The following is a 124620-nucleotide window of genomic DNA, read 5'->3' as shown; positions in this document are numbered from 1 at the left end:
GTGGCCTCAAGAGAGCATTAAAGAGCTTGATTTTAGATGATACTGGTAACATACCCGCCGTTAGTCTCAAATGACGAAGTCCAGCATAAATTTTTCCGCATTGAGAATTTACTTGAGAGTCCCACTCTAAATTATTTTGAAATGTTATACCGAGATTTGGTGCTTTGTCAACGTATTCGATTATATCGTTATTTATTATTAGATTAGGTGGTTGCATGCGTATTTGTCGTCTAGATATAAACATAACTTTCGTTTTAGATGAATTTATGGGAAGAAGATTTCTAGATGACCATTGCGAAATATTTCTTAAATATTCCGATATTCCGAGCGAAATTCCGTGCAAAAATCCATGTGAAATTCCGTGCGTAATCCCGTGCTAAATTCCACGCGAAGTATTAATAGCCAGGGGTATGCGATGAGGGGTTAGCACCCCCCCCACACACATCACATACCACTCTTCCCTAAACCCCTCTTCCCCCATCAAGTCCCCTCTCATCAAGCCGCCCCCGTTAAAATTTCCTAGTGCCTCAATAATAAACTTGAATTTTGAAATAAATACATTGCGCAATAGGCAATAATTGGATTTAATAAAAACCAGTGAAAAGTTTAGTTTGAAATGATTTTGAGTTTGAAACTATTTCAAAATTGAAACTAATTTAAAATTTATAAACAAGATGAATATTTTTGGCGGGGTCCGGACCTCTCGAACTCTCCTCCTGGATCCGCCACTGGTTTCAAGTGTTTCAACGTTGACACATAGCATCTCAAGTTCGTGGCTGTCGATGCATTGTATGTATGTGCAAATCGTACTGAATATGTACTATACATTTCCATTGTTGTATTGGAATCGTAGTTTGGACAAAAGAGAAAGACACAATTGGTCGGTGTTAAGTCAGACCGGACTAAGTCGCAAAACATCAAAAAATGAGATAATGATAACAGTGAATAAATAATTTCTTCAGCTACATTCAACATTTGCCAGATTTGAAATATGTAACCGTAAACAAGAATTATGGTAAAAAATAATTTCCAATTATAACGTAGAGGATGCTGCGATTCAAACTTTAAACCCGTTTTTCTCGAAATCAATATTTTGTCACTTAATCCGGTCTGACTTAACACCTACCAATTGCACCACTTCAACTTACTTGTATTGAGTACTGTAATATTGTTTCAATATTAGGTATAATTTCTATTGATCTTATTTGTTTCCTTCTTTTTATTGGTTCAGATATAGTTATACATATTTATTTATTTTTAAATTTTTAATTTCAAGTTTTTTGATCATTACAGGTCGGACTCGATTATCCGGGGACTCGATTATCCGGGGATTCGATTATCCGAGGATTCGATTATCCGTGATTCGATTATCCGGGGAAAATTATCCGGGTGTTTCTAAAAAAATCAAATTTCAACTAGAATGTCTGATTATAGTGCTAATTCGTTCATTGCAGTCAACGAAACTTTTTTTCGGGGGGTCTAGGGTTCCTCACAAATTTTGGGCAACCTTAAAAACAGCTTATATATGGGTCATTCCGCGCAAAGTGACCAAAAAACTAAAAGTTGTGATCAACCTTCACGGATTGGAACTAATTTTGAAGAAATTGTTCGTCTATAGCCAATATATAATATCCTATATTATTGTGTCATTTTTAACCACCCCTCAGTCCATGGGAACACTCCTAATTTGAACTAATTGTTTCAAAAAATAATTGGTTTTCGGATTATATCTCTGGTACAGTTTGCACTAGAATCAATCAGAGATTTGAAGGATTTGTTCAATGAATCTGTAAAAAATGCTAATTTTTATGCCAGTGTTGCCAAATATGCAACTTATTAGTTTTAACAGTACATTTTTCTTGTAATACACATATCGACAAACCTTTTTTACACATAAATACCTACCGATACTTATTCGGTCGGTTTCTGGCACTCTCTTGGGATAATGATGACACTCTTTTCAGGATTCTGTTTGGATACTTTCTAGGATTCTGATCGAAGTTTTCTTAGCATTCCGATGGAATCTATTTAAAATTTCGATTGAATCCTTATCCGTATTTGTATGGCTTTTTCTCTGAATTTTGATGCAGGAGAGAAAAGCTTCTCAAAGGTCTGATGCAATCCTGCTCAAAACATCAATCTGCTGAAGATTGTGTTTTTTTCAAGATACTGATAGGATCATGTTCCTATTTTCAATGAAATCCGATATAAAATTCTGATGAATATCCTGCTGTGATTTCCAGTGGACTTTGGCACAATATTGCTCTTCTTCCATTTTCCCCTTCAACAATTGATTCCCGCCCAGAATTCCAATGGCATCTTTAACCGATTCATGCCAATGTTATTGATAAATATCCACGTTTTTAAACGACTATAACTTTTGGCTTACACAACGTATGTTTACAACTACAAATAAGCTAATAGCTGGGACTAATATCTTTCATTCGAGCACTAACAGTTATAAATATTATGAGTAGAACAGAAGTTATTACAATTAACCGTATTGGGTTCCGTTAAAACAGTGCTACCAGGGATAGTTTCTGTTAATGGTGAAAGTCAAATTTTGGAATATTTTCGTAGTCCAATATATGTAAATATTATTGGAAACTGATAGAGTTTTTTAATTTAGACTACCTTCAACTACCTTTTCCATGAAATTGGACTTGATCGAAAGGTAAATATTGAGCAGCTTCTAGCACTGCGAAAGAAGCACCTATCTTTGGTAAACCAGGTTTTTCGTGTTTCATGATGCCAACAGTTTTAAGAAAAAATAGTTTTGGAGTTGTATATGCGGTAGAAAAAGTTGGTCAAGAAATGATTAACAAGATTCTGATAAGAGACCCGGCAGTCCCTGGAGGCGATTTCAATTCTTGGGTAGCTCAAGTAAAAACGGATGTTAGGCTATGTAAAGAGGGCGCCAGCAGTACTTCTTGCTGAAGCCTCCGAGAACCGATCACCTACGTAACCTTCTGTAGTTCTTCGCTGGTGACAAACATGAGTGGGAGAGTTTTCGAAGACTACATGCGTAGTGATCACCTGACAATCCGGTACAACATTGGTCAACTAAATGATGCTACAAGAACAAGGATCTCTTTGTGGAGACAACGTGCACTCCTCTAACTAGAATGAGGGTTATAAGAAACGTTTGCTGGGATATGTCACACCACCACGTACACTAAACTGGTGCAGAGAAACAGGCGACCCGCAGCTTACTTACTTACTTTGTTTTTTCTTGTATACGAGTAATCAAATCATTTTCCCCGGAAAATCGAAGCCCCGGTTAATCGAGTTTGACCTATATTGCACCTTGTTAAAAAGTTTGTCTTAGTATTCTTGCACAAATATCTATAAACAACTAATACATGCCGTTAACTCGTTACCAATATAAATAATACATGAAAACCAACTAAAAATACAAATCACACTTTGAAATTCTGAAAAATCGGGTCTATTCTTAGAAGTATTTAGGGGCGATATGTGCAAAAAAAATTGAAATTTATCGTGGGATGGCTGAATTGTATGCGTTTATAATTGGACCACTTTTCGTTACATAACATTTTTGTACAATTTGGGTCGGTGGGATAACTAAGTTCTCACAAGTTTCCTATCTCATGCCTCCACGCGAGTCTAAGTCTATTGATGACATTTGGTCCTTAGACCGGCGACGACTGGGTGCTATCAGCCTTCTGCCGATAGTAGCAGAATGAGAGGGTGCGGACAGTCGAGAAGAGTCGAGAAAACATTGTCGTAAAATTGAATAGTTGATCGGAATTTAGCCCCAATACGACTAATCTGACTAGTATCTATGACCACGGGTCAATACATATTGAAAATTTGCCGCGTCTGTTTTTATGAACCTAATTTCAAGCTCCGTTATTGCTAAAAAGCCCGTGCATCAGGTTAACAATCTTTTATATTTCCCTTCAGTGTTCGTTATTATCGCTCGTATACTTGTATTCCACAAACAATCCGATATGGAATTAAGAAAGACTTTCCTTGATTTGCAACATCTCGCGCTATCTTTGCTTATATAATGATAACACATTACATTAGCGAAGTAGCGAATTCTGTCTAAATACTGTTGCAATACATAGTGATCCGGCCCATTTACGCAGATAAGATTAGCTTTTCTAGGCAATACTCCCACGGTCGGCCGAGTGAAGTTCAAATTGCTTTTGTTTAGGGAACATAGTATACTCTCGGTAGCCGGCTGCCCAGAGTTTAAAATGAACCAAAAACTAAACAAGATCTTTTCTTTTTCTAGTGATCGTGCACTCGAAGACTAACTAAACAACTACCTAATAAAATATGCTTTACAGGTCGCATCGCTTGCTTGGAGCGAATCCTAGACCTGATACCCTTCCAAGCTACTAACTCCGCGACACCTATGGAAGAGTCTGATGAATTGTCGTCCTTCCGTTAAGTAGGTGGAGCATCAACACTTCCTGTCTACCTTATCCTTTATCCTTCCCCGTGAACGATGTATATGGGGGCGGCCGGCAATGATGGCTATCATGCTGTTGAGGTTTTAATATGGGTCGGATTGGTATGAATTACTACTTACCATTTCCTAAGCAACTCTTATTAGATAATCAGCAGTCAAACATGATGAAGTCAGTGTGCAATCCGCCAAAATCATCGTCACAACGCAACGCAACGCAACGCATAACATTTTTGTACAATTTGCAAAAAGCACCCCCATATCGAAAACAAAGACTTAGTCCTACGTCAAAAAAGTTTGATTCGATTATCCGGGGTGAGATTTTTTTGAAATCCCCAGATAATCGAGTCCAACCTGTATTTATATTTTGTGCATCTCGTACATTGTTTCACAATGTACGTGTTGTTTATTTCTATCTTTATATCATTTTTATTTGTTTTGATTTTAAAAGTATTTAATTAGTTTATTCATTGCGTTCCTTGTTTTCAGTTGTTTTTTTCTTTTTATAATTTATATTTATTTTTTTTCTCATTCCATTGGACTCATTTAGTGAATTTAATTTATTTATTTTGTTCATTTAATTAATTTGGTTTATTTTGCTTATTTTATTCATGTTATCTATTTCGTTCATTCCATTTATTTAATTCTCTTTATCAAGTTGATTCGTTTCAATAATTTGTTTCATTTATTTTGTTTGCATTATCCATATCAATTCTCTTATTTGTTTTGTTTGGTTTAATAATTTGATTTATATTAATCATTCTTTTTATTTTATGAATTCGTTTATTTGTTTCGTGCATGCAGTAATTTCTTTCTTCTTTATACTTTTCAATCATTTCGTTAATTTTATTTTATTTTGTATTATTTATTCATTTTTAATGTGAAGGACTAAACACTTCACGTGAATTCTGCAAACTAATGGATCAGCAAACTGTTGCTTGTTTCAGAAATGTTGCTTCTAGCGTCTAGATGGATAAAATCAGGTTTCCGTAATTTATTTTTGGAAAACCATAAAGGTCACACGGCTCTATTTCATAAATAAATAAATGAAAAAATAAAATAAATAAATAAATAAATAAATGAACAAACAAAATAAACAAATAATCAAATAAATAAATAAATAAATAATTAAAGAAATCAATCAATACATAAACAAATAAATAGGGTGACCCGGGGCTATTAAGGCAGTGGGGGTAATTCGGACCCCTCGATTTCTCAGAAAATAGCAAGATTTTCTGACTACCGTACATATTCGTGGAACCGCTATTCTGAAACATTAATTTTGACAGCTGAATTTGATTCTTTGTAGAAAACAAAAATCATTGTAACCATGATTAAATCAACAAAGAAAAGTGAAAAAAATAAATGGTTTGTTTTTTTTGTAAAGCTTGAGGCTCCTATTTCTTGGAATGATTTTTGATTTGGTGAAAACACAGCGATTTTCAAGACGCTCACCACTTTTGTGCGAAATGAGCGTACGGGGCTATTCGGACCCCCTATTCTGTCAACCACAGTTCAGCGGCTTGCGGCTGCGCACAACACCATTGCACACGCCATAGCAAAGAAAATACATGGTCCGCTAATCGACAGCATGCTTCTTAAGGAGTGTCTCTTATAAATATATCATAGGTAAACATGATTCCATTGTAAAAAAAATTAAAGAAAAATGACGGTTTGAATTGCCCCGTAGGGAGGTTCGAATTACTCCTACACTGTAAAAGGACGGAAAAACGTAGAGGTTTGCAAATCGTTGCCTAGCGCTGCCATTGAGTGGTGTAAATGAACCTTTTATGGCACCAAAAAGTAGCTGCGATTTCAAACTACTAATTAGGAACCTCGACCTGTAAATTTTTTCACATCTATCAAACTACAAGGGCAATTTACTTAAGTAGGTCCGAATAGCCCCGGTTTCCCCTATATAAATTAAAATTAAATATAATTAAATAAAATGAAAATATAAAAATTATATAATTAATAAATAATAAGTCGAACCTTTTTTCTCAATTGATATTCATAAAAAAACTAATTCAACCGATCGATGTGCTTCCCAGTCCATTATTTTCTTAAAATCAACGGAAACTAGTCCACAGTTGTTCAAATACAAGCGCAGCCTTCACTAACGCAACCTGCATGCAGCATCCATTGAATATCATATGACCGTAAAACCAAATAAAACCGTCCACAACACTTTTATGCGTAATATTTTAAATTTGATTATTTCCCGCGGGTTCTGGTTATGAAAAATGGGTTTTCATCTCTGCCTTTTGTATGTTTTCAGGTGTCCGTAAACGAATATTGGCCGCCAGTTGGGAACACAACAGCAAATGCATACGGAACAGATCCAACGGACATCGAAAAGCAGAAATTAGAACTTGGATCAGCTGGCAGCCGGCTGTGTAGTAGGCATGAGAAAAACTCCGGTAGGATTTCGACAAAATTAAAATCATTCCGTTGCTTCCCCTCTTGGGTGGTCCGTGATGTCGAACTGGCTGCTACGAATGATGCGTCATTTGATGATATGACGTATCGTTTTGTGATAGTTTGTGGTTTTGCGAGAAGATTGAATGTATGATATAATAGGTCTACATTTTGTAGTACACATTTCCCAGTCGCAAATATTGAGAATCTATGGACATTTTTCGACACCCCCTCGTGATGCTATTCAAACCCACATAACGAGTCCTGCATCACGCATGATGCATGAAAAGCGGAATGCAATGCCGCCATATGGTATATCAAGGCCTATATACTCAAATAGCTCAGTGGTGACCTAAATTTGAAACCAAATAAAAACTTTTTTTCTGTTTACTTTATGAAAGAAAAATGAAATTCAATTATGAATTGTATTCATATGTACTTTTTAAATCCTGATTCCTACATTTTGTCAGGTCATGTGATTTGAATGGTTTGGTTATTGGTGCGTTCACAAACGGATGCCCATATGAAACAGTTGAAAAAATATTTGATATTATTCAGGCCAATGCAGTATTTGACTTACTTCAAAAATGTAACTAAGATGATACATCACTGCGCGGATAGTCCGTGAGATCAGTAATGCTGATTATAAGCTTGATCTGACTGTAAATCTCACCGTTCCTCCACCATCAGGAGATGAAACCAGTAATGAATGGCGCTGAAACCGTGCCTCAGTAAATGATGACCAGTTTCTCAAATTGCGGCTCATGTTTCAGATCTAAATTCGCTTCGGTGATTCATGACGCACCGAGCAACCCAATCTAAAGCTTTTGCTGTTGATGTTTCGAAGCAGTTTGATGCACTGGAAAAACATATGGTTTTTCATTAGATAACAATTTAAATTTTCTTTAAAAACGCTTTTATCATCAAGTTAGATATTTTTTCTCCGTGTTCTATTCGAGTCTGACATGGAATTCACTTAATTTTGATGTTATTTATTATTTATAAATAAAATTTTAACCATACACATTAGTTTCCGTAAATTAAAATAAAAGAGTGGGTATTGCAAATTAAAGGCTTTCATTGATTTCCCCACCCCCGTTTTTTTTTTGTTGCTTCATGTCTGGTCTGTTCTCGGACGGCGGGAGCGCCATCGCCTTTTATGAGCCTAAAATGCATAAAACCCGTTGCTCGATTCTGGAAATGGTGAGTGGAACGAGAGCTTCACTGAACGAATCGCTTCGGGCTCGGCTGTTGGGAAAATAGTGTTTCGTTAAGATTTATGGTATATCTTAATGGCTTTGATCTTATGAGACTATGAAAGTCGAGAGATTAAAATGGATAATTCAATTATTGCCTTCGCAAGAGATCGTGCGAATCCATGTTGCTGCTTATTGCTGGTTAGCGTTTTATGGAGTGATACGCAAGTACTCATCAAGGAAGACAGTGTCAATTATGGTTTGCACTGGGGCATCATTAAATCGATATGTTTTCACTTCTTCACCTCGCAAAATCGCATAGTTTAAGCAGTTTTAATTTTTGGGGATATAGGCCCCCATAGAAAGTAACAACTTTTAAAATTCGCTGCCTTTAGTAAACATTTTTTCTCGAATAGGGAGAAGTGATCCTTGTTTCATTTTTTTTATTTAATTAGAATTGTGAAATTATATTCAACTAATCCTACCAAAAATATTTTTTTTTAACGAAGAACCGATTACACTCTACTGCTTATTTTTTTAACATTGTCTACAGAAACTGACTAAATTCACCAAGCAATCTGATATCTTATAGCTCTGAACATAGTTATTGTTCATATTTGTGCTGTCAATATTTGGAAGAATTTTCAGAATTAATTCGTGTAGGGTGCGATCTTCTAACGTGACTACTACTTGCCTTTTAATATGGCGCCCTTTTTGAAAATTTCGGAAGAAACAATAGGTAGAGTTTTTAAATGTAGGTAACTTTCATTGTACTGTACGGAATAACACCGTGTTTACACTAATCAGCCGGGAAAATGTGCATCAATTTTGAGTTTCTTAAGGTTCAACTAAGAACGCCTCAATAATCATTCCTTAAGGTTCAACTGAGAACGCCTCAATCACATCGTTGGAAAAATCTTCATGAGAAAGAATCAATGTATTCGGGGCATTGGGAGAGTATTATTGATTGATTCTCATAAAGATTTTTCCAACGGTGTGAGATAAACTGATTTTTCATTTCCCAAGATGGCCACTTTTCAAGCTTTTTCAGTTGAGCCTTAAATAAAGCAAAAACTGAAAATCTTTTATCTTTTGAAAGCGACTGTTTATTCGTAATTCCAACATAGAAATCTAAATACATACACAAATTAAATCTGAATATGTAAAATGATAAACTTCTTAACTCATTTGCTTAATAATTGGCTTTCTAAGTCTTTTATATATTAATCAAACGCGTAGTTTTATGATTGGACCTTTTCAAAATTACGCGGGATTCGAGTGGCGATAGTCAAGCTGAGCAGATGGGTTTTGCGGAGCAGTAAACAGTGCTGTTTTCATCGGTGTAATTTTCGGTATTGTAGTCAGTGAGCAGTGTACAGATGTGAAAGTGTTAAGTGTTGCAGGATAGTCGTAGTGCAGCCGGAAATTCCGGGAACCGGTGAAGATTTTTACTAATTTTAGTAGTGAAGTTGCCGTTAAAATCGGCAGAAATAGAAAACGCGAAAGAACACGTCACATCGAGAGAGCAGTACCACCAAGCGAAGAGAGCGAAGAACGAAATTCCGCCTCTGTTGTGCGGGACGATGGAGAGGGACGGCGACAATCGGAGCGAATACGAAGACGAGAGCCAGCGATTTTTTTCTTTTTCCCCTTTTCTCTCTCTTTTGTTCTCCCTCTCTGGAATCATTACAGGTTCACTCAGCGCAGCGATGCCAACCTTCCAGTTTAAACTGGATTCTTCCAGTTTTTTTTAATAGCATCCAGTCAAACAGACAATCGGAAAAATCGTCCAGTTTTTTTTAATTTGAGCCAGTTTTATCCAGTTTTTTAAAATACTCATTTATTTAGTATTTTATCTCACAAATTGTAACTTGATTCATAGAATTTTCAAGTAAGCGATGGGATGATGCCGAGTGCCCCAGAAATAAGATTTTAATCCATCGTAACCTGAACTCTTTTTATTCCACTTGTGAGTAAAACGGTTCGGGGATGTACGTTTTCATTCGATTTCAAATGAATTTTACTCAAACATAAAGGTGGTAATACATTGTGTCAAATATTTTCATGAACATTTGTTGATTTCTTAGTTAGTTGCTATAGTGGTATCGTAAGAAAGGTTTAAACGCATCCTCAAGTTTAGCAAATAGTCTTAAATTTAGGATTTTGTGGATGTGTAGATTCAAAGCAAAACAAAAAAAGTAAAATTCGACTGTAACTATTACAATCAAATTCGAGTGCTTTAATATTTTTTTTAATTTGGACAGCAATATCAAAAAACTGGCTCAAAATTTCAGTAAAAGTTATGGAACATACGTGTTTACTTTAAATTACGTTCATTGAATCATTAACTTAAACTTTACAAGGGTAAAATAGGTTTTTTTGATCATCCAGTTTTTTCCAGTTTTTTTTCCAGAAAGGTTCCAGTTTTTTTGAAAAAAATGTTGGCAACGCTGACTCAGCGGATGAGGATAGATGTGTATGAGTGTGAATTCAAATTGGAAATGAAGAGAGAAGCTTGTGCAAGTGTGCAGTGAAAAAGAAGGAAAGCGGTATAAAGCTGGGTTGTGGTGGTTCTCACAAACCATACTTCAGCGGCGGAATCGAGCGAAGAAAGAGCAAGCAGAGCTCTGGCAAGTATGAATCGGGGTGAAATGCAAACGAACAAGGTAGGAATATATTCACATTACAAATATTTCCTTCATATCAACGAAGGTAAAAGGGTTGAATCGGGGAACCAGTCAGTTGTTTATTTTCGAAATAAATAATAGTCTAGGGGCTTCGAACTTTTGAAATATCAAATGTACAAGGGGGCTAAATCCAACGAGTGGGTTTTGTTTAGCTTTGAAATTTGAACGCGTCGCAATATGTTTGTTTATCTTTCTCCTTTGAACGCCGCGCGTAGGTAGCTGTCAAGATCGCAATGCATTTTGTTGATAATTTTCGGCGCGTTTATCATAAAATCTAGAAATGCGATTTATTCTATAGATTTGGGTACGGAAACATCGTAATACACCTCGATCAGTGTTGTTTCCGTCAAAAATCGTAGGTAAAGGTATATAGACGTTCGTTTCATTCATTCACGCGAACTATTCTAAAATTTCACAAACTCTTTATTCTTGATATATCGCGATTATTTTGCATTATACATAGTTTTTGTCCACATTACGCGCAATCGTACCGATTGTCGATTAAAGTTGTTGTAGTTTAGGGAAAAAGTAAATCACTTTCGATGGCCGGCTATCCAGAGTTTAAACACAAAAAAACATAACTAAATATCTTTTTGCTCTGAGTATTCGTATACTCGGAGACTAACCATCCCACCGCATAAAAACTTTCATTTCGTGGTCGCATTGCCTGCTTGTGGCGAATCCTAGACCTATACCTGTCCCAAAATCCAACTCCGTAATACCTATGGAAGCGTCGCTGAGTCGGTGGCCTTCCTTAAGTAGATATTACATCAACATTTCCTACCCTATCCTAAGTATCGGTGAAGATGGTCGTGGCCGGCAATATCGATTCTCATGCTATTGGGTTACTGAACTCAAAAGAGATACTGCTCATTTCCGATCATTTATCTCACAAGCAAGATGAGTTAAATTACCGATAGGCAACATGATAATCGTTAGTATGCAATCTATGAATTGCACCGTGCTTCGCAACGCAACGCATCGCAACGCAATATATCAATCAAACGGTTTTGAATTATAAATAGTGTACCCGTGAAAAATTGCTTGCACCCAGACAAAATTTCTAGCACAATAAGTCTACTATATCTATTATCACCCATTTCTAAACATTTTTAACTCCAAACTAATATATAACAACAGATAAAAAATTCAGTTAAAACATCCTAACGCTGGAAAAAAGCGTCCCTAACAAAAGCGACAGACAGATAGTGAATTCAAATCACCATTGTAAAACTATTAACAAATAGTATACTAAATAAATTAAATTTACAGTTTTCCTTGAAAAAGGAGGCCAAAGACGGCCGAAACATCGGATAATTTAACAAAAAAAAATGGATAATTCTAAACCAAGTCGTTCGATTTATCTATACAAGACTTAGAAAGCCAATTATTAAGCAGATATCATCACAGTCGAACAAGAAATAGACTTCTTAACTCATTAATCCGATAAACATAAAATTAATTAAAATCTACCAGCATAAATCCCGAACTAAAATAATGATCCGCCCTACGAATAAGCTATGTAAACTGAACAGCAAAATTGCTTCAACGATTTTTTCAGTATTTGTCATCACAGGACACTCGAAAGTTGGCAAAACTCGTGGAGCATTGGGGAACTTGAACGATGGTTACATTCAATTATCCCAAAGGTATCAACGAAACGTTGGTTCAGGGGGGGTGGATGTGGGTCGGGATTTCATACGTGTAATGTCCCGGCTTATATCTAATCACTACACATTGGATGCGCATTTGCGGCGTATCGGGCTCGCAGAGAATAGTCGGTGCGCTTGTAATGAAGGTTATCACGACATCGATTATGTTGTCTGGGAGTGCGCTGAGTATTGTGGCGCCAGATCGCAGTTAAAGGATTCCCTCCGGGTTCGAGGCAGACCTCCCGATGTTCCAGTTCGGGATATCCTGGCAAGTCGCGATTTTCCCTATATGTCTTTTATCTACCTTTTTATTAAATCGACAAATATCCTAATCTGGCCCATATCCTTTATTTTTCGTTTTTAGAAGTTCCCTGTCCTTCCTTTTGGAGCACCAGAGTGCCACTATGTGACTACCGTCACCTTTACCACGCCTGCAAAAATGAAGTCAAAGCGAGAGCAGGTCGATGGTCTGATTACTCTTGAAGGATTCTCCGCCGTCCCCCCGACCCTAGGAATCTACCATCTACCAGCCTGAGGCTCTAACTCATGTCATTGTTTTTCTCTTTACCTGAAAGTTACAAGTTTTCAGTAATGAGAGATGGCGTTTGGTCACGGATTTCTTACAATAATATTTTATTGCGTCTATTACCAACGTTTCGAAGGTCTATGCCTTCATCTTCTGGGCAAAACTACAATTTGAACAATAATTTGAACAATAATTACATACAACATTCAATTTGCAAACACACAGATTACTTACAACACGAACTATATTATCTTAGTCAAGTTGGTTTGAACATTTAGATCTAAATGTTCAAACCAACTTGACTAAGATAATATTGTTCGTGTTGTAAGTAATCTGTGTGTTTGCAAATTGAATGTTGTATGTAATTATTGTTCAAATTATTGTTCAAATTGTAGTTTTGCCCAGAAGATGAAGGCATAGACCTTCGAAACGTTGGTAATAGACGCAATAAAATATTATTGTAAGAAATCCGTGACCAAACGCCATATCTCATTACTGAAAACAAAGTGGTCGTTCATCTTTCTATCGAGTTACAAGTTTTGTTCTTTTTTCCCCGTCATCGTGCTCGTCTACTCCCCCTGTTCCTGATACCACTCCTGCTGCTGTTACAAAAACCATTTTTTATTATATTCCTAGTTTTAAGATAGCTTTGAACCTTTTCATTTTTTTTCGATTCCCATCTTGTATATCTAATTGTATTCATAGTTTTAAGATAGCTGTGAAATTTCTCATAAAAGTTTGTTCCCCTTCTATTATATTAATCTACATTTCTAGTCTTAAGATAGCTGTAATTTTTTTTGTAAAAAATAATTATTGTTCAATCTTGTATATCGAATCGTATTTTTGGTTTAAGATAGTTGTAAAAATGTTCCTCTCAATATTAATTTTATTGTGCATTGTAACCTTTTATTTTTAGATATTCAAATTGTAATAAAAAATAATTTGGCACCGCGAAGCTAACGCATTTGTGCCTATTAAATAAACGAACTGAATAATAAAAAGGCGAGCGATAGCACAGTTGAAGTGAACCAAAACACCAAAAGCACAATACAACCAAACGAACGTTATACCAGGTACAATCGTCAGCTGTGGAAGACGGAATATTGAAGAATTTTTTTTTCAATAGGTCCAATATACAAAAGAGAGCCTCTCTTTGTTTACTTTCTCTTCCGCGAATCACTCGGTCACCTTTCTGATTTCCCTTCAGCTGTTTGCATAATGAGCTAGTACAATTCTAGACCTTTCGAAACATATTGATAAATGTTTAAAAAGTTTTATGGTTTTGCAGTAATAATCGAAAGAGAAAGCGAAAAAAGAGGGCACTCAATTGCAGATTGGACCTAATGAAAAAAAGTCTTCATATGCAAAAATAAAACTGATAAAGGCAGTCGAAAACAATATCTCGATCGAGTTGTGTGCACACCCCAGTTAATTCAGCTGTCGCGAGCGAAAGAAAAGAAACTTGTTGCGAATATTTTACGACAAAGTGAAATTCTCGGGAAACTGCAAGTGAAGTGCAATTTGTAAGCCTTGTGTAGTGAATCCACGGCAGTAGTAACGGTCTGCCACCCTGCAGTGACGAATAAACAAGGCGACCCCAAGCGCAGTGAAAAAAGGGCTGCAAGGCAGCATACTCAGTCACAGAATGGGTAAAAGGGGGACCTTAGTAGTGCAGCGAAGTGACTACGAAAAAACTTGTTGCTTAGCGATGATCATCCTGGGCCGTCTCATTAGATAGACGAAAGAAAATCCTCCGAACAAGGTACCCCACGTAAGTCGCCTCAACATTTGGTCCTTCGAACCGGATTGTAGGAAACCTCAGCTGGTTGATTCGGAGCGGTGAGTACACCATTGGTATTTTCTGCTGGCGTGACGCTACGGCATAGACATTGCCCTTCCGGTCCCAGCCACCCGAAGGTGCCTACCGATTAGGTCACTTCCGATGCTATCGTCCATCGCTGAAATTCAGTGCGAAATTTTTGGAAAATTTCTGTTTGCGGAAAAAAAGCATGTTTTTTGCTAAGGTACTAATCAGGGCCGGCGGAAAGCGTGGGTAGTATAGGTAGTACTACCCACTCGAAAATAACCGAGTGGGTAATTACCCACTCGAAATTTTGACCCATTTCAAAAAATTTAGATGTGCAACGCATCTATATCGCACTACACACATTTGAAAACATCGATGTACCACAATTTCATTTGCATAAACGTACGTGATTTAATGTGAATGTAATGTAAGCGTGTGCATTGCGAAAAGGGAAAAATCCTTACTAATGGACCCCTCGCCCTATGCTTTCTACCCACTCGGGCGTAAAGTGTTTCGCCGCTCCTGGTGCTAGTGAGTGGCAAATTCGCGTAGATTAGTACGCTCGCATCCGGAAGGATAGTTTCATTCGATTTGCCTGCCATTCTCAGTCGTTCCGCGAAAAAGTGACATACACAGAAAAAAATATTTTGTAATTTTAAGTTTATTTTCATGCACATATTTGAAGCATGAATATAAATGTAAAATTAAGGTCCATCACAAATCCACACGACTTGTCGTGCTTTCTTGAACAAATTTTATTGTAATTTTACACGTGGATTGAAAATTACAGTTTCTTTAAACGGAAAACCAATGCATTTCAATGTATTTTTATTCGCTTATTGCTGTAAAATGAATGACTTGTAATATTAAACGTATGAAAGTGTAAAATTGTATGCTTTTTGATGCTCCAATTGAGCGCATTTATTTTAACGTAATTTTGAAATCAAATTTTTTATTCAATCTTTGTATATTTACATTCGTATTGATTTACATGTTGTTTAAATTTCATTATTTTTTGGTGTGTACTGTTAGAGTACGTGATCCAGTGAAAAGGGATCCTTGTAGCGCAGAAGGCAGTGGAGAAGTTCGCGGAGGATTTCGATTGCGATCGGGATGCCTGTCAGATTCCAATTCGCCTAGATTTCATGGATCGAATCTATAAGGGGTTCCTGGAGGTACAAGGACAGATCGAACTGTACCATATGTAGATGTTAGATTCCCACCCAGAATAACGCATGGATTTCGAGGCGCGTTATTGCCGGGTCAAAGGATTACTGCTGACCAATCGCCACCCAACGAAACCATGCTGAACAGCACCTGCTCACGTTTCATCCTCGTTCCACCTACGCTTACCCAACATCGACCTACCTAAGTTTAACGGCGATTTCTCATGATGGCTCGCTTTCCGTGACACGTACAGGTCGATGATAGACAGCAACACAGATATTCCGACGGTTGTAAAGTTGCAGTACCTGTTGCAGTCGCTAGAAGCTCGAAAACCATTCGAGTCCGTAGATGTAGAAGTGGACAATTATGCATCGACTTGGAGAGCATTGTTGAAGCGATACGACATCAAGCGGTTCCTAAAGCGTCAGCTCTTCCGAACTCTGTACGACCTCCCACCGATCAATCAAGAAAGTTCCCAAGAAATCCACGTTTTGGCTGACGATTTCCATCGGCATGTGTGAGCATTATTGGGACACCCCGTTGGTTAACCTCCTTTATTACAAGTTGGATCCAACTACGCTACGTGCTTGGGAGGAGAAAACCAGCAACAACGACGACGTAACCTACGATATGCTGATCGAATTCCTTTACCAACGTACCCGTATGCTGACGTCCGTTATAACCGATCTGCGATATCGGTTCCAACAACCGGTTTCACCCAAGGTGGCTGGTTAGATTCCAACCCCGAAGCCGTTCAAGGATGCATACAAGGCAGCTACCATTGGATCGAGCTACAATGCTCCGTCGTGTCTCGCCTGTCCAGAGAAGCATTTCTTCTTCCAATGTCCAACATTTTCCGAGATGTCCGTCTGCCAGCGTCGTGAGCTGGTTTCCCAGAAACGCCTATGCTGAAATTGCTTTCGTACTGGACATCAAGTCAGGAACTATACCTCCGTGTTCTGCTGCCGTAACTGGCATGAAAAATGCCAATATCGAATATGCAATTTACTTCTGTTGTGGCAGCAAGCCAGCCTATTCTCTCGACATCCGCCATCGCTGGCCCCTCCAGCTCGGTGAAGTCGAACAGCCAAGTGAACCTGTCGTTTTAGACTAGGGAAACCTTCTCGTCGTAATCGGAACGGAAAAGAAATACCCGTACGTGCACTCCTCGATTCCGGATCAATGTGCAACTTCATCACCAAGAAGCTTGCATCACACCAAAGTGAAAATTCTATCGCTCAGGGAGCCTTGGACCGAGAGGGCAGCATAGGTACAAAGCGCAGGAGCAAGGCCAAGGCTCCAAATCGTGACGGACGGCAGAATATGGTTGGCAAGCCACGGGTTCAGAAACTGTAAACTCAAATGATAACGAAGCCTCATTGTCTGATCATGGATGATGGGACTTACGTCAAGGCGAACTTCCGGGGCTACTGTTCTTCATTGCTCAGCACATGTTTGATGTTCCGGAGGAAGCAAGGAAGCAGAAACTTTCAAACTTTGCCATTAAATATATGATTTGGCCAACGATCTGCTCAGGTGGCAAACGGAGTGCGCCGTTCGTGACTACCGGGACTGTAAACGAGGAAGTCTACCTCAAGGAGTGTCAACAGAAACGTCTGCTTCACGTGGGCCCTACGATTGTCTGATCGGATCTAGCTTCGTGCCAAGGACATGAACCCCCCACCCCTCCATAACGCACCGGAACTAAGGCCCGTCGAAAAATACTAAGCAATTATGAAGCAGGCACAATGAGCTCGAATCTGAGTAGGGTTAGATTTTTTTGTCTGAATGTTTGAAAAGGAAGGTCCACCTGCTATTTTTATAGCCTGTTTTCCGTGGTGCAATATGATATGGGACACCCTTTATATTATAAAACATTGAATATTATTTTATCGTTTATTTCATCACGTATCACTAATAGAGTTCCTATTAAGCTTTCTACGATTTATTTATTTTTTGATATATGTTTTAGTCATTGCATGACATCCAAACCAGTACTGTAGAAAATTGCAGTGCACATTACAATTTATCACAGCTAGTGATTGGACAAACAAAACAGAATACGCCAAAAACCAGTTATAATTCTTTTGAAACAAAACCCGGTCGAATGACTCATAGCTTTCAATTTGCAAAAGGGTTCTCGTCCCTCTCGTCTACTGTACTGTCACTGATGAGTGTGGGGTACAAGTTGCTAAGAAATGTCTTTTATTCAGAATTTTGCTATGCTTTAACTGTCTACGATATGCACTGTGTATATTCGGCTATGGAGCAAATACTCTAAGGGAATAGAGATAGCCAACCAGAAAACTACGACGAGTACAATGATCGAGAGGGGAGGATAGACTTTATCTGTCATGCATTGAATTATGTTTAGTACAAGCCAGCACATATATAAATTATTATTTCAATTTTAAACCATTCATATTTGACTTCGGATTCACTGTGAATCATATGGAGTATTTGCTCGGATTTTGTTTTGTTCTGGATTATCGCTGGTTGCTAACACGCCCTCACTATGAGATAGCGACACAAAAAATCATAGATCGAACAATATGGTATTTTATGGAAATTCGTGGATATCATTCAAGGCAGCTTCAATTTAAAAGTTTAAACGATTGATTGTATTTTCAGCCATCAAATGATTAATTCAAAACTCAGAGATGTTGAGTGGAAAGAAGTCAGAAAGTGATGCGACCGTATACGCTGCTTCAGCGCATCCTTGCATCCGATTTCCCGAAACCTCCTGTACAACGGAAACGGACAAGCAAACGTCTACAAAACCGAGAATGTCAGAAACCATTGCACAATGGGCCAGAACCGAAACAGAAACAGTGATATAAAACCTTACACATGTTCAGTCTCTGGCAAATGTTAAATCATTATGAAATAAATAACGTAAACATCAATCGAGTAAGAACGCTTTTATCAATCCACTCCTGCACTATTAATACACTAATTCCCAGGTTTGCACCCAACTCTTCCAACGAATGATGATACAAAATATAAAACAGTTGTCGACGTGATCTTTCGGACAAGCGTCAGCTTGGTCAAATAGTATTTGGCGCGTTCAGTTAAACGTAAATCAACCAATTTACCCATCATCAATTATCAGAGCTGACATATCGTTATAAATTATAAACATTTTGTGTTTAGTTTTCAAGGCTTGCTAATGATAACAGATTTGAGAGGCAAAAAGTAAGTATTGTCACTTATGCGGTAAAAAAAAACATCTAATTTCTTTCGTAAACAAAAGGCACAGTAAAACCAAGCAACTTTGCTGAACACATCAATTCAAGAAAATGCAATTCTCATCCACAAGAGTTTTGCCTCGTTAATTTCGCTTCCTGGAACACTGTGCAAATGTTCTAATGCAACGGACTGGATTGTGCCTGGTGAGTTGCTCTTCGTGTCGAGATGATTCAAGAGGATAAATAACATATCGCTTTTTGGCAAATATTCCCAGACGAAAAGAAATAAAGTATAGAAATAGAACTAATGTGGCACCGCTCGTCTAGTATCAGTGTTATACAAAATTCAGTTTATCTCAGTGGAGAAGAGGCCTTCAGCTGGGTATGATGCTGCCATTATTTTCGGCTCGACGTTTACTTACGGATACTTACATGGCGGATGTATATTAAACGGGCTCGCGATTGCATGGGATAAAAAAATCCTCTTTTGTATTGAAATTAGTTGTGATTATTCAATTTTGGCACCGGATGCGGATACAGACCGTTATTTAATTAAAATTGAAAAACCAACGTTAACAATTTTGTCGATAACAGTAGCTGGCTAAGATTTTTTCATGAAAATGTAAACGATACAAGGGTCAAATTAATTACAGACATTTATTATTTCAGGCAACACTGTACAACAAATAACAAGATATCAATCTAAAACACATGAACGCAGAACATGTTCATCCCACAGACCTAATATCTTCGATAGATTTATTCTGAATAATTCAGTGAATCGCAAAACAAAATCCAAAACCGACTTATTTCCCCTAAACGTAATCGACCACATCAATCGATTGCAATTGATGCAAATTATGGAAGAAAGTATTTTGAAATTCATTGAAAATATTCAAAAAATCCTATGATTTCTAATTTTACCTATTAAGCGAATGTCTTTGAATTCAACCCAACACATATTTCCAATGAATTTTAAAAAAAATCTTCCCTAAATTGTAGCCTACATTACTTGCAATCGATTGAAGTATAAATGTGTACATGTTATTACTTTGAATTCAAAGTTATAGTTGGAATAAATGTTTGCCCCTCTTGCGTGCAACGCCTCCATTCATAATGCGGCAAAAGCTACAACAACCATGTTTGTCTGTGCGGTATCGCGTCAACCTTCAATACGTTGTTCGAAATTCTTGCGCGGCGACACGTTCGACGTGGAATACCGTATCTACAAATGGCGGGCCGGCGGTGAGATGTTTGACACTAAAAGTAGTATATGTAATTTTTTTTTATAAAAAAGAGGTCCAAAACTGCGTTTAATTCTATTTTGTAATAAACACTAGTACGGTAATAAAAATCTGCTTTAAAATAGAATCAAAAATCGAAATAAGAATAAATTTTAGATCAAATAAACAGCTTGTGTAATATAGATATGAGTAAATCTATACCAGGACACATGCTAATGAACTCGGGTGATTCGTAGTTAAGCTGCCTAAGCTCGACCCTCATTAGCAGAAGACAAAGACTAAGCCCGTACGATATTAAGCCTGTTCTAATGACCCTGCCACTTCTAGTTTTCCGATCTGTTTACTTCACATCCTTGCTCTCACTTGAGCTCTAATTTTCATAACTTTCCCTACTCAGTAATCTCTAGCTAATTGAATGTCGTTAAAATGTAAAAAAAGAAAGAAAATGTGACTAACATAGTCGAAATAAAAAAGGAAAAAAGATATGAGTAAAGCTTGGCGTAAAGCAGCCCCATTTTTAAATAAAATTAACATAGTCACCAATGAAGAAACAATAAAAAGTACGGGCAAAAAGTACGAACTCCAATAATTACATTACATTGCCAGGTTAATTTTACGTAATCTGTATCCTCTTATCTAATAATTCAATGCTTTTTGCGTACATTTTATATTTCAGTTCCATCGCCTACTACGATTACTTGCTAGCATTCTCTTAAACCTATATCCAATTTTGCTATTTGTGTTGAATCATCGAGTATTACTATGTTTTGCTTTTGTCGAAATTTAACTTTAAATTTGAACTAGAAGCTCAAGTATCATTCTTTAATTTTAGCCTAAAGTAGCCCCGTCAATGAGTTGGTCTCTGAAGAAGAAATGTGGGCACTTCTAAGAACTAACTGTTGTTCGAAGTCGACATGCACGAAAATCATCGTCAACGATTTTATAATTAAAAAAATGATTTTTTAAGAGTCACCCTAAACGAAACAAGGGAAATCGCTGTAAAACAAAAACCGTTCAAGATAGAGTTTCGATATTTTCAACCAAGTTACTCAGAATTAAGTTTTCTACATTTCATTAGAAGATTGTATTCTTCAATCTTTTTTCCATTCAGGAGATAATTCTTTTATTTAAAAAATCGAGAGAGTCACCCCAATTTTGTTTTCCCGTAAATGAAGGGCACTTATTGTAGAGAATTTATTCCAAAGACACTGAAAGTCTAGCACTAACGTTTTATAAGTTCAGGATTTTCGACCAAAAATCGATTTGTGGCCCATGGTGCCGTGGCGTAATGTAACCCCCGATGACGGTATCGTAACAAAAGCACGAATGGGAGTAGATTCGCCAAATTTTGGAATAAGTCATTAAATAAACCCCTTAAAAGAAACCAAAATATTTGGTGTATTTCGATGCAATTGAAAAAAATATCATCAAAAAATAGAATGTACTTTTAAATATGGGTAATAAACATCATAATAGATAGGTATTATTCGAAGAGGTTTCTAGTGGGCGACGTACTTTCGAAACAGTGCACCTTCTGATAATTTGAGTAATTAATTCACATAGAAGTAATTATAGAGAATGAATTTTTCAAAAAAAAGGCTACACTTTTCGTGTCTTTAGCAAATTTGTCGAAACTATCTTTTAAAACAGTTAAAAGTTTTAAAATGATATTTATGAAGTGTTCTTAAATTTAGTTTTCCTTAAAAGGAAACTTTTTATTGTCAGTTTCAAAAACTCAAGCTTTGGATAAAATGGAAATTTTATTGTTTACAACAACAGCAAAGTGATTTCTCACAAACACTAATATCGTAATAACTTATTGTAAAAATTTTCTTTCGAAAATCCTCAAAATATGTTGATGCCCTGGAGTATTCATGCAAAGTGGTTTGTAATAGCACTCTCGAATGCTTAGCTGAAGACATTAAGTCTCGAATTAAATTTGTTTGCAAAGTAAATTCTCCATAATTACTTCTAGGATGATTTAACGCCAAATAAATTTTCTCAGATTATGTGCTGTTTAGCGTTGTCAAAATTTTCGAAAATACTAAACCTTCGAAATTGGCGGTTTCGAAATTATCTGATCTTGGACTTAATTAACTGTTTTCGAACATTCATCTTCCCCATTAATAGAATTGATAGTACAACACCAATCAAATTCTCATAAAAATCAAGAGAAGCTAGAGTCAAACGGGAAACGCTATTTTTTAGAATTTCCATTTTCTTTCGAAAAGTGTTATTCTCGTTAATAATCATATTAAGTTTTCATTTCAACTCTACACATTCCCAAAACAAAGACTTGTTCAGCAAGAGTTGTAAATTATGCAGCTCTTCGATGAGCAGTTCCATGTGTCATAGGCTTCCATAAATAACGTAACATTGAAGAGGATTTGATATTTTTTGACAATATGTGACGATGAAAAGGTAAGGTCTCAAGCAAAGCTACGTAGCTTTCTTTGAATTAAGAAAATGAAACTTGTGTTGTGCATCTTACTAAATTACAGAATAATAAAAAACACGCATTTTTTTCATTTGTTTATATGTGGCTAGTTTTTGTAATTATTCTGGTACGCAAAACCTATTGCAACGACTCTTGGTCAGTAATCTTCAAACCTTGATATGCTGAGTTGAACCGATTGCTCTGTATTAGGCGTTCCACAAGACGTTCCTTTGACGATTCAGCGATAGGTTTGTCAACGCATGGCAACTGTGTCGGTGTCCTAGGCGTCCAATAACTAAATGCTTAATTTTGGCAGCATGATAGAAACAGCTCGAAAGGTGGAAACATTTATCAGTGCTTAAGTGCAGTTGCCATTTTTTCACCCGAAATAAAGTTTAGGTTAACTGGTGATATGAATATCTCAGCTTCAGGGATCAGACTGTGGCCCTTTATTTTAAAATCGAAAAACTAAGATTTAAATAACGACTGTTGTTTACTGCATCTCTGTTACAAAGACTCACTATCTTAACCATATAGAGGGATTCCATGAGAAACCGGCTCACCGCAAAATATGACCATCGAAAAAAAATTGTTATTTTTCACAAAAACAAAAATTTGCATTAATATATAATATAAAATGGTCGGTCACGATTTTGGCGATCTTCGGACGGATCTTCATGGAAGTCCTTTATATTTACCATTTATCGGTCAGAGTAATTTCAATCCAGTACGAGACCTGTCAATAGCCCTCCTTCGAGAAGGATTTGAATTGATTTTTCTCGAATTGAGTGTTTTTGACATGTCTTGTGCTCAAACAACACTGACAGATAAATGGGAAACAAACGATTGAGATTGCGAGTCTCCAGAGATTCATCGTCCCTAGTTTTTACTACTGCTGAATTTCAACATCAGTTAATAGCCGTCAAAATTCCAAATGGGCAGACCAGGATCAATTTAATGACTCGAGAGGAAGTAACTTTCGAGCTGTCAAGGGAATTTTTTTTTTTAAATAGTTCGCAGGATAAGATTAGAGCTCTGATAAGTTGAATATGAATTTTCAAATGTTTTACTTCTCTTGTATTTTATAATGTTTTAATTGCCAGCAGCAATACATAACACGTCTTCTATATTCAAATAAAAGAAAAATATGAATAAGAGAGGGGGAGGATTGTGATCTAGCTACGTCATTAGCTAGTGGGGAGTTTTGAACTTTGTGAAGAAATGCTACGAAGGGGGAGGGGAATTTCAAACTCGCTAAAAACCCATAAACTTTCAACCTATTCTAATATGATTGGAAATCTTAGGATTATGATTAGTTTCAGAACTCCGGACTGAGTTTCTATTGGAGTGCATGGCCGGCGGAAAGCGTGGATAGTATGGGTAGTACTACCCACTCGAAAATAACCCACTCGAAATTCTGAACCATTTCAAAAAAATTAGATACGCAACGCATGTATCTCGCACAACACACATTTGAAAACATCGATGTACCACAATTCCATTTGCATAAACGAACGTGATTTAATGCGAATGTAATGTAAGCGTGTGCTCCGCGTAAAGGGAAAAAAGCCTTACTAATGGACCCCTCACCCTATGCTTTCTACCCACTCGGGCGTAAAGTGTTTCGCCGCCCCTGTTGGAGTGATTTCATGCAGGTATTTGAAATTGGTGTGATTTACAACTATGAGAATCCGACTAGAGTGGATGTAATAGTCGCATACTTAAGAAAAACTTTTGTTTAAAAATCGATAAATAGACCTATGGACAATGTTAATACATTAAACCAATGCTTTCAATCCCTACTTCATAGGAAAAATGTAAAGATGGTTTAATAATCAATTTATGTATTCAAAACCGCTTGTACTACTATAGGAACACATGTAGCAATAGTGGTGCAATCGCTAATTTCGGTTCCTATTGTTGCAAATCTTATTGATTTCTTATGGGACTTGCAACTATAGGTACATTAGATCAATTATAGGTGCAAAGGAGCTCAAAATTCGAAGAAAATCAATTTTTTCAATAGTTATTTGAGCAAATTTCAAGGATAACTGTTTTATTGTCGCAGAATTTTAGTTTGATGAATCGATAAAAAATATTTGTTGATGATTGGTACCTTAGTTAGGTTTATAACCCACTACTGCAACTATTGGTACACCTAAACTATAGCAGCACCCACCCTAATATATCAGTTTTAGATCAGGATCCCACAATTCCCACAAATTTTAAAAAGTCCTCATGATGCTTAAATCAATAGTTTCTCAATGTAGTGATCAGAAAATTATTGTTGTAGTGTTAAATTAAGTCAGTCAGCATCAATACATATTTTTCTTCTATCCAATTAATTTTGGTTTAGGACGGACGAGTTCCACCACCACCAAGTTCAGTTTCAGCGAAGTTTCAAGTTTAGTTTTGAATTTATAGAAGCAGATTAAACTGCCATTAGAAATGGCACTACATATTTGGATAATTACTTAAAATTAAAAACTCAATCATCTCTTTCTAATATGAGCTTTCGATTGATTGAGTAATGTTTCATTGAATTGCTTAAGGGGGGAACTCCCTCAAGACATTTAAACAATTCGATTTTTTTGCTTTTGTTTTATTGATAGAGAATATGTTTCCAAAGTTTCAAAAGCCTGTTCTCGGAATTGTAATTACAGTAAGTTTTTTTTCTTGACCGTTTGGCGTTTTCTCAATTTTTTTTAAATTCGCCTAGGAGATTACGAAAAAACTAGTGAACCAAATTTCTTCACATAGCATTTATTTTGAAGGACATGAAAAATTGTTTTTTATGAACCGCAGAGATATTAAAACAATTCCTTTTTGGACCCAAAAATAATCGAATTTTTTCATTAAAAACAATGTTTTTAAGGCCCTGATTTTTGTGGTAAATGTTCAAAATTAATAAATTTTTGCGGTTCATCGACGATATACAACCCTATCAACTAAAAAAAGTGTGGTATTATGATTCCAGATGAAAGTTGAGGCCAGAATCATTTAGGGGCCATCCATATGACAATTTAGGGAAGAAGAGGGGTCACGAGAAAGTCCACGCTTGTCCATGGAGAGAGGGTGGGAGTATGGAAAATGTCCACATGGACTTATATTTTGTCTTTGGAACAAATATGTATCGTCATTGGTGCGCGCACTTTCCTTTAATTTTTTTAAGAGTTTGAGATAGCTGTGAAAATTGAAAACATCGATTATCAAATAAATCAGAAGAAATCGTGCGAAATAAAATCTGAATCACTTGATTCAATCTACTACAATTTGGTCAAATCCCACTAATTTTGAATTTGAAAGCTTGTGGTTGAAATTACGAGCCAATTGAAGAATCCATAGGCTACTTTTATTGTGTGTTATTTTGATGGATCTTTAACACGTAAATATAAAAGATAACATCGTTCAGAAATGAGATATTTCCTTTCACAAAAGACTGAAAAAGTCTATTTAGTTGAAGTTTGAACGCTTTTCATTAAGTCCTTCTTCACCATATTCTATTCCATTTCTATTCTAACCCTTACACAGCCAGTATTGAAAAGCATCCTGGAAAACACTACAGTTATTCTGTGGTGTTTTTCTTGTCAACATTAATATTTGAAGCATATTTTCATATGTTGCAAATATTAAAACGGCCAGGCCTACTGTGCAGAGTTTGGTTTAAAGATATTTCAAAGTTAAACTAAATACAAATTAAATACGCCAAGGTCCCATACAAAAGGGTAATCGTTTTTTGGCTCTCCGAAAACTAGATTTAATGAACCCTATGCATGGATTTTGCTTGACAACTAACAAACACTGAAAAGTAATGAGAAATGGCAACACATTTTGATAAATCCGATCAGAGCATGCCGTTCTTAAGTTTATTTTTTATTGACATTTGTTTATGTTTCTGTGCAGCCATAAATTTTCTACTATCGTTCCGGAAGCATATATGTCCGCTAAGAAAACTACACCAGCCTGGGGTAAGAAGTGCAACAAGTTCTAATCAAAAGAGTCGTGTGGATGATCTGCCGAAAATTCTATCGCTTAACTGCGGTCTGGAGGCGAACAAAGAACTTGAGTATCTAAAGAAACAAATGCCGCGATCCTATACCCAAGTGTCCAGCGATGGGGATTCGCGGAATGGTGCAAATGTAGGTAATGGAAAAATGTGTTGTTACGGGATGCACTGCTCGGGTAGATTGTTACTTTTTTCCATCCGAGGTGAGATTCCTTGAACCTCGAAATTGTTCCCAGAGGTCCTATAATATTTTACACTGTTATTACAGAGTACCCCCTACTGTCGTTCAACTCGAATGCGTCTAATCAGAATCATAATTCACGCTAGGCTTCCGAATGACGTTGGATGAGAAGGAGAATTTGGAAATTGGTTCGTTGAAAACTGTTCGTTCTGATGCTCACGAAAGCTGCAAACTACGTGAGTCAGACCATATTCCGTAGTAGCAACAACTTGAAATCGCTTGTTGGCGGCCGTTTGCTACAATAATGACAGAACCCAGCGTAATCTGATAGCTTTGGTACACGTACAAAAGAGCTATCATTATCTCAAAACGGATTGAAGTGGAGGAGACTGGTACATATTCAATGGTTTTAGTACTTACCCGTAGGGTTCGTCGCGATTGCGGCAAAAACTGCGGTGCGGTGAGGCACTTTTTCCCGCGGATGCGGTGCGGGAAATGAGCTTTTACCGCGCGGTATTACCGCAACCGCACTTCAAAAAATAATTGATAAAGTCTGCAGTCTGCATTAAAAAGTGAATTAAAACTATGACTTTTACCATTTGAGAAGGACGCAACTAAATTTATTTTCTGAACGAATGCTTAGCAATCTCATTATTACGAACATCTCTCTGTCAGAACATTCGAGTTTTATTGATTACTCTACAATAGAGAAACATGATAAACATTTAATTGCTCTAATTTCCATGGACTTGACAATGATTTGAAAAGAAATCCGAATATAATCTGTATTCGACCTATCGCTACTTGATTTTTTACATTTTGGTCATTCAAATATGATAAAACATACTGTTACTAAGAAATAAAATCTATAAGCTGTGTCCAATATAATTTAGCACCATTATTTTTACGACATATTTTAAAAAGTATTCATTTTATACTTCAAAGGAAAAAAATTAATTTGAATCATTGAAAAACAATTGAATTTTACTGTCAAATCCAATTACAAAATGTTTCATTTCTCCTGATTCGTCTTGGCAATCGAGGAATTATGAATCGTTTTCGATGACATTCTCAACTGTGAATTTTGATTAATTTGGAGAACTTAGAGATGAACTAATGATACGACTTAAAAACAATCCAAAGAATGTAATTAATCAATCAAACCAAACGAATTTGGAAGAATTTCTTTTCGCGTGCGTCTATTGTTCGTCCAACTGGGAATTTTCTATCAAATTAACAAATAATATTTTTCAGTTAGGAGAATTTTGTAACTTTTTGAAAGTAAAACTTTCGAAGTTAGTGTAGGGCATTGCGTTTTTTTGTGTTTCTTAAAGTCTCCCTTAAGGTCTTCCTTCACATTGTGACAAGTGTCAAAGTTAGCCCAGATGCCAAATTTTGCATAGTTTGGACAGTTTTTGCCTTAATTGAAAATTTATCTCGAAACTTCAACGTAGGGGTTAGGTATTTTTATATAGAATCTGTATACAAAGTTTGAAAGAAATTGGTTAAGTAGTTTTTGAATGGCAGGTAACACAGCAAATCATATTTTTCCAGAGACGTTCTGTTCTGCAAAAAGCTTCGTTACCAAGTCGTTTGTGGATATTTTTGCATGGAAAAATTACAGCATGTTATTGAAATGATACACTATAATGTACAAAAGTTTTGATCAGTTCGCTTCACGCAAGGTTTTAAAAAAATCGTGAAAAAGCGTTTTTTTTCGCGCCAAACCCCTTACCCATCTTAATTAAACTTAAATTAAATTAAGCAAAGTTGAATATTTTCATAAATGTTACATTCTGAGGAGTCCGTCAAAGATAATTTTCGTGTAAATAAGAATAACATTTTACTATATATGGCTATACAAAACAAATGACTAATTTTTCAGCACAATTTTTAAAATACATGATTTTTACCGCATTTACCGCATTACCACGCGGTGCGGTGCGGTAAATGCAATGCGGTTGCGGTAAGCGGTGCGGTTTTATTATTTTTTTGCGGTTGCGGTGCGGACTATCCATTTACCGCCCACATCCGCACCGCGACGAACCCTACTTACCCGGTGTCCGTGCAGGAAGCGGTTTGGTTTACACTGGATTGTAAGATTCTATGCGTTCTGTTTTACACCAGTACCGCACTCAGGAACGAACAAGGAGTGAACAAAGAATGTTTGACTCAGTATGTAAATCCATTCGCAAATAATCTGTTACCGAACCAAACTCCGGTGAAATCTGAGGTGACATAAAATGTAATAAAACTACAAGGGGCAGCCCAATGGGGTTGCACGAACTGTAGACGTAGGACTATACTACTTAATGTAAAATATTTATTTTCTTAGTACTTAATGTGTGAGAAAAAACACCCGGACCGGTGAAGAAAAATCAAATTTTAGACAATATAATCACATCTTATGTATAGAACAAGCTTTCTAGTTACTCTCAAACAGATCCTAAAAGTTCAGCCACAAATGGATAACCCCAAGTTTGTAGATGTGTTTCGATGCCACCGGATTGTAAAATGGTTAATATTACGTCATGAAAATTCAATTCTTCCGTGACAATTTTTTTTCCTGCAAAATGCCCTGTGTGTATGCAAAGCTCATGATTTGTTGAGATATTAGCATTGATCGGAAAATGCTTTCCAACGCTGCGCATTGCATACATACAGGACATTTTGCAGGTCACCAGAAGCTGTTCATTTTACCACCGCCACATGTTCATTTTACCCTCTCGCTATAAACATGTCTCATTTTTGGACATGTTTAGAAATCAAGAATCATGTTTGAAAAAATGTGTTTATGACGAAGTATTTTTACCAGATATGTACAAAACATGTCTAACAAGAAACATAAGGTGATTGTAATATCTCATTCACTTATTAGTTAGAAAATAGTGACTTTGCTTAACGTGTTCATTTTACCGCCAGTTCCCCTACCTACCAACACATTCGCCGCAAACATTGAACGCGTACAATGCAAAATGAGTCAACGCTGATGATGATGGGTAGAGCGAAAGAGACAACTAGTACCACCACGACACTATTAGCGCGTTTCACCAAAATTCCACGCGGCCTTTCCCGATTGAAAGGAACGGCCGCGCTTAGCCCATCTGTCATAATATCGTGATTTTGCATAGCGAAGGGCTGAATGATTTTGTTCCAAAAAACAGCCCTGCGTTATGCAACACTTTGTGCAGGTTGATTATACCAGTTGCAAGTGGGGCCAAATGCACCAAGTTCCGTAAAATTAAAGGAATTTTACAGAATTGATAAAATTGCTTAGATGAGCTAAACTAATTAATCAAATCCTGTTTTAAAAACTGTCCTTGCGTTTAAACCAAAATGAGAAGCTTATTACTACCACTACATTACTTAATTTCAAGCGCAAATAGCAAATACATGTGCTAGTTAAACCAAAAATTTACTGGCAACACTACAGCGGCATTTAGGAAGCAGTTGGAGCGGTCGCCTGTTGGACGACACAGGGTAGCGTCCTTCCACAGCCAGTGTAACGGACTTCTAGCTCAGCTACACTGGCTGTAAAAAACACAGCGCAGTGATCTGCTTCGCCAGCCGTTCAACAGGGAACTGAGCGTGTCTGGCCAAGTCCGTTCTTTAAATAGTCGATGATGACGTCATTCATAGAAGCGTTGCGCGCTAGGTACACCAATCCGTCGTACAGGGCTTGGGAAGCGCTATCTTCTGTGTGTTAATGCGCGATATTTTGACAAGGTTGTATATTATTTAATTTTTTAATGCTATGATATCAAAAATCTTTGGGTTTATCTATTGGAATCTATTCTTAGAAGTATTTCGGGGCGATTTGGGCAAAAAAATTGAAAATTTATCGTGAGATGGCTGAATTATATGCGTTTAAAATTGGACCACTTTTCGTTACATACCATTTTTGTAGAATTTGCAGAGTGCACCCCCATATCGAAAACAAAGACGTAGTCCTACGTCAAAATGGAATTGGGAGGAAAATGAAATCCGGTCTGATAGTAAAATGTCCACCGTAAAACCTCGTAACATGAGATCACGTCCCATGGATCACGTGTATCCGCGGGCAAGGTAAAGCTGAAGGAGTTCCCTTCGTCGATGATTACATCTCCACTCAGGAGCAGGTTGTCGATTATCTGACAAAATTCTCCGAAATTAAACCAGGCGATCTTGATGCTAACTTTAGCAACAAGAGACTGATGACGCTGAAAAAGTCCTACCAAAAATACGGTGGTGGTGGTTAGTGGTGTCATCTTCGTCGGACATGGACTCAAGAACGATTTTCGCGTGATCTATACAATTGTTCCGCTGGAGCAAATCGTTGACAAGGTTTACCTGTTTCATCTCCCCATCATCGCATGGTGTCACTTCGCTTCTTGGCATGACAATTCATCGGGATCAAGATCCAATCCGAGACACACGATTCCGTTTAGGATGTCCGAACAGCGCTTTTGCTGTACAAGCACTATCTCAAACTAAATGCTAAGGATGAGCTTACTATGGCGCTGTCGCAGCCGGCAAGAAGTGCAGTGGAAAGGACCGGATTAACGATGTACCGTGCTGAGGTATAGTAATATCAATATTTTCCCTATACTACACTATACTATACATTTGTATACCTAGCCGAAGAGAAGTGATATGGCTCTCTTGCCATATACTGCAAACCTAGAAACCATTGGTGCAAGTGGAAGCTCTGCATCAAATCTACCGTAGAAAAAAATAACACCGTTGATTTTTTTGTCTCCTGTTCCACAACGGTCCAACAAAGAAGAATTTCAAATGCTGCCTATAACACCTATTTTGTCAATAGTATTAGCACAAACAAAAAAAGCTCAAAACACAATGAATGCAAAGAAAGGAATCTAGCTGATTCGACCTTTCGAAGGAATTATCACAATAAATACAAACTATGTCGGTAATGTCTAAGTAGGTAATTATACCAACCATATATATGTATTAAATTATAGATTGAATAATTAAAGTAAACAATTTCCTAGAGATATAAAAGCACTTGATTCACATGATAAGGTCCGTTTTTTCGTGCACCGTACATCGAGGGGCAATATAGCTCTAAACTCTTGTATTGCACAAAGGTACTCAGAGTTCTTCTGAATTGCTCGCAATTAATAAAATAGTAAATTAAAACAAGATGGGAGCTATTACGTTGCGAAGCCTGTTTGATCTCATATTTGACAGTTGGATCTGTCGACAGTATAAAAAAAATTTCGCATCTAACAGTCCTCGTTGAGAACAACAAATCCTAAAAACGCGATTGGCGTGGTGATCGCTGATAATTTTGCAGTATAATGTGGCAACTTGTCACCAAAGTACGATATAGAAGAAATTATGTTGATCGTATTCAAGAAGTTTTGCTTCAAGCTGGTCGGTTCAGGAGATTTGAAGTATTGCCGTAAGTCTGTCAGAATCAACATATTGATAAAAATTTCCTTCTCATGCGTAAGAATTAGGGATAGACGAGGGCTATCTGAACCTGACAAATGCGAAGTCTAGCTGCGAAGTCAATGAATCTGACCGAAGGTTGACGGACCGGAATGTGTTCCAAAGAGCATGGTACTGTAATCAAAAATTGAATATGGCTAATCCCATGTAGAAGGAGTGTATTTTCAGGTAGCTCGATTCATTTTGGAATGTACATAACGGAACGCTTCTTCGAACATTCACGATTGCAAAATCATACGGGATGTATTAATTTAATAAAATATAAACAGGCAATTGTTAGAGATGCGCATTTTACACTATTACCATATTGTCCACAGATTTCGACATAGCAACTGAACAACGCACTGAAGATCACTGGGATCCTATTTTGTATCTCGCATTTCTTTAAGATTTTTGGCTGCATAGCTTTCAAAATACTATTTGAGGTGTACAATTGTTTTGCCTGTTGTATCTAAACAGCAACACATTAGCTGTGTTTGTCCACCAGGTGATGTTTTATTGAACTTAATTCATAGACCGTATCAAAATTGAAATAACCGGTTCAAATACGAGTTTGTAAGCAATCACTTATACTTAAGTTAATCGTAAATATTATACGGGGGTTGCTTTTCCCTGCTGGGGATGGGCTGTTCGGGCTTAAATTTCTTCGAACATTCAAACGCGAAAACATTGGTACAGATTATGACAGATGTGATGTCCGCATTCGTTTCCCAACATGAACGTTGTCATCGGTTCGTCAGAGCTTCCCTCTGCAGCTGGTTGTACGTACAGTTACATTTCTTACACTTGCCGCATTTGAAATCGGTTTTGATAGCGTGGTTAGTAGCCAGCTGAGCGTCATTGATGGCTTCCTTCACGAAACGATCGCGCGAGTTTTTCATTTCATCACTAGTCATTTCCTCCGGAGTCATTTTTGCAAAACTTTGAGCAGTGAGCTCCGCTAATGAAGTTACTCCTCAAAGTAAGATTTTTGGGATCCTTCAAATTCAAACACGTGAGCAGATCTGGTTTATGTTCTTATCGGTGTTTCTAAACTCTTCAAATAAGGCTTCTTACAGTTCGTCGTCCAGCTCTTCTTGAGTTTGGCAGCCTTTCGAAGGTTCTCCATCCTCTCGCAGTGCATAGGTCAACATTTCACAACACTTGAGGCGCACAGCTACTGCGGAGCTGGGAAACTAGACAGAACAGGTTTCTTGGAATCCTTTTCCTTTTTGTTGTCCGATTTGCTGCTGTTCATGCTAGATGATTTGCTCAATGACTTGGACGAAACCTTAGTTCATTCTTTTGAACGAGGTGTCACAGCTAGGAATCTGATACTGACACTGATCACTTCGGTCATCTTTCTTGCACTTCCTCAGTTCGTTAACTGCCGTCTCAATTCCCAAACGTCCACATTAAATTTCGATCGTTAACAAGTGAAAAAATCTTGAGCAGGAAAAATCAACATTTACAGATGTCAAAAACAATTCGATCAGTGCAGCCAATTTGAGTCCTATTTCATCAAAGTACACTGTCACTCTGACAGTGTACCTTTTTTGGTGTACCTGGGTTATAAAATGTGTTCTCGAAAAATTGTAAGAGCAGTCCGTATTAACATATTTGTATTTGGTTAAACGGCAACCAAATTATTCAATTAATAAACAATTTGACGAATAGTTTTGAATCTTAAAGGAAGAAGAAACGAGGACAACCGTACCAATCGTTTCCGTTTGAAGGGGATATGATAAATCGTTGGGAGTGACTTTGCTAAGAAGGTTAATGTCACTTCTTTGGTCCTTTGAGATGGGACAGAGGTATTTACAACTTGCTCTGGCTGTTAAGCCTAGGATAAAGCGCCTTTACTCGCTATGGGCTACGCCGTTGGTTGCAGTTGTTTTTAACAGCAGAGTCAAAAGTTGCTAGCAAACGACTTTCAATTTATCGATGTATGAAGAGGTACAAAGTGTTAAATCCATAAGTAAAAGTTCTTATGCGCACTCCACATGGACAAAGAATCTCCTTCCATCAATAAAATCCAGACGATTAAATAACAACATTTACAATACTCGTTAAAGCACTGCCTGATGGTTTGTATGAGAAGAGCGCGTCAAACAAAGTGTAACTAAAGTTCAATGCAAATAAGATCAAATTAATAAATTCAAACGATCTCACCAAAAACCAGCGGTTCTTCAAACTTTGGCCATTCTTGTGGTTGGCCCCGGGGGTCCTTGATCAGATTCTCTGATGCTCAATATAAACTGCAACTGAAGTACACCAAAGACTGCTGATAATTTCAGTGTGTAGACCAAACCTGTTCCTGCGTCCCAGCAGAGAGCACAACATAACTAACTTCCTTAACTTCATCAATTTTAATCCTTATTCCAGCACTGACTGTCACAACTATTATATCATATTTACTGTAGATATTCACAAGGAAAAAAAATTCTGGAGCAAAAACGCGACAGATAAAAAAGTCCCCATTAAGTCCTTCTTCACCATAGTAGTCAAACACAAGAGAATTTTCTGAAAACACATTTTCATTAAATCAACATAAAAAAATTGGAAAGTCCACGTGGACATCGGAAGGACGGGGTAGGGTTACAGGAATTGTCCACGTAGGGGTAGGAGAGGGTCAAAAACGAAGGTTTTTTATCCACGTGGTATATTTCGATGTCAGCGGCGAGGTGATTTACAATATCGACCAGAACATAAATAATTTTCAATTTCACAAATTGTAGTAACTATTTTTGTTTTCCTAAATATATATTATACCAAATTCCTAAATATATATTATACCAAATAAATGTGTACTATCTTCAAAATAAAATTCCAAAAAGGAGTGTTCCCCTTAAGTAAAACAACTCAATCCCGCTATCTATAATTTCCCTGCTGAAGCGTCCATGAGAATGATCGAACAAAAGTGTGGCCGGTCAGCAATTTTTTTTTTCAAATAAGAAAAAATATATTTTGTAGTAGGTAGTGTGTATTGACCATTTTCCCTCTGAAATTGAAAACCCATCTTCTTAAATTACCTGACGTACAAAATCGGCGAGTCTCTGTGGTAGGATACATTAATTGTCCACGCTTGTCCACAGAAGAGCACAGAAAAAAATATTTTGTAATTTTAAGTTTATTTTCATGCACATATTTGGAGCATGAATATAAAGGTAAAACTAAGTTCCACCACAAATCCACACGACTTGTCGTGCTTTATTCAACGTATTTTGTTATAATTTTACACGTGGATTGAAAATTACAGTTTTTTTAAACTTCAGTGTATTTTTACTCGAATATTGCTGTAAAATGAATGACATGTAATATTACACGAATGAAAGTGCGAAATTGTATGATTTTTGATGCAACCTTCCCATCAGCTGCTATTGAATTGTTTGTTGATTGGATTTCTGGTTCCGGAGCTACGGGTTGAAGAGTGCGATCACGCAGCAAATTCCCATATAAACTGAATTTAAAAATTCTCAAAAAGGGGAGGGAAAATTTCAAAATCGAATTTGTATTTTGGATGCCAAATGACTTTAAAATGCATGAAACGTTGAGGTTTGATGTAATCTCAAAAAAAATTGTTTTTTGACGAAAATTGACTTTTTTTACTTTGGCACATTTTTGCCTTTCTCATATAGAAAGGTTATGCAATCGCTCTACAAATCGTCAACCAAATAAATTTTTTTGGTTTGTATAGGCTTAGATAGGAGTATGCAGTAAGGGGTGCTACTTTAAAATTATAACTAGTTTAAAATTTCTTAACGGATCTTCCTCCTTGATTCGCCGCTGGTTTTAAGCGATGTTTCAGAGTCGACACATAGTATCTCAAAATCGAGGTTCTCGATCCATTGTATGTAGGGTTACTGCTCCCTAATTCATCTTAGCTCCTTTATTCATCTCACCCATTTGAACACGTTAGTTAGAGCAGTATCTGCTATCTCTATTCAACGCATTAGCTTAAATGGTAGGATGAATAAGGGTACGTTGTACTCGACTTTTCGCTTCGCTCAAACGGGAGCATTTTACATTTTACAGGCAAATTTTTTAACTGTACTTCTTCTTAGGTACGTAGCAAAGATGATGATACCTATTTAAGCGCAATCCAGTCACTATAAGTCGAGTTATCAATTGAATAATGTGACATACTGACTAATGAGATGAATAAGGGCACGTCCACCCTACTATGTGCAAATCGTACTGAATATGTAATATACATTTCCACCATTGTATTGAACATAACGAGCCATGGGATCGTAGTTTGGACAAATGAGAAAGGCATGATTGCACCACTAGGTGGATTAAAACAGGTTTTTTGTGTGAGGAGAAAAGAAAAGTTTTTTTTGTTCACGTGATGTATAAACTACTTTAACGATAAAAATTTCGCTATGAATTTTGTATTCGGTTTTCCATACTTTGATTCAGTTTATGACCAGCGATGAATAAAGTTCCAACATAGCAAAAATAATTACTTCTCAACTAAACGATATTTACTACCTGTGTGAGATTCGAATAGCAAATTGTTATAAATTATAAAACCATTTTTTTATCATCAAAGTAGTAAAACATATCAGTCTTTTGCAAAAGTAAAATATTTACAGATTTAAAGTATTTAGAAAATCGAATTAATTTTTAATATCTTTAACTTGAGGCGGCATCCTCTAGAAGTTATATGCCATTAAGGGCCGATTTATTCACCCTCGCTTAGCGCTTAAGCCAGGTTTAAACGTACTGATGAATCTGGTTTGAAAGTTAAGTGAGGGTGATGAAATCGACTCTAAGTTGGTTGAATGGTACTTTTCTCCTTTTCCTGTCAAAAAATATAAACATTCATATCAAAAACTCAATGTGCATATCGCAACTTATACTGGCTGACCATATCACGGAAAAATATGTGTCCATGTATTTTTGACCGCGTATGCAAATAAGTTGGCTCAAGGATTTGAACCAGTTTTGTTTAAGAGAGAGGAAATCATGTTACCAGGCCATCTTAACCAACCCGCCGAAATATAATGTTTGCATCAGATAATTTTAAATGTTATAAGCCGGAATGTAAAATTTCACAAATCACGTGAATGTAATTTTTCTTTACTGGTATTTAAATAAGGCCATATTGTCATATGCATTGAGGCTAGACACATCTCGAGTAAAGCAAAACGTGATGGATAGAAACTAACGGCCATTTCCGCAGAAAATCATCGGTACCAATACTAATACCTACCACCAGGCGGTGTCGGTTGTCATCAATAATTCAAATTTTACGTTTACTCGGCGCACTTGAAAATAATTCCTTCTCTCCTATTTTCTTGCTACCGGAAGCCATTCCATTTGACAGCCAACCGCTATTTGCCAGGTAGGCGAATGCGGCGAAAACATGGAAATCATGAATGAGACAGTGCTCCCAATATCTCTGAAAAGTTTGTGTTGCTTTTTTTAAGGAAATAGTATAATGTAAGTGAATAATTAATTCCCTTTATGAGAAAGTCATTAAGAGTATCTTCGAAAATTAATGACTAATAATTTAGCTCGTTATTGGTAGCATTGGTGTCCGATTGATATCCAAGAGGCGTAAACAATTTTATTTCAAGTATAACGCTTGAATTATAAATTTTCATTTATGTGTATAAAAGTATAAAGAATTATTATTCTTGAAAGTTCTTTATACTGTTTCAATCGTATTGTACTATTCGTACTGCACATACAATTATTAAAGGTATATAAAATTAACGATTGTAACAAATCGCAATGTGTGGTATTGCATCCATACAGTCGATTTGTAAATGATCTTCAACAACTGTTTTTGTTTGTGTTCAATTTAAAATTCGTATTATTATATTTTTATCGAAATGACGCTGACGACACAATCACTGGGCAGCATTCATATACCATGCTTAACTTTCGTTCTGCAAGCAAAATATTTCTAAACTACCTGGCAGCCTTGTCGCACTACCACAAACGTAACGGTCAGGCGAGTTCAAACATGGAACGCGTACATGCAGCCGCATCGCATCACAGATGGAATGAAAGAAAAAGAAAACACACGGCAAACGGATTTTTTCTCTGCTGCCTGCTTCACAGCACAGTTAATTATTGTTGGTTTTAGCGAAAAAATAAATTGTTTAAATAGTTTTAAGTGCACAAAAATATTACAAAACTACGGGTTGAAATCGATTCTATCAGTAAAAGTGAACATTGCCGTGAATTATCCTGAGTTTTACCGTTTACAGTGCGAATAGATTCCGTCAGTGGTTGTTTTCGTTTCGCTGTTTGGTGTGACGCGATTTTCGTTCGACGGTTGATTATGTTTGTTTTGCTGGCTTCGCAGTCGGAATTTCTTTGTTAAATATATTGGAATTGCATGAGTTTAGAAGGTAAGTGACTGTCGCTCTTCTTTTACATTTATTTCAAACGAAGCAAATCGTTTTCAGTTCAATGGATATTTATACTGAAAGTAGTGGAGTAGATTCATCGCCTGATATGAATTCAAGCGTCGAGCTACCGTCTCCAGATCGATCCGTCGTAATGCCCCGAAAGCTTACCTTTGGAGCATCGCCGGATGATGAAAATATTAGTGGAGATTACCGGCGAGCTGCGTTGACAGTAAGTCCCCGGAAGCAGCCGTCGGTATCTCCGCCGTACCGAAAAGTACGAGCTCTGCGGCTGTTTGATTCGCCGGCAACCCCAAAGACAATTATTCAAAAGTCGACAAGTAAATACATGAAAGCACTTATCAATGCTACCACCAAAGATGCGGATTTGTTAGCGAACCCGATCGATGGGCACGATCAAATGATTTACGAGAAACCTCGGGCAGTTCCCTTGCATCGTAACTATGAAAATGTGATGGCGTCGGCAAATGTAAATCCTTTCACGCCACCGGGAATGTTCATGAGAACGAAAAAGCGAACTCGTTCAGGTCAGGATGGGAATGATAACTTGTTAAGCACTAGCTTCCCAGTTACTTTTACTTGTAACAAGGTAAACCAGCAGCCTACGCGGCAGAGCTGGGGCTTCTTTCAAACGCAGAAGCTTGTTAGTGATACACTTAAAACATCCAGCTTGCTAGAGGATGATTACGGCGAAGTACGACAGGCTCCGAAGCGATTGGCACTTCAGGATTCAAATATCTCTCGCTATGAAAAGGAGTTCCTGGAACTGTCCCTACTCGGTGTTGGAGAGTTTGGAGAAGTCTACCAATGTTTAAATCGATTGGATGGATGTGTGTATGCGATCAAGAAAAGTATTAAACCGGTGGCAGGAAGTTCCTTTGAAAAGACGGCGTTAAACGAAGTATATGCGCATGCTGTATTAGGAAAGCATGACAACGTCGTACGTTATTACTCGGCGTGGGCCGAGAACAATCACATGCTTATTCAGAATGAATTTTGCAATGGAGGAAGTCTACATACTCTGCTCCAGGAACGAATCCTGAAAGAATCTGAACTTCGAATGCTGTTGCTGCACATCGCCGAAGGACTCAAATATATACACTCAAACGATCTCGTGCATATGGATCTGAAAGCTGGAAACATTTTTCTCACCAAAGTACCAATCCGACCGTCCTGCACAGGAGTGATTCATCATCCTGATAGTGCTGATGATGGCTTCGAAGACATTTATGAAGACTTGGACAACGAATACATGATAACTTTCAAAATTGGCGACCTTGGACACGTTACTTCGGTGAATGATCCCCAGGTTGAAGAAGGCGATTGTCGTTACCTTCCGAACGAAATTTTACAGGAAGATTTTTCCAATCTACCAAAAGCGGATATTTTTTCATTGGGTATCACGCTGTACGAAGCTGCCGGTGGAGGTCCCCTACCAAAGAATGGACCCGAGTGGCATATGCTGCGTAATGGTAACTTTCCCGACCTACCCGGAATCAGCCGGGAGTTTAACGAGTTGATCAAAATGATGATGCATCCCGATCCTGAAAAGAGGCCATCCTCCTCTACAATTTTCAATCATCCGTGAGTTATGAGTAGTTTTTAGGTCTGTTCTGCTGGTTTGTTGTGCTAATTCTTTCTTTTTTTAGGGTTCTATCTCCCATTGACTCCAAAAGCAAAGCTCAGCTTTGCCTAGAACTCAGCATGGAGCGACAAAAGAACGAGGTACTCTTACGGAAGCTGAAGGAGCAGAGCAAAATGCTCAAGTCGTACGAGCAGGCGCAGACACCAAGTAAGTTGAAGCTGATAAAACCAAAAAAGTCTCAAAAGTCGCAAGTGATCTAGTACAGGTTGAAATTCTCATCAAATGCAACATCAAACAATGTTTGAAAACTGTCGTAGTCTCTCAAAATCTTGAATTATAGCAAAAAAAAACATTTTCCGGAACCTTCGGTACCAAAAAATTTGCTACGTTATCATTTTCCAACCGATTGCTTGAAAAATAACTTAGGAATGGAGGAACATTAAATTGTTTTCTCTAATCAATGGGTTTTGATGCCCGTCAAAAAAAAATTAAACTTAATGCTACGTCGCACAATTTCTGACCCTACCCTCCTCCTCGTCACACTTCGTCACAAATTTGATATTCCCTCTGTACCCCCCAAAATGCTACGTCATTTATGCATGACACCTAGAAATGCAAAATGTGGGTTAGCCCCTTTTGGACGCCAGCCATTCGGTTAGTCATACGCCCTCAGTCGTGATAAGCATAACAGTCCCATATGTATAGGAAATTCATAGCAAATTGGACTCTAATGCGTATCACGGCAGTGAACAATTATTTGAAACGTAAAAATAACTGACAACAGTATAATTTCACGAAATCAACGTACTAAGTTAGTTTGACATTTTTAAGTTTCGAATGAGCCATTTCGATGTAAGTTCCCACTAAATTTCTATAAGCATTTCAACCATTTGGGAGAAGCCGGATTTAGTAGAATTAATTCGAGCAACTTGATATGTGTGCGTGTAGAATTATTCATGTTTTCACAACAGCTCCTCACCGGACAAAACGCCCTTCTAGGTTCTGAATGGTATGCCCCATTTTTAGCACAACCACAAAGTAACTATTGAACAATTGAGCCAATTATGAGCTTTGATTAACAATAATATTGATTTTCTTTAGATAAAGCAAGGTTTCATACAATGTATGACCATTTTAAGCATGATACAAATTTTAATAATTCGATTAGGGCATGTAACCCTATTGTTGTGGGGTAATCTCACCGATTGCTGTGGGCCACACTATCCTTTTGTGGTAGGGCATATTACACTGAAATTGGGAACATTTTGCCCTGGGTGAGCGAAGAAAGTAGAATATGAGCATCTTTGAAAATGTGTAATATTTTTATTTTCATGCTTTCAACAAAGAATTAAGAAGGAACTATTTTCTGATTAATATAGAAACAAATAGTTTTTTTTTAAATATTGCCGCGTTTCGACTTTGTCTCATCAGAAACCGATACTAACTTTTTGTCGGAATAAAAATTTTCGCCCTAGTGAGAAATTTTGGTGTTTTCCCAATTTTTCTCCTTGGGGTAAAATATAGCATAGAACAAATCTAGACCAACATTTGAAAAGGGCGGAATTCCAATTTCACATATGCGAGAAAACTGCTAGCCAATATTACGATACCAAAATCAAATCCTATTTTACGGATAAAGCCTGAAATAATCGTTTAACAAACTTATATGGTTGACAAATAGGTAACTCATAGTATTACGAAGAAGCAAATGAACAAAAGTGATTAATTAAGTTTAAATCGGATTAAAACTCAATACGCCATATTTATTTGCAGAATGTTATTCCGCCTAAGATTTTACGCCCGCTAAATTGTCAACACTGGAAATTCGCCGTGAAATTATGACATGTCACCATTATTGTTTGTTGTTACGCTTTAGATGAGACAATACTATTGTCGAGTATTGACAATACTTTTTATAACTTGAGGAGAAAACTGATGTATTTAAAAGTAATTGACGTATTGATGGAAATATAACTAACACATCAATAGTGTTGGTCGCGTAAATAACTAGAATTGTATTATTAAGGGTACAATAGTAAATTTATTCATTTTTCTCTACTGCAATTATAACAACACATTTTAAGGATTGTATTATTCAAAATCGTTCGCAATACCATTATCAAGATCGTCATCAAAATATTCATCTTGAACGTCGGTTTTCGCCTTCCTTCCGCGCTTCGGGATAACGAGGGTCCGTGACATCGCCTCGTAATATGTCTTGTTCCCGACGAATGGCATTAGTTTTTTTTAAATCCAGAAGTTTCTCGTACGGCAATGGAATAGGCTCAGTTTCCATTTGTTTCAAAAGTGGTAAAGGTTCGTCGTTTATCGTATCGTTGCTGCAAATCTCCAATTGGAAGTATTCATCTGATGCCAAATCCGTTTTGTAAAACACGGTTCCAGGTTGCGTCGAACGATATTCAAACATAGCTACCGTTTTGAATTTTATTGGTTCACCAACAGAGTTCAAACGAGGTTTTTTGTACTGACTAGACAGACTTTTTAAGGACAAAAGTTGATGTTGGTCCAGCTTTTTTACAACGAGCGGCACTTTTCTTTTTATTTGGCTTATAAATACTGCCCAATCTCTTGGTGTTTCGATGTCCATCGAAGTCGTCTGTTTGGCTCTCTCGATTGCTCCGTGGATAGTATCGACTTCCATGTGGCTGTGGCCACTTACCATGAACTTGTGCCTGATAGTAACATCTCGCCCATCTTTAAAATTTTGTTCAGTTATGTAGCTGAACATCATGCACATTATAAAGTTCAAATTCTGGCCTCCACAGCGATCGGAAAACAGATTTATAACCTTAATGTCAGGGTTTTCGGCTATGAACACCTTCAAATCAGCTAATATACATGAGCCGATTTCATTAGCTCCTCGTCTACCTCGTGACTCATCCCACATATAGCAGAAGCCCTTATTTTTATTACGATGTGTTTCGAAAATTGTGAGGTTGTACGTATACAATTGTCGTTTGTAGAAGGCCAATCCATTTCGTAAATGAGGTGTAGCCAAGCACTTCTGTAAGTCAAAAGACACAGTGCGAACCGTGGAATCGCTTATGGCATCCGCTACATTCTGCTTTTTTTGATCGTATACTATTTTGGCTTGGTTTTGATGCGAGTACAAAAGTTCCTCTGCTTGCCTTTTTTTACCTTCGTCATCTGCTTGTTTCAGGAGAATTTTCAAGCGATCACATTCGCCACATGTATCAGCTTTTGGTTTTCGAAAACCAAGATTGAATCCGTTAAAAATAATGCGATACTAGTTATAATGTACGGGATGCTGTGCATCTTTCTTGCACTTGGAAACATACAATTCGTACATTTTTGAAATATTCAAATCGCCGGATAAATATTTCTTATTAGTATTTTCTCTTGTATAGTGCGAAAAATATGCGGGAAAGGATTTAATATGTTCCTCAATGTATGCTTTGGTTTCAGTCGTAATCGGGCAACGATTGGTATTTAGCATCCGCTTATCATCAGAACAAATACCCATACCGGCAACTTTTTTCAAAACTAGCACGCGAACTTTTTTTTCCGTCACATCAAAAGTGTTCAAAAACATTTTCAGACACACGCGAACCTGACCGCCGTCTCCAGGAAGGTGATACTTTACTATAATGTTTGAATTATATCATAATTAGTCGTTCTACGTATAATTGTCCCATGTATATGGAATATCCCATTAAACAATGGACAATATTGTGAATAGCGGTAGTACAAGATTTAATATTTATAGAATTTGTACATAAATTGAGTAAGTTATATATATACGAAATGCGTGATAAAAACTGTGATTCCAGTTTTTCAGAATTTTAAATTTATATCACATAGTATTATTTACCCTTCATGGACGGGATAAAGTAATCTATGGACGTCATTTTATCAAAATTCTACAATCAACGATTAATTCGAACTTACTCGATGGCGCGCTACGAACGTCACCGCAACGTGACTGCTCAGAAATTGATCCTGTCCTGAGACTTTCAGTTCCAGCAAATTTTTCAATAGCTTTGATCTGAGCTCTTCGCTGTATTTTTCATTACATTTACGCTTAGAGCAGCTGCAAGATTCTCGTAGCTTTCGGGCTGGTGCTTTCGTGTCATTTTTTCTAATATATTCCGAGCCCTGTTCCTTAAGTTTCTTGTTATTTAATTTCTTCGTTGAGTTTACAGGAATTGTATCATCACGATCTAGTTCAGCGAAGCCCATTTCATCATGTTTATTTTCATCACTTGCAGCATCTGAAATTATATCCATTATTAACTATAGAAACTATGCTTCAAAGACGGTTTAAACGGATTATCGTACTACAAACAAATAACAAGACGGTGCAATCGAGAAAGGCGATTGAAGTCTACCATCATTTGGTGCTTGCTGGACCAATACGGTGTGACCAACAGATGGCGTTAGACTACTTGGTGGTAGAAAAGCGTAGTAGAGAAAATTTTAAACAGCGCAGACCAGGTGAGATCCACTCGCATACGCTAACCTACAAGCAAAAAATATGTGGTCCTATCCGACCCCACCTGGTCTACGGAGGGTTAAATCAAATGTTTCTTACCATTCAAATGATCTTCATCGACGACGGATTCATTACGGTACGGTTCGAAATATTCATAGATTGAAAAGTCATTCATCAATGTCGCATCTCCTTGCGGCTCGTAGTCCTCATCGTCGTCATCATCATCATCGTATTGCACGCTTAATTCGGTGTGTTTCATATCAAATACTGAATTTTCTTTGTCGCGTTGGTTTCCCATTACGTGACAATTTCCATGGCGATCGCCAGATACCGGGCAATTCAAATCGATCGGCAATAGGACCTTGTGTTCCACTTGGGAAGGAGAAGATTCTACAACAACTTAAGATTAATAAAAAATAATCAAAAATCAGTATAAAAATATACCATCATTTAGTGAGACCCTTTTGAATCGCTTTTTTTCCATTAGATACTGGAAAATAGTTCTCCGTGGAATAGCCTTTTTGTTCTGCTGCAGCAGATGGTAATGGGTCTGTAAGGAATTCAAAAATAAATAAAGATAAAGGAACAAATAATTCAACAAAAAACTAACCTTTTACAGTATATTTTTCGTTGCGACAGATGAAGTTCAAGGCTTGTTCGATTTTTGGCGCGGAACATGTAGTTTGTGATTTTCTCGCTATCAAATTTAATGGTTCGACTTTGTCGTTACGGAAGGAGCAATCCAGAGGGTCTTTCTCTATACAAGACATTGACAAATCCAATGGTAGCAAATTTCTTGGATCTCCATATTGAGGAAGAGGCGTTGATGAAAGAACATCAGTAAACGATATACGTGTTTCATTCATAAAAGATGTTTCATGCGCTGTGTCCGTGCGGAAGGATTCTAGAGACACATCTTCGGTAGCGGATCCACTCCGGTTCGAACGGAAAGATCTTGTCGACGAACTAAATTCGGAAGCGTGATAACAGGATACCGCTTCAGACCTGATACCACTTTCTAAACGGGCGGAAACAACATCATATTCTACCGTTGGAAGAATTGTGATTTGAGCATTATCGTTTATAAATCTGTATGCACTAAGAGTGAATTCCGTGCCATCAATATAATTCACCGCATCTAGGAAAAAACGATATTTACTCAATGAAAATACCTAATACGAATAGAGAAGAACATAGCTACTTACTAGACAAATCAACGACAATCTGCGACATTGTCTGATCTGTCATTCTCGATTATTTAATCAGACTATTAAAGAAAATTGAATGGCGGCGTAATAACAATCTGTGCACATCAACAGCTTATATCCAGGATGAAGTTCCAGTTTTGACAGTTCGACGGGCAAAAAAGTGCGGTGAAATGACGCCTAAACTGTGATAGGGGTGTAACATTATTTTTTAGGTTTCATCCTTGGGGGCTGTTTTTATAGACAAACATATCACGAAGCGTTTTATATTGAACTAGAAATATATTTTTAATGATAACCAGCCTCGAACGTTCAACAGTTTGTACGGATTTTACGTTATTTGAGCAGAAAGGCGGAAGAAGAAAATAATCGGAATGACAATCACTAGGAATTAAGCCATTAATAAAACTTCCATTTTAAGGAGGGCAACACAAGTTTCAATATAAGTGTAAACAGTCATTTTGAACTGCTCTGTCGGCACATGGAATAAGAAGTTTTGTTTACATATTGGCTCTTCCGCTTATCGTACATTTGAACACTATGAATTCATTTTGGTATCATGCAGGCCTTTTCAGGCAACGTGCGACAACGATACGAAATGCGCTACTCATGTCTGTGGAACAATTATATTTGAAGATACCTGCCATGCAGCACTTTAATGATGATCTATTAACAATACAAACATGTTCAGTCATAAGGACACACGGGGAAACTATATGACCCATTCCGGTGATTCCGGATTGCCTTTTGTCGGACGAAGTGAAGTTAGAAGTGAATATTCCTGTGACGCGGCACATCAAAGTGCACCAGCTCGATTTTATACGTACAATACTATCCCAAGTAAAGTCATCTAGGAACAGAGGAACACTTTATAATCAATTCCGGTTATTCCGAAATCCGGTTTTTCGGATGAAACATTTTTGTTAATTAAGTTTTGCTTTTTTGTGTTTAGAATTCATCTCGTCAGTAACTAGCACCATCTGGGTGTCTAGTTGGACTAAACTAGTACCCAAATAAGCACTAATCCTAATTTGGGTACTAGTTTAGATACATCGTCTAACTAGACACCCAGATGGTGCTAGTTACTGACGAGATGAAACACAAAAAAGCAAAACATAACTTATATTAGGTCTTGTGCCCTTAACGCGCAAAACGGTTCAGTCCAATTTTATTGCATTTTTGTTAATCATTTCTGTCATGCGGCAACGGAATCATTTCTGTCATGGAATACGGAAGTTCGGTCAAAACAACTCTAGTAAATATTCCTGTCATGCGTCAACCCAAAATGACAAGAATAATTACAATCATATCTGAATGCATTTGGATACAGTGTTCCACTTAACGACCGGTCCCGGTAATTCCTGATTCCGCTTCTTCGATAAATTTTTTAGTGAATATTCCTGTCACACGGCACACCAAAAAACATCATGTCGTTTGTCTTTAAACTATTCAAGCACATTTGAAGTCTTCCGAGCATCTGATGACTAGTAGATCGAGTGTATTGAATAACAGGTGTATTCAGGTACAAACGTTTCACAGGTATAGGTTACCTATTATGGATCCACTACGTCTCTCAGGTGGTTTCAAAATTAATTTAGACCCTTTACATATACAATTTATAAATGTTCATGTTATTTTAATACCAGCCTTCAAGCTATACATTGAAAAATCAAAGAAACTGACTCAAATTTGCCTCGAAAGGACTCCATGAATTTTTTTGTATAAAATCGGAGCCGCATATTTAAACAGTACAACACATACGGTTTATGAAACTTGAATAAATTTCGGATCATTTGCAGGTGGTTTGGTTGGAATTGGTTTAGAAATCTGATAATTGAAACCAATTGTGCACCGAAATAATGAGATATAATACAACAGCGGTCAAACTTTCGAACAAAAGTTTCCACCAAGATATGTTCGTACATTATTGTGGTATCAAAAATCCATGTTGAAAAAGGCTAAGTTCGCTGCTTTACAGAAACATACTAACTTGCAGAGGAGTCTTCTTTATAAAACATAAAAAGTTTCTATCGATATATTGCTGGAATATGATCGTACTAAAAAGCAAATTTGAATATCATCTCATTATAATATTACCCTAGCCATTTACATCACATAATGGTGCTTATCTAGCTCCACAACATTACTTATGATACAACAGCTTAAGCATTAACTGTTTTGCCTTGATCAATGTGCGTTCCGTATTATATTGCACCGGTTCCTCACTTTGGTGAAAATGGCGTTTACGTCACTTTATTTTCGCGTTTTAAAAGATCATTTGGCATACTTTTTCAAAGACAATTACACTGAAAGACGTGGATTTTAAGAGAACTCAGAAATATGAAAAATGATATTTGACCAAAGTGGCGCTAACGTCACTTCTGCATATAAGGGTAGGCCGCTTTTCTAATACTTTTTGGCTTGTTTAATTTTACCCCCCTAGTCCGACCAGGAGTACTTGCACCAAATTTGAAGCTAATCGGACAAGTCTAGCTACCGGATCAACGTTTCTGAAGTTTGTATGGGTTTTTTTGACAATTTACATGGAGAAAACCGACTATATCGCATATTCACCGCCAGGGGGCACTGTATGCATCGTATTATTGTATTCTGAAAATAAGAAAGATAATTGAGTGGTCTACAACTTTGCGAAGACAGCTAGTCAATTCGACGGTATGAATGTTCTTCGTTGTTCGGAAAGGGGGGTAATTCCAATATTCCCAACAACATATCCGGAACTACGGTCATTTCCGGAAAGATGTTCTTGGTTCCTAAAAATAGATAAATTTTGTGATCGTTTCTAAAAAACCGCATCAAGTTTGGTTAGAACGTGGCTGAGTACCATTATTTTGAAATTTAATATTTTTAATGAAATTGGGGTTAGGGACGTAAGAGTAAAAAGAAGTTATTAAACTTTTGGCGAATTGATGTTTGAGTCAGTTTTGCAGTTTTGCCTAGCAGTGTTTAGGGCCTAGCAGAAGAAATATAGTAAGTAATGCGAGCCATGCTTTGGTTAAATCATTTTAGTTCCACATGTTACCGCATAGAGGGCACCAACACCAACTTTTCAATGGAGAGAGATAGTAATTAGGTCTCTTCTACAAAGTTGTAGAATAGGTATTTTGCAGTACACTAAGGTTTTTTTACACCGTTTTTTTTTGCACGGTTTTTTTTACACGGCTTTTTTTACACGGTTTTCGCAATTAGCACGGTTTTTCGCAAAAATGTTCTAAGTCCTTTTAAAGGCAAAAGACTTAGACGATTTTTGATCAAGTTTCTTTTGCACGGATTTTGCAATTAACACGGTTATTCGCAGTCCTATTGAAGGCAAATGACTCAGACGATTTTTAATCAAGTTTTTTTGCGCGGATTTTGCTTTTATTCAAAGACTAAATATTTTTGAAAAAGTGGAAAAGGGTTCCTTCTAGCACGTCAACAATTTGGTTGCTTTTGGAACAGTATTAACGAGTAGACACCGTGTCTGAGGCCATTTTGAAAACCAAGATGGCGACTTCCGGTTCAAAGAAATTCTCTAAACCCCATCAACATGGGTATTTTTGGAACGGGATTGATGAGTAGACGTCAGGAATTCTCTAAAACTATCAATATGGGTATTTTTGGAACGGGATTGATGAATGGACGTCATATATAGATGTTTAAGGCTATTTTTAAAACCAAGATGGCGACTTCCGGTTCAAAGAAATTCTCTAAACCTCATCAACATGGGATGAGTGGACGTCAGATATCGATGTCTGTGGCCATTTTGAAAACCAAGGATGTAGCTTTCGCTTTGGCGGAATTCTTTAAAACTCAATTAATATGGTTAATTCCGGAATGGTTTTCATGAGTAGGTGCTAGAGATCGATGTTTGGCGCCGTTTTGAAATCCGAGATGGCGACATCCGATTTAGTGAAATTCTCAACAACCAAATCAATGCACGAAAAAACGCCAAAAATTAAAATGTAGGCTTCAGAATAAATCCGTAAGCGTAAGGTCGGGCTTAGTTTTAGCAATATTTTTTAAAGAGAATGCCGAAAAAGCAGCAAATGACCCTAAGGTTGAAACTTCTATAATCGAAGCAAAAAAAAATAAGAGGTAGTAACAAATTATCTGATAGTTCTAGACAAAACGTTGCATTTTTCAGGATATCGGGATCGTAGAAAAGAGAAAAGTCATCTACACGTGGGAATAAATTATTTATTAAAAAATTTGATTCATTTGATTCATTTGATTCATTTGATTCATTTGATTCATTTGATTCATTTGATTCATTTGATTCATTTGATTCATTTGATTCATTTGATTCATTTGATTCATTTGATTCATTTGATTCATTTGATACATTTGATTCATTTGAGTCATTTGATTCATTTGATTCCTTTGATTCATTTGATTCATTTGATTCATTTGATTCATTTGATTCATTTGATTCATTTGATTCATTTGATTCCTTTGATTCATTTGATTCGTTTGATTCATTTGACTCATTTCATGATAATTTATTTTATTCAATTTGTTAGTTTGAGTCAATTTAATTTATTCTATTAGTTTTATAACTATTTTTAAATATTGCCTAATTTTCCATTTAATGAGCTAATCTAATTTGATTTATGTATTTAATTAATTTTATTTATATTAATCTTTCTATTCATTTTATGAATTTGAAAGCCTTTTTTTCGTTTTTCGCTCCTTTTTTATTTTGTTCGTTCTATTGATTTTTGATAGTTTATTCAGTTTATTCGAGGTTTTATTCGTGCAGACAAGAAACTGTTGTGTGCCTACTTCGCGTAAATTCTGCAAGCTGATAAATGCTCCAACAGTGATATGTGTAAGAAATGTCTCATCTCACTGCTAGGTGGATTAAGTTGGTGTTTCTTTTCTAAGCGCTGTTGGAACGTTTCCAGTGGTGGTGGTTTTCTTAATAACTTTCGCCATTTTCAAATATTTGTTACGTTTTGCTTGAATTTCTTTATTGTTTATGCATAAAAGTAAGATTTCAGTCATAATTTAGACCCAAAAATTTGACTTAATCAAACCGGACTAAATCCAATTCATTAGAATTGATAAAATAATTATTATTTGATTTAAGATACAATGGTTTATGGGCCAGACATCGTCCTAATCCCATTTCGCAAATTCTCATAGGTTTTTTTTATTATTATCCGCAAAATCGGAAATCGTCATCTTTGGTTTCAAAATGCCATCTGACTTCGATCTCTGGCATCTACGTGCCAATCCCGTTCCGAAAGCACTAATATTGACTGAATTGTTGAGAATTCCGCTGAACCTGAAGTCGCCATCTTGATTTTCAAAAGGAATCTCCAAGACCAGTCGTAATCCCTCATTCTGTAATTTTCTAAGTTTTTTACTTTCAAAAGAATATAGATTGTTTCCGCCAAAACCGTGTTTATTGCGCATTTTGAAGTTGCATTAACACTGTTTTTTTACACGGAGTCCGCAATTATCGCGGTGATTTGCACTTTTATACGGTATGTATCACCCGTGTAAAAAGAAACCTAGTGTATATGTATTTTCGGTAAGTTGAAATCTTGGATCATAAAATGGCTTCAGATGTGGATGTAGATCTAGAAACTGCTTAGTCATCCGGTTCCAAAACATTCCATATTGTCATTACATTACAAAATATCTTCGGGCATTGATCTCTATTATACACTCATCAAGCCCGTTCCGACAATACCCATATTGATTGGGTTTTAGAGAATTTCACTTAACCGAAAGGTGCCATCTTAGTTTTCAAAATGATGTCAGGCATCGACATTTGGGGTCTAGGCGTTAATCCTGTTCTGAAAACACCCATATCCTTGAAGTGCCGACTTCAATCTTCAAGATTCGTCTACATTGTTCAAAAATCTTCTAAGTTTTTGTACATATTTAAAAAGATTTAGAATGAATGCAGAAACCGTGGTATGTAATTGCGAAATCTGTGCAAACAAAATTCAAAAATCGTTCAAAGTCTTTTGCATTCAATGTAACGCAGTATTTTTTTACACGGTTTTTGAAATTAACGCGTTTTTTGCACGGATTCCGGAATGACCGCGGTTTTTTTACACGGTTTTCGGAATTAACACGGGTTTTTTTTACACAGATTTCGCAATTAACGTGGTTTTTTTACATGGATTCCGGAATTAACGCGGTTTTTTTACACGGTTTTCGGAATTAGCACGTTTTTTTTACACGGATTTCGCAATGAACGCGGTTTTTTTACACGGTTTTTTTACACGGCACGTATTCCCCGTATAAAAAAAACTTAGTGTAATTCTTCCAAACATTTTGATATGCTATCTCTCTTCTATTAAAAGTTAGTGTTGGCGTCCTCTATGTGGTCACAGGTGGATCTAAATTTTTTATCCAAAACATAACTCCTATGATGTACTATAATTCTTCTGAACATACTATTCAGCTAAATCTATCAATAATTTCACAAAAATGTATAGTTTGTGGGAATAGAATACTGATACACAGCTATGCACTGCTAAGCCCTATGCAAAACTGACTCAGACGTCTCTTCACTAAAAGTTTAATAACTTCTTTTAACAAAGTCGGCAGTCTTAGCAAAGTTGGGTTGATTCCTTTACAAACAGTATCAACATAGCGTATAGTGGGCAGCACCGTCCTTACGCATGGCCACACTGGGAATGTAAACCTGCTCAATTATGGAGGCCCCTTGGTTTAACAGTGCCCAGAGGCTCCGAGTTATCTTAAGAAGGCCCTGCTATTGTGCAGATCAACAGCTATGTCTTGCACAATCAATTACAATGCGCTTGAAATTGTTTTTCGAGCATATCAATTTAAAAATTTAGTACTTCCTCGAGCGAACTCGCCCGTTAATTAATTTTCACGCTAAGTTCGCTGTTATGCGAAACAAGGTCGAGTCGCAAGCAGTTTGCTCGAAATAATATGCAGAATGCCAGGCCTGGTTCAAAAGCACGAGACAGAGTTGCCTAGTTCCCTGACTCTAGATTGAAATAAACACCTTGTACCGGACACACATTGAAAACCAGTTTTTCATGACTGATTTTTATTATCTCTTACAGATACTCGCAAATGTCGGCCCAACAGCTCCCGAGAACTAACCGTTTCGGACCGCAAGCTTCGTTCCTACTCACGTAAGAAACGTCCAACGAATCTGATTGCTGCGCGAAGGGGCATTCGAGACAACAGCAAGAGCAAAGAATATTGAGCGAGGAAGATCAACAACGAAGCCACTACAAATGTCATGACGCAGCCAATCAGTCCACACGACTCGATCGCAGGACCCACCCATTGTTTTATTTGGAAGACATCAGAAACATGCAGCCTAATCGCGCGCGATAAGATATAATGATCAATAGTACCATCGTTGCAAAAAATGGGAAAATATGGAATTTATTTTAAATATCAAGTTACTGATGGTTTCGGTGAATCTCTGGAAACGAACATTCCCAATCAAGCCATTGTCGAACAATGTCTGTTCGAATCTCACCGTCATATTCATAATGGTTCATTTCTTTGTGGACCATATTTCTTTTGGGATTATTTTGAACCATTGTTACAAATCAATGGCTCGAATTAGAAGAATAGGATTAGGTTTATAGTTGAGCATAAGCTCGGTTGGTCTCCCTCTTGGCATTCGCACTACATGCCCAGTCCACTGGAATGAGTTGTGCTTTATTAACCTACCTGGGTCAGCATGTTTATGCACTTCATACTCTATCAAATGCAACGACGTGTTATGACCAGATTACTACTGTCAATTTGAAAGTGTTCTAATGAGCCATGTCACATTTACGTGTTGAAATTATAGGTTACCCAACCTCTTTGATGATTCCGTTTTTGTTTTCATACTACACATGAATAGTCAGACAAGTGAAAAAGCTGATTACATCCAAATTTGAACTAGTGTAGATGATTTTACAATAGTGTAATGATAAATAAAAATCTGTGACTAGATTGCATAGCTCTAGAAATACATCACTATCTAATAATATTTTCATTTTCACATTTGTACAACACCAGTGTATCGAGCGTAAGGGATAGAAGTATTACTCTCAAGTTCGAACAAGTGAGGTGTAGAAAACGAATATGCCTAAGAACGGTTAGTTTCTAGATGTAATTTGTCTTATCAATATCCTGATAAAACAACATCTCACTTTTCACTTAGTCATAGGAGAAGTAAAACAGGATACTTGAAGTCTGATTTCATGCTGTGAATGAGAGAAACGTGTAAGTTAGAAAAATCACATAAATAAACACCAACTATTTTTGACATTAGGTTTTGCTTAACCAAACAACGGTAATAGGAGGTATGGAAATTTTGAATCTTTTCTACTATCCCACAATTTTTCGCTTTTCATGACTAAGAATAGTTCTGATTAGTTTTCAAATCCCATCAGTAACTAGGGATTAAAATTAATTCTATGTTTTTTCATTGCAACGAAACAGCAGCACCGAAAGCAGAGGGAGCGTTTTTTCGACCATCGAAATTTTTTTTTTAGAATTTTTATTAATCGACGTCAATACTTTCTTGAATTAATTTTTATTCACTCATGTTTTTAGCGTTCTTTTATTTGCCCATATTTCGACGAATTTGTTTTTTTTTCTAAATTTTTCCCCGCTTCCTTAATTGTTAAATGAAAAAAAAGTACACAAAAATATACAATTTAGGTTTACCATAATTACATTAAAGTGTTTCAAAATATTATTAATTTTTGGCAAAAGTTAAACTAAATTAACGTAAGTGGTAAGTGTTCGAAATGTTTAGAGAAACAAATACAAAGGTAGTAAAACCAAAAAACAAGCTGTGACCCATTTACAAAAAGTGTGTGCCTTTCTAAGAAAAGATTATGACTGTTACAACACAACATGACCGGATCTGATGATAACCCGATAATTATTGTGATTAGAAGCTCGTTTATGTACGAAGAAAATAACTAAAAACAAACTGACCATTTATGAATGCGAAAGGTACAGGAAAACAACGTCATACTAACATACGAATTCCAAGAAAGGAAGGTAAACAACACAAAAGAATTTAACAAGGACGAAAAATCCAAGTGAGAGAAAACGAGTGAGTGAAACGGAAAAAAAGAAATTTGTGATTTTACTACGTAAGCATAAGAAACAAAACAAAAACATAGAAGCAGGATTTATTTCTGTTCACACTGCATTCAAAGAAAGTGAACGTGAGAAATCCGATAGTTCACGATTAAGTTTCTTCCATATTTCAAACAGTCCATTAGAGAGAGATAGAGAAAGAGTGTGTGTAGAGCAGCCAGGATAAGTGATCAATCCCGATCATCTGCAAACTGTCGGGCGATATGATTTTGCCATTTGCCATAGAAGAAGCTGGTTCAGCTTCCGACGACGGGTAGTTTCGAATCACTTCCGATGCGTATTAGTTACTAGTTGATAAATGAAAAAAATGTTCCAAAAAGGTATATTTTGATAAGTGATTTTCATCTAATTATATATAAGAAAATATTGTAAAACTGCTCGAAAGAGAAGAAAGAAGATTCACAATAAAGAGATATTGATCAATAAAATTTGTCTTCACCTTGTTATCAGCAGAGCTTTTCTGCAAACTCGTCTAGTGGCACCAAGAAATCGGTGGACTCATTGGAACTGTTCTCTTTGGGAGCATACTCGGGAAACAAAATTGCGCTGTAGAAGTCCAAGGATTTCGAATCTATTCGCTCACCGAGTGTAGCTAGTAACTCGTTGAAGGATGTCAGACACACCGCATCGAAAATCCCCTTGGTAATGTAGATCAGGGCCGTACGGATGTGTTCGCAACTTGGGCTTGCTATCGCTCGATGATTCAGGAACAGTTTGACAACTTCCTCAAAGGTAAGAAAGTACAATCCCTGTTGCTCGATTTCCTTCATCAAATTGTCCTCCTATAGATGGGAATAAAGTGCATGAAATTTTTCGTGAAACAATCGTTTCAAATCCTTGATGGATGTATGCTCAAGTTGAAGTTCAGAAAATTATATATAAACGTGCGTCAAAAAACCTGTTTTAATCCACCTAGTGGCGCAATTGTGCCTTTCTCATTTGTCCAAGCTACGATTCCATGGCTCATTATGTTCAATACAATGGTGGAAATGTATATTACATATTCAGTACGATTTCCACATAGTACATACAATGGATCGACAGCCACGATTTTGAGATACTATGTGTCGACACTGAAACATCGCCTGAAACCAGCGGCGAATCAAGGAAGAAGATCCGTTAAGAAATTTTAAATTAATTATGCTTTTAAAGTAGCAACCCCAACGCCACAATTGTTTTATCAGATGATGTGCTGTTTAACGTTTGTAAAATTCATCAATGATACTATACCTCCGAAATTGGCGGTTGCAAAATGACGCAATCTTGACCTTCAGGAATCAGTAGCGTCTGGCTCAAATGGCACGTTCCCCGTGTTGATCGGAGATTTGTGCCTTGCCAAGAATCGTCTTTTCATCATTTCCTGATGGGAAGGATTGGGGAAGTGGTAAGGTTAGGGGTAAGAAAAATAACTACACAGAACAATCAAAACAGAGCATTCTGCACCTCCAGAGGGATTCTGAACAATCTGCATGTGCTACAATATCAGTAATAAATCTTCCAACCCCCGGAAGGATTTAGAATATTTATTTAAGCAGCAGATTTATCAACTCCCCCGAGGGGATATTGAGATAAAAGAACGATAATACCTCCGAAGAGATATTGTCATTCAAATTCGGCTAAAACTATAGCCCTTTACCACACTGGGTTAGGAACAATAGCATATCCTTCAGTTTCAGCTCTCTGTACATAGGTTCATCTATGTATGGAGAACCTTAAATCCGGATACGTAATTGCATTACTACAGGGCAGTTGCATATCAAACGATATGATGTTCCGAAATCGGATTCACAAAGATCACATGAATAATACTCAGCGCGCTGAATAGTAGCCATGCGATAATTGAGTTTGCAATGTCCAGTCAGTGCTCTGACTAGAATACTGCAGTTGTGCTTGGAAAAATGCAAAAAATTCTTTGACATTTTCGGACTCACATCCGGCAGAAAAGTCTTTGTTTGAACGCAAGTTTGCAAGCTACGCCAATGGTTGTCATGACCAGATGCAGCCCAAGAGCGAATCTTGTGCTTTATCCTACTTATCGACAGTGGCAAAACTGGTTCTGGACCAACGAAGTCAGTCGCAACGTCAGCTCTAGCCCATTCATTTCCAGTAATACCGGAATGACCGGGTACCCATAGAAGGCAGAAAGCATTTGAATGGCTAAGTTCTTCGATTTGAGTTCGACATCCGATTACTAGTTTCGATCTTGAATCTGCCGAACTAAGTGCTTTCGGGCAGCCTGACTGTCAGAGTAAAAATAGATTCTTTTACCGCAAAATCCCTGTTGAAGTGCTGATTGTACGCCACACAGAATGGCAAAGATTTCTGCTTGGAATACGGTACAATATCTACCAAGCGAATGAGATTGGTTTAATCTCATTTCAGGAAAATAGACCCCAGCACCGGCTCGGCCCTCCAACAAAGATCCGTCAGTATAACAAACTACGTATTCTTCAAGTTGTCGCTCCATCCAGCCAGACAGCCATTCCTCGCGAAGAAGAATTCTCACAATGAAAGTTTTAAAAGGAAAACTACATGTGAGTGTAAGATCACTGGGAGCAAGTGTATACTCATCCCAAGTAACCATTTGGGGCCACAGTAGAGATGGTCGGGTTCGGGTTTTTGGACCCGAAACCCGAACCCGACGGGTTTCGGGTCGGGTTCGGATTCTGTAAATTTAAGCTTCTCGGGTTCGGGTCGGGTTCCGGGTTTTCAAATTTGAAATTCTCGGGTTCGGGTCGGGTCCGGGTTTTTGAAATTTTGGGCTTTCGGGCTCGAGTCGTGTTCGGGTTTTTAAAATTACAAATTATCGGGGTCGGGTCGGGTTCGGGTTTTGAACAAAACAACCCATCGATTTCATGACACTGTTTGCGTCTATACACAAAACGCAGTCTTTTTGCAATAGTGAATTATACTTTCTAATACGAATGGATGACACATATAACCGTACCAAATGTTAGCACCTCTGAATCGCTAGAATTCGTCGTATTTTCTAGTGCTCCAATATTGTATTTTTTCATTCTTGCATAAAATTCCGTCTCTTCAGATTCGCAAACTCCCTGAATTATATAATTTTTTAAACAAACATTCATGAAAGAGCATTCAACCATACGTGTTTCACATCTAAAATCTCTTTGCGATTTATTTTTCATGATAATTAGTAATAAACCAAGTCAACAGGAAATTATCGGAAAATATCGGTTCAACTTTCTATAATGGAATATAAATTTCGACAGGTACTTTAAAACCGATACTTAGGCCGCGGCGACTTTTTTTCTAAGTAAACGGTTTTGTGGGGTACATTCGTACCCCAGAACTAAAATCGCTCTAGTATGTCTAATTTTTATGAAATTTATAATTAAATTGGATAATTTTATTCTAAAATCATTCGTAAAATAACCTGTTTAAAAATATATGTTTTGACTATTTAATTATGTAATATTTCATTTTGTATAGAACAAGTCTTGAAAATACGTCAAAATTTCCTTTTTTTCATATTGCTATAACTCCAGTAGTTTCAAATCGATTTTGACCATTTATACGACGTTGTAAAGCTTATTAAATTTCCTTTTGAACAATTTTTTCCAAAAGCCGGTCAAAAATTATATTTATTCCGATGCTTTTTTGAAAACCAAACGCCAATACAAACGTTAAAAATACAGCAATATGCAGTAACAGAGATGAAACAGGAAGGCGTCGAAGGAATAGGTAGAGCCGCTGCATTGTACGTGTATATAAAGTAAGTATGTTTATGTTTATGTTTATTATCTTCACCAACAAGCCCCTTGGCCCCAATGGTGGTTGCTTAAACTAATTACATTTTAAAATTGACAACATTTTCGCTTTTATAGCATTCCGCGTCCGGTTGAAGTCGAAGGCCGTCGCCACACTGTTAAAAATTCGTTGGAGTCCGGTTACAGCGCTCTGGCAACCATAGTTGGTTCTCCTGAACGGAACTCGCAGAAGGGAGTTATTACGTAGAGCTCGAACGCGGGCTTGAAGATCCAGACGTCCGAGGATTGTAGGGCAATCCACTCTGGCAGAGAGTAAGTCCGAGACGAACAGGGCTCGAGAGCAGTCCCTCCGAATGCTGAGTGTATCGAGGTGTATAAGCTGGCAACGGTTTTCATAGCTCGGCAGCTGAAATCTGTTTCGCCATGGGAGATGACGAAGGGCGAAGCGTATGAACCTGCGTTGGACAGCCTCGATTCTGTCAATCCCGTTCTGGTAGTACGGATTCCAAACAGCTGAACAATATTCTAACGTTGAGCGGACCAACGCGCAGTAAAGCGATTTAAGACAATATACGTCCCTGAAGTTTTTCGCTATTCGGAAGATGAACCCAAGCTGTCGTGATGCCTTATCCACGATGTATGACGTATGTGGTTTGAATGTTAATGCCGAATCCATGATGACTCCGAGATCTTTGATGTGAGAGTGTTTTGGAATGCTCGAGCCGAAGAAATGGTAGTTAAACTGAGTCGGTTGGCGTTTCCGCGTGAACGCAACGATTGAGCATTTGCTCGGGTTTAAAACCATTCTGTTTTGATCACACCACGTGCTAAAGCTGTCCAGATCCCTCTGAAGAAGCTCGGCATCGGTTTTATCCCGTATTTGTTGAAAAATTTTCATGTCGTCGGCGAAAGAAAGGCGGGGTCCTTGTAATGTGAAATTGACGTCATTAAAGTAGAGGAGGAATATTACTGGACCGAGATGGCTTCCTTGTGGTATGCCGGATGTAGCGAAGAATGGTGCAGATAGACAGTCCTTAATGCTGATTTGGAGTTGCCTTCCATCGAGGTAGGAACGAAACCAGCGCAGAAGTTGTCCATGAATGCCGAGTTTGTCCAGCTTCGCTATTGCGGTATCATGGTTGATTTTGTCGAAGGCCGCAGATAGATCCATATAAATAGCATCGGTTTGCAATCCGTCAGCGAATCCATCCATTACATATGTTGTGAACGAGAGCAGGTTTGTCGTTGTCGATCGTTTAGGCATGAAACCGTGTTGGTCATCTGCAATGTAGTGTTTGCAGTGAAAGAAAATAGGATATAACACAACCAGCTCGAACAGTTTTGATACAGCACTTAAACACGAGATTCCCCGATAATTGTCAATGTTCGATTTGTTTCCTCTTTTATGAACTGGAAACATGTGCGCTGCTTTCCAGCAGGAAGGGAATGTACCAGTAGTGAGTGATAGCTCGAAGACTCGCCGAAGTGGTTCAAGAAGCCCGCTGATGCACTTTTTGACAAAAATCGAGGGAACACCATCTGGACCTGGGGAACAAGATGCTTTCAGTTTGGCATTTGCTGCAAGAATGGCAGCATTATCGACACAAATTCGGTTGATGGTTCGTCCTAGAGAAGGAGTTAAATTAGCGGCGGCAGCGACTTGTTGTGGTGGCAGGCGCTCGTTGGAAAAAACGCTTGAAAATTTGTCGGAGAACAGTTGGCGATTTTCCTTAGTGTCGGTGCCTAAAACTCCATTAAACGACATACAAGATGGCAAACCGGATTCCTTTCGCTGCTCGTTAACATACTTCCAGAACGACTTGGGCTTGGATTTCAGTTGACGCTCGACGTTTCGCTGGTGTCTAAAAAAGGCGCGTCTGCTTTGTTGTTTGTATTCGTGGTTGAGTTGAAAGTAGTGATTTCGTAATGCAAGTGTCTTATGCTTCGAGAATTTTTTAAATGCAGCTCGTTTGACAGATTTTAAACGTCTTAGGACGGTTGATTGCCAGGGAGCGTGTTCATCGGTACTAATTGTTCGTTTTGGTACATGGCGGTCGATAAGGTAGTTAAGAATACTAGAAAACGTCATCGCTGCTTCGTTCGCGTCGTCATTGCTAATATTTTCGTCCCAGTTTATATCCAACAGCGTGCTAACGATGCTGTCGTAGTCAGCGTTTTTAAAATCGTAGACGATAGAGCTTGAGACGTCTTCAAAATTCACTCCTAAGTTACCAGCGAATACAAGATGTAGTGGGGGATGATGACGCACCTGCTTGACTAAAGGAGTCGGTGCAGTGCAGCAGTACGGAGCGCAGTCCCGGGCACTTACAAAGCAGAGGTCCAATGTACGTCCATTTTCGTTGGTGACATTATTAATTTGCCGAAGAGTTGTCCAAAATACAACTGGCATTGTTAATAAGCGCAGATTTTTCGATATCCAATCGTAGAAAACCATTACTTGCTTGGCACCACGTCAAGCCAGGTAAGTTGAAGTCGCCCAGTATAACAATATCATCAGATGGGGCGACGATCGAGGCGATAAAAGAATCGGAGGAAAGATGTACATCGATCAGGCTGGAATCACGAATTCTGTCAGGTGGAAAATACACAACACAAAGGAACAGATTGCGATCGGCAAGTTTCACTGATATCCACACTTGCTCGGAGCTCGCCCACCGGTCATCGTTGATCACTCGGGCTTTTATACCACGCCGAACGGCGATAAGCACACCACCGCCTGATGTCTTGTGGCTGTTGAGGGCATTACGGTCACAGCGGTAGACATCGAATGTTGAACCAAAGACCTGGCGAGACAGAGTACGGTTGTCGAGCCACGTCTCGGTCAAGGCGATAACGTCGTAACAGCAACCCGTGGTCGCGAGCAAATAGCTGTCCGTTGTTGAATTTAGGCCACCAACATTCTGGTAGTAAACCTCGATGTTGTTGGAGGACGGATCAGGTACAGCAGAGAGCGAAGCCATGTTGCCGTGTAGGAAGATCCTTTCGTCAATCTCACGAACAGTATCGGAACGGTTCACGGTTGCCTGGTCGACTGTGGTGAGGGATTCGAGGCATCCCGAATCAACTGCGTCGTGCCCCAAAATACGACTATCGTCGTCGTCGAGAGAAATGGTTGGCATCTGATAACAAGATGTCGGAGCAAAAGGCAAAAAACTGGAAGCGAAGAATACATCAGCGCTTGAAGTGTTCGGAACAGATGTATACTTGCCATTTGCGGCAGGTTGGAAGACCCTTTCACCCATCCCACACACAGGACCGGGACGACTGATGATCGCTGGCTGCAAGTGCTCGACTGTGGCGGGGGGATCGAGGGCTTCCATAGTGCCAACTGCGGTGCGTCCCAGTATGCGTTGGAACCCGATGGCGGAATGCGGAGAGCAGGAACGGGGTGGTAGCAGCTTGCGGCGAGATTCGTACGATGAGCTAGAAGCGTGAATCGGTTCAACCGTTGTATCGTTACAATTTCTATTATACTTGCCGAGAAAGGCGGCTTGGAAGACCCTTTCCCCACCCACACATACAGGACCGGGACGACTGATGAACGCTGGCGGCAAGGGCTCGACTGTAGCGGGGGAATCGAGGGCTTCCATAGTACCAACTGCGTTGCATCCCAGTATGCGATCGGCATCGATACTCCTTCACAAGGGCGGTGTAGCTTGGTATAGTGGCATGGCCAATCGTTGCGGAGTCCTCTGCAGGACCATTGATGGGCCGGGTTGCATTAGAGAGGTACATGCTTCTTCTGGAGGCGGTGGAAAATCAGTCGGCGGACTCCAAATGTTCTGGGTACGGCTGTCTTCAAATTCCCTGAACAGTATGCCTTGCAGCCATGTGTCAGGATTAAGAGCTGCATCACGGTACTTTGGGTGAACTCCAACTTTGAAGGAAATGAAGTTCAAAGTACTGACGTCTATGCCTTTTTTAACAAGCGGAATAACCTTTATCTCCTCGTTACAATTTAGTCCTTCTTTAGACATTTTTTCGACAGTCTCTTTGCTAACGCTAGGATGAAAGCGCGAAAGATACATCCAGAGCAACGGCGCGGGAGGTGGAACCGTAAAAATGTTGCTATTATCGACTAGCTTTCGACTACCAACAAGAATATTGCTCGGATCAGGGCCATCCTCGCGACGACGTTTCTGAGGTGGTCGAGAGGTACCGGAGTTTGGCCGGACTGGAGTAGCTGTTGAAACCTTTCTAGCCAGGCGCGAAATTTGCTGGTTATTTTTGGATAACTCGGCCTTTAGCTCAGCACAGACGTCATCCGTTTTCCCAGCGATAGCAGCGATAACACATCCAAGTGAAGAAACGGTGTCGCGAAAGCGAGCAAACTTCATCAGCTTGACACATTCATTGCACATCCAAAATAAGTTTGGGTTTTCCGCAAGTTTTTTCAAAAACGGCTTGTTAAGTTGTTTCCCACATTGCATATGTACCACATTTTTGCAAAAACCCATGCATTCAATAAAGTCGTCATTCGATTTGACGGTTTTCGCGCAGTGATCACATGCACTTGCCATAATGCGTGCCGATCTGAGAATGCGAACAATGAAATATAGATGGCGCTGCGGTCGGTGGAAAGTTTGGTGGTTAAGTCACAGAAGTTCACTCAATTACGTTCTTCGCTGATTTTTTCGCAACACAAAAGCAAACAGGAGACACTTTCACACTGCACAATAACAATGTTAAAAACAAAATACTGAGTCGATTAACACGACAAACAACGATAAAAACTTCACAAATCTCGTCAAAAAGTAAAAATAGTTAGAGCGATTTATGTAAACAACTAATCGGTAGGAATACACTGAACCAAAAAAGAGCCTGGGCTGCAGAAGATAACGAATCGAATGATGCGTCTTGCATACTATATACAAATCATATTCACGAATGTGTTTTGACTCTTTCACCCACAAAAGCAAAAATTACGATACCGACCCAAACGCATTTTCTAGTTGCTTTGCTATAGTGCTTTGTTACACCCAATAACATATACTATTATTCGGCAGAGTTGGAACTTATACAATTTTACACAAGTTTCTCGCTTACTATGTATCGATATTTTGCTTTTAAAAAAAGATATAATTTTTTTTTTGAATTATGCACACATGACAAAACAATAACGCAAACGGTTTGTGGGGTACATTTGTACCCCAAACAAACTTTAAACAAGCACTGTTAAATTGATCAAATTAAACAAATAGGTTGTACCTGCCTTCACGGAAGTTTAATAATCAAATTGGTTAATGATTAAGATTGCTTGCAATTAAAAAAAAACTGTAACGGAAAAATAAGGATTTGAACTCATAAATTTGGTGGTGTCATTATGGCGGCTCAAATTTTAAAAGGGTACATTATTTTTTTTAAAAGCAAATAGTTTAGGCCAAATTTATTTACTTTCTAGAGCCTACCTTTGTTCCATCAACTAAACCTAGCTTCACTTCCGCCAGGTTTCGTTGTTCATGACACTCATATGGTGATGGGATAATAGCACCACTATCAAATCAGTGGTACATATATGAAACAAGCACTTTCTGTCAGATTGTTCCCGGACTGAGCTGTTGCATGATCCGGATTCCTTCATGAAAATACATGTATTTCCATGAACTTAACGAATTGATCGCAAAAATGTGGTGTGTTCTGTTGAAGCCATTAACGGATTTTTAAAAGTTTGGAGTCGTTCCGAGAGCTCCATTGGAGATGACGAAGCATCTCTATTGGCGCGCTTACCGTATAATCTGAAGAATAAAATAACTTAGATACCCAATCATAGTCCTAGCGCTAATGATGGGACATCAAGAACACGTCAGAAAATGATTCATACCCTTCGATACAGGTTTGACCGTTCCAACCAGTAACGTGGGTGACGTCATGTAAACTGTCGAATACGAATTGCCAATTGCCATAGCTTTATTTAATACATGTAATAAATTATACTAAACTGCCTTGCAGGAATGGTTTCTGGTAAAAAATCAGAAATTTTGATTAAGTACGACGGTCAAGGTTGTTGGAAACTGTGACCATTAAGCTTTCTGTTTCCCAGCCGCCGATTTAACTTAATTTCCGGTTAAGATATCAACGATTTATAAGTTTCTCAGAACGTTACAAATTTGACGTGCAATAATAGTAAATATAAATGTGGATTCTACTCGGCAGTGATCTGTTTTGCCATATGCAGATATGACTCAATGCGTATGGTGCTACTTCAGATTCGAGTGATTCTACTATTCTTAGATGAGTCAAGGGTCCAGCTTGGGTGCCTAGAATTAAAAATCTTCGAGATCTTTGGTTGATTCTCCGTATTAGCAAGTTGGATTCGGATTGGGCTTCTCAAATTTTAAATTTTCGGGTTCGGGTTTTCAAATTGTAAAATTCTCGGGTCGGGTCGGGTTCGGGTTTTTAAGTTTTAAAATGTTCGGGCTCGGGTCGGGTTCGGGTTTTTCAAATTTTATAATTTCGGGCTCGGGTCGGGTTTGGGTTTTAATATTTTCAAGCGCTCGGGTTCGGATCGGGTTCGGGTTCGAAAAAATTGAAATCCGACCATCTCTAGGCCACAGTCTTGTATGGCTAGTTCTACGATCTATTGGGCTACTGTTCCAGAGTAACCTTAGGACGGTATGCACAAAGAAGTGCTTCTTGTTTCAGAAACACATATATTGGTTTTATGTCCAAGAGTAGGTGTTGTCGAGAACGCACCAGTCATCTCCATCAAGACCATCCTCTGAAGATGGTTTAACTTTGATTGGACTGTCATGACTTCTCCCTTCTGCCACCAAACAAGGCACCGGTATACCAGTATTGGCCTAACAATTGTTGTGTAGATCCACTGAATGTACTTAGGATTGAATCCACAAGATTTGCCGAAAGCTCATTTACGTTGGCCGAAGGCCATGCAAGCATTCTTGATCCTGAAATCGATGTGAGCTGTCCAATTAAGTTTTGAGTCAAGAATTACCCTAACGTACTTAACTTGATCTGCGATAATAATTTCAGAGTCAAAGAACTGTAATGGACGGTTGTAATCCTTCGTTGAGTGAAAAGCACCATTGATGTTTCATTTGGATTAACTGATAGCTCAACTTGAAGACACCATTGCTCACCAACACATAAGGCTTGTTACATCAAATCAAAAAGTGTGTTAATGATCATTATATGATCATTATATGATAATCATCGGCGAAACCATACTTCGGAAACCCAAGCTCATTAAGATTCCTCAACAAGCTATCGGCGACAAGGTTCCATAGAAGTGGTGACAGCACACCAGCTTGAGGATATCCGCAGGCACTCAGTTTCCTTATCTCTACTTGTCTTAACGATGAGCACAGATGTCGGTTGCTAAGCATTGCGTGTATCCAGTTCGTGATATATGAAGGTACTCCATGACCTCGTGCTGCTTCTAAAATGGATTCGAAAGACACGTTGTCAAGCGCACCTTCAATATCGAGAAAAACTCCTAAACTTGATTGATTTTGTGAAAAAGCTTTTTCAATGTTGTAGACAAAACAGTCTGACAGTTTGAGGTAAAAAACAGTGTTGTTTGTGTGGCTTACTCGTTTCCTAATCAGTGTTTCTTTGTGTTTAAAATCCCCGTTTTCTATATTCAACATTTAAATCCCGCTCATCGATCATCGATTCGCTCAACACACCTGGAGTACACCTATTTGCGAGCCGCAACTTTAACGATTTTGTCGAATTTAATTTCTCCGTAACCATTGCAATGGATGCTGCGTCGGTTTGTGTTGCCTGCGCTCGTGTAACTGACAAAAGTGGAAGAAATCGCTTGCAGTGGATTCTGTATGTCGTCTTTCCACCTAAAGTGCGTGAAACAATCTGCTGCCATACGTGACTCGATCGCCAAGTGCTCTAATCTATTCTGGATGTGTAACTCTTGTACTCAATGGATGGCTAATGCTACTTTTCGTCAAACGATTTCATCCACCAACAATGCCATGAAGGCCATTAGTGTTGAACAAAACAAAGCACTAATGGAGCTGAGGCAAGAGATGGAGCAAAACAGCGCAAAAATCATAATTTTGCAACACATTCCAAGTGTACTTCAAGATCGTGCTGGCCGAAAGGATAGTACTTCCAGTAACACGCGAAAACGTCCCAGGATTGATGGCGATTTTGATCAGTCTCCTTCAAACGTCACTGAAGGTACAAAAGATATCAATCCGAACGTAATAATACCACTGGCTGTACGGAAAACGAACGAAGATTTATTTTGGTTTTACCTATCCGGCTTCAATCCAAATACTACAGAGGATGACATACGCGGTTTGGTACGTTGACGTTGACGTTCGAAAATTAGTTCCCAAGGGCAAAAATCTTGACGAATTTTCCTTCGTGTCGTTCAAAGTTGGAGTTGGTATGCAGCCAAAATCTGTATCACTGTTAAAGTCTACCTGGTAGAAGAGGATCATCTTCCGCGAATTTGACTTCCACACCAGATCGACTTTTCAGTTTCAATCGTCGCAACTGGGATGAATCACCCTTGACAACCGCGCTCGCTTCCTGTTTGTCACCTATCAGTAACACTAGTCCGACTCTAAGCATCTCATTCACACCACAAAGTTCCGATCGCGGCCCGAAAACTAAAAACTCACAACGAAACTAATCGTCCATTCACGATTCTTTATCAAAACACGAGAGGGCTGCGATCCATGAATCGCCAACTCTATGCAGCGCTTTCGATTAGTGATTATGACGTTGTGGTGCTAACGGAAACATGGCTCAACGACAATATACTTAATACTGAGCTGACCGATGAGTATACAATATTGGTACCCTCGACGAGGATGTGGACAGATTTTATCGTGAATTGGACTTAATTTTTCAACAACACGTGCCGCTAAGAAGGCGAATGTGGCGTTGTATGAATAAACGTCCTTGGTGGAATGATGTGCTGCGCAATCTTCGAAATCGATTAAGAAAGGCTCGTAAACGATTTTTCCGGACAAGAGGTGAAGATGATAAATCGTTTGTGCGAGATTTAGAGCGACAATTTCAATCATTGAATGCATCTTGCTTTCGAGCATACGTTTCACGACTTGAGAGTAACATGAAGGACGAGCCGAAGCAATTTTGGGCTTATTTGCGGAACAAAACATCCAACCGTGGTTTTCCTGAAAATGTGAACTACAGGACCTCAACGACACTTTGTCCCACCACCTTTGTCTGAATCGTACCTGAGTAGTCTGCCGACGTTCTCCTTGAATTTGCCTGTAACATTTTCCACCGAACGCGAAGTGTACACCAATCTACATAGCGTTTACGGTTCAAATGGACCTGGATCGGACGGAATATAACCGTGTTTCGTCAACGAATGCTCTTCTTCGTTAGCTGCACCGATACCCATGCTTTTCAATCGCTCTCTAGGTGACTCCCTTGAGGTACTCCCTATGTGTAGTTTTTGAAAGTATGCTGCTAGATATTTTCTACCCTGCAGTGAAACACATCATCACAACAGATCAGCATGGGTTTGTTAGAAAGCGCTCAACAACGACGAACCTAATGAACTATGTGTCAACGCTGATTAATAAATTAGAGAAACGACAACAAATTGATGCAGTGTATGTAGATTTCTCCAAAGCCTTCGATCGCCTTCCTCATCAGCTAGCTGTTGAAAAGTTGAGGCGAATCGGATTTCCGGACTGGCTGACCAATTGGATCTTCTCGTACCTTACAAACCGCAGTGCATCTGTGTGACTTGGAACTGTACTTTCAGACCCATTCAACATCACATCGAGTGTACCTCAAGGGAGTCACCTTGGACCTCTTCTCTTCGTGCTCTTTGTGAATGACATTTGCAGCGAATTGACATCGTGCAAGGTGATGTACGCAGATGATCTGAAAATTTATTGCATCATAACAATTCTGGTAGATTGTTGTGCACTTCAGATGGACATCGATAGGAGCATCGCATGGTGTGATAGAAACGGAATAACTATGAATATTCAGAAATGCAACATAATCACATTCACACGAATACTCTCGCCAATTACGTTTGAGTATGCTGTGAGGGCTGTTCCAGTAGAACGAGTTTCTTCCATCAAGGACCTTGGTGTTATGCTTGACCGTAAGCTACGTTTCATCGAACACGTCAACGCAGTAACTGCTAAAGCTTATGCAGTACTAGGACTCATCAAATGAAACACCCGAGATTTCAACGACGTCTATTGTCTGAAGGCACTGTACATCAGTCTAGTACGCAGTATTCTAGAATATGGAGTTATCGTTTGGGCCCCGTATCACACCGTGCACATTAATCGTATATAACGTGTGCAAAAGAGTTTCGTCTGGTATGCACTTCGACGGCTTCCCTGGCGTAATCGATTTGAACTACCACCATATGAACATCGCTGTGCTCTCATCAAGCTGCCTACACTATGAAACAGGAGAGTTTTTTCTGCAGCGACTTTTTATTTTCGATCTTCTCGCAGACAACATTGAGTGCCCTGTGCTTCTTGCAAAGCTGAACTTCAACGTTTCTGGTAGATCATTGGAAAGAATAGATTTCTTTCGGCGCTCTTCTCATCGCACGCAGTACGGCCAGAATAACCCAATGGATGTTTGATGCAAGCTCTTCAATAGTGTTTTTCACCTTTACGACTTTAATATAAGTAGAGAAATGTTCAAATTCAAAATAGGTTTAAGTTAGCATAATATTTTAGTCTGTACGAAAAGTATTTATTTGAAGACAATATATATATATATATATATATATATATATATATATATATATATATATATATATATATATATATATATATATATATATATATATATATATATATATATATATATATATATATATATATATATATATATATATATATATATATATATATATATATATATATATATATATATATATATATATATATATATATATATATATATATATAATAGCTTTCGCTACTAGCTCAGCATCATTCAAGGGGTTTGATGTTGGAGTTAATTCTTTCGTCCATACAGTAATCTATGGATTCTTTCAAATTAAAGCAACATGGTCAGACTTGGAAATAAGGTTACAGAGTATCGGTTTCATCCTCTCATCCCGGATTTATCTAGTCTAAGCCAAAGAGCTTCCTATGGAATGTTTAACTAAGTGGTTCAAAGCTAGGTTATAGGGCAATCCTATTCCGACCTTCCCACTGACTGACTAACTGTTTCACTGTGGGTTACAGTCGAATGTTCCTGTTTGAATTGCTTTTGTGAAAGACACTAAACCATTTTCTAAATATTTCTTAACGCGCACTCTCGGTTTAAGGTGTTTAACCCGTTTCTGCTTAGGATTTTCTGCAGCGGTGGTAGATATATCTAGGTTTACTTCGTTTCAATGAAGCGAACACCGTTTTCTCCTTTCCAAGAATTTTGGATAGAGCGTTAGGTCAGCTAGCACTATTTTGCCGAAAGACTTAATCTGTCATTGAACTTGCTTGATACCTGTTGTTTTTTTTAATAATTTTATTAGGATCATTGGTTTCCCATTACAGAGCCGAATATCAAACGCACAATAAATAAAATCTTTTGAAAATTGTTAGAATTCTATTTTTTGATTAAAGGTTAGTTTAGTTAAACAGTAAGGTTATGAGCTTCTTTAGACTTATGTTAGATTTGTGTTTTAGTATTCATGAGGAAATTGTTTATCATCATCATATACGTTATGTCCATTGTCCCCAACACATTTCGAATCGGTACACTTGTTTCTCGGCCAATGCTGATTAGGTCTTGTACTAGATTATTCCTAGGAGTATCGAATCGGTCGCAGTTCCAAATCAAATGGTCTATGTCGCCATAACCCTTCCTGCACTCGCAAAGATTTTTATCCGTGATGTTTATTCTGAAAAGATGCGCATTTTGACCACTGGCAATTAAACGGGACATATTTTTTATAAAAGGTCTCTCAAAGTTTTTTCTGGAAAACCATGGAGTTCTATTCACAGTAGGTAAAATGCTATGGCAGTGCCTTCCTAATTCACCTTCCGTCCACATTCGCTGCCAGTTTTCGGTTGCGATTTTATCGACCAAAGGAAAGAAATCTTGTGGTTCTATTGCTCTATGAAAAACACTGCCTTCTCTAGCCCCTTTCTTAGCCAGCAAATCTGCACGCTCATTACCGTTTATATTGGAATGTGCTGGAACCCATAGCAGAGATATTTTAGATTGGTGTTCAGACAGGTAGTGGACGGATTCTCGTATTTTAATCACAGCTTGCACTGATTTGCTATTAATTTTTATCGACTCCAAAGCTTTAATTGAGCTGTAACTATCTGAGCATATTAAAAAGTTCCCTTGAGGAAGGGACCGGATATACTCGCACACATACAGAATAGCAGTTAGTTCGGCTGTATACACAGAACATGGGCTTTCAAGTTTGAAGAAAGCTTCATGTTGGCTGTTATAAACTCCAAAGCCTGTGGAGTCGTTCATCATCGAGCCGTCTGTGAAAAATATGTTTTCTTGTGGGAAAGAAGACATTTTTTTATCGCACAAAAGTTTTATTGGAGATGGACGGATATAATCCGGAATGGATTTCATATCGCGAATAAGAGATGTATCTGATGGGATTACATAAGTGCGAGATTGTATGGAAAGATCATAATAATGAATTAGGCTAGATGTTGATGACGGAATCGACAAACATTCTCTATAGACAAATAAAAACTTGCATTGTGGGTTTACCTCAAAAAGCAAATCAAGCCTTTCTATGATTTTTATGGACCTGACATGACAGGAAATTAAATATCGAGAGTTTAGTTGACAGAAACGGATAAATAATGGTGGGACACCAGCTATAATCTCCACAGACATGGTATGGGTCGAAATCATCAAACCTAGACATATTCTCAGGCAACGGTATTGCACACGTTCAATTTTTGCCAAATGAGTTTTAGCCATCATTTGGAACGCAACACATCCGTACTCTATGACCGAAAGAATTGTTGTCTTGTACAACATAATCATGTCCGAGGGTTGCGCACCCCACCATGTGCTAGAAATTGTCTTCAAAAAGTGTGTACGTCGTTGACATTTACTCATCAAATATTCCACATGAGCTTTCCAGGTACATTTGGAGTCAAACCAGAGACCAAGATACTTTAAAGTTAGAGATTGCGTGATCACAACATCATATAAGAATAATTGAATAGATGAAGCAGGACGTTTTCTCGAGAAAACTACCATTTCAGTTTTGGCTACTGAACATCTAACTCCAATCTGGTCTGCCCAACTAGCTATGTTATTCAGGCTCTCCTGTAGATGTTGTTTAATATCATCACATTTCTTTCTCGTGGCCCATACACAATAATCATCTGCATATTGCACTAAAACACAATAACTTTGTAAACAACTATCGATATCACTAGTGTACACATTGAATAGCAAAGGACTAAGGGTCGACCCTTGTGTCAATCCCATATGACTAGTGCGAAAAGCCTTGATTTCGTTGTTATGAGCAAAATGCATCTGTTTTGTATAAAGAAGATTGTATACAAAAACCACTCATGGCCCGCGGAACTCCGACGTTGTTAAGCTTTTTACACAACACATCAATTAACACTGAGTCGTAGGCACCTTTGATATCCAAGAAAACTGCTGCCAATTCTTCCTTGGATCCGAAAGCCAGTTGAATGTCTGTAGCTAACAAGGCATGGCAATCTCTTGTGCTACGGGTCTGTCGAAAACTGTACTGAGTTGGAGAGAGACAACCGTGCTTTTCGGCCCAGCTTTCAAGTCTTGTGAAAATCATTTTTTCTAAAGTTTAACGCAGACATGAAATAAGACCTATTGGGCGATATGAAGTGAAATCGTTGGCATCTTTCCCTGGTTTAGCAATGGCAACTATTTTAATCTGTCTCCAAGCCTCCGGTACTACGTTATTCGAGAACATCTAGTTGAATGCGTCTATCAAAACTAGTTTCGCGGGCAGCGGTAGATTTTTTTATAAGTGAAAAGCGGATATCATCTAATCCAGCAGAGGAATTGTTACAATCATGCAATGCACATTCTAATTCACCAACAGTAAATTTATCGTCCAGAGAGCAGATTGATTTATGGGAGTTGTGAAATATTGGGGTATTTACAGCAACAAATGCAGGGCATAAATTGTCTGCAAATTGCTCCATCCAATTAGAATTATATTCTTCGCGATTGCTAAGTGCCGGCTGAAAATTTCGCAGTTTCCGAGCAGTAGACCACAGTATGGACATTACTGTTTCTCTAGTCAATGGTTGGACAAATTTTTTCCAATATTCCCGTTTTTTTCTTTTTAATATTTTCTTGCTTTTAGCCTCAGCTTCTTTATATTTTAGAAACTGTTCGAATAAACCCTCTTTCCTAAATATTACATACGCTTCCGATCTTATTTTAATAATATCTGTGCATTCTTTATCCCACCATATTGTCGGCGCTTTACGATGAGAGCCAGATTGGTGAACCGGTTTGGTCTGCGCTTGGAGGGCTGAATCCACGATCGACTGAGATATAAACGAATACAATTCACTTGGGTGAACCGGCCTGTAACTTTCGACGTTTTCCAAAATAATAGCAGAATATGCTTCCCAATCTATATTTTTACACATATCAACACACATAGCACTCATTTTTTGAGTGGGTTGCGTACTTTAACAGAATAGGTAGATGATCGCTTCCCGCTGGATCATCAAGTGTGCTCCATGAGCAATTAAGAGCAATCGTAGATGAACACAGAGACAAATCAACTCTGCTACATCGTGCTGGAGGACAAGCTATTCGTGTTATCTCTCCTGTATCGAGAACAGAGAGGTTGTAATCGTCTAGCAACTCGTAAATCACCCTAGATCTAGCATCGTCGGTAGATTCTCCCCATATACATCCATGCGAATTGAAGTCTCCAAGTATGAATGTTGGGTGGGGAAGGCGCGCAATCAGTTCTCTCAACTTTTGAGGATCTAGTTTGTTAGGTAATGGTGGAATGTATACCGCAGCAATGTTGAACAGTTCGTTTTTAATCGTCATTGAACAAGCTATAGCTTCGATGGGTAGAATATTGGGAAGATTAATTCGACGATATGAATATAAGTTTTTGATACCGAGCATAACACCTCCCGCTCGAATTTGTCTATCCGACCTTATGATATTGAAAGACGGAACGTCAAAGAATAAATCTTGTGTTAGCATCGTTTCGCATATGGCAAAGCAGTCTACATCGTATGTTTGAATAAATGAACGTAAATTAGCAGATTTTGGAATTATACTTCTACATCGATCGTCAATAAAGATCCAAGGAGTGGTCAAGATAAATGAGCTTCTCTATAAAGGTATTCAGAATGGGTGACAGTTGGATCAGAAGGGACTTCCACGTTGGGTCTAAATTCAATAGATTTGCAAAGAAATTAATTACATCAGAAATTGTAAACTTTTTCATTGGAGCCGTCTCTTGGTTTTTCGGATTATTCAATTTGTTTTTTTCTTGTGTATCATTAGATAGGCTAGGGAAATCGTTCTTATTAAACTGAAAGCCCGAGGTAGCGGAAAGCTTTAGATGAGATGGCTGCGACGAGAGTGATCTAGTGGACAGAGATTGAGAAGTTGGGCAAGGTTTAGCTCCGGTTTAGTCCGGGAGAATAGTTCCTGAGAAAGTTACACGGACCGAGTTGGAAGGGGCATATTGTTTAGAGTTTCCTTTGAAGATTGATTCTGCAAGTTGATGGCATTCGAGAATAGATACCGATGGAACACGTGGATCTTTGAACTTTCCGATGCCGTCGTTAATGACACGAATAAAATCAAGATCAGATTAATGGATTACTCCGTCAATTTCTACTTTTTCACTGGGCACATAAATTCTGTACAAACGGTTTAGGAGCTCATTGAAGACGACCTTGTTAGCTTCTTCTCGATTCGAGAACACTATGCGGAGCTTATTAAAATTCACTTTGCGTATCTCCTTAACGGACTTGTAGTGCTTATGCAGCTCAGCTGCAACAAGCAACGCGTTAATGGGTTTATCGATTTGTCGAGCGAACACCTTATACGGGCCTTTGGAAGATTCCGGATATTGCCGAATACGTTTTGGCTTTTCTGTTATCGATTGAGGGGTGTCGAGGTTAGATTCAATTGCCATATCAGCGGGGGAGGACTGATTATCAGGTGTTTCTACTGATAGAGGCGGCGAAGTATTCTGATTCTCGGTAGGAGGAGGGTCTGCTGAGTTATTGGAAATCTCAAATTCCATGGTTTTCGGATGGAGCCAAGCTCCCAACCAACCAGAGATTTAACCTCACTAATTACAGTTAATGTGGAAAAAAGATGTAAGATACACAATCACTTATCTGTTAGAAGAGCTACGAGCAGACGACGCTGGTGTAAACCGAACAATAGACCACTATTCACTCATAATCTTCTACCTATGATAACACAACCGAACACGCCGAGCGTTGAATATCGACTGCTGTTTTTTTTGTTATTTTTGTTCGTCCTCTCAATAGGATCAGAATTCTTTGCTCTAATTCCAGCGAGTTATTTCTTGTGAACTACAGAGTACCTGGACTAATACTACCTAGCTAATACTACTTTCCACTTCTAACCCGACATTATTTGTACTCATTTGTCGGCCCCACGAGTCAAGTGGAAATCCGGTTCACTATATCATTACTCTACTGTAATTTATCACAAACTTGCAAAGAAAGAATATATTTACCTCAAATTGAGTCATATGAAATCCGATACTTCGTAGATAGTTTGGGACATCTCTCCGATCCATGGCATCACGTATCTAAAATGCAGAAAAAACAATATGTTTCGGATTCATGAAATTTATTTGCACGATTTTTCTGCACGGCGCAATAGCGTTTAACTTATAGCAATTCAGTGTTCGTTCATCTATTTGCGAATTAGAACATTTTAATGAAAATGATGATTGTGCAAGATATTTTTATCCAAAGTTATGAGCAAGAAAACGCTCCAAAGGATTTAGAACCAAATTCCGCGCATACATAACATTCAATTGTGCTTCCTAGTTTAGCACAAATAATTTTCTCCAATTTGTAAACATAGAAACATTTGAAATTGTTACGAAAAATTTGTTTCGGGCAAAAATCGATTAACTCTCTATAATATGTGTGCTAGTTCATAGAATCGGTTAAGTTCTTCCTTCCAAATTGTGTTGACAATAGAGATTAGAAATGTAATGCTGTAAAAAAATTGATTTAAAAGAAAAAATGCTCCAATTCAACCACTGAAAAGTGACTTGAACGTTTTAAAGTTTAAACAATCAGCTCAACATGAAACCATGAAAAGCACTTATGCTTTGTACCTACCGATATTTCCGTATCGTCTTCTGTGTTTTTCGGGGAGATTTGGTTGTAGAAGAATAGACTAAGCATTTCCTTAGCATAGCAGCCTGTTTTACCTCCTGGCAGCAGTGCACAGTAAGGATCCAATCCAGACCCGCTATACTTTTGGTTTTCGATTAATGGCCTTGCAATAAATAATTAGTTTAGAAAACCTCCCAAAGCCTTAATTGTAATCTTTTACATGGTGTTAATTCGCCACATGCTAACGGCATGATCACCATCGCCAAAACAGAACACGAACTGGTCCTTCATGGTGCGCAGAGATTTCAATTTTTTCGGATGAGCGTAAACTCCCATGAATTTGAATGGATTACCATCAATAGGAAGTTGATGAACGTAAATGTTTTTCTCAGTCGTGAAGGTGAAAAAATGATCCCCCGGTAGGAGCTGAAATAGAAACATGTCGATCAAACTGAAATCATTATTACCAATTACTGGCTACATACGGAGAGGAATCGAGCAGGACCATCGTTGAACGGCGCCAGATATGTATGAATTATGTCAAAGGTTTGGAGACTGAAAATTTTGAACTTAAATTGATCGTTCGATACCAGTAACCGATCAAATGGTAGTAACATCATTGAGATAGTGTGAGCTGATTGTTCAATTCGAAATCTTTCTCCAATGATCAACGGATTTGTTCGTAAGTTGTCGTCCAGTTCGATAACATATTCAACCAAATGCTGAAAAGCCAAATTTTAGACTAAATGCTCAAAATTATTATCTACTTACTCTATCATCTCCAATTGTGAGCATCTTCGTGCCCGAAGCGAAAAGAATATCAACTACTTTATGTGTGACACATCTCCCGACCAGTTTCCAACCATCGCTATCACGATGCAGTATCCCAATGGAACCGTTGTCATCCTGTTGATCGTTGCATACAGTACAAATAATATTTCGATATAAACCCATCATATAACTTACAGTGGCAGCAATTAACTTTGAATCAGGTGAGAAGACCAGTTGATTAATTTTCTCACCGCCGAACTGTAATGGAGCTTCGCCACTAATGATCATCGTGGTCGGGTTGATCATCCAAATATATCCGTTCTCGGCACCACCAACAAGAAATGTTCCTGTGTGAATCGATTGCTTCAATAAAGTACCGTGTCTCTCCACCAGATTCGCATACATACCACATGGAGAAAAGCGCAAAACTGTGATTCGACCACGACGAGTACGTTGGATCGGAACCGGTAAACTCATCGTTGCTTGCTTCGTCAATAGATTGTACATAGTTGTTCTTCCATTTCCATCACAGCAGCAAAGAAAGGGTCTGGAAAAGATTATTGTTATGATTGAAATTGGGCGTAAATATGGTTCGAACAATGATAGAATCGGAGAACATTTTTTTGTGAACGAGAGCAGGTTTCCAGTTATGAGCTATATAAGCAAAGTCCTTGTCGAAAAGCGCGATCAGAGAAGTCTGAATGCTTTTGTGAACAGATCTATGGTTTTCAAAGAAAATAAATAACTATTGTGCTATTACTTTGGGGTATAACTTTATCTATTACCATCACCAACAGGCCCCAATAGTGGTTGCTTAAACTAATTACATTTTAAAATTGCAAACATTTTCGCTTTCATTGCATTCCGCGTTCGGTTGAAGTCAAAGTCCGTCGCCACACTGTTAAGAATTCGCTGGAGTCCGCTAACAGCGCTCTGGCAACCATAGTTGGTTCTCCTGAACGGAACTCGCAGAAGAGAGTTATTACGTAGAGCTCGAACGCGGGCTTGAAGATCCAGACGTCCGTGGATTGTAGGGCAATCCACTCTGGCAGAGAGTAAGTCCAAGACGAACAAGGCTCGAGAGCAGTCCCTTCGAATGCTGAGTGTATCGAGGTGTATTACCTGGCAACGGTTTTCATAGCTCGGCAGCTGAAATCTGTTTCGCCATGGGGGATGCCGAAGAGCGAAGCGTATGAACCTGCGTCCTTCGAGCCGGATCGGAGGAAACCCCAACCAGTTGGATCGGTGCGGTGAGTACACCATTGGTATTTTCTGCTGACGCGACGCTATTGCATAGACACTGCCCGTCCCAGCCCCCATGCCTATTGATTACCATCGCAGCTGATTAGCGCCAAGTCGGAAACAGATTTTTTTGGAAAATTTCTGTTCTCGATAAAATTGCATGCTTTTGCTAAGGTGGTGGTGAGAGGCAATTTTGCGTAGATTGGTACGCTCGCGTCAGGAAGGATATTTCGTTCGATTTGCGTGCCATTCTCGGTCGTTCCGCGAAAAGGTGACATACCGCGACGGGAAGGATTTGTATCGTTCTATTTGTGTCATTTTTCGATTCCGTGTCGGGTAGGAACGGTACCCGCGCCGGGAAGGAGTTCGATTTTTCGATTTGTACCGTTTTCCCGTTTCCGAAATTTAAAGTGGTGGTAGTGCAGATCAGTGAAGTGTACAGTAATGGCGACCAAGACAGAAAAGAAGCTGTCAGAGTGCGTGATCCAACGAAAAGAGATACTTGTAGTGCAGAAGGCAGTGGAGAAGTTTGCAGAGGATTTCGATTGCGATCGGGATGCCTGCCAAATTCCAATTCGCCTCGATTCACTGGACCGAATCTACAAGGAGTTCCTAGAGGTACAAGGGCAGATCGAGCTGTACGATAAGTCAGAGATGTTAGATACCCACCTGGAAGAGCGCATGGATTTCGAGACGCGGTATTGCAGAGTCAAAGGTTTTCTATTGTCGAATCGTGCTGCTGATCCCAACCAAACCATGCTGAACAGCACAATGGCGACCCCTGCTCACGTTTCTTCCTCGTTCCACCTACGCTTACCCAAGATCGACCTACCTAAGTTTAACGGCGATTTCTCGCGATGGCTCGCATTCCGTGACACATACACGTCGATGATCCACAGCAATGCAGATATTCCGACGGTTGCGAAGCTGCAGTACCTGCTGCAGTCGCTGGAGGGAGAAGCCAGGAAACCATTCGATTCCGTAGACATTGAAGCAGATAACTACGCATCGACTTGGGAAGCATTGCTAAAGCGGTACGACAACAAGCGGTTCCTAAAGCGTCAGCTCTTCCGAGCTCTATATAACCTCCCACCGATCAATCAAGAAAGTCCCTAAGAAATTCAGGTTTTGGTTGATGATTTCCACCGGCATGTGATGGCTTTAGCAAAGTTAGGCGAACCAGTCCATTATTGGGACACTCCGTTGGTCAACCTCCTTTGCTACAAGCTAGATCCAACTACACTACGTGCTTGGGAGGAGAAAACAAGCAACAACGACGACGTAACCTACGATATGCTGATCGAATTTCTTTACCAACGTGCCCGTATGCTGACGTCCGTTATAAGCGATCTGCGATATCGGTCACAACAACCGGTTACAGTCAAGGTGGCCGGTTCGATTCCAACCCCGAAACCATTCAAGGTGGTATACAATGCAGCTACCGTTGAATTGAACTACAGTTCTCTGCCGTGTCTCGCCTGTCCAGAGAAGCATTTACTCTTCCAATGTCCAGCATTTTCCGAGATATCCGTCTGCCAGCGTCGTGAGCTGGTTTCCCAGAAACGCCTATGCTGGAATTGCTTCCGTACTGGACACCAAGCCAGGAACTATACCTCCGTGTTCTCGTGCCGTAACTGCCACGAAAAACACCACTCCTTATTGCACGAGCCAGCACCGTCGAACATACAATCTACTCCTGTCGTGGCAGTAAGCCAGCCTATTCTCTCGACCTCCGCCATCGCTGGCCCTTCCAGCTCGGTGAATCCGAACAACCAAGTGAGCCTGTCAGTCCAGGCTGAGCACAGTTCAGTCTTGCTAGAAACAGTTTGCCTCCTCGTCGTAGATCAGAACGTCAAGGAAATACCCGTACGTGCACTCCTGGATTAAGGATCCATGTGCAACTTAATAACCAACAAGCTTGCAAATTCCCTAAATCTTCGTCGCACCAAGGTGGATATCGCAGTAGCTAGTATAGGTGACTCCACCAAGCAGATCAAGTGCCAATTGACTGCTAGGATCAAGTCGAAGTCGACACCGTACTCCACCAAGCTTGAGTTCCTGATCCTCAAGAGACCGACGCAGATCAAGTGCCAATTGACTGCTAGGATCAAGTCGAAGTCGACATCGTACCCCAAGCTTGAGTTCCTGATCCTCAAGAGACCGACGGTAAACCTTCCGACCATTCCGATCGACATTTCCGCGTGGAAACTTCCCGAGTTGTCGTTGGTAGACCCCAGATTCCATATTCCAGCCGACATTGACATGGTTGTCGGTGGTGAAGCGTACCACGAGTTGCATCTTGGCAGCAAGCGTTGCTAATAGAAACAGTGTTTGGATGGACTGTTTCCGGGAAGATATCCATCGATCATCCCACCGTTCCCCGCGTCTGCTATCTAACCACTGTCGATCGAAGCTTACATCAAGCGTTGCAGAAGTTCTGGGAGCTGGAAGCTGTCGAGCCGTGTTCTGTGAATTCCGTAGAAGAAAAACAGAGTGAAGAATTTTACGCTACTACCACCACTCGCGATTCGTCCGGTCGTAATCTCGTTCGTTTGCCACTCACCCGTGATCCGCTAGTCAACCTCGGCGAATCCAGATCCATCGCCGAACGTCTTTTCCTGAGCCTTCAAAAGCGACTAGAGCGTGATCCACCCACCGAGAACGCATACTGCAAATTCATGGACGAATCCGCACGAATGGCGCTCATCGATCCAGAAGACGATGTGAACTCGCACTGCTTCCTCCCGCACCATCCTATGTTCAAGGAATCCAGCACAACCACGAAGGTCCGAGTTGTCTTCGACGCGTTGTGTAAAACGGCCTCAGGATTTTTCGTCAACGATAAGCAGCTCGTTGGATCTTTCATCCAAGAGAACCTGCTATCGATCATCATGAGGTTTCGTACACACCCGATAGCCATCGTAGCCGACATAGAGAAGATGTACCGGCAGATTCAGCTACATCCCGAAAACCGACCGCTTCATCGCATTCTCTGGCGTCTCAACCGCAACGATCTGCTCATAGCCTACGAGCTCCAAACCATTACGCACGGGTTTACATCTGCGCCATTCCTGGCAACCAACCCTCCTACAAGTTGCGCAGGACGAAGGCGACAAGTACCCCTCCTCCGTAGATGCTGTGAAGCAGGATTACGTTGATGACTTTTTATCGGGAGCTGACGATATCCAATCCACAATCCGCCTTCGACAAGAACTTTTCGCCATGCTTGCGTCAGCTGGCCTTCCGTTAAATAAGTGGACAACCAATTCTTCCGGAGTCCTTCCGGAAACTTCGCAAGAAGATCTCGCTCTACTGTCACTGCATGATCTCCAGGACGAACAATCCGTATCCACCCCAGGACTCGTGTGGGAGCCTAAGTCCGATACGATGCGCTTCAAGGTCCAGTTGCCTTTACCACCACCCATCCTGACCAAAAGGAAGGTCATGCCCTACAATACGCAGATCTTCGAACCACTAGGACTAGTTGGCCCAACAATCACTCTAGCGAAGCTGTTCATGCCGCGCTTGTGGGCATTAAAAACCGGCGCAGGAGATTTCTACGAGTGGGATCGTCTGCTACCTCCGCATCTCCACCGTGAATGGAAGGAGTTCCATGGTACGCGAGATGCAATCTCCACAATCCGTATTCCAAGATTCGTGTCGCAGGTCAAGACAGAATCGATTCAGCTCCCCTTTTACTCCGATGCCTCTGAGAAGGTATATGGCACATGTTGCTACGTCCAGTCTGAATTCACCACAGGGATCCGCGTTCAGCTGCTAACGTCGAAATCCAAGTTTGCTCCGTTAGCCACCTGCCAATCGATTGCTCGCCTAGGGTTGTGTGTCGCCGTGTTGTCGACGATGAATAAGATTATGATGAAGCAAAGGGAAGTTGAAGTATCCGTGCTACTTCAAGGTGGCCGGAATCTTGAGGAGTGAAAGTGCCGATAGCTATATTTATTATTCTAAATTTAAATGAATTCTTTAAGCCTAAATACTAAGTAAACTAAACCGGAATGAATTAAAACTAATTGCCTGAATTAAATAAACTTATAAATGCCCACCACCAAAAAACCCGAACAAGTGTGTACCACCCTACTAATTCCGCAATACAGCATAAACTGCGATAGCAAGACCGTACCGATCGATCAGACACCACACCAGCACACAGAAGAAATGATCGCTGCACCGTGTGAGACGGAATAGACAAATCAGCTGACAAAGGCAGTGGTCAATAATATCTCGTTCGATACAGTACCGTTCGTGCGTACCCCAGTGAAATCGGCCGTCGCGAGTGAAGGAATAAAAGCTTGTTGCGAATATTTTCACCGCAAAGTAACATTCCCGGGAAACTGCAAGTGAAGTGCAATTCGTGAGCCGTATGTAATTAGTGAATCCACGGCAGTAGTAAAGCCCTTGTAGTGCAGTGTCGAGTAAAGAAAAGCAATCCCAAGTTAGTGACCAAAGGGCTGCAAGGCAGCATACCCTTCCACAGAACGGGTAAAACGGGGACTTTAGTAGTGTAGTGAAGTGATTGCGATAAAACTGGGTGCTCACCAATGATCATCCTGGGCCGTCTTAGTAGATAGACGGAAGAAAATCCTCCGAACCCGGAACCCCTATGTAAGTCGCCCAAACATTTGGTTTTTTCGCTATTCGGAAAATGAACCGCTATTCGCTATTCGGAAGATGAACCCAAGCTGTCCAGATGCCTTATCCACGATGTATGAAGTATGTGGTTTAAATGTTAGTGCCGAATCCATGATGACTCCGAGATCTTTGATGTGACAATGTCTTGGAATGCTCGAGCCGAAGAAATGGTAGTCAAACTGAGTCGGATGGCGTTTCCGCGTGAACGTTACGATTGACCATTTGCTCGGGTTTAAAACCATTCTGTTTAGATCACACCACGTACTAAAGCTGTCCAGTTCCCTCTGCAGAAGCTCGGCATCGGTTTTATCCAGTATATAATAATAGCAGTCGCTTCCCGAGCGGTAAAAAAAGAGATTTATTTGTTAATTAATTATTACATGAACTTATGAGAAACACTAAAGAGACGTCTGTTCTGGTCGATAATGCAATTCTAACTAACTTATTCCTCGTCAGTGGTCATACTTAAGCCCTGTTTCTGCTGAAGGTGCATAATCAAAACTCGCTGACGTCCTGTGGTGATCGATGCCTGTTGCTATCCAGTTGGGTCGCGTGGTGTACGGTGTTGCCACGCGACGCGTTATCGAAATGTTGAATCCGCAGTTTCCCATGGACCTATGTTCCATGATTATATGTTGAAAAATTTTCATGTCGTCGGCGAAAGAAAGGCGGGGTCCTTGTAATGTGATATTGACGTCATTAAAGTAGAGGAGGAATATAGCTAGACCGAGATGGCTTCCTTGTGGTATGCCGGATGTAGCGAAGAATGGTGCAGATAGACAGTCCTTAATGCTGATTTGGAGTTGCCTGCCATCGAGGTAGGAACGAAACCAGCACATAAGTTGTCCATGAATGCCGAGTTTTTCCAGCTTCGCTTTTGCGAAATCATGGGTGATTTTGTCGAAGGCCACCGATAGATCCATGTAAATAGCATCGGTTTGCAATCCGTCAGCAAATCCATCCATGACATACGTTGTGAACGAGAGCAGGTTTGTCGTTGTTGATCGTTTAGCCATAAAACCGTGTCGGTCATCTGCAATGTAGTGTTTGCAGTGAAAGAAAATAGGATATAACACAACCAGCTCGAACAGTTTTGATATGGCACTTAAATACGAGATTCCCCGATAATTGTCAATGTTCGATTTGTTTCCTTTTTTATGAACTGGAAACATGTGCGCTGCTTTCCAGCAGGAAGGGAATGTTCCAGTAGTGAGTGATAGCTCGAAGAGTCGCCGAAGTGGTTCAAGAAGCCCGCTGATACACTTTTTGACAAAAATCGAGGGAACACCATCTGGACCCGGGGAACAAGATGGCGGCGGCAGCGACTTGTTGTGGTGGAAGGCGCTCGTTGGAAAAAACGCATGAAAATTTGTCGGAGAACAGTTGGAAATTTTCCTTAGTGTCGGTGCCTAAAACTCCATTAAATGACATACAAGACGGTAAACCGGATTTTTTTCGCTGCTCGTTAACATACTTCCAGAACGACTTGAGCTTGGATTTCAGTTGACGCTCGACGTTTCGCTGGTGTCTAAAAAAGGCGCGTCTGCTTTGCTGTTTGTATTCGTGGTTGAGTTGAAAGTAGTGATTTCGTAATGCAAGTGTCTTATGCTTCGAGAATTTTTTAAATGCAGCTCGTTTGGCAGATTTTAAACGTCTAAGGACGGTTGATTGCCAGTGAGGGTGTTGATCGGTACTAATTATTCGTTTTGGCACATGGCGGTCGATAAGGTAGTTAAGAATACTAGAAACGCTGCTTCGTTCGCGTCGTCATTGTTAAGATTTTCGTCCCAGTTTATATCCAACAGCGTGCTAACGATGCTGTCGTAGTCAGGGTTTTTAAAATTGTAGACGATAGAGCTTGAGACATCTTCAAAATTCACTCCTAGGTTACCAGCGAATACAAGATGTAGTGGGGGATGATGACGCACCTGCTTGACTAAAGGAGTCGGTGGTCCAATGTACGTCCATTCTCGTTGGTGACATAATTAATTTGCCGAAGAGTTGCGCTGCTGTAGTTGTCCAAAATACAACTGGCATTGTTAATAAGTGCAGATTTTTCGAAATCCAATCGTACAAAACCATTACTTGCCTGGCACCACGTCAAGCCAGGTAAGTTGAAGTCGCCCAGTATAACAATATCATCAGATGGGACGGCGATCGAGGCGATAAAAGAAACGGAGGAAAGATGTACATAGATCAGGCTGGAATCACGAATTCTGTCAGGTGGAAAATACATAACACACAGGAACAGATTGCGATCGGCAAGTTTCACTGATATCCACTATTGTGCTATTATAATAAGAAGCACCTTAATATCAATAAATTCATTGGTATATTATAGTACACCCAACACAAACCCCATTAGAATCTCTTACAATCATACAAGAATCTTTACAGATACTACAAAAACTGCTACTTTGGTATGGCTGATTTAAGACATAACCACCGAACTGGAACTAATGCTTCACACAATAACGAACTGCCAATGTATCATAAATTTGCTTGACACAACACAGGTTCATGAAATTACTTTCGCGGCCATCAGTTTTAGTCGCACCCGGGTTCATCTTAGACTTTTTGAAATAAAATAAATACTCACTCTCTCGGGTGAACATCAAACGAGGTAACGATGCTTCCGGAGTTGTAGTACAGTTCCTGAATTTTGTTTTGTACAATATCGATCTGATAGATACGTCCAGATTTGGTTGCCATTACAAAGTTCCGAATGATCACCGGGTTGCCTTCCAGCGAAACGTCTCGTGGTATCGATTCCAGACAGAGAACCTCCGTATCTTCGTCAACTACAAATAGTTCAAATTAAACCGTTGCTTCAAAAGCCTAAAATGTATACCAGTCTGCTGCTGTCCATCATCCAACACGTACTTCCTCGGTATAACGTCGAACGAAATGGTTCGAATTGGTTCAGGTTCTTCCTGCTTGAACCAGTACAGAATTCTCATTTGAGTATCGTAGAAGCGAATTTCACCATCGTCATCGCCAGTAATCAACTTTTGATCGCAACATTTGACCACATTTATCGACGCATACTTCAAATGTAAATACTTTAGGTACTGTTTTTTGACAGGACCTTCGATTTGTGAATCGTCGCTCCAGATAATTGCCATTCCTGCAGCTGTGACGGAAACCGCCCTCGAAGTTTCATTCACGAAAGTTGAATCATTGTAGTCCTGGAAACCATGCTTTTTCGGCACTGCTACAGAGAGTTTCTGATTTTTGGGATCAAAACACCCAAATATCACAGCATTCTCCAGCGTCACCACAAAATGGTTGTTGTTACCAGGATCAGGACAAAAGTGAATGTTTTTAATTCTCCCCAACCTAGAAGGTAATTCGATGAAGTCTGCAAAAAGGCAAAATGTAGATTAATAATTTCATTTCTTTTTGCACTCTGCACTGTCGATTACCATCTGGACTATCACTACCAACGGTCCATTGCCAGAGTTGAAGCTGATAGCAACAAGCTGCTAGAAGATATCGTCCATCGTGACTGATTCCCACCGCGGTGATCTCTATCGGGGATCTAAATGGTTCGTAAATCGTGCGAATGGCAACCGGAGCCGATCCTGGATTAGATTCTCTGTCCCAAACATTGATGCAATAGGTACCGTCGCAGGACACCACAAATCGCCCGCTGCAGTCGGATGTAATCATATTGATGAACGATTTCTGCAACAACAACGATATGGGGTATAATCTGAAATAGAATATCAGCAACAACATACATGACCAACTAAAGTGTACGCAGATTCTATATGGTTTTCGAGCTTGTAGAAAATTATAGAATTTCCCGATGTAAACACAAGTTCTTTGGTTTGTTTTTTGTTGGTAACGTTGACCAATGGAATCCGAGGATTAAATCCAAATATCCACTCCAGTTTCTGAAAGCATCTAAAGGTATTTTATATGATTTTTTACTTTCAATGCTGTACTGACAAAGGGTTGGCAACGATTGTGGAGATCATCGTCCTTTGGATTATATGGAACAATTTCTCCCATTGCTACACAGAGAATTTTTATTATGTTTTTGTAAGATTTTGTTTTTTTGTTGCGTGCTGGAATTTTTCAAACAAACATTTAGATAAACAACCTACATCGGTTGCTAAGTTGCCGTTACGAATGAAAAGACATAATGCGCAGGTTTGCTTTTCGCAGTAGTGTGCTTAGAAATCAATGTAGCTTTGGCTTGAGGCGAGACTGAGAATTTTTTCGTGTAGCGTGAAAAAGGGACATAACTAGTGATACGGCTTCAAAGGGGTAGGGTGAAATTTTGTGGTGACGCTGGAGAATGCTGTGATATTTGGGTGTTTTGATCCCAAAAATCAGAAACTCTCTGTAGAAGTGCCGAAAAAGCACGGATTCCAGGACTACAATGATTCAACTTTCGTGAATGAAACTTTGAGGGCGGTTTCCGTCACAGCTGCAGGAATGGTAATTATCTGGAGCGACGATTCACAAACCAAAGGTCAAAAAACAGTACCTAAAGTATTTACATCTGAAGTATGCGTCGATAAATGTGGTCAAATGCTGCGATCAAAAGTTGATTACGGGCGATGACGATGGTGAAATTCGCTTCTACGATACTCAAATGAGAATTCTGTACTGGTTCAAGCAGGAAGAACCTGAACCAATTCGAACCATTTCGTTCGACGTTATACCGAGGAAGTACGCGTTAGATGACGGGCAGCAGCAGACTGGTATACATTTTAGGCTTTTGAAGCAACGGTTTAATTTGAACTATTTGTAGTTGACGAAGATACGGAGGTTCTCTGTCTGGAATCGATACCTCGAGACGTTTCGCTGGAAGGCAACCCGGTGATCATTTGGAACTTTGTAATGGCAACCAATTCTGGACGTATCTATCAGATCGATATTGTACAAAACAAAATTCAGGAACTGTATAACAACTCCGGAAGCATCGTTACCTCGTTTGATGTTCACCCGAGAGAGTGAGTATTTATGTTATTTCAAAAAGTCTCTAAGATGAACCCGGGTGCGACTAAAACTGATGGTCGCGAAAGTAATATCATGAACCCGTGTTGTGTCAAGCAAATTTATGATACATTGGCAGTTCGTTATTGTGTGAAGCATAAGTTCAAGCTCGGTGGTTATGTCTTAAATCAGCCATACCAGAGTAGCAGTTTTTGTAGTTTCTGTAAAGATTCTTGTATGATTGTAAGAGATTCTAATGGGGTTTGTATTGGGTGAACTATAATATACCAATGAATTTATTGATATTGATATTAAGGTGCTTCTTATTATAATAGCACAATAGTGGATATCAGTGAATTGCCGATCGCAATCTGTTCCTGCATTACATTGCCAGGTTAGTTTTACGTAATCTATATTTTTACATTTCTTATAAAAGAAATGTATAGAGTTCGCTCAAACTTTCATGATTTTTTTCCGAGGCCCGGAGGACCGAATCTTATATACCAATCGACTCAGCTCGGCGATTTAGGATAATGTTTTTTTCACTAGGTGGTAAAGCTTTCACGCCGACCCAGCACACGATCAGTAGTTAGACCATACTACCGATTTCGTCCACCGTGTGCTAGAGTGAGGGACTCTGAACAGAGAAAATAACTCTGTAGCCTACTCCTCCAAACTTCACCAAGGAGTCCGGAGTGCTTGATCCCCCGGATTCCATTTGAAATGACTACTTCGAGGGGAGGCGTGCTAATGCACTTCGTTTGATTCCAGGTCTAGCTGGTCGTGCTAGTTCGTTGGTCTCATAACCATCATATCAGTTCTGCACGGCATGATATTCTACGCTCCTCTCTATGTTGATCAGTTCGATGTCGTGGTCGATCCAGCGATTCCGGTTGGAGGGTGGCTTCCGGTTCACTGGTGCCCCAGCGACCCTATACTGGTGGTTTGTCGCATTCGGTGCTACTCGGCGTAGTCCCCGATGGTGGAGCTAACCTACCTCGGCGAAGAGTTCCCGATGAAAGAATGTCTCCCGCAACCGTTGACGGACGCGTTTTTCTTGCTTCGATACAGTCCGGCAGGATGCCGAGGTCAGTCCAGCGATTCCGGGTGGAGTATTACGTACGGTTCACTGGTGCCCCGATGATTCAAGTCATCGATTCGCTACTACTCGGAAACGTCCCCGACGGTGGAAGATGGAAGAGTTCCCCGGCAATAGAAGATCTTCCGAAACCGATGCTACCCGGGCAGATTCCGAGGTCAGTCCTGCGATTCTGGGTGGAGGGTGACTTCACAGGCGCCCCGACGACCTTTTGCCGGTGCTGCTTCTCGATCTTCTCTAAGTAGTCTCCGGCGATGGGCTTAGCCTACTCCAACGGAGAAGTTTCCCAATTTTGAAATGTCTCTGGAAACCATTATCTCGATGCTGTCGGTTAGGTGCCGAAGTCAGCCCTACGATTCCGGGGGGACGATGACTTCCGGTTCTCAGGTGCCCCGAAGACCTACCGTCGACGATGCATGCGCTCAGTCTAGTCCCCGGCGGTGAATCTAGCCTACTCCGATCGCGCTCGATGGTCTACTTTATCTCTCTTCCGCAGACTGACTAGTCAAGTGCCATGGTCAGTCCGGCGATTCCAGTTGGAGTGTAACTTCCGGTTCATCGGTGCCTCGACGACCCAAGGCCGTGTACTACTGCTTTGTTGGTCGTTGCTCCTTTCCAGCTTCGTTGCAACGCTAACATGATCTGAACGACTGTTCTGTTCACCGCGTCCCATTTTTCTTTGCCCGCGCACATTCTTTGGACAATATTGTTCATGTTAACGTCCTCACCGACAATGGTTCTCATTTCATTTCTCCCGTGATAGAATTGCAGGCATTTGAGGGCCACTTGCTCAGGCGTCTCCTTAGCATCTCCGCACGCGATGCAGAACGGCGAACGCGCGTGGCCGATCGTGTTCAGATACTTTTTGAAGCAGCCGTGACCAGACAAGGACTGCGTCATGTGGAAGTTCACCCACACCGACAAGCATGAAATTAGTCGATGGGTCCATCTACCGTTTACAGCGTTATCGCACTGATGTTGCCACTGGCTTAAGGTGTCAGCTCGGGCTCGTTTACGGACTCCTCTCGTGCCTCGATCCCCATAACACTCGCTATCTTCTTCGAGTAGAAAGTTTATGGGTATCGTTCCAGCTATCACTTAGGCTGCTTCTGACGAGATAGTTCGATACGCGCTAAACACCCGCATCAGCCTTAACGTCCTGTTCAACCGAGATGTGTTCCTCTTTGTATGCAGTGCCGTCACCCAAGCAGGTCCTGCGTATCTGAGCACCGATGTGGAGACTCTCGCCAGTAGTCGCTTTTTGCTACTGTTAATCGCAGAACTGTTGGGTATGATCCGAGATAGTGTTAAGATCACTTTTACGGTTCTCCCGCATGCGTGATCGATGTGGCTCTTAAACCTTGGCCGGCCGTCTATTATCGCTCCCAGTTGTCTAACTTCGAGTTGATGATACACTCTCCGACCGAAATTCTTACCTACTGCACTGCCTTTCGGTTGCTTATCAAAACCACCTTGGTTTTGTGGTGAGCTAACGTCAGCTTCATCTCGCGTATCCAGTCTTCCCCAACATCTTCTACTTCCACTAGTGATTCGCCGATCACTGGGAGCACCACGTCGTCCACAAAACCGACAATCTTCACGCCTCTGGGGAGGTTGAGCTTCAGCACTCCGTCGTACATAGCATTCCAAAGAGTTGGGTCGAGTATGGAATCCTGTAGAACGCCCGCTGTTACGGTTACGCTTCTTTTTCCGGCGTCAGTTTCGTAGATCAGTTACCCGTTCTGGAAGGAGCTTCTCAGAATTCTTCAGAGGTACTCGGTCCAACTAGCGCTATTGAAGGCGTTATTTACGTCCAGTGTAACCACTCCCCAGTAACGGTTTCCTCTTCTCTTTTGATTCTGCGCAGCCTCCATAGTTTCCACGACCGTTCGTATGGCATCCACAGTGGATCTACCTTTCCGGAAGCTGAACAGCATATTGGATAGGTCATTCTATTCCTCTGGGTATGTTGTAAGCCTGTTAAGGATTACTCTTTCAAGCACCTTGCCGATTGTAACCAACAGACATATCGGCCTGTATGCTGAAGGATCTCCTAGGGGCTTGTCGGAGAAGTTGCAATCGTCCATGCATTTTTGCAACGCAATCCTGAACATATCCGGGTTCGATGGGATTGCTGTTTTCAGGGCCACGTTGGGGATACCGTTTAGGCTCGCTAGCAACATGCACGTAGGTCGGTAATCGCCAAATGCCACCAGAAGGCTGGGTGGCGACTGATTCTTGGTTTTTCTTACCGTTGTCACTTCATTCGCACTGAAGTCAAAGTGCTTGCCCTCACGCCTCAACGATTCGACGAAGACTCTCTTGTCGAACTTCGCTGCTTTCCACTTCTGTTAGTTTGATTGAGTCACCTGCGCTTCCGACTGTATGCTGCTTCCGATAGTGTACCGGTGGTGTTCGCTGTGGGTGTATCTCTCGTACACTCTCCAATTTAAACTTCCAACCAGTCCGGCTGTAGAAGGTAACATCTATAACTGAATGTCGACCTTCGCGACGGTAGGTGCTGGTTGTAGCATCGGTTGTAACATCTACGTTCAGCTTTGTAAAAGCCTCGAGTAGACTACTCCTCTTTGAGTTGGTGAAGCGACTGCCCAAGCGTGAAATCGCCGGCTATAGCAACTGGTCTCCGATAGATAAGCTCTTCTATCAGCTTTTCGAAAATTTTTGTGGATCGATCGGTCGTCCACCGCGGAGATGCGTAGCAGCTGCATTGATTTTGGCAATTACGAAGCCTTCATCTGCACGATAAACCACTTCTTGAAATGAATATCTTCCCGTCGTCCAAATCGCTGCTGATTTTGCGTTATCTGCTATCCAGCTTCCATCACTGGCCGGGAGAAGGTAAGGCTCCGGAATGATGACTACATTGCATTTAGACTCCGCTACAGATAACCGCAGCAAGTGTGTTGCTGTGTCGCAGTGATTGAGGTTGATTTACGCTACTTCCACTGTGATTTCGTTGCAGTTGCCTGTTTGAAGGCCGGACATCGTGGGCCTCTTGTAACATGGTTGTTACCTTCTTCGGTTGCGCAGATCAAACATTTCGGAGCCTGCTGGTAGTCTTGTGCCTTGTGGCCTTCTTCCCCGCACCTTCTGCATAGTTTGCTCCTGTCAGGGCCATTGCAGTTTCTCGCCAGGTGGCCGAACTCTTGACACTTGAAGCACACTTCCGGTTGTAGTATATACCTCTCTTCGTAAGCTACCAGATAAACTAAAAACCGATTAAACACATTAATCAAGTGCAGCACATTCTTATTACATATCTTGTGCAACTAAATAATACCAAACCTAACTTACCTACCGAAACAGGGCTATGGCCATATCAACATGCAAAAGTAGTAAATAAATCATTGCCAGGCATTGTAATTCTCTCTCACTCACGCGAGAAGAAGCTTATCCCAGGTCCAACTTTTCCGAGATAAGATGAGTCGCAAAATTCTCCGTCTCCACAAATAGCGTGAGAATGATTTTCCGGATAAAATTTATTTGACTTTTTCCTTCTCACCGGAGAAGGTGATAAAATTTTAATTTTGTGGAAATCAATTAAAACTTCAAAAAAATACACTTAATTACAAAGAAAAGCGGCGAAGAAATATGATAGACTTGTTTTTTCGTGTTTTGGAATAACGACAGGAAAGCAGCGAGCGAATGAAGAATACCGTGACAGACTCATTCTCTCATTTTCCGGCTGTTTTATTTATCCGGAGAAATAACGCGTTGTATTTATCCGGAGAAGTTGTGTGAGTGCCAATAACTTTTCGTGTGAAAATGTGAGTTTTTATTGTCGCAGTAGCAAGCTATCCGGGCGCATTTACTCATATGAGCGATAAATGCAATGCCTGATCATTGCAAACCCGTACCCGATGCAATTAGTTTACACCAGGCATTGTAATTCTCTCTCACTCACGCGAGAAGAAGCTTATCCGATGTCCAACTTTTCCGAAATAAAATGAGTCGCAAAATTCTCCGTCTCCACAAATAGCGTGAGAATGATTTTCCGGATAAAATTTATTTGACTTTTCCCTTCTCACCGGAAAAGGTGATAAAATTTTAATTTCGTGAAAATCAATTAAAACTTCAAAAAATACATTTAATTACAAAGAAAAGCGGCAAAGAAGTATGATAGACTTGTTTTTTCCTGTTTTGGAATAACGACAGCAAAGCAGCGAACGCAAAAAGGATACCGTGATAAACTCATTCACTCATTCTCTGGCTGTTTTATTTATCCGGAGAAATAACACGTTGTATTTATCCGGAGAAGTTTTGTGAGTGCCAATAACTTTTCGTGTGAAAATGTGAGTTTTTATTGTCGCAGTAGCAAACTATCCGGGCGCATTTACTCGTATGAGCGATAAATGTAATGCCTGGTTTACACACGCTTTGCTACCTCTCAGCGCTTGGCTTGATTCCCGACCAAACGCAATAAATAAGACAGTGTGCATGCAATCTCAGGTTACACACGATAGGAACAGTTTTTCCCGCTTTGCACCGTGCCAGCGCTTACCTCGGTGCACAGCGACGCAGCCTAAAAACAATCAATAAATTCAATATTTCAGAACAAGCAAGCCCTCACTTCATTTTATGTCTCCTTTTAGCTTTAAGGAAGATTGTAATTGTCAGCTAGCATTAGAACCCGAAAACGGGTATATAAGAAGAATTAGAATAATAAACGACACTCATTATTATTGGTCTGACCCGACTAGGCGGATGTACATCCAGTCCGACAATCGGCTATCAATCCATCGAGTTAAGAAATCATTTGGTACATTTTTTTCCTTTGCAAAATCTAACTAAGTCACCCATCCAAGTTGCGTCTCGTTCCGCGTAGATTCAAACATATTTCACGGCTGAGAGACACTCAAATCGACAAATCGACCAGCCAAATTTGATCTTCCCAATTTTAAGTGTCTTGTTTGCTGCTTCGACTGGAAGCCTAACCGATGCCGCTTGTGTGCCTACAGGTCCCTTTCTCATTCGGATCGTCATATCCACTTGTCGAAGCTAGCACTGTTTTTTCACAGCTTCTCTTAGCTCTTCTTCCGAGGATATCTCTCCAGGTCTTTCCATTGGATGGCTGCCTCCGAACACAAGGCTTTCACTTTCACCACTTCATCCATAACTTTCTCGGTGAGCTCTTTATAAGTAGAGCTGTTTGACTTCGGATCCTTTTTCAGTTCCATGCTCATCTCGCACCGGAGAGATGAGGTGCGCCTAATTTTCTTGATGTCTGAGCCCTGCCCTTTGAGTACCAGGTTTGTCCGAATTGCGTGCAGTACCTTCTCGTATGAGTCATCGTTAGCTTCGACTATGAATTCTTCACCTCTCTTTCGTCCCTTGAAAAGCTTTCGCTTTTCGGACCTATTCTTGTTCTACTTTGTGCCGCCGACGACTTCCTATTTGGTATTTTTAACCACGTTGCACAGTGGTTTAAAACGCGAAAAACGTGATCGTTTTGAATAACTTCGAAATGGTTAGTTATAGCGATATACTATCTTCGGAAGAATTTATGACAATGAGATGCCCCATCTTTATAAGTAAAAAGTTTGATGATTAATCCTCCTATAAGTGAGATTCAAAATTTATTTCTCATATAATTAGAGATAGCAAATTGGTGTATTCTGCAAAGTTGTAGTAAATTTCTCTACAAGAAACTTTACTGAAGGTGGTAATAGTCTATCTTTAATAGTCTTTGAGATATAGAGCATTATTAGAGGAAATACCGAAAAAATCAATTTTTTCATTATAACTTCTTTCCAAGATTTTTTGGAAGTTCAAAATGTTCTACAAAACTATCACAATTAATGAAATACAAAATTTCGGTGAAGAAAGCAACTTAATATGTTGAGCAGATTCTGAGATATTCACGATTCTTATTCAAAAAATGGCCTACTTTGCACTCAAATAATTCATGAATGGGCAAAAATGGGCAGACCACTCTATATGTATTTGAAAGTACAAGAAAGATGCTACAATATTCTGTGTTAATCACTTGTATCCGTTTGTATCCATGGCTCTGGTAGCTGGATTTAAAGAATATCATTTATTAGTCTTAAATATTGATACGAAATATATTCGGTAAAGCTGTTGAGATAAAGTGGTGGTACCTTCGGCAAAGTGCCGAGGAATATTCTTCTTAGAAACATTGCCGAAGACATCAGTTTGCCATCTTTACTAGTTTCTTAGGTGCGGTGCAATATTTATAGAAAGCCTACTAAAAGCGATTCATTTGGTAATCGCGCATGCTTTGATTACTTGTTTAGCAATGTCACTGTATAGCGTTACGTCAGACTTCGTAAGCAACAAAACTAGTTTATTGGATCGAATGATTTGTATTTGCAGTAATCGCGATGGTGGACAATAAACAAATTTTTAAAAAACTTTCTTTCATATAACAATACAAATTCAACTGTCAAATCGTTCATAGCAAACGTAGACGGTTTGCTTATATTAATGTTCCAAGCCCTGGTACTACATTCTATTGTGGAAATTGACCTTCTGTGTTGACAAACTTTGCAACCGATTTCAGAGCTAATACACAGCCTACTTATACTTAAAATCGTTCCTTGTTATGATTCGACTATATGGCTCATAAGACAACGCATTACTCTCTCTGCCACCGAACAATGCACTGTATCTAAAAACCAGTCAAGACAAAAGGCTGCTGTCTTCGACAATGTCTCTTGTGAGAACACTCCACATAGAATGCCGAACATAGTCCCACTTTATCTCTTCAGTTCACCGAATATGTTTCGAATCAAGATATTAGACTAATAAATGATATTCTTTAAATCCAGCTACCAGAGCCATGGATACAACCGGATACAAGTGATTAACACGGAATATTGTAGCATCTTTCTTGTACTTTCAAATGAATATTGAATGGTCTGCCCGTTTTTGCCCGTTCATCAATTATTTGAGTGCAAAGTAGGCCATTTTTCGAATAAAAATCGTGAATATCTCAGAATCTGCTCAACATATTAAGTTGCTTTCTTCACCGAAATTTTGTATTTCATTAATTGTGATAGTTTTGTAGAACATTTTGAACTTCCAAAAAATCTTGGACAGAAGTTATAATGAAAAAATTGATTTTTTTGGTTTTTCCTCTAATAATGCTCTATATCTCAAAGACTATTGAAGATAGACTATTACCACCTTCAGTAAAGTTTCTTGAAGAAGAATTTACTACAACTTTGCAGAATACACCAATTTGCTATCTCTAATTATATGAGAAATAAATTTTGAATCTCACTTATAGGAGGATTAATCATCAAACTTTTTACTTATAAAGATGGGGCATCTCATTGTCATAAATTCTTCCGAAGATAGTATATCGCTATAACTAACCATTTCGAAGTTATTCAAAACGATCACGTTTTTCGCGTTTTGGACCACTGTGCGTTGGTGGCTGCTTCGTTCACTACGCCGGGAGCTTCCTTATGTTTCTTGGAACCTCCTGGTCTCGCATCACCTGGTTCTTGGCCTCTTCTGTGTGGAAAGGGACGTCCCTAGGGGGATTTGTCTTTCTCCTCGTATGTTTCTCTCACTTTCGGTGGTGACTCTGTTTGCCTTATTTCAAAGCACTTCTCGGCCATCAACAGCTCTTTTTCGATTACCTCCGCTTTCTACTCCAAGATTCTCTATTCCTTCACGGCCAATCCGAGGTTTCCTTGTATCTTCAGGACCAGTGTCTCGATGTCCTTGTGCATATTACTCCATTTGTCAACAAAGTTGTGCAGTTCGACTACCAATTTTTTAGCACTGCTATACTCGGCAAGCTTGATATTTTCCACCAGCCGCTCCTCTCCTGCTTTTGCTGCTTCTGTTGAAGCTGCGGTTGCTGTTGCTGTTGAGGCTGCTCCTGGTGTCTTCCTTCCTTACTCAGACTGTCAGCCCAAAGTCGTCGTCCAATTCGTAATCCGTGTCCTGTCCGTTGACGTTCGCCCTGGTCAGTATACTGATCATGGTATGTTACTGGCATCGATCCTGATGTGCCGGTTGGCACTCCGGTTGGGCTAGCGTGATTTTATTGCTAGGACAATGTCTGTATGTATGTAACAGACAAACTCTCAATCGTGTTTCTGAGCAGCGGCTAAACCGATCTTATCCAAACCAATTTCAAATAAAAGGCCTATCACCAAGACAGAACGTTATTCATTTGTTTTTGATTCTGCAGATAATTATCATTCTATACTGAGCTAGATTGTATTATATTAGCGAAACATAACGGTTCTTCAACAATTCGCAAAATTCATTATGCTAGTCAGGTATGGTCCAACAGTTGATTCCATTAACATCACAAAACCGATAAGCTGCTGTGAATACACCGAAGAAGTTTTCACTTCAGATGTTCAAAAGCCCACTGAACAGCAGACAGGATAGAGTATTCTTACCACTTGCAGGAATTTACATTGCGAGCTCGAAAATAGAACACTGCAGGCAAGAACACTCTCTTACCTCATCACGAATATTCAACAGGTTCGTCAACTGTCACGTTTTCCTGCAATGTGGATTATTGCTATGCCGGGCGTTATACAACAGGCTGATGCCTTTCGATACAGACTGATATGACGACAGCGCAGAAATACTGAAATCAGGATGATTCAAGGTAATTGAGTAGCGTGTCAATGAAACGATAGCGAGAAGCAGCAGACTGCGGTCGGAATGAGGTTGGAGTATGTTCTGTTAACTTTTCGTATCAATATTATGCAACAAATTCTATTCAAATTAATTGAATTACCGCTAATGATAGCAGACATATTTCATATCGTTTCAATAAATCACTCGAACCCCGAACTCCCTATAGCACCGAGAATGTGATCCAGCAGAATCATTGTTGTCCGATCGTTTCAGTTCTGAACTCAATAACCGCATAGCCAGCCGTCACCGCGTTAATGTGCTGAATAAACAAATGGCATTCAATGACCGCGAAATGATGATCGCGATATGGTTTATACTGGTTTGTTTATTTTTATACTTTTTTGATTTTGCTCAGCCAGTCTCTTACATAAAAAAAAACTGTTAATGCCTACAAACAAACACGACGGTAAATTTGACGGATTCTCGCAAACAAAATTGCATTTAGTGAGCCCATGTCACAACTGCGGTGTGTTTAGGTTACGAAATTAACATAACAGTTGTCATGATTTTCTTGTATGGAAAAAATCGATGCATCGAACGAGTTATGATAATTAAGTGGAGAGAATCAGAAATAAACAGATAAAGGAGAGTCGGGTATAACATATTGTTTGTGATTTCCTCTGTGTTACCTTGTCTTTTTACCGATTTTAGAGATGGTCGAGTTTTAGTGTTGTAGAACTCAAGCCTGACCTAACCCGAAAATTTGAATATTGAAAAATCCGAATCCGAAGCGACAAAAAACTGAATACCGTGAATCCGAGAATTTTAAAATTGAATACCCTGAATCCGACTCTAGCCCGAGAATAAAATTTTTGGAAAACCCAAACCCGATAAATTACAATTTGAGAAACTCGAAATGAGCCCGAAATTATTAATACCAACCAATCAACCGAAAAGACTATTTCACAAATGCTTGTATTCATACACCACGCAATATTTTTCCTCCCTTTATCCACAAAGGAGAAAATTGTTTAAAACCACAGTTGCGCGTGATGGGCATAAAACTTATAACTAAATTAGTTATGGAATTAGCGTTTCGACTTCGTCTCATCAGAATCTGACACTAACTTAGCGACAGGACTAAGCTAGCGCCGGATGTAACGCTAGCTCCAAAACGCCACCTCTTTGGTCTTCCGAAGTCCTTGCTTCATTTTAACTAAATAGGTTTCGATCGGACGAACTGTGTCCCGTTCGGTGGTCATAAAATACATCGAATTAGCCTCAAAACACTCCTGTGCGGTTTTGTAATAGTGACATAACGCCAAATCAGGGCCCAAAATCATACTGTCTCAAAAACGACAGAAGTTGTTTTTGGAGGTGCCCAGTTTTGCCTTTGGTCACAAGTGAAGTGAGCGGAGTCTTAAATTGTCCAAACGATGTGAAATTTGACGTCTGAGCTTATTTCGACGTAAGTCACAATAGGGAAGGGAGGGCCTTTGAGATCTCAAAAAAATATGTTTCTTACAATGCTCTAAATTGCAGTCTGCTTCTTGCTTAAGGTGTATGTGTAATGGATTGATATTTAGAAGGGCCTCAAGGGAAGCACTCGGAGTGGTGGTGAAAGCACCAGTCAACGCCATGAGCGACATGCTTTGCAGATGGTTTAGCTTTGACTGGACCGTCATCACCTCTATGACAGTATTGAACATACAATTGTCGTGTAAATCTAATACACACTAGGTCGTTCCAAAAGTTCGATGGCCATGCACGCTTTTTTGACTCTAAACTTAATGTGAACAGACCAGTTGAGCTTGTAATTCAATATAACGCCAACGTATTTGAAATTTTGTTGGAAGTTGAAGTTCATTGAAGTTTTGTTTGGATTAACTGATAATTTAACTTGTCGACACCACTGTTTGACAGCTCGTAATGCTTGTTGCATCAAGTCAAACATTGTTCCTATGCAAAGTTCAGTAAATAGTGTTTGATAATCATCAACAAACCCGTAGGAAATCCAAGCATTGATTTTCCTCAACAAGCCGTTGGCAGCTAGATTCCATAGTAAAGATGACAGAGCGTCACCCTGAGAACAGCAGCAAATACTCAATTTCCTTATCTCGGCCTGCCTCAGTAAAGAGCAAATAATGCGGTTACTAAGCATTGCGTTTATCCAACCCGAGACACATGCAGATACCCATGACGCGTCACTTCCAGAATAAACTGGAAGGACTTTTTTTAAAGCACCGTAAATATTTAGGGAATACACCCAATCTAGATTGCTTGAGCGAGAAGGCTTCTTCAATGTTATAAGTAATCTTACGAGTTGAGTATTCGTGGATTCCCAGTTTGTAGACTTAGGATTACGATACGGTACCACATTGAGGGTGACATCAAGGTGATCGAACTTTAGTCGTATATTTATTATCGGATAGAGACGGTTCAGTTTCATTTGAAACCTGCCAATTTCCCAGTTCATGCGAAACTCTTTCAGAACTAAGCGTTATGTCTAACACATCATCTCTCCCAGACTTCGCAAAAGACGGTCGGTTTCCCACATTCAGAATATGTCGATTTGTACTACCAGTGTAATCCATCAGCTCTGAGCAACTCACATGGATATCTGAGGTGCCCCAAATAATGTGATGAATGTAATTTACAAGCTTGTCGTTTAACTCAAATATTGTATACAAAACATCATCCATTCGTATGTCAATCGCCTCATTGATTGCAGATCTCATAATTCCTATTACAACGTACGTTGAAATATCTTTAACTGTTGTTCAATAATTAAAATATTCTGCTTGAATAATTGTGACGCCTTATCAGGCTAATCATCACCCAGTTTACGATTGTAAACAAAAACTTACCGCATATACATGACAGCATCGTTGTTACGTTGCCATTAGCGGTGAAAGCACACCCCAGCGTTGATCGGCGAGGAAAGTTCGAGGAAATTGTAACATCATCAAACGAGAAAGTTGTATCAATTCCAGCTGCAAATCTTGGACAATAAAATACTTGGCCATGATGATCCACCACGCCATCACCAACCAGCCCACAACTCGGTAGCACAACCGACATCCAGCGCCGAGCTGGAGAATTGTATGCTTTTCACTTTAGACGATTGGAAAGTGGTACAATCTACTGGTAAAAGCAAAACTCCGCCTCAAGCCTTGAGTGAAAGAAAATAGCAACAGCAGTAAAGCAGCATAGCTCTCATCTAAGCGTGCCCTGCTGCAACATTAACCCATTTCACCGCAGCCCACACGCGGCCCACTGCCACACTCTCGGCCTACTTGCAACGCGCCACTCCATTCCACGCTGTTTCGTTATTTGATGCACATTCCAAACCACCATCCGTGTCACTGAATTATGGGGTACACTGCGAAGAAATGTAGGTAGGCAGCACTCTCACCGAGGGGGCTGCGATGGTATCTCTGAGCCGCAACAATGGCCAATAGTAAGTTTGATCGTTTTATCGATCGCTGGTTCGCCGGAATAGAGTAAGTTTGTGTTGAAGTAAAACCGAATTCCTGATTAAAATACGTACATTTTGGATATTAAATAAATAAGACGAATTTCGCGCCAAATCGTATTCAGAGTTGGCAGCACCCTCTCAGATTCTAATGAAACTTTCTGTACATGAAGAACTTTGCATATTTTATTTTTCCAAAAATGATCTAGACTGTCTTTTGAAAAGGGCCTTTTTTACCATTTTTTTTTTCAAAAGGCTATAGTAGAGTGACAGAAAAAAATTACCCCCATCGGCCCACTCCTGAGTCGATTCCTAGTCCCACCAGGAGTGTCTGCTCCAAATTTGAGTCAAATCGAACGAGTCTAGCTACCGGACCAACGTGCTTGAAGTTTGTATGGGATTTTTCGACAATTTACATGGAGAAAACCCACTTGCTCACATTTTCGCCGCTAGGTGGCACTGTATACATCAGATTATCACCAAAAGTGATACTTAAGAAGATAATTTTATTATCTACAACTTTGTTGAAGACTGCAAAGCGATCCGAATCCAATAGGAAAAGTTATTAAACTTTTAACGACGTGATGTCTGAGTCAGTTTTGCATGGGGCCTAGCAGTGCATGGTAGTGTATCAGTACTAGGTTCTAACAAACTAAACATTTTTATGGAATAATGGTTAGATTTAGCTGAATAGTATGTTCGGAAGAATTGTAGTACATAATACGCATAGATGGCGCCAACACTAACTTTTCAACGAAGAGAGATAGAAATTAGGTGTCTTCTACAAAGTTGTAGAACAAGAATATTGCAGTAATTCTTCCTAACATCTCGATATTCTATCTCTCTCCGTTGAAAAGTTAGTGTTGGCGCCATCTATGCGGTCAGATGTGGAACTACAATTTCCTAACCAAAACATAACTCGTATGATAAACTACAATTCTTCCGAACATACTATTCAGCTAAATCTAACCATTATTCCACAAAAATGTTTAGTTTGTTAGAACCTAGTATTGATATACTATCATGCACTGCTAGGCCCCATGCAAAACTGACTCAGACATCGCTTCGTTAAAAGTTTAATAACTTTTCCTATTGGAGTCGGATCGCTTTACAGTCTTCAACAAAGTTGTAGATAATAAAATTATCTTCTTAAGTTTCACTTTTGGTGATAATCTGATGTATACAGTGCCACCTAGCGGCGAAAATGTGAGCAAGTGGGTTTTCTCCATGTAAATTGTCGAAAAATCCCATACAAACTTCAAGCACGTTGGTCCGGTAGCTAGACTTGTCCGATTTGCTTCAAATTTGGAGCAAGTACTCCTGGTGGGACTAGGAATCGACTCAGGGGTGGGCCGATTGAGTTTTCAAAAATTCATTATTTTTCTGGGCAGTCTAGGCTATAGTCTAAAAATGACAAATCCTTCAAAAAATGTTGTAGGTGTGGTTTTCACAAAATTAGTCAAATTTTCAAATAAAAATATTGAAAAAAAAAAACTTCTTCAGTGTATTTTTATCGAAAACTAAACCAATGAAAGTCATAATCATCTCAGATTCCAATAAAACTCAGTTTGTGAGAAGATATTGTCTAATTTAGCAACTAAGCATTTTTTTATTAAGGGGTTAACTATTTTTTCATTTTTCATGAAATCGATTTTTTTTATTACTTTATCTGAAAGTACAACTCCTTGCGAATGGTTTCCCAAATTTTTATAAAGATCCAAGATATAGATCGAAAGGTACAGCACTTCCAAGCTCGCTTCGTCTACCAAGAGCAGTGGTAATTTGAAATTTTAAACTCGATTATCTCGAAATGTCGTTTTACTAAAAATGGTTTTTCCGTGATCACGCCGAAAAACTACTCAATACTTTTTTTTCAATTGATCGTAAATAATTTTTCTCGTACTTTAACCCATTCATGCCCATGTTGTTTGTGGACAAGAACGTTTTTAAACAGCTATAACTTTTGATTGAGGCAAGATTTGCTCACAAAAACAAGTAAGGCTCATTAATGTGATTATTGAGGGATTCCATGAGAAACCGGCCGACCGCAAAATATGACCATCGTCGAAAACAATTAATTCGTGTAATTATGCTCTTTTTAAAATTTATTCGCGTTACCCCATCAAAAAATGTCAAAAATTTAATGTTTATCGTTTTAAAGACGTAAAAGCAACCTTTTAAGTGTATTTGGATCATGGAGAAGCTTTCAATAAAAAAGTTTTCCTAACAACAACTTTTGACATTTTTTTATAATTCTTACTATTTGCAGTCAAAAATACAATTTTCATTTTGAATATGATTCTAAACGCCATTTTAAATTGAAATGCTCTTAACAAACATTTTCTAAAATGTAGTAGTTCTCGAGATATTTTAACTTTTGTTTTAACAACACAATTATTTTGTTTTATTACGACCTTTTCATAAGTTATTCGCGTTTCTCCATCAACAATAATAGGTTTTTCAAAAGGCCCGTAAACTTTCCTGCAACTTTCTCTTTGACATCAAGGCGATATTGTAAACCATTTGAAAGTTACATGTGTATATCAGATAGTTTTGCTGTATAAAATACAGTAATCGAACAAAAAAATTTTGAAATTCATACACGTAGAAACGTTTACGCTCTTTTGAAAAGTTGCTCTTGAATCAAAATAATCTTATTACCTGTGGAAAATATTTAGTCTTGCATGACGGTGAAACGTGTAAAGTTTCATTGGAATCTAAGATGGTCGGTCACGATTTTAACACGGACGGATCTTCGTGGAATTCCTCTATTGCCATTAAATTGAGTATTAACAGTTACAAGGATCAGCTCTAGAACTGAAATTATTGCAATTAGTCTGATTGTATTCCGATGGAGCAGTGCTGCCAGGGACAGTTTACGTTGACGACGGAAAATGATTTTGTCATATATCTTCGTTATGGTGCAATATTATTGAAAACTGATAAAACTTATCAATTTAGACTGTCGTTGGCTACATTTTCCACGTAATTGGACTATTGTAATTATTCTAGGAGAATTGTATTGAGCATTAGAAGGTAAAATTTGACCAGCTTCGAGCACTGCCAAGGAAGCACCTATCTTTATGAAAATAGGTTTTTCGTGTTTCTTGACCCAACCGTTTTCAAGGAAAAATAGTTTTCAAACCCTACATGCACTAGAAAAAAGTTGGGCATGAAAGCATGATTCCTTTTTTATTCATAAATTTTTGTTTCATGGGTAAGAATTTTTTTAATACAATTTTTGAAGCTTAAAACATCGATTTTTTACTAAAAACGTTCTCGAACGCCGGAAATTTTTTTTTATTTATTTAACTAATCGTTGAGATACGAGGAATACTCATACACTAATAAAATTTTTGGAGTTCTACGATTTTAGATGATCTACTGGTCTCTAATCGTGATCACCGCAAACCTCTTAAATAAAAAAAGGGTTCGGAGAAAAAGCCGTAACTCCGCCAAATATCAATTTATTTTTATAAACTTATACTTGTTTATTTTACTGAAAAATGTACTACCAAAATATTATAAGTTTGATGCAATGAAATCATTGTTTTAATCATTCACGTAAATTCAAACTTTCTTGACATTTTTATTATTAAAAGGTATGTAACCCCTTAATCAAGAATCCCATTGAAAGGAGTTTATGTCGTTAAACAAATATTCCATTATTACTTTTTTATTTTCTTGTTTAGTGCTGAGGGAGAATCAGAGAAAGAAATAACCACTACAACATTATGTATTGAATTTTACATAATTTTTTATTCCTTTTTTATATTTTACATTTGTCTTAAAACTATCTTCATGCATGCTATTTTGTATTATTTCTATACAAGGAAAATATTTTTGGTTCATCTTTTACCTTTTCGTCTCTACTTTGCCCCAGGCATAGACACAAAAATGGGGAATTTTTGAGTTCCAGATATTGTTTTGGTGCTATTATACAGCTCTGAGAGTTCTTCTGACATTTTGTTGTACTGTTCAGTGAATATGTAGCAGTAAATTAATTTTGTGATATTTTTATCAGTTTGTTCAACTGCACAGTTACTCTCTCGGGGACTTATTATGGTATTTCCATAGTCGCGATCAGCCTGGCTCTTTTTGCCATTCGCTTTAGAGTGCCACCAATAGCATCACAGGGTCTTTTTCCATGAGATGCTGCAACAAAATGCCATTCTGAGCTCAACTCTTACTTTGACTGGAATCTACACAAGCTTGCAAAGTTTTTCTTATTTTCGTATTGTGCTGCTGCTCCATCAGATAAAAAATAAATTTTAGAAAAGTTTGTCAATTGTTTCATAAAATTTATCAGTTTTGAAAGGAACAAATGAACTGCAGTCTTCAAGTCTTCCAGTCTTCTAGTCTTCTAGTCTTCTAGTCTTCTAGTCTTCTAGTCTTCTAGTTTTCTAGTCTTCTAGTCTTCTAGTCTTCTAGTCTTCTAGTCTTCTAGTCTTCTAGTCTTCTAGTCTTCTAGTCTTCTAGTCTTCTAGTCTTCTAGTCTTCTAGTCTTCTAGTCTTCTAGTCTTCTAGTCTTCTAGTCTTCTAGTCTTCTAGTCTTCTAGTCTTCTAGTCTTCTAGTCTTCTAGTCTTCTAGTCTTCTAGTCTTCTAGTCTTCTAGTCTTCTAGTCTTCTAGTCTTCTAGTCTTCTAGTCTTCTAGTCTTCTAGTCTTCTAGTCTTCTAGTCTTCTAGTCTTCTAGTCTTCTAGTCTTCTAGTCTTCTAGTCTTCTAGTCTTCTAGTCTTCTAGTCTTCTAGTCTTCTAGTCTTCTAGTCTTCTAGTCTTCTAGTCTTCTAGTCTTCTAGTCTTCTAGTCTTCTAGTCTTCTAGTCTTCTAGTCTTCTAGTCTTCTAGTCTTCTAGTCTTCTAGTCTTCTAGTCTTCTAGTCTTCTAGTCTTCTAGTCTTCTAGTCTTCTAGTCTTCTGGTCTTCTAGTCTTCTAGTCTTCTAGTCTTCTAGTCTTCTAGTCTTCTAGTCTTCCAGTCTTCCGATCTTCCAATCTTCCAGTCTTCATTCAAGTTTGTTATGAATAAATACCAAATTCGTTACTGATAATTTTTGCATGTATCAGGCAACTAGCAGCTGGGAAAATGGATCCTTAGACGATTATGACTTTCATTGGTTTAGTTTTCGATAAAAATACATTGAACAAAAAATTCAGTTTGGATAAGGAAAATTTTTTTTCAAATAACTTTTTTCCTTGAAAGTGCCCAACTTGAATTTTTGACGGTAGGTAGGGAACATAATTACATAATATCTTGAAACAAAATTTTATCCAAATCATTTTTTTTTGTAAATCGACTTTAAATTTTTAAAATCGATTTTTCAGTGTAGGAGTCAATAAAGAATTTTTTCAATATTTTTATTCAAAAATTTGACTAATTTTGTGATAATCACTCTTACAACATTTTTTGCAGGAGTTGTCCTTTTCAGACTATAGCCATTTGAAAAAAAATGATAAAAAAAAATTTGGTCCTTTTCAAAAGACAATCTTGATCATTTTTGGTAAAATAAAATATGTAAAGTGGCTTTTTGTGACAAAGTTCTCATGTACAGAAAGTTTCATTAAAATCTGATAGGGTTCTGCCAACATTTGTTCGAGTTGGCGTCATAAATAATTCGTTAGGAGTAGGTATTTTTTTTAAATATAAGCAAAAACAAAAAATTAAATATATCAAAATATTTATCCGGTATTTTTTCGCATTTGGTAGGACACATATCGTCGCTGTTGTGCTATCTTATGACAAACGCCATTTTGGGGTGAACTGAGTTAGATATGCCACATTACAAAACTGAAAATTCTCTACAAAATGGCGTTTTCAGAATTTTGAAATTTTGTTTAATTACTGAGGTATAGCGAGAAAAATGATGAGAAATTATCAGTTTTTTGCTGCAAATCAATCTATCTTGAAACTGGCTCAAGTTAAATAGAAGTTTTAAATGCTCGTATATGTAAAAAAATTGAGGAACGAAATAGAATAATTATTTTCAAAACAAAAATAGACGTATTCCAAGAAAAATGCGGTTTTAGCTTTAAATTCAAAATATTGCATATTTGGCGACACTAACCAAAAAATACTATTTGTTCTAGATTCCTGGACCAATTTCCTTTAAATTACGTCTCACCGATTGTTTCTAGACGCCATAGAGCCAAATATATGAATAAAGTTAATAATTGATGCTTTATTTGTATTGAAAATTTTCCATGTACAATGTTGTCACATCATACAAATTTTGGCATCAATACACACATATGACACGTATTAGTGCGACTTTTGCTTACATTTTTAATAAAATCTCTCGATATAGTTAATCGATCTTCGTAATATTTTAGAGACTAACACAGAATAGATAGAAGCATCAATTGTCTTCTATGAATTGTTTCTACCATTTATAAGTCTCAAGATATTCAATTTCAAACTTTAAAAATCGTTTTTCTCGCAATGTGCAAAATGGCGCTTGTCATAAGATAGCACAACAGCGACGATATTGTAGGCTAAGGAACATAAATTATTGTTTGCCAAAACTTGCAACTTTTTGAGATAAATGACTTACAACCATGATATTTTTCAATGTTTGGACTCATATTTTACTTCCAATGTGCCGAAAATTCTCCTATAAGAGACGCAAATTATCAGTTCTGATAGAAGCACGAGGTTGTAGGTAATAAATTTTACAAGTTAAAAAAACATGAAATTTTCTGATAATCGCTATAACTGTGGTTATTGAAAAAATAGAGCTTAAGTATTTTTACATTTAACGACATTCAATTAGCTAGTGATTACTGGGTAGGGAAAGTTATGAAAATTTAGAGCCATAGTACTCAAGTGAGAGCAAGGATGTAAAGTATACAGATCAGAAAACTAGAAGTGGCAGGGTCATTAGAACAGGCTTAATACCTTACGGGCTTAACTTTTGTCTCCTACTGATGATGGTCGAGCCTAGTAACCTCTAGCTAATTGAATGTCGTTAAAATGTAAAAAAGGAAATGTGACTACATAGTCGATATAAAAAAGGAAAAAGAGATACAGCTTAACGATCTTCAAAAATTTGTCAAAGTTTTGAACGTTCTAAAACTTTGCCGATGACACAAAACCTCTAGGGTGCGAAATAACAAAGTTAACATCGCAGCACCACCTATACAATGAAAATCCAAATTAATTAACATCATGAAAACAAGGCGCAAATAAAACCAAGAAACTTTGATGTACACCACAACTATATAAAACGCACACTAAAAGCGCAAGAGATTTTGTCTTGCTAATACAGGTATACCTCGATTTAACATACTCACGATTTAACATACCCTCGATTTAACGTACTTCGATTTAGCATAATTTTTACCTCGATTTAACATACAAGTTAAATTTTATCAATTTTTTTCATTATCCATGTTACTGCAGTGAAATGGTAAGAATCAATACTAATTTTATTGTATGATCCGCTTCAGTGAGGGAATATGTGCATCGTTTCTAATGCTTAAAGCAACATAATTTATCTTCGTTTTTAAGCTAGATTATGTTCAAGACCCAAAAACTTTCTTATGTTTATTTTGGTACGCACAACAAGGTGAATAAACGGAAATGTTTCGTGGTGCAAGGTTATTTCTAATAAAAAATGTATAAGTTTTTACGTATAAGCTAAAAATAGATAACTGGAAAGATAGGACTAATCGAAGAAATAGGGCAGTGACTAGACGTTGACGCTCGGTGAGTCCCACTAATAGGTATTGAGACCAGAGTCGGAAAATGTTTTTTTCATTTGCCAAAATCAGGCGAAACTGACAAAAGAACGAAGCTTCTTTCCATACCACTAGCAGTTTGCGAATTCGAAAATGAGACAACGGGCTAGGACAAAGCAAGCATGTAGCAGAGCGTTTTCATTATTCTCTCCGCACGCTCGTTTTCGCTTTGAGATTCAGAATGATATTGGTAACTTCGATATTGAACTTACTGCTCGGGAAACGAAAATACACTAGCAATGATATTTATTTGTCGATGCTCGATTCTGTAGATTTGCGAGCTAATGATGGTATTGTAAGACGGAAGACTGATCGGTGTGCATATTTCTCATTTTAACTATGTTCTAGTTGCACATTGCATTAATTTCATTTAATTAATGAGAATCGCAAATGACTGAGCATGCATCAAAACGAAATTGCAACTTCGGATTGTCATAGAAAAACGAAAGTCGCTGCTGCTGCTACTCGTTTTCGTAGAATCGAGAAAGGAGGGGACATCGCCTTTATTGTTTTATTTTTTCATGCATTTAGCGACGAAAGAGGCAGGGAAAGGACGAATTCTCTGAATTTCGTTGTTCATTGAATAGGTATGAGAATTTTAGGCTCTGATTGAGACCGTAGCGGTGTTTACGAAACTATTGGAAATTTGTAATAAGATCATGATAGTTTCTCGATGGTGGAGTGGTGAACGCAACCAACTCGAACTTTGAAGAAAAGAAACTTCGTTGTGGATCGACACCTCCTGCAATTGCATAGAAAATCAATAGACGATAACGATGAAAGACACAAGTCATCCTTCAATGTACGACTCCTGGTAAGTTCACAGTGCTTATGTTAAACAAACATTGCGAGCTTACCGAGCCGGTCATGACTTAATGTAGATAGAGGAAGGACATAGAAGCGATGTTAGTCCGACACAAGTTGTGATTTGATTCTGTATATATTACTGCGTATTCAACAAATGGAGAAGATATAGCGGTTCGAACAAATTGTACTGGCATTTGCGTACGTTTCAAGATGTTTAAAGACTCTGAGTATTAGGCCCTAGGAGTTATATTATTCACCATAAATAATCTTTATGTTTAAATAGAAATCCAGATGATTCATCCAAAAAATGTAAAGAAGACTACCGCTATGGTCACCGGAGGGTATTGGATCAATTTTTAGCTTCAGCCATCAAATGCAACGCGGTCTCTAGAGCGGTGTTGTCAGCAAATTTGCAAACTGATATTTCAGAAAAATAACATCTGTTTACAGATTTTCAGCGAAATATTTTCCGAGTCTCAGCTATCAAATGTCACTTTCACTAAGATTTCAGCAAAAAAAATGTTGGCTGAGATATCAGCTGCTGAGACTTCGGCGAAAGTGCACAAAAGGTGAGGTTCTGGATAAAAAATTAAGTGTGTAACAATTATATCAATATTCTATTGAATTCAACCTCCTCGTTGTGTACTTCCCTTATGGTGTGTGTCGAACAGATTTTTTAAATAGTTCATTAAATTGTAATGAAAATGCCTTATTGATTCTGACGGGTTGACGTAAATTCTTCGACTTCTCAACTGAGGTATTGTGTTCTTTGTGCACAAAAATTTTTAATCATACTTTTGCTTAAGGTGAAATATAGCGCTGCCATTGTTCGATATCGTTGTTTTTCAGAAGTGCGAGATTGCATTCGTGACTAGTCGTTTGTTCGTGAACTAAAATAGTTTTTCCTTTTGAATCAAGTTTGTCTGCCATGATACAGGTGAGACGAAATCGAAATACAAATTCCCTAACTTACTAAAACTAGGCATTCTTCACGAACAAAATGGTTCGTTCATGTTAGAAAGGAACTGATGCAAATATTTTTCAACAAATACTGTACTGCTATTAACACTATTAATTCCTATAAATTGTCCTGAATTCTAAGAAAATTTTAAATAATGACGACAAACTTTTGGAAACGAATATTTGTTAGAATTGGCGTATGTTTGTGAGGGTTAAGATAAATATTTTTTTTGTTTGGAAGAGAAATTTATTTGTTTAGTTTTGAATATATGGGTTCTATGTCACTGTTAGGTGGATTCATCCTCGCAAATATTTCGAGAGATGAATAAAATAATAATTTTGTTCGAAAACATAAATTTCTTTTATGTTTCGATTTAACATAAAATTCGATTTTACCTACATGTTTTGAACGGAAAATGTATGTTAAATCGAGGTATACCTGTAGTCCTTCCCGTCTCACTGTGCACTGGAGCAACTATAATTTGATTTCTGATTCCTGCTGAACCCCCGGTACCTCACAGTTGTAAATTCGCCCCTGGTTGGCGTGCTTGACTACCAGTTGATATAATCGGTATGTTATTATGCTACCATGGTTAGCTCTATATCGCAGTAGGCCATGTAGGAAATACCTCGAAAGAAGAAACCATTTCGCAATGGATCTTTAACTGCAGCAGTCAGATAGCCGGAACGAATACGTGTTTTTTTGTAATTTTCACGGGTCCAGAATATTGGTCACGCAACGGATGAAAAACTACATGCAACTGACGAGAAGCAACATCAAGCATTATCCCTGTAAACCCCGAAGCCGAAATGAAGATACACGGCAGTCAATAAAGTCAAACCACCGATCGTCTGCAGACCTGCGAAAACTTGGTTGAAGCTAGCTCGAAGTCAAGAGCTCGAAGCGAACGATGACCCAATGAACGGCTACTCAGACATGAGAATTTCGCTGACAAATAAAATGAAACACTTGATGAAGGGTGAATACAAGTTGGTATGCTTCAGTTTTAAAGAATACATGTTTTCATTAATATTTATTACAATTCCGACGTTCATTACATCGCAGATTCCGTGCTGTAATATTAAATTAATTTGTTACAGAATGACTAGTCTTGTGTGAAAATAAAGTGCCAGGTAACATCAAAACCCGTTGCCACGCTACCACAATGATATTTTGAAAATGGAAGCCATGCAACTGAAGTATCAACACCTGCCTAATTTATTCTAGAAAGGTACGCTGTTTTGCTGTTCTCTTATAAAAACTCTTATATCAACATGAAAGACCGACGCTGTTGCGAATCTGAACCATAAAAGGGTCACGTGCTACGGTGTGTTCAGGACATTTACAAAGTTTTAATCGAAAAGTGAAGCCGCATGTCCGAATCGATGTAGGTAACCTTGACCATCCAGGTACTGCGATAGAGTCTGTATGTTCATCTACTACATCGGCCAAAACCCAATTCTGCTGTCAACAGGTCAACTTCTAGCGTTTTTCTTATCCTTTCGCTTAGAGCATTCGCTAGGCTAAAGTATATGTGCTCTTATAACTTTCTTTTCGGATATTATATCGTTCGAAAATATTTAAAGGGTGGGTCAATCTTGAAGTTTCTCCGTTTAAAGACTTTGGATCATTCTTTTGGAAACCGCACGTATTTTGACGGAACTAAACAATATTTAAATCCATACAAAGTTGCGTTTCGGCTTCGCCTCATCAGAAACCGACACTAACTTATTGTCGGAATAGATTTGCGCCGGCTTGACGGAATTCCCTTAAAAATAAAACATACTTTGTGTTTCAATCGAACGACTGATCAAACGTGATGTCCCGTCCGAGCAGAAGATCTGTTTATGACAATGAGACACAGTGAAGCCGAAACTTGTCTTGGCTTAGCAGGCCTATGCGAAAGCACTATGCTATATATTTCACCCTAAGGAGGAAAATTTGGTAAAAACCAAAATTTCTAACTAGGGTGAAAATTCGTTGGTAAAACTAGTCTTTGTACTTGAGGGCACAAATCCTCATTTCATACAAAGTTGCGTTTCGGCTTCGCCTCATCAGAAACCATATTATAGCATAATATTTAAATGTCTTAAAATTTGTTGTCGTGCTGGAAAAAAATCAATGAACACGTAGTTTTAGATTTTACTAAAAAACTGATTTCTCGAAGATAACCACGATTTAATTTCTTGAACACTCCAACCGATCTGAACGTAGCTTTTCCTACCACTAATGATGTGCTTTACTATATGCGCCTCTTCTGCGATTACCAGTCCTATCCGAAACGGGGGCCTTTCTCGAAGCCCGTTGAAAAGAAAAGCCAAAACTAGTTATTTATATTTTTTTATCTTGCGAGGTAGATACACGACTAGTATTTCCATAACACCGCGATCGTGGCCGTAACCTTAACACGGTGCACCGTCAACAACCAGCAACGGTTGCGGTCCGGCGGGTACCGGTAAGCTGTGACCGTGACTTGTGCCTACTACTGCTGCTGCTGCCGATTTGGAGGTTTCTGGTGGTGTTTTTATTATTTTTTTTTTTTTTGCTTCTTTCTCCGCGCTTGTGATTGTGCTTCTGTTATGCTGTTTTTTGCGATTGCTATTTTCGCTACCTCATTTAATGTGGCACACGTAACCATCACCTTAGCATTGAAGTAAAAGTAGACCTTTCTCTCAATGATTGTTTGAGTTGCTTTGGCCCATTATAATTGTTTTTGCTTTTGCTATTAAGATGAATGTAAGAGAAATTGTTGCGAGCTATTTTGAAACGATATTGTTGCAATGCGTTATGTGTTCTGTTATGGCAGTAATTTTATCACTATTATACTTGGATAGCGGATTGGATTGATTTTGTAATCATAGCGTTACATCTGTGATATCGCTTTATGTGCAAATTTGAACGATTAGAAACGGTTTTTCGAGTAGGGGACGGTGGGAAGTTGTGAACATAGTGTTGTCTTCGGAGCATAACTACCATAAATATTGGTCGATTTTCAATGTTGGACCTGGTATTTGTTAAGGACACCTTAAAACAGTAAGATTCCGTTTTAGGGACGTTCCGTTTGTGGCATGCTCCCATTTTGGCACACTCCGATTTTGGCAACAAAAGGGTTCCGTTTTTGGCAACATTCTTGTTGTACATAATAAGTCTTTTAAAACTGTGCAATAAATATTTTTTTATATCAATTGACATCACATTGACTTTATTTCCAAACATGAAAGTCATATTAACCCTCAAAGGGGCAAATCATTTTTGTTTAATTTTGTTAAAATTGTCTCATAGTTTCAATTCATTACTGTGATAATTTTGAGATGTTTTTCGCAATGTTGTTTTGAAACAGTGTTATGCATTTAAGGGTTAACTAGATTGTACACTATGCGTGTTGTGTTTAATGATCACAATAAGTATAGAAATGTATTATTCATGTATAATATAACTGGCAACAGAGTAACTAGTGTCTGACGGAATCAATTTTTATAGTAAGACCCAGAGCACTTTAAGAGTCAAGTAAATATGAATGCGCTACACTGCATAATAAGACTAGTTCTGGAGAAAATTTTCAATAGAACCTTAGTAACATTGCGAGCCTCTTTCTCTTTGGATTATTACGACGTCAATACAAAACTTGGCACAAAATTTTCAGTACATATCGAAAGCTGACCAAGGTGCGTCCCAAAGATGTATTTGGGAATACAAAACTGAGGGCCCCTAAATAGTTTGGTTTAGCTTTGGAACATTTGTTAGTTTTTTTGGCGATTTTTTTCAAATGAATGGAATTAGGGTGGTCCTTGTGGTTGATGTGTTCAAAGTATCGACTGTTTAGATGTGTAAATTTTTTCTGCGAAATGCCCTACAATATAATACAAATGAATTGAAGCAAGTTTGCTAAATAAACAAGGCTATCTATAATGGTTAATCTGCTATGATTTTTTTTAAAGATTTAAGGTAGGGTGGCTCTTGAAAAATAGGGTTGCTTATATTATCTTTTGATGTGTTAATTTCTCGCAAATGCATAGTTCTAGAGATTTCTGGGAATTTTTTTGAAGCACATTTTCCACAGTAGCACTGATGTTTCAATCCCTTTTGTTTGGATAGTTGCAAGTGATTTATACAGATTTTCTTTAAACCTAACTATCTTCAAACATTGCAATTTGATTTTCAATCTATCAATTACAATTGGAAGATCGACGATTGGTTAATTATAGAGAACCAAATTTATGTATTTTTTAAAAGAGCTATGTTTTTTAACAAAATTGTTCATTAATATTCACGAAAGAAAAGATAACAATCCCAGGTGCGAATGTCATGATAACATTTATCACACTTTGAACCTTTTTTGCCTTTCTCATATAGAAAGGTTATGCAATCACTCTGAAAAACGTCAACCTAATCCCGGCCCGGAGGGCCGAGTGTTATATCCCATTCGACTCAGTTCGTCGAGATCGGAAAAAGTCTGTATGTGTGTGTATGTGTGTTTTTTTTTATAGTAAGGTTAAAAAGCTTCAAAAGCCTGGCCTGTAGTGTATTGGCACTGTGTGGGACTCACGACTCACGTTCGTGCCTAACCACTAAAAACATTCCTTACTTTTCACGCCCTTCTTCCCCATGGAACTACGTCATCGTATTACTTCGTGGGGGGGTTCGTTGCGCTTTCGTCGCACCTCTTTCTGCTGCTCTATCTCGGCACCTCGCTTGGTTCATGGAGTGACACGACCTATGAGCTTTGATTTAACTCTCGGTTCCTCTCCTGCTTCTTGTCTCCATCCATTACGTCGTCGTTTATTTCTCGTCCCTGTGGTGAGCCGTTTAGGTGCTGATTCCCTGAGCCATTCAGCTCATGTTTCCGTGAGTCATTCAGCTCCCGGCCTCATCACGATCCGCTTGGATAGTGCTCAACGGTGAACTCATCCTACTCCGACCTATGGTTCCCCGACGGAGGATTTTCCCCCGACACCGATACCCGCTTTCTTGAGCCATTTAGCTCTACTAAAATCTTCCAGCTTTACCGCTTATCCTGCTCCGATTGAGAGTTCCCCGACAACGGAATTTCTTTCGTTACCGGTGTTTGTTTCGTGAGCCAATTAGCTCCCCTTTTCGTCACGATTCTGTGGGGTAGTCCACGGCGCCGAATCAGCCCTATCGTGAATTCCCGGGCGGCAGACCGCTCCCGATACCGATGTACGTTTCTGTGAGCCATTAAGCTCCCCGCTTCGTCTACTCGGTCTAGTCCCCGGCGGTGGACCTAGCCTACTCAACGGCCAGCCAGCAGATACTGAGGTCCATCCAGCGATTCCGGGTAGAGCGTAGCTTCCGGTTCACTGGCGCCCCAACGACCCACTTCTGGCTATTCGACACGTACATCGCGTACTACTCAACTGGTCCCCGGCGGTGGACCCAGTCTACACCGTCGGTGAGTTTCCCGGCGGCGGAATTTCTCCCGAAACCCTATTTGTGGTTCCACTGCGGCGTTCTAACCAATGTCGTTACTTTGTTGGTCCCTTCGCCACTTCCTTTGCAGCTCGGAGAGTATACTCGTAACAACTCTGTTGACAGCGTCCCAGATATGCTCGTTGCGGCACATCTCTTCGACGATATTATCCACTGTTATATCAGGCATACCCCTTCGGACTTCTTCGAATCTGGGGCATTCGAAGACCACGTGTTCCGGTGTCTCTTGCACGTTCACACACTCCGGGCAAAGGGGTGACGAAGCGTGCCCAAACCGATGTAGGTATTTCCGGAAGCATCCATGCCCGGACAAAAACTGCGTCAGATGGAAGTTCCCCTTCCATGCTTCCTATGTACCCAAGTAGACACATTTGGGATAAGTCGGTGGGTCCACCTTCCTTTCTCCGCGTAATCCCACTCTTGCTGCCACTTAGCCAACGAGTCCGCTCGAACCAGTCTCCTTGCATTACGTTCATTTCTCCGCTGGTAGCATTCTACGTCCGCAGCCAGAGTGATGCAGATGGGAATCATCCCGGCAATTACGCATATCGTCGGAGGCGGTTCTGTACGCACTTGCGACACGAACAGCCATTAGGCGAAAAGTGCTTGTCAACTTCGTCCGGTTCCGCTTTGAGTTCAGCGCAGCAGCCCAGGCCGGTACGCCATATCTCAGGATTGAGGATGAGACATTCACCAGGAGACGTCTCGCGCTGCATCTTGCCCCTCCGTGATTCGGCATGATCCTTGCCAATGCGCTAGTTGTCCTCGCAGCCTTCTCACATACATAGTCGACATGGCAGTTGTAATTCAACTGATCGTCAACCATCACACCCAGGTGCTTCAGCGCGCGCATCGATGGAATGGATTGCCCCCGACGCTGATCTCGAGACGCTGGATTTGCTAACCAGCACTACCTCAGTCTTGTGGTGAGCCAGCTGCAACCTGACGTTAACCATCCAGGTTTCCACGATGCCTATTGTCTCTGCCGTCAGCATCTCCACCTCCTCAAGGGTCTCGCCCGTTATCGTCAGGACAACATCATCTGCAAAGCCGACGATCTCCACTCCCCTGGGCAGTTCCAGTGTTAACACTCCGTTGTACATAATATTCCAGAGCGTTGGGCCGAGTATGGAGCCCTGAGGTACTCTTGCCGTTATCCTAATCGACCTCTGCCCCGTGTTCGTTTCGTAGACCAGTACTCGGTTCTGAAAGTAACTTTTCAGAACCTTGCACAGATAGTCCGGAACCCACATTCTATGCAGCGCTACGGCGACGGCTCCCCAGTTAGCACTGTTGAACGCGTTCTTCACGTCTATCGTTACCACGGCGCAGTAGCGATTACCCCTTCTCTTTTGCTTCAATGCTTTCTCCGCGTTCGCGATGACGATGCGGATGGCGTCCACCGTCGATATTCCTTTCCGGAACCCGAACTATCTCTGCGATAATCCGTTCTCACTTTCAGCGTAGGTCGTCAGCCTGTTGAGGATGACTCTTTCCAGGAGTTTACCGAGAGTATCCAGCAGGCATATAGGCCGATACGATGCTGGATCTCCTGGTGGTTTCCCTGGTTTTGGCAGTAACGCCAGCTTCTAGATCTTCCATCTATCCGGGAAGTAGCCATCGTCCAGGACTATCCTGAACATGTCCGGAAACGCCAGGATCGCAGTCTTCAGTGCCACGTTGGGGATACCATCCGGTCCGGGAGCTATCTTCGCTTTCAGCCCTTTTGCCACTATAAGGAGCTCGTCGTTGGAAACCCGATTGTCACCTGCATTTCCACCATCTGCATCAGCGTACGGTGTAGGCGGCCATGCGGTTGGGTCGTGCTTCGGGAAAAGGCCTTCCACGATAATTTTCAGCTTGTCGCCGCACATTTCGACTGGCGTTATTGGGCCCTTGATCCTGGCCATAACGACACGGTAAGCATTGCCCCAGGGGTTAGCGTCTACTTCTCTGCACAGCTCCTGTTGCAGATGGACTTGCTTAGCACTATCTCACGTTTAAAGCGGCCCTAGACGCCCGGAATGTTATCTTACACTCTTCTCTGACTGCCTCAGATCTTGCTCTCTGAACGCGTCTTCTGGCTTTTGAGCAAGTAGCCCGGAGGATGCTTAGCCTTTCGTTCCACCAGTACACCGGACGCCGGTAGTTCCTCGGCTCCATTTTCCTCGGCATTGTTATATCGCATGCCCTAGCTATTGTTTCCGACAGCTCATCGGCACTCGGAATTGGAGTGGCGCTGCCAGCACGAAGTGCTTCCACAAAAAGGTCCTTGTCGAATTCCTTTATTTTCCACTTCCGCTCGCCAGTCCTCACTCTCTGCGTCACCGTACGATTTCGCCGACCAATGGTGTAGTGGATGGCTTGGTGATCACTATGTGTGTACTGCTCACTAACTCGCCAATTCATGTCATCCATTAGCGACGCGCTGCAGAATGTTACGTCGATGATGGATTCCCGACCGTCTTTACGGAATGTACTAGCGGAACCTTCATTGCACAGCTTTACGTCCAGCTTCGCCAGTGCTTCCAATAGGCTGTAACCTCGTGCGTTGGTCAGCCTGCTACCCCACTCCACGGTCCAAGCGTTGAAATCTCCTCCTATAACAACCGGCGTTCGCCCGACGAACGAGTCGGTTAATACGTCCAGCATCCGGTTGTATTGCTCTGGTGTCCACCGTGGAGGAGCATAACAGCTACACACGAATACGCCGTTTATCCTGGCGATCACGAAACCTTCGTGTGTGCTATCCACCACTTCTTGAACAGGGAAACCGCCCATCACTTGTATTGCCGCCATCCCTGCACTATCCACCACCCAGTTACCGTTATCGGGAGGGACACGATACGGCTCTGCAATAATTGCAACGTCGCACTTCATTTCTGTTGTTGACTGCCACAACAGTTGCTGTGCAATGTTACAATGATTGAGATTGAGCTGGGTAACCTCGATCACTATTGGCCTGCCTTCGCCTTTTTGTACTCTGGGCATAAGAAGCCTGCCGTCATGTGGTCTTTTTCGACCTCATTTGTGCAGAGAAAGCACTTCGGTTGCTTTGTGCAGTCTCTAGCAATGTGTCCCTTCTCCCCACATTTTCTGCACAGATCAGATCTGTCGGGGCCTCTACAGTTTCTTGCCTGATGGCCAAAACCCAGGCATCTGAAACACCTCTCCATTTGTTTAGTGGCTCTAGGGATCAATCGCAACGAGCACACCGACCACCCGATTTTGATCTTACCGGTCGACATAAGATTGTTGGCTGCGGTTGGCGATAAGCGTATCACTGCTGTCTGTGTGCCACTGTACGCCTTCCTCAATCTTTTTGATATCTGCTCCCTCTCCAGGTTTCCTTGCTCTATTAGCGCGCTTCTCACTTCGTCTTACGTTGTGATCTCGTCCAGATTCCTGCACTCGACCACTGCTTCCTGAACTAATGCTCTCACATTCGTTTCTTTTCCCACCGCTTCTGCCACAAGTTCCCGGTAGGCCGAGCTCTTGATCAATGGATCTTTCTTCAGCTCGAACAGCATTTCGCCTTTCTGAGTACACCTGGTTCTTATAACGTTCTCCCCCAGCTCCTTCAACTTGGGATCCTCTCGCACCCTTTTGAGAATCGCAGCGTACGTCACGCCTTCATTTACTTTGACGACTAGAGCGTCTCCCCTCTGCTTCTGCTGACGTGGCCGAAGGTCTTCTTTCTTCTTTTTCTTCTTTTCCTTCTTTTCTTTCTGTTTTTTCCTCCTCTCTTCTGCCGTTTCTACGGTACGCCATTCACTCTGCGATTGTCGGCTTTTTCGCTGTCCTTCACCGACCTTCCTGGACTTCTTCGGTTCCTCCTCCTCTCCTGGCGTTTCCCTTATTCTTTTCACAGAACGAGAATCCCGGCCGCCCTTCTGTGTCATAGGCTTCTGCTTCTTCTATCGCTGTGGACTTCAGCGCATTTTCGGCGTTTTCAGCTCGCTCTAGTAACGCCATATGTTCGCATTCGGCTGCTGCTACGGCGGATTTGATGGTAATCACTAGATCCTTGATATGTCCGTGCACGTTGCCCTTGCTTTTGACGAATTCGTAGAGTTCATAAATTTTTTGCCTCAACTTCGTCACTTTAGGTAACCCAGACTGCTGGTCTTCTTGGGTAACGCTTGGTTTCGGTGTGTGCACCTGAAATCCTAGCTTTCCTTGGCGTCCAGTTGGTTTGTTGCCGCTCGTGCTCTGTGTGGACTCGCTAGGCTGCTCTCGCTGCTGCTGCTGTTGTGGTTGCACTTGCTGTTGCACTTGTTCGTTATGCTGGGTCGGTGACCTCGCTAGCCCACCTTTGGCGAACGGGTTCACCACAGTTGCTCCGTTAGAATTTTTGTTGTTTTTGTTGATTTTGTCTTCTTGCATGCTTTTTGGGTCCCAACTCCAAGCCGCTATCTACGCCCATAATAAGTAGTCGCTTCACATGATCCCATGGTTACCTTTGGGAGCAGTGAGGTCACATGCAAGGGTTGACGCGGTCCTTCATGGGGTACCGCGTTCAGAGCCGGATAGGCGCTAGTCAGGAGCCTGCAACTGAGCCTACTTGCACCAGCTAAGGTGGCGGGTTTCGAACGTACTTGGAGACCAAAGTTTTACTGGGACGGGGGGCAGCCAGCACCATTAGCCCACTCGCCATTTCGGGGAAGTGTCACCCATCCTTACTAGGGTAGTGGAATGGCGTGGCTGTCGGTCCGTAGAATCCTTATTCACATCCGTGTTCTGCCGCCAGTATGCCGTAATTAGGATCGTACTGGTGTCGATCCTAATGTGCCGGTTGGCACTCCCGTTGAGTAAGAGTGCTTTATGCTAAAGTCTTGGGTAAAACCTTAGCGGAAGCGGCACCGACTCGCTTCGTCGGAGCTGCATTCGGATTTACATGGCTTTTTCTAGAGGTTTGGCAGAGCCCAACATTGCCTTGCCCTACCATATCCTAGCAAGACTCCCCAACTCGCAGTAGCTCCGGGGGGGGGGGGGGGGGGGGGTTCGTTAAGCCCCTGAACTTCTGTCCTCCTGTCCCTGCTGCCCCCTTGTGTGTATGTGTGTGTGTATGTATGTGTGTATGTGTCAAATAATGTCACTCGTTTTTCTCAGAGATGGCTGGACCGATTTGCCCAAGCTTAGTCTCAAATGAAAGGTGCAACCTTCCCATCGGCTACTATTGAATTTTGGATCGATCGGAATTCTGGTTCCGGAATTACGGGTTTCAGAGTGCGGCCACACAGAAATTTCTCATATAAACTATAGGAAAAATTAAAAATAGAATTTTTATTTTTGATGCTAAATGTGTTCAAGGTGCATGAAACGTCGAGATTTGATGCAAACTCGAAAAAAAAATTTGACGACGATTCACTTTTTTGGATTTTGGCATATTTTTGCCTTTCTCATATAGAAAGGTTATGCAATCACTCTGAAAAACGTCAACCTAATCCCGGCCCGGGATTTTAACAGGGGCGTAGTTGATGGTTTACGGAGAGGGGTTACACCCCCCTCTACTGTTCACTTCCCTCCCTTAAAAATCTCCTTAAATCACCCCTCAGACCACCATCCCATCCAGCCCTCATACCCCCCCTCCCTTTCAACCCCATCATCTTGTGTATAAGTGCAAAGTGTACTAAGAATGTAATGGACATTTCCACAATTATGTTGAACATAAAAAGCCTCCGTGCCATAGTTTAGAGAAATGAGAAAAGCACGATTGCACCGTTAGGTGGATTAAAACAGGTTTTTATTATTGCATTTTTTGCGAAGATTTAGGAATAAAACATTTATTTCTAGATATATTTTTTATAAAAAATGTTTAAATTCATTTTCTCATGTATTTTTTTAAATGTCATGTAGCGCCATCTACATAAGTTATAAAGTATAAATGTCTTCAGTACATGTGTTAAAAATATCAAACAAACAACTTTGCCGAAGAAAGTTTTTTGATAGAACACCTGTGTCAAAAGATAGAACTGATCTAGATCAGTTTCTACTTATCTAGATCAAAACCAAACTTGTCAAAATAATTATCATTTCCATCTAAGATACTTTTCTAAAGACACTAATCCTCCAGGATATATATCCAAGGTGCTAGAGGTTTTTAGCGTCGAAAGTGGCATTCCACCCCACCGTACGCATAAAATTGAATTTGCTTCTTTTTTCTTTTATATCATTCCATTTAACATATGATTAAAAATCTTTGAAACATTTTTGAAATCGTAAATTGAAAATCTAAAGTTTAAAAAAGGTTCCATTTTTGGCACGGTTCCGGTTTTGGCAACTGAAAAAAATAAAATTTTTGCCAAAAACGGAATCCTACTGTACATCCGCAGGCTGAAGCAATTCAAAAAAATCATCTTGTTTGAGATATGACAGAATGCGTGAAATGCTTGGAATCGGTATTTTTTAGTTTGGTGGGGAGTTGTGAACCATCGCAAAAAGTAGAAGAAATGGAATATTTTTGTGATTTATTTTTATTAGGGCTATAGAAGATAAATTTTAAGACATTTCTAAACTAAAGATGAGATGAAAAAGTAATCTGATCCGCAATGAGTCGGTGACAACATGATTCACGCGAAGCCACTTGAATTCGTGATTGTTTTTTTTTCATAAAACGTTTATTTGACACGGCATTTGCAAATTCGTGATTGTGGCACGGGGAAATTAAAATTGTGGCAGAATACTGTTCTTCGCATAGAATTGAACATTTTTATATCATAATATGTATGATTCATCCCAGATTTTCGAATTATGATACTGTTCTACTTAAAAAATACTATAACTCACTGAAATGTACGGTTCACACCTCCCCGCTTTGCATATCTTCGAAAAAAAACCTATCTCCATCGACACACTAAAGGTTCTTCCATTTTTTTGTCGATGAAAGCCATTACCCAAGGAATGTTTTGCACTAATTTACTTTGAAATCAGTTACATAACGGGACTCCACATACCTCAAATACAATTGAGTAAAACAACTTTTTGTTTGGTATATTTAGTCGCTAGTTACCTAAACATAAAGAACATGAGTTAATGCAACATTTGCTAATGAGAAAGTGACGCCATGACAGTAGTAACATTTAATGGTAGTTACCACATTTTTATCATCTATAGCTTAGCGGGAATTGACGGTGTTCACAACTCCCCATGGTTCACAACTCCCCACCGTCCCCTACAATTTTCCAGCAAAAAAAAAACAAGAAACTTTTTTTGTTTATGATGGTTGCAGTGATAATGATTGCAATCCGGCTAGATAACTAAAATCCTATAACTCAAAAATTTAATTACATAGTATATTTCATACAGCTCCTGCCAATGTACTAGAAAAAGGAAAGTTTGCTTCTCCAAATGGTTTCAACCACTTCGAAATACACCAACACTTAGCACTTTCTGTGACTAAAATATTCACAAAAATGTAGAGAAAAGATTAAAACATTATTTTAATGGCTTGAAATTATTATAATTGCAAAGATCTGTTTTATAATTTATATAAATCAAGTCATTATTACTAGTTATATAAACGACATTATTGTAACTATTAAGACTTAAAAATTATCTTGGCCAGAACTTTCAGAATTTTTCAGTAACACCTCCACAAAAAGTTTTTGTTTAGTTAAATAAGAATTCCTTAATCGAAAACAGGCCCGTGCGGAATTCTCTAGTGAATTTTGATTTTTTACGTTTCTTATAAAAGAAAGATACGAAAACCCTAAAACATCTAAGATGTTTTCCTAGGCCTGGGAAGGCGAGTCTTGTGTACCAATCGACTCAGCTCGGATGAGGTAAATATCCGTTGTCGAGAAGGAATCTTCAACAGACAGCGACACACCGCTGCCTGTAGGCTTGGGGTAGTGTCCAATTGGCTTGTAGTAGTTAAGCCTACCAACTAAACCTAAACCTCTTGTATCTCGCAATCCTCATGCATCCGGGGCAACCGTAGGTTATTACTTTAGTAGGAATTGTGCTCTGCCTCTTTTTGTTTTGTGTTAATCATTCATTTCTTCCATTGCTGCTTTTACTTGCTTGCTGTCCAACCTTCGCGGTATATCTGACCAGCTCAGGTCTGTTGCGACACAAACCGATCCGGAGGTGTCGACCATAAGTATTTACATTTTGTTACAACCACATTTACAGGGTTTCTTATCCTTGGCGCTACTTATTCCTATTTATCTGCTAGATGGTGCTGAGAGTTTCTCGGCGGCGGTATTTCTCCAATTTCAATTTCGCAAACCATTTGGCTGATAGCACTCGAACGGAAAGATCATGGACGGTAAAATTTCTTCAGACAACGATATCCGGATTTTCTCCAACATCGTGTTTTCCGCTACGCCTTAGCTCCCGTTGCTATCCCACTGACCGACCTTTGCCGTGTAACTGGTCTACTCAAAACTGTTGCTAATGTCGAAACCTGTCAAAACGTGAATCGATCCAGGTAAGTCGACCAACTTGACATACATCGTTCCTTTCTAGATTTCTTCAACGACTTGTTTCTAGAACTCAAATGATATTTATGTGTCAAAATGGGTCGCAGAATAATTCTTTTCCTGCACGGAAAATTATTAAATTTTTAAAAGTAATTCAAATCCCTCGAACTCCCAAAACCATTCCTTTGCGAACGGGTCTGATCGAAAATATATTAATATATCTATATTCCAATTCAACGCGCATTTAATGCAAACTTTCTGAAA

General features: G+C 39.4%; 2 protein-coding genes and 1 pseudogene across 3 annotated transcripts; 1 reads left to right on the top strand and 2 right to left on the bottom strand.

Moving 5' to 3' along the window:
• Positions 1-33058: 33058 nt before the first annotated feature.
• Positions 33059-37563, bottom strand: LOC131679893 (transcription elongation factor S-II-like; annotated as a pseudogene).
• Positions 37564-38374: 811 nt separating this feature from the next.
• On the top strand, positions 38375-55569 carry LOC131682114 (wee1-like protein kinase). The gene is made up of 4 exons (XM_058963339.1): positions 38375-38751; positions 38809-40353; positions 40419-40561; positions 53089-55569. The coding sequence occupies exons 2-4, from the start codon at positions 38813-38815 to the stop codon at positions 53232-53234; spliced, it is 1830 nt and encodes a 609-aa protein (XP_058819322.1). The 5' UTR covers positions 38375-38751; positions 38809-38812; the 3' UTR covers positions 53235-55569.
• Positions 55298-97427, bottom strand: LOC131682113 (cilia- and flagella-associated protein 251-like). Of its 2 annotated transcripts, none has more exons than XM_058963338.1 (14): positions 97384-97427; positions 86606-86771; positions 86288-86549; positions 85714-86223; positions 85462-85663; positions 77378-77517; positions 77166-77317; positions 76971-77105; positions 76685-76921; positions 76420-76625; positions 76203-76362; positions 75584-75658; positions 55587-55929; positions 55298-55434 (listed from the first exon to the last, which is right to left on the bottom strand). In XM_058963338.1, the coding sequence occupies exons 1-13, from the start codon at positions 97386-97388 to the stop codon at positions 55594-55596; spliced, it is 2586 nt and encodes an 861-aa protein (XP_058819321.1). In that variant the 5' UTR covers positions 97389-97427; the 3' UTR covers positions 55298-55434; positions 55587-55593. The 2 variants fall into 2 exon arrangements, with proteins under 2 accessions (XP_058819321.1, XP_058819320.1); XM_058963337.1 differs by lacking the exon at positions 97384-97427 and adding an exon at positions 86817-86955 and having other exon boundaries at positions 86606-86761.
• Positions 97428-124620: the final 27193 nt, after the last annotated feature.

Source organism: Topomyia yanbarensis, chromosome 2, assembly GCF_030247195.1.
Source record: "Topomyia yanbarensis strain Yona2022 chromosome 2, ASM3024719v1, whole genome shotgun sequence".
In the NCBI taxonomy this organism is placed as follows: domain Eukaryota; kingdom Metazoa; phylum Arthropoda; class Insecta; order Diptera; family Culicidae; genus Topomyia; species Topomyia yanbarensis.
The sequence above is the reverse complement of the archived record's forward strand: the minus strand, read 5'-3'. Positions and strand labels throughout refer to the sequence as shown.

Excerpts from the sequence above, each read along its gene's own strand:
- LOC131682114 (XM_058963339.1), top strand. The coding sequence starts at position 38,813 with ATGGATATTTATACTGAAAGTAGTGGAGTAGATTCATCGCCTGATATG. Across the intron at positions 40,354-40,418 it reads TCTACAATTTTCAATCATCC|GGTTCTATCTCCCATTGACT; the intron begins GTGAGTTATGAG and ends TTCTTTTTTTAG. Across the intron at positions 40,562-53,088 it reads CGAGCAGGCGCAGACACCAA|ATACTCGCAAATGTCGGCCC; the intron begins GTAAGTTGAAGC and ends TATCTCTTACAG.
- LOC131682113 (XM_058963337.1), bottom strand. The coding sequence starts at position 86,879 with ATGGGAGAAATTGTTCCATATAATCCAAAGGACGATGATCTCCACAAT. Across the intron at positions 77,106-77,165 it reads CAAAGTTAATTGCTGCCACT|GATGACAACGGTTCCATTGG; the intron begins GTAAGTTATATG and ends AACGATCAACAG. Across the intron at positions 76,626-76,684 it reads GTCCTGCTCGATTCCTCTCC|CTCCTACCGGGGGATCATTT; the intron begins GTATGTAGCCAG and ends TTTCTATTTCAG.